Source organism: Lathamus discolor, chromosome 2 (genome assembly GCF_037157495.1).
Source record: "Lathamus discolor isolate bLatDis1 chromosome 2, bLatDis1.hap1, whole genome shotgun sequence".
NCBI lineage: Eukaryota > Metazoa > Chordata > Aves > Psittaciformes > Psittacidae > Lathamus > Lathamus discolor.
The window spans coordinates 43802514-43934558 of record NC_088885.1 but is presented as its reverse complement, the minus strand read 5'-3'; the positions used below and the strand labels follow the sequence as shown (position 1 = coordinate 43934558).

Here is a 132045-nt window from a genome sequence, read left to right as displayed (position 1 = left end):
AAAATCACAACGTGCCTTCCGAACAGCGGCTCAATATCTCTCAGAAGCTGAATAAAGACTTTTTTTTTTTTTTGTAATGATAAAATAGATACTCTTAATCATTGACAGGACCTTCTCACATAGCTTCGGTGTCAGCTGGGCAGGATGAAGTACTGATACACTTGCCCCAACAGGTTCTCCACTTATTCTTGCCATGTCGCTCAGAACAGCAAATGTACATAAAGTAAACTATTACTCGGGGGTAAATTGATACAGTACCTTAAGCAAGAAGCATAACTGTTTTAACACAGAAATTGTTACTTTAAAAATATCACAGAACTCTGTTTTAAGTAATTCGCTAATATCCCAAACTGCCCATACGTTCAAAATGCCATACCCGTGGTCAAACATTACATTGATAATCTTGGTAAAGAATGCTCCCACTTTTGCTGCTTTTTAAATTCACAATTAGAAATCAGTTTACCATAAGACTAAAAATAATGTTACTTAATGTAAATAGGTACTGAAATGCCTGGTACCATTGCTGATACCTCCTAAAAGGCTGCAATAAAGCAAAAATCAGGGGATACCCATTTCACTGCTGCTCTGTCATCTTACAACTAAAGCCACCTCCCCTTGTCTTCATTTGTTCTAAGACAGTCAAGTTACATATACTAGTCATACAATTTGCCAGGGAGAATATTGTTCTCCCTACAAATCACACTGCCAACTATATGAGACTTTTGCCACCTTCTGAAATATTGTCTGTTGCAAATCACAGGCAATGGGACAAATGTTAGTACCAGGTTTACATGGCAAGGTTTTGGTAGTAGGGTAGCTGCAGGGTTGGCTTCTTTAAGAAGCCACCAGAAGCTGCTCCTAATGTTGGACAGGGACAGCTCTAGCCAGCTCCAGCCGCTGGCCAGAGCTCAGGCCATCAGTGATGCTCTAATGTTCCTTATTTTACATGCTTTCACATTGATGCAGCAGATGTATCCATGTTTTAACACTGTAAAATGTCAACAAAACCAGTAAGATCATCACCTTCAGTGCATATAGTCTGTGCTTGCACACAAGACAAAAGCTTCACTGCACGACACAGAGTATCAATGTGCCACACAGCCTATTAACCTACCATGTAATCTGAAGGCACACACTCAGCTAGTATCCCTGCTGGCTTCTTGCTGCAGCATCCCCAGAGTAATGAGCCTGTGAACTATCCACAAGTAATCACAACTGCTAGTAAACTCGTCCATCATCAAGTAACAATAAAATTCACCACAGAACGTCTATTTCTACAGGGGATGAATACAAAAGAAAACAGCTAGTTACAAAATATGCTTTGAAAGCATAGGCTGAGAAAGTTGGGGCTGTTCAGTCTGGAGAAAAGAAGGCTGGGTGGAAACCTCATAGCAGCCTTCCAGTATCTGAAGGGGGCCTACAGGGATGCTGGGGATGGACTATTCATTAGGGATTGTAGTGATAGGACAAGGGGTAACGGGTCCAAACTTAAAAAGGGGAAGTTTAGATTGAATATAAGGAAGAAATTCTTTCCTGTTAGGGTGGTGAGGCACTGGAATGGGCTGCCCAGGGAGGCTGTGAATCCTCCATCCCTGGCGGTGCTCAAGGCCAGGTTGGATGAAGCCTTGGGTGACATGGTTTAGTGTGAAGTGTCCCTGCCCATGGCAGGGGTGTTGGAACTAGATGATCTTAAGGTCCTTTCCAACCTAACTATTCTATGATTCTATGAAAATGGTAATTTTATACTCAAAAGATTTTTCCTTCAAAACTTAAGAGGCAACTTTACTGTTTAAATGTAAAGGGTTCTTAGATTTTAACAATTCACACACAATGTGTGTGTGAACTCTTCAGCTGACATTTTGCTTTCACTGTGTCTGATCACTGCAATAGTATTAAATACTATGTATGTTTGAAGGGGTATTTCTTTAAAAGTAACATATGTAGCAATATAAAAGTTGTACAGAAAAGCTGAGCAAATTTTTAATCTTCAAAAGCTTGAGCCTATCATGATTTTATTTTTTTTTTAAGGAAAACAAAGCTAGTTTTTCCCAAATTATCTATCATCGTACAAATGAAAAGTTTTCAAAATGCCAGAATCACTTAGTTAATAACCCATTCAGCATCCATGAAAACCCTAAAAATCAAAGCCAAGCTTTGAAAGAGCATGGATGAAGCCCAGCACCTTCATCCATGAAGATGAAACCACAACAGTAGAATGGAAGGTCTGACACTGCATTTGTTTCAGACAATGAAGGCCTTTTTCACAGGGAAATACACCCTACCAGTACAAAGTCTACGTAAACACCAAAACATTTTCTTCCTATTGCAAGGAAGATGTCTTTCATGTGACATCCAGCTTTTGAAAGTCTTCAAATCCAAACATTCAAATAAACTTGTTCACAGTCTATAGTATGAACTCATGTAAAATCTAACTATAAACAAATTGATTCCTGCATGTGAAACAGCAAATGAGCTGCTCTGTTGAAGAAATCCAATAGGTTAAAGATGCACAGCATAATCTTACCATTTTTGCAGCATGCTTTTGTGTATCACGGAAGTCCAGAAACATGTCCACATCACATCCCAATTTGCCAAAGGTGTTGACTGAAGAGCCAAATGGCTTTACTGTGCTGTCTGGAAAATACGCACGTGCAAAATCCTGAACCAGGGAACAGACCAGATATCGGAGCTTGATATTTTCATCTGTAAGCTGATACTCATTCAGTAGGATGTACATCTGACTGCTTATCTAGGTGAGAAAATAAATACTTTAAATATAAGATCACCTATCTTCTGTCTACTAGCATACATTTACATCTACTTAACATCACTGCAACTGGAAGATTTTTTTTAATCTCGAATGTGCTTATTTCATACAGAAAAAAATATTTTTGCAATTCCTAATCTCATCCACATATTTCAATGAAGGAGAATCACACACAAAATTCTAAGAGGGGTTGCTTTTTTTTTTTTTTTTTTTTTACAAAGTAGAAATAAATTGTTTTGTAAGTTGCACATGACTACTTGCAAATCTGAATTAGGCATGGTTCATTTCTCATTGAAAGAGATCGAGAAACCTCTACTTACACTGTCTGCATGACAAAGCTTCTCAATAAGCTCTTTCACTGGAATGTGAGACTGAGGAGAGAGATGAAGTGGTGTCTCTTCAGCAGCTTGACTAACTGGGTTTTTCAGCATGAAAGTAAAAAGTCTAGATTTAAATGGAACAACGTGATACCCTGCAGCACTCGGGACTCCAGTGGCATCCTGCAACGAGGCTATACTGTTCTTTTCCGAAAATTCTATTAAAGCATGGATACCCTAAAACATGACAAATGGAAACAGAGAGGGTTAGATAAATGCATACAAGCCCTGAACTGATACTATTTAGGTGTTGCTGGGAGCATTGAGACAGTTTAATGACAGTCCTGAAGCCAAATGCGAGGCCTTGTACCTCAACAATTTTTAGACACTTCTTCACAAGCGGTCAGAAATATTTAAGATATGCTATTATTGGCAGTAAGCACTAAACATAGAAGTTCTAAAATCTATTTATCTTCAAAACTGCAACACTTAGGAAACACATAAAAAGAGTTATCTCTGTTGTCAGAACAATGCACAGTACAGTGGTATGTGAAAGTTTCAAAGGTTTAGTGTAAAACAGGTTGCTAGCTATGCCTTAAGTGTTGCTTAGCTGATTTATAAATAAAAATATGTTGCTCAGCAACATTAAGAAAGATAAAAAATTAATTTACTAATTATAGATAATTTTCTTAACTTGCATATATGAGGCCTTGAACAAATGCTGGCATTTGTTTTTGTCTAAGTCTAGGTTTTACTTTGTTAATTACTTACCCGATTTTCAAAAAAGAAGTGACTTTTAATGTTTCCATGACTGGATAAATACTGCAATAATTTTTTTTCATTCAGTTTTGGTGGGCACTTAATTAAAACAGTCCGTTCTGCCTGCTCCAGTCGTTCTGTTTGGACCTCAGCAAATGTCTTCTTTCTGGTATTGACTTCAGCATCTGTGAGAAGAAATGAGCATCAAGACTCTTCTATACAAATAGGAAGGTTTAAAACTGATTTTAGTACACTTAGTCTCTTTCTCTGGATTGAACAACTGGCCAAAGGTTTGTCCCGGCTCTCTGAGAGGATCACAGCAAAAGAAAAAGCAACCAAGAATGAGTGAAAGACATGAACTTTAGGGTATGTCTGTCACAAATGCATACATTTGTAAGAACAAGGAATAGCAAATATAGGAAGAAAACAATACTGACTTCCCCTGATGCCATAGGAAGCTTGATAATACAAGGAATCTTTTCTCTCCTTTGATTTAATGTTCACCATCAAAAACATTCAGCATGCAGAGTCAGACTCTACATACGAGTCTGGAAATACCAGCTAGTGTGTGAGGCAGAGCTAGACCTTTGGCAAGCTATGCTGGAAAGATAATCTCAGCTACCACAAAACCAGCACTTTCACCTTTGGAACAATTCAACATTGGCTTATTTCTACAACTCATCACCTTCTTTTACAGTAAACTCCTACTCAAAATTTTCATTTAATACTATACTTTCATCTGCTCTACTACAATAAACCCACAGATCAGTCATATCTTGCCACACTATTGGCAATCTACATTGCTGCTGACAGCCCACAGAATTAACATGGAAATGAGACACACTGAACACAGACACTTTTTTCTTGATTGCATACATGAAAAGGGGACATATCCTGAAATTTGAAATCATAATCACTTGCCTGCATAACTCTCAAACTAATCTACTGACCACACCACATTACTACAGCCTGTGAAGCTGCTGTCTGTTAATACTGCCATTTTTAAGTCAGGCTGGAGAACATGCAGTCACTTCCCTGCAGCTACTGTCTGATACAGGAAGACTCAGCAGACCACTCTATTCTATGGTTTCGATTTTGAGGAACCCATGGGATATTGTGACCTCACAAGAATCTTAACTATCACCTAATGACATTTGTTAGTATTTGTTATTGTTAAAAAAAAAAAAATAAAAATCAAGCTTAAATGGGAGATTTAGCTTAGATATAAAGATGAAATTCTTTACTGAGAGTGGTAAGACACTGGCACACGTTGCCCAGAGAAGTTATGGCTGCCCCATCCTGGCAGTGTTCAAGGCCAGGCTGGACAGGGCTTTGAGCAACCTGGTCTAGTGGAAGGTGTCCCTGCTCATGGCAGGGAAGTTGGAACTGGGTGATCTTAAGGTCCTTTCCAACCCTAACCCCATTCTACGATTTTATTTTACAAACGTATTGAGCTCTTACATAGTCTTATAAATATGAAGCAACACAGTTGTTATGACAGCTTAGTTGTATATAGCATTTTTCATTAGAAAACCAGAGTTTATGAAGATGATAAATATCCTGTTTTTCCTTAGGGGCAGAGCAGTATGAAGTGACTCTGATACAGAAAGGACAAGTCACGTGGATGAGTGCCACAATCAGGAGATGAACCCGGATCCTCTCGCTCCCACAGCTCTCTGCATTATGCCAGATTGCCCATGTGATTCCTGCCTGATTTACTGCCTGTACATGCTTAGTTACTACAGCAGATGATGTGCCCTGACATCTCTTCCTGGCTCCACTGTCATCTGTGCAGTCTAAGCACAGCACAGGTACATCCAAAAGGTGGTTGTAAGTATTTTAAATGCGAGAGAAACAGTCCATTTCGCTTTCTTCCTCTGTTCCATACAACATTTCCAGTTAGTCCAAAGTTTTACAGTTATTTTAAACAGGTATACACCAGCACTCCTGCTGCAATGAACGACACCATTCTCCACATGGTGCTCGTAGACACTAATGCTGCCCTCTGCATGCTGATGCTAATGCAAGTATACACACAGTCATGTAGCAAACCAGGTCCAAAAAATGGATCATTAACCGAAATCTGGACACACTCCAACCAGTCCACGTGCCTTTTACGTCGGGGGCCCGGAGCTGAACGCAGTACTCAGGGTCTCAAAAGAGTGGAATAAACGGGGAAATTCATTCACCTCTAGCGCGTTTGTACGCTTAATAAACCAAGTCCCAGACAACGCTTGCAGGTTCTGGCCTTCCAGGCTGCACCCTGGCGCTACGGCCGGGAAAGCACCGGCCAGCACAGCTGCCGCGGGATGCCCCTGTCGCTGCAGGGACTCCGGGGCCTGGGAAGGTGCTGAAGCCTGCGGCGCCGGCACTGCCCAGGCGCCTCTCCCGAGGCCGAACTGCCCTCCGCAGACACGACAGGCGGACAGTCCGCTCCCCGCGCCCTATCCTGACCTCATCGCCGCCCGGGAGGCACGGCCGTACCGGCGACACCCTGAGGGGAACGTGTTACGGCCCGGCGACCCCTACCTTCACCCGCCTCCTCGGGGCCGGCCGCCTGCGGCGCCCTCCGCACCGCAGCGCCGGAGGAGCTGGGCCGGACCTGCCCGCGGGGCTGCCCCTGTCCAGCGCAGCCGCCGGTCGCCGCCGGGCCGGGGAGGCGCAGGTGGCTCCGCAGCACAGACAGCGCCCGCCCGCCCGCGCGGTGCGCCATTACCGGGCCGGCAGCTGCCTCTGCGCAGGCGCTCGCTCTGCCTTGGATGGCGGTCGGGGAGGCTCAATCTTCCTTCGTCTGGAGCGGAGCGGCTGCCGGACTCCCGGGCTGCCCGTGCGTTACCGGCACGACGTTTGCTGGGCCGGGAAGGGCTGTTGTCACCACCAAGGCGTGTGAGAGCAGGCAGCTGCCTGCTTTAGCATGCGAGAGCAAACTAACCTGCCAACCCAGCCCAGGCCGGGCGCAAGGCGTGTGGGTGCGGGCAGCTGCTTAGCCGTGTGAGGAAGCACAGAGCGGGGTAGGCCTCCTGCGTGCCCACCTGCCAGAGCCTGCGGTCGCCCCTCGCAGGACCCCAAGCCAAGGCCAGCCGAGGGCGGGAGGGTAAAGGTGGGCATGGAGGTGAACCTGAAGGTGCCGATGGCCGAAGTGATAGGGACCGAATGCAGGTTTCAGGTGATTGGCTGTTTAAGAAGGGGAAACACTGGTGATAGCTACTGGTGATAGCTCGAGGTGCAGTCAAGAAATGCATTAGGGCTTAATTATTGAAGTGTACCAAATAAAGAGTTTATTTCTTAATAATAAATACATAATAATGTGTCTGCCCCATCCCTGGCAGTGATCAAGGCCGGGATGGGGCTTTGAGCAACCTGGTCTACTGTGAAGTGTCCCTACCCGTGGCAGGGGTTTGGAACTGGATGATCTAGAAGGTCTGTTCCAGCCTAAACCATTTTGTGATTTGTCTGGTCCCATGCCAGAGGTGAGAAAAGGGAGTTACTATAGAGAAGGCAGCATGCACGTTCTGCGGGATCAGAAATGCAGTGGTTAGGTCACAGAGCTGCAGGGAAGTGGCCTACAGCATGGTTCCCAGGTATGGACTGATGAAAATGCCATTTTTGTTAGTATTAAAAAATAGTTATTTTTTAAAGATTTATGGGCACACGTGTATGTATGTTAGGCTGGGCTGTGTGGCTCTTTTGTGTGTTAGCAGGTCTTCACTGCAGAGCTGTACCCTTGGGAGCATCCTAGTAAGTCAGGGTCTGTAAGTAATTGCTATGACATACCTAGGGTTTGTATCCTAGGATGATCCTGAATCTGAGTAGATTGCTTTTTAAATACTGCATTTCAGTTTACACCCTACATACACATGCCATGGAGCAGAAACCTGTGTTTCCTCCATCTTTCCATGGTGAGTTTCCTCTGGAATCCTATGACTTGTCCTTCATAAATGCACTGATGTGGAGAGAAATTCCTCCTCTTTTCCCCTTTGAAGCTGGTCTAAAAAAAGGAAAATAGATTCATTATAATTAATTGTGGGTTTAGGAACACTAATAACCCAAGCAATTTCCTAAAAGAGGATACCGAAGGTTTCCTAGCTTGAGAGATGCTGTGTGTAAGAATGTGTTTGCTCAGCTTTAACCTTCCACGTTCAAGGTGCTCCCAGTTCTGCCTTCTTCTAGGCCTGGCCTCTCTCCTTTTTACCTCTCCTGTAGCCTGCCTTCTTCCTTAGTCCCCTTCAGTTTCCTTCCTCTGGTTTTATTTCAGTGATCTTCAGCTTGCTTGCATTTTTTCACAGGTGTTTCTTAGTAAATGCACTGAGTAGTTAGTGCAACTGGGCAAGGTCCAACTCAACATAGGTATGTATTTCTTTATGGAGGTTTGCCGATGTGTTTATCATCTGTGTATTTTTGGAGAATAAACCTTGTGTGAACAGATGTTAACACTGCTAGCAGTATTCTACATGCTAAGTTATGATGCTAAGGGAAACAAAATCAATTAGTGAGCCTGTCTGGTTCCCTACAAATTTCAGAATGTCATTTGTGCCATACTTTGGGCAGTTTTGAACAGCACAAGACAAGTAGCAAATGTGCAATCTTTAAACAAGGGAATCAGTGTGTCTAGGTAATGGAAACAGAAAAGGGGTTGTAGGTACTGATAATAAACACTGGAGCCTAAGGAGAGCGTTCTGAAGCTGTATAATGAAAGTTTTGCCACCGACTTCAGTAAGCAAATACTCATTATAGTGCAGATAATAAACAGAAAATACAGTTTGTGTCTCATGAGACCTTGAGGTTCACCTCGTCTGCTCCTAGTGCTGCGGCAACTGGGTTTGGTGATCAAGAGGTGCCACTTCTCTCCTTAAAAGCTAATTTGGTGAAGAGGAACAGTTGGGCAGCGCAGTCCTGCAGGAGTTACTGCCTTTTGGACAAGAAATAAAATATAATCCTGCCCAATTTTAGCAATTACCGAGTTTATGCTGCTGTCCCCAAGAGCATTTCCATCCCACTGCTGCTAGCAAATCCTTCACGTTGTCCTATATTCCACCAGTTTCAGCTGAATTTTTATTCCTGTAACCATAGAATCAACTATGTTGGAAAAGCCCTTAAAGGTCATCAAGTCCAATCGTTAATAATGCTTGAACTCGGTGTGCGTAGGGAGCTGGCAGGATCCCCTAGATGCTCACGGATGGCACCGGGGCTCTGGCAGCCCCGTAGCCGCGCCCAGAGCAGGGCGGCGCAGCTTCCCCCTTCCAGGAAACCGAAATAGAAACCTCAGCCGGGGCCGTCTCGGTCCCCCGCCCTCGGCGTGGAGCGGGCGGTGCCACCTGCGCCGTCCCCGTCTCCGGGAGTTCCCCGTGGGACCCAGCCGAGAGCGCCTGGCGCTCCCGGCGTGCTGACGGACGGACGGACGGACGGACGGAGCGGCTTCTGGCGTCCCGCGGGTAAGCGGGAACGGGCTTGGGGCAGTGGGGCCTCGGGTCAGGCGGGAGAAGCCCTGGGGAAGTGCCGGAGGGACGGGAAGGGACGGAACTGCGGTGCCGGTGAGGAGACGGCGGGGCTACTCCGCCGCTCGGCCGGCTGGCAGCAGCGATGGAAGTGCTGGAATAGAGCCGGGCAGGCTCCCAGCTGCCCTCCTCTCGCAGTGCATCGTGTTTGCGCTGGAGCCGTTCGATCCGCAGCACCTGTGCTGCTGTACCCGGGGTCTGCAGGAGAGGGGGACACGAAACTGTCTGCACAGGCAGCGGGCGGGGAGGGAATACACGAACAGTTTTCTGTAGCACGAGTGAAAAAGTGCGATGATGTACAAGTTGAAATTGTTGATAATCCTTGTTTCTTAATAGCAGAACTTTTTTTTCCCCCCACATTTTTTTTTTTTCCCCCGAAGAGATTGTGGTTCTTGAGGTCTGTCGGTAGCTTTCAGTAAAAGCGAATAGTAACTTGTTTTCATCACTGATGGACAATTACTTGCCATTCCATTTACTGGAAATTATTCCCTAAAAGCAGCACAAGAAATCTTTATTATGGGTGTAGGATTGTATTAAGCCAGTCGGTGCAGCTTTTGATTAGTTGGGTTTGTGGTTTTTGGTGCTTTGGTGTTTTTGTTTCTTGAGTTTGTTTTTTTTTTTTTTGGGGGGGGGGGTGCAAAGGATGGGGAGGGTATTTTGGGGTGTGTGTGTGTTTGGTTGGTTTTATTGTAGGTTTTGTTTGGGGTTTTTTGCCTTGTTGATTCTTGACACACAAAAATCCCCCAGGGTCTCAGAAGGCTGGTGTCCAGTTACTGTTCATTTGATGTGGTGGATGTAAGGATGCTGTCAAGCAGCACACTTCTCAGAAGAAAAAAAAAAAAAAAAAGAAAAAATGGGTTTAAGGAAAAGCTGCTTGTGATAAATAGAGAAGTAAACCTTTGGCTTGCAAATTACTCACGTAGCAATGTTGAAATAATGGCAGAACTGGAGCAAGAGTCTTGTGCTTTAGAAATTGACTCAAGTGCTTACATTTAGTTTTATTTTTCCACTGAGGTAAGAACAGTTTTTTAAACTGAGAACCTAAGTAAAGCATACTTAGTGATATAATTTCTGTATGTACCTGTATTGTATTGAGTAATTTAGAATATTACTTGGGTCCTAAATACAGGTTCTAGTACAGGATTTTAGGGATAAAAATGAAGGATGGCCCTGTTAGCAAATGGACAACTTTTTTTGCTGGTGGTGAAAATATAATGCAGAAATTGCTGCATAATTTAAAAAATCAGCTTTGCAAAGTCTAGTCACTGCTCTCGTGTCAACATTTCGTGTTTAAAATTTGCTATATACAGGGAAAATGGAATCATAGAATCGTTAAGGTTGGAAAAGAACCTGAAGATCATAGAGTCCAACCGTTAACCTAACACTGCCGAGTCTACCACTAAACTGTGCCACATGTACACATCTTGGTGACTCAACCACTTCACTGGACAGTCTGTTCCAGTGCTTGACAAGCCTCTCAGTGAAGAAATTGTTCCTAATATCCAATCTAAACTTTTCCTCGTGCAACTTGAGGCCATTTCCTCTTGCCCTGTATTACTTTGGAGACTGACACCCACCTTGCTACAATATCCTTTCAGGTAGCTGCAGATGTGAATGAAGGTTCTGCAGCTTTTCTCAAGCACTAAAAGCACAGAACTAAGAATGCATGGGTTGTAATCACTTTTTCTTGTTATTCAGAGCTTTTGGGGTAATAGTGATGCTGTCAAGAGTATTGTTAGTATTGTGATGTAGTTTTGGAACACTTTGAGGAACAGAGAAAGTTGCATTTGGTTTAAATTGTACAGATGCCTCATGCATGAAAATGTTATCAGAGAGTGAATTAGTTTAATTGTGATACATACTTGTCTTTATTCACAAAAGGCCCAAGCATCTAGGGGGTTGTGTTTTTCTCTAGAAAGTCCCTCGGGACTGGTTTCTAACTTCACCTGACTTTACACTTGCAGTCTCTCAGTTACTTTTATGACTGTACTGTTTCTTTTCTCTCCACCCCCAATAATTCAGCACCTAAAAAAAAGGGGGGGGGGGGGCAATGAATAAAAGTACTGCTGTGGGGAAACCCAGAAATCTCCTTTACAATAAAGAGTAAATGCTTTGTCAACAGCTTTTAGACTGGGTATAGAGCAGGAAGGTTGGATGATAGAGGTTAGAAAACACCCCTACTATCTATTTCCTCTTGTGTAGGTTGGAAAAGCCTGGCCTCTCTTAGCATCCCAGATATAAAACCTGGATCTCCCCACTTGAGTAGTGCTAGCGACCACAAGGTTTCCTCCCGGGCTGCTGTCAAGTTGACATGAGGCTTGGGTGAGCTGGTGTAGAGTGCTGATGAAAGTCGCTGTGTCTCTCTTGAGGGGACAGGGAGGGGCGCAGTGCTGCTCTGCGGCTGTCACCCCTGGGGGGTTGGAAAGGAGCATGTTGCATCACAGCACTCCACTTGCCTTTTCCTGTGCTGCGTCTGCTGAGCTGTCCTGTCCTGCCTTTTGAACTCCCAGCACATGGTCTGAGTTTCTTTTCCAAGTCCGACGCGTCATTTTACTTGGTTTTCTTCAACGTTAGAGCTGACGTAAATACTCTAACCCATGAGAAATATGTGCCACGGAGCTTCCACATCCTCGTGGGGAGGGTTAGAAAGATAATAATCATAACCAGAAACTGTACCTGGGTAACCGGCATTGCTTCATGCCCTCAGGGGACCGAGTCTGCTGTTTGTCCTTGAGATAAATAGGCTATGATTGCTGCTTTTCTTTTCTGTTTTCTTTATGTTTTCTTTTTGGTTTTGGGTTTGTTTCTTGTTTGGTTTTTCTGTTTGTCTGGTTTTGTTTGTTTGTTTTTTTTTTTAATTAGCTTTTTGTATGGTTGTTATCTTTTGCCCAAAATAGGTGGTTGCAGTGGATTATGAAAAAGAGAAGTGAGAGCTCTCTAAATAGGGCATGCTCTGCTTGGCTCTGCTAGAGGAAGAAGAGATCCTTCTTTTCTTTACTGTTAGCAAGCATGAGGCAGGGAGACTAAAACTCAGGACCTAACCATGGAAAAATTATTTTTCACTGCTACTTGGAAATCTGGATGATGATACAGTAGCTTGATTCTTTTTAGAGGTGTCATCTTTTTCTGCAGAAAAATCCCCTGTTATCTCAGCCTTGTGATGACTAGTTTTTCTTTCCATGAAACCTGTGAAGCAAATGATTGTATGAGTATAAACCAGTCCTTCTGCTTGAACTAGTATGCCATGGCTTTATTTGTTTTGCTTTTCTTAATAGACTGCTACAGAACGCTGTGAAATTGTCATCAGTGGTAAATACAGGTTCAAGAAACATGACGACTTTAGGGATTATATTGAGGCGGTTTTGATGGTTTTGTGTGATGTAACCAGGATAAATACAAGGTAAGTGCTGTAGACATTTACGTGTTGAAAACTATATGTGTAAGTATTTTAATTACTGACCATGCGTATGTTTTTAACTTGAATAGAGTAACTCTCTCTGACTTAAAGTAGGAACCTGGGATGGGAAGGGACTTCTTGGGATGTTGAACCCGGTTTCTTGCAGTGAAAATCAACCAGCAAAATGGTCAAGATTAATCTTAAGAAGTTATTTTTAGGACTGTTGAGGCTGAGACAAACTGCTGCAAACTGTTTCAAAAGGTCATTGCTGTTATAACTCAATTTCTGATTTTCTTCTGAAACTGGTGAAAGTTTCAGTTCCAGTCTAGTTCTAGATCAGTTTTTGTAAAAGAGATGGATTGCGTATGTCAGGTGGTGATTTACTTGTGCTTTAAGCAATGATATTAACAGCTGCTTGTTACTAGTGGAGTGGTCTTGCTCCATGACCTTCTCCCCATTCTGGACACATTACATAAATTGCTCATAAACATTTGGGGATAAACTAATTGAGTATGTTTGTGTTTCTCTCTGTCATTCATTTCCAAATAATGAATTCATTCATTTGTATTGAGGATGCTACTTCATTTTTGCATATCCAGCAAAATATAACCAGTTTGTGCTTATTTACTGTCTGGTTCCTCTAACAAAAAGCTTCATCAACATAATTTCCAAGAATGAATGACAGGATAGGTTCACTAATAAATTCTAAATAAGATTTCACTGGCAAAGACTTTTTTTTCTCCATTTCCTCTTCATGCAGGCTACTAATTACGGGTTTTTTTTTTCACAATAATTTTAAACCTAACTTTATAATGTTATCACCTATCACCTGATCACTTCTTTTCACTCTTACTTTGCTAAAACAAATTTAGGTGAAAAGTGTTTTCAGGTTTGTTTCTTTCTTTCTTTTTCAGGAGTGGTTTTGCAAAGTGAACAGTAATGGAGTATATGAGCACGGGTAGTGATAGCAAAGAGGAGATTGACTTATTGCTAACTAATTTAAATATGTCTGAGGTGATAGACATCATGGAAAACCTTTATCCAGGTGGAGATCTTGCAGTCTATGAAGACAGCTTAATTGCAATGTGTGAAGAAGCAAATCAGAACGAAGAAAGTGCGGAATCTTTACTGTTTTGTGAAAGGGAGGTTTCTTTGATGTCCTCTGTCAAATATGGGACTGTGGAAGACCTGCTTGCTTTTGCAAATCAGGTGTCTAACACTGCAAAACAATTTAAAGGATGCAGACAGCAAGAATCTGGAATCCTCTTGAATATGGTATGTCTCTTTTCTTTTTACTTGAAAATTAGTAGACCTTAGAAGTTAGAAGTTTTTAATGAATCTAAGCAAAGTTCATCTTCAGTCCTGGGAGTAACAGTCAGGCTGTGGTTCCGTGGGCAGCCCTGGGACTGGAGGAGTTCTCTGAGGACATCAAATCTAGCCCCTACAGTCTCAGGCAGCTATGGAGAAAGGTCTATTGTTCAGCAAGTGCCACTCTATGTTGCCTTTTCATATCCCTAGAGATTAGAAAACATTTTCCAACATACAGTAAAAAAGCAAAAGCCACAACTATGATGGCTTGCAGGTGTGGGAGATGGTAAGGATTTTCCAATGCCTTATGCAGTAAAAAGAGTTGACTCTGCAAAACTTCCAAATAAAGGTCTAGGATCTATTTTGGTATACTTACTGAGTTCATTCTAGCAGCACAAAATGTAAAATATAATAAAGTAAGGAGAAAAAGCATATAGTATCAACACTGACTTTCCGAATTACAATATTGCATAATGTCACACACCGCTAAATTAAAGTATGAGTGCATTAGTTTGAGAGATGTTAATTTTCCCCTAAAATGATTTGTGTTCTACAAGCATCTGTAGACATTCGCATCATTGGACTTCTATTTAGAAACAGTTGCGCTGGAAATAATCAGTTATGAAATGGAAGTTTATTTATATATGCTTCTGCTGCTGCTTTATTTTCTTAAGATATTCTGCGTCTATAATCTTAAATATCTTGCATGTAATGTATTTTATATGTGAACACTGGTTGCTTCAGGTGTACTGGTTACTCGGGTGTGAAGTAGCACAGGATATTGTTTTATCCCTCTTTGAAGAGAGCATTGCAGTATTGCAAAACAGTCACTTTTAAACTCTGTACCATTGAAACGACACTTAGTAATATTAAATGTTTCCTATACATAGGATAGACACTGTTCTACATACTCATGGTTGTTTTTCTTGCATGTTGTTTCTACATGCAATTGGTATGAACAAAGTACAATTAGGTGCAGGTGATCCCATTAAGCAACTGAGGATTGGAGGCAGGGCATTACCTGTACATGCTTTCCAGCAGGTGCATCTACATTGTAAATATCTACAGCATTTTAGTTAGGATCAGGAGTGTTTCTGATCGCTTGGTGACCCCCACTGACCCATGGCTCGTGTCACAAAGTCTTGGAGTGCACAAGCTGGATTCTTTCAGTTAAAACTAAACTGGTGGATACACTACAGCCACAGATGAGCACTCAATCTGTGAGATCAGGCTAGGAACTAGTCCTAAAAGCCTCCTGGAAACGTGAATGTTGTGCTGGTTACTGCTTTCTCGTTCTGCGAATCCAGTCTACTCCATCTGTATTACTTTCCAGGATAGGTGTAACCCATGTGGATTAGCTAGTCTCAATCCCTTGAAATGCAGAAGCAAGCAGGTTAGATGTACGGATTGCTAGCATCTTTACCTTGGTTCTGATAAGTAGAGGGGAGGCTCATTCTGTACATCCTAAGCAAAATACTTTTTCTTAAATATACCCCTCCCCCCCAACAGTTAAGAACTTACCCTCCACAAAATTAAGAACTTCAAAGAATTAACTCAGATCATGTAGATACTAGTCACAAATGACAGATTTAGTAGTCAAAAAGATACTTCCCCAACTGAAAATCATGAAGATTAAATTGTGTTAAAGCACAGAAAGATTGTTTTACATCTTAAAAAGAAATCTAAACCAAATAATCTACTGATATGCTGTTATCTTAAAAAGAGTAGTTGAAGAGCTGAGTATGTGAGGCCATGTGACAGACGTGAAGTGATAAATATCTTTGATGTGCTTCTACATGTCTTTAAGAATCTTGATAAAGTAGCAGTAAACAGGTTAATCATATTCCCAGATACTGACAATACTCTATATCCCTAAATTATTTAGAAGCGTTTTCATAGGAAACATTACTAGTTCTTTACCTTAGAGAATATTTAGAGATTGAAGAAATAACATCAAACATAAGGCAGTACTCACATGGCTGTATTTAGGGAGTTTGGTCTTTGTCATGTGCAGAGGGAGAGAGCTGTTTCAGAGGAAGATTTAGAGCAAGATGCTGGCTTAGATGCTGCAAATTGCTCCTGGACCAGCCCTCCTTCCCTCATTGACAGTACAGAGAACCAAAGCTCCCAATATTACCCACCAAAAGCAGACAGTGTGACTCATGCTCCTTTTTTTTCAACAACAGCATGAAACCAGGAGAAGGTGGTTGATAAAACTCTGGCAGACTTCTTTACTTTACAGACTTCTTTTACTAAACAGCAGAAACCCTGATACAAGATGGAAAATTAAAATGTGTTCCCCTAGCAGTACATGTGATATTAGGAAATGCTGAAACTCTTGCTCACATTGTATAAGATAGCCTGTGAGTAACAGGTATGTGGCATAACAAGTTAGCAGATTACAGGAAGAGCAAACATGTGCAGGTAAATCTAATAACAAGAGGTGGGTAATTTCATTAACCCAGCAGCTGTTGTTGTTGTTTCAAGACAATTAATTGCAACTTACACTTTGTAAGTTAGTCACTGGAGAGAAACATGGATGCTTGGGCTGTGAATGAATGCCACACCTCACATGCTGTTCCCATTTGGTGTTTCTAAATAAAGACTGCTGAACAGATCACATGCATCATGCACATATATGTGATAGATTATTTTCTTTTCCACTACATGTATAAAATTAATTAGGCTTGAAGTAGTTTTAATTTCATTGTGGGTTTTTTGTTGTTGTTTTTAATTTAACTCCACAGATCACACCCAAGAATGGGCGCTACCAAATTGACTCAGATGTGCTCCTGTTTCCGTGGAAGCTAACTTACAGGAACATTGGCTCTGATTTTATTCCTCGGGGAGCTTTTGGGAAGGTGTACTTAGCCCAAGATAGAGAAACCAAGAAACGAATGGCATGCAAATTGGTATGTTAGTTCAGTAGTTTTATCTCTGAGCAAACATTGTATGACATAGTACATACACTATATTTTCAAGCATGTCTGTATCAAATTCCACTGTTAGGCTGATAATCAACTTGGTTTTGTTCCCCTACATAAGGTAGAAAAAATGAATGTTTTAATTTTCTGGCTCTGAGGCTGCAAAAGTTTCTGCATTTTGAAAGTATCTGGAAGTATGTGTAACTGCTACATGGGCTGCAGTGTGGGGGTAGAAAAATTTCTACTAGTCCTACTGTGCTTACAGTGGTAAAATACCAGCATGAGATCACGTCTCTGCTGAAGGTGATAGCAAAACCCTGTGGCTGCAGAAAGTTTTAGAATATTGTACTTTAACTGAGGTCCTTAGGCTTAAGTTTCCTTTACTCCAGTGCCATTAATGTCTCTGAGAGCTCAGCTTACATGCAGTTCTCGTTGTATTTTGGGCCCTGACTGAGCTTAAGGTTGAGAGATGTCTCAAGAAAACTGCTGAGCACCCCCCAATTTTTAAGCACGCCAGTGTTTTCTTTCAACTTTACCTTTGAACATACTATTCTGAATTGAGCAGTAAATATTTAGGGCCAGTACAAGCTCATTTGGGACATTGCTCTGTATCCCCCAGTGTGTACATAAACACCTGTATTACTTTTGTGTGTGAAAGAGTTGGGGAGGCAGTTGTATGTCCTTCCCTTGCAGCCAGTGCATCCAAATGGGGACAGATTTAGTTTGCTGCTCTTGCATAACCAGCTGCAGAATTAAAGCACCCTAATGTTCCTGAATATACAAAGAGTATTTCTCATTGCAATAAAAATATTAGCATTCTGTTTGGTTCACAGCCACAAGTTTGAGGGAAAGAGAATAAAGAGTGGTAGCAGCCTTTCTGCATATAAGTAAACACGGCTTTTACTGTTTTAGCAATCTGCTATTGGTAAAGAAATATTGTGCTGCTGGGTGCTTGCTTTCAAGCAGGTTTCATAAAGCCATAAATCAGTGGTGATAAGGATTCAATTGAGGTCAGGAAGGTCCTGAGCATGGTTAGTCTGTATACTGTGCCGGGTGCTGCAAGCACTGATTCACGTGTCACATATATAGCTCTGGTAAAGCAGATGAGACTGCACAAAGCTAATGGAAAAAGCAGAGGGATTTTTTATCTCCTTCACCAGGAAGTTTGCATAGAGCTTTTGCATAACCACCAGATTTTGACGGGAATAACTCTTGCTACATTGCTTTTTCTGGAAGATTGCACTTTTTATTTGGGCGTGATTCCAAAAACTCTCAACTTTAAACAGGATGTATCTCAAGAGGAAAGGAAGAACAAGTCACAGGATCAAAATAAAGCTCCGTATTTTAGCAAGTGGATGCAAGTTCTTTGCTTCCTTCTTCCATTTTAATCTGTAGGATAACTAGTGTTAGTATGGATAACTTGTGTATTGAGCTGGTTTTGTGTGGCTTTTTTTCAATGTCCTAGGTCCCAGTGGAACAGTTCAAACCCTCGGATGTTGAAATACAGGCATGTTTCCGTCATGAAAACATTGCTGAATTATACGGTGCTATTTTGTGGGATGAGACGATCCATCTCTTTATGGAAGCTGGAGAGGGAGGATCTGTCATGGAAAAGCTGGAGAGTTGTGGTCCTATGAGAGAATTTGAAATCATTTGGGTGACAAAGCATATTCTGAAAGGACTTGACTTTCTCCACTCCAAGAGGATTATCCATCATGATATCAAACGTATGTGTGTTCTTTAGTGTGCTTTCTGGTCCAAGCTGGTCTCGGGCTGTGGTGGAGAGCCTGGGACTGAGCTGGAGCACATATCCTTGTATCTCTGGGAGGATTCTAGATATAACTGTTATTTACACTATTTATTAATTCAGTTCAGGGGAGAGGATGGCTTATAGTTCCTTTGCCTTTCTTTTCTGAAACTCAATTTGAAATAAAAACCTAAGAAAATGAACAAAATTATTAACCTGTATTAAGCCAGAAGTTTCCCTCTTTCCATGTAAATTCATCCTGACTGTTTCCGTGCACGCTTTCCACTTGCACTGTTTTTTAGGTTTTATGTTTCTGCATGGCTTTTCTTCAGTTTGAGACACTTTGGAGCTAAATACATAATTTGTATTGTCATTGTCTTTCAACAATTGCTGCAAATTTTAGTACATTTACTTTTAAAAAGCTCTGGGTATTACCAATTGGTATTGAAATTAAACCTAAATTAAATACATTAATTGCTTTAAAATTTTAATGCATTACATTTAATATTACATACATATTACATTTTTTCTCCCAGCTCCACCTCCCCCTGCACACAGATAAATTCTGCCTTTTTAGTAACAGTGCTTAGAACGAAGACTTATCTCTTCTGAGTTAATTTTCGCTAAATTTGAGGGTTTAAAATAGAAATATTCCAACTGAACTGTTACAATAAATAGGTGTCAGAACATGATTATCAGGAATTGTTAAATTTTTGGTTCTGTTTTTTTTTTTAATTAATTTAGGTCAGTTCTTTAGATGTAAGTCTTTGAGATTCTGACAACTATAAAACTACTTAATTTTTCCATTAGTTGTGCTTGCTTCCTTTTAGTAAGAGTCTTTTTTATGGGTGTATTGTAATTGGCAGTAACAGTGACATTAATTAAAAGGTTTAAAAAACAAACCAGCAAAAACCCAACCCACTACATCTAAATAGTGTAGAGGAGAACCAGCCTGTTGCTGAGCATGGTGGATGTGAGTGTGCTGCATTTTTTTCCCAGTCTTTTTCTTCTTTACTATCTGGTGAGATGTCCTCTGCTGAAGGGTTTTCCCTCAACAGGCAAAATCAATAGGAAAGGCTGTTTCCCAAACATCTCTTACGTATTCCTTACTGCATCAGCTGCTACTATGGAGTCTCTGTCCTGCTGACGCAGGAGGAGGTAGGGATTTTACTGAAAGATTGCCCTGAGCCAGGAAGGGGAGGATAACTTTCTGTTGGCTCTTAGTGGCAGTTCAGTGCTGACGCTTATTTTAACCCCTGGTTGGAAAACAGTTAAATCATGAGGGTGTTTGGTAGGGAGAACTTCAGTCCAAAACCAGCCAAAGCTCGGGCTGGGAACAGTCCCAAACAGGCAGCAGAGTTTGCTGTGCTATGGCAGTGTGGCCCTCTGTCTTATCCTTTATGTGGTGTTTAAAATCCTTATCTTCAAAGGTATCCCTAAAATTACATATTTATTTATGTAATTTTATAGCACTGGTAAGGAGGCAGCTATGTGAAGGATTGCTTCAGGTGCTTCTGAAATCAAGCCTGCATTTTTCCACTGGATGGTTGTGATGGATGGTGTCAGGGTGGAAAACAACCCACAGCTGCTTCTGGGAGAAAATGTGTTTCTGTTGTGTAACTTGGGGACTTCATCTGTCCACTTCTGAAACAGTAAACAAGAATTTCTCAAGGCTTATGCAGAACACTACCTTCATAAATATTTGATCAGAAATACAACTTCAGAGAAGGCCTCTGAGTACAAAGTTGTGCCTTAGGCAGAGTTTTATGAAGGAAAGTGAATTAATCACCTAGATGCTGCAGCAATTCAGTGGGAGTTTGGAACTGTCCATCTTATTTTACTCTTGCAGCCATAGTCTGTCCTCTGTCGTCACACTGAGCTTTTCTTGCTGGCTGCAGTGCAGGAGACTGGTGTGGCTGCTGTAGAGGGGCCTTTGTTACTCTCTACTTCTGTCTTCATTTAAATCATTAGAGAAACGTCTTGGTGATCAGTGGTTGTGTTGTTTATAGCCAGAGCTGCACAGCATGCTTTCTACCTTGAAGAACATTAAACATCTTCAGAGCAAGTCTTGTGCTGAGGGGCCTACCTGTCTTCCACCTTTGTTCTTACCTCAGCCATTTTCTCTCTCTCTCTCTCTCTCTCTCTTTTTAATAGCTAGGAAAATGACCAAACATTGATTATGCTTTTACATAAACCAGTCCAGTTTGATTTATTTAAGATACAATTTAAAATTGGACCCAATCACTAACAGACTGGTTCTAGCTAGGAGAAGGACTGTCGGTTATACAGATAGGTTGTGTTAATCTCCCTTCTCAGGCCAACATCCAAGTGAAACAGGCATATTGTAAAGTAAATGCGGAACGTGCTAGAAACTTAAATATTGACTTTTTTATTTTCTTTTAGCAAGCAACATTGTCTTTATGTCAACTAAGGCTGTTTTGGTGGATTTTGGCCTAAGTGTTCAAATGACTGAAGACATTTACTATCCCAAAGACCTCAGAGGAACAGAGGTAAGAAGCTGGAGGAACAAAAGCCATTCTGCTCTATTACTCCCATGGCTGTGATGCTTAGGCTCAAATTTAGAGCTTGAGGGTAGAAGCTTGGGCAAAAGAGTTTTATAATAAACTTACCAAAAAGTTACAAACAAACACTAATATAATCTCAATTATATTTTTATTTTCAACTTGCTGAATGGAGAATCAGGTGTTACCCTTTAAAAGCTATGTCACCTTTGCTGCAGTCCCATTCATTAGTGATTATTAAATCAAGTCAAATTGAGATTGGGGGTCACTGAAGTCAAAACAACAGTACCCTGAGGAGAGTTGCTTGTAGTGGATCAGCTGCTGGTCAGAGACACTTCAAACAGGAATTTATTCTTTCGTCTAGCAAGGATTTCTTTGGAGATACGAGCCACGGCCTGGGGTGACCTGCTCAACACAGTATTATGACTCCTTCTTTGAAACCACAGAAACTACAGACCTACAGATTTCATCCCTTAGCATTTCTAAGCTCCACTCCCTTTCTAAATGTAACCCTCTTGTCCTTCAGGGGTTATGTTTGGCATGGCTGATGATTATCTGGTAAACTTGCTTAGGCATTACATTGGTGGAGGTGGGGCAATTTTAAATGTTCTCAATGATGCTGAACACGCGCAGAGGTCCCTCCTGCTACTTGGGCTGCAGTCATGTCAAGGTGTTCCCAGGGTTGCAGCTTTAAGCAAACAACCAAGCAGCAACAATTAGCTTGGATAGCTGCTGCAGATGTGGCTTTGCATGCTTTCCCTTGCCTGAGGAGTTTGTTTACCTGAAACACTTAAACTGAAATGTTGGTGCTTACCACTCAGATAGTCTTCCACAGCATAGGCATGTGTTTAGAGGAGATACTTGTATAACTGATAAAGCACATTTCACTCCTTGGAAGGGTGGGATAAACCAGGATTTCACAGAATGTCAGACTTGTTTATTTGTTTCAATATTTGGGAAAATATTTGAACATTTGTTTTCACTGTTTTACTGTCCAGGGGAGTAAAGAGCTTAAAATGCTTACTGTACTGGAGGCAACATGCTTTCAGGCATTTAATATCTGTGCTTCATGGGGTTTTATTTGGGTTTGGGTGGGTTTTTTTGTTTGTTTAAGGGGGGCTTGTGTGCTGTTGAGAATAAGGAAAATGGTGGGAATGAGTTGGAAGCCCTGGTAGGGTATTTCCCAAGGATGGAGATGTATATAAACAGGAATTTTCCAGGTTTGTGGGGTGGGATGGTGATGATCCACTTGTGTCTGTTGGAGGACAGGCCAAATTCACGTTGGTAAGAACAACTGTGAAAAACACTTTAGTTCTTCATTTAGTAGGAACAAAATTACTCTGTATTGTTGAGCACATGCAGTCATATCTTCAGAAAGCAGGTAATCCTCACAACCCTGAAACATGGTGGTGCTTGGTGTTTACTGTCTCAGGGGAGAAGTATCCAGTCCTCAGAACCAGCAATCCTGCCATCTGCTGCAGCATCACAGGCCAGAGTAAGGCTTCAGAGAGAGTGATGGGAAAGGAGTATTTCAAATACCAAAGACTCACAGGAACATGAAGAATGCTAATCTAAAGGTTTTCACAGTCCCCCCTAGGCATCTTCCTCTCCCCCGTGCCTGTGTTCAGCTTAGTGGGGTGCCTAATCCAGTCACCTACAAATGTCCTCTTTGTAGTCTGATAACACCGGCTTGCTTTGATTTTTTTCAAAGATCTGGACTCTCCAAAGTCTTCTGGAGTTTTTCACCCTCTATTATGCAGCCTTAGGAAGTGTTGCAGTTGTCCAGGAGTGCTGTGCCTGCATGTAGTTGTGCAACGCCTTGCTAGGGCTCCATTACTGCCATGAAGCATCATGCCCATGAACTGGCTGCTTTCTCTTAGGTCCAGTTTTGGCAGGGACTTGTGTCCACAAAGGAAGGGGCAGTTGGAGTTATCTTTCTCCTGTGCATATTTTCCTCGGGGGGTTTAGGAGTTTTATTTACTTCTGTATAGCACAGAAGGTCTGAATGTAGTGAATCTTCTTTGTGTTTATGAAAACGAATAGTTGAAATTCTGGACAGAATGACTGAAAGATACTTTTGGTTGGTTGGTGTAGTGTGACAAACCTGGGTTTTGTCAACAGTGTGTGTACAAGGCATGCAGCACAATGTACCACGGCTGTGATGAGATTGCTCTGCAGGAAATAGTTTTTTTAGGCATTTGCTACACTTTCTGCTATGCTTCTGTTTCTTTCTTTAACATAAGCTTATGTTAAACCATAAGCTTCAGTTACGACTATTTGAGGGGACAAAAAGGTTGTCTGCTAAGCTTTGTTGAATGTGGAAGGTGTGGTTCATTTGCAGGAATGCTAACTAGGGTGAAGTGGAGGACTGGTTTTTAGCTGGGTTGTGTCTCTGGTCTGACAGGCAAACAAGTGCCAGCCCAGCAGTAGGAAGGAGTTAGAATGGGAAGGCATCCAGGGCTTGGGCTGCCTACCTTGGTTGACAACAGTCTTAGGCCAGCTTAAATCAGTCTGAAATCACAGCTTTTGTGCACATCTCATTTTTGCTTTTTGTCCCTGTGCAGTCAAGGTGCATCTTGACCATTTTCACACTGACTGTAACTGCAGACAGGTTCTTGTTCCAGCATCCTTTTTTCCTCAAGAAGGCAGCTGCTTTTTGTTTATACGGATTTCACTCAAGTTGCACTTTCTTTGCTAATGACTCTACAAGAACAAAAATTCTGTTATTTGCTCCTTATGAGACTTAAAGGCAGCAAGTGCAAATACACTTATTCTGTCTTAGACCTGAGGAAAGCTATGGATAGGAATAAGTAGCAGCTGTAGGTCCCTGCTGAACCTTTGCACACACTTTCAGTCGGAAGCTCTCTTTGCAGATAATGGCATGTGATTTACTGGGAAATATTCCTTGGAATCTGCATGAGCCCTACAGCCATTCTCTGTAGTAATAAGTAGTCGAACCATGTGGTGATGACTTAACTTCCTGCTCTTATGTCACTTAATGGCTTTTAACGTAATTCTTTGTGGCACGATGACTTGAACTAATTAAAAGTTCTGTTTGGCTCCCTTAGAGGGAAACTGGGTGAGGGAAAAGTAGAAACCAGAAGCAAATAGGATGGCTTGCTAACCTAGTGTGTTGTGGGCTGTGCCCATGTTGTGTTGAAACCTACTTACTCCCTTGGTGGGGGCAGAGTGGTGTGGGCAGCTCCTGCCAGCAGAGGGGTGTGCCTTCTGCATCCTGCCTGTCTGGTTCTAACCCAGCTACACTCCAAGCTTCCTGGAGCTGGCAGGAGCTTCCCAGTAGATCCTTCTACAGGGTCTTGACAAATCCTAACATTTCAATGCAATGTTTGGATGGAAACTGTATTTTGATTTAAACAAGATCAGAAATTTTGGTTAAAAAAAAAAAAGAATGGTGCTTGCCTTAATAGCTGCTCTGGGGGTCACCTGGTGGAAAGGGCATGCAGCAGGACTTAACAGACCTGGCTTTTAATTTTAATGTGTTGCCTTAGACCTGGCTTGTTTCTCACCATCCCATTTCTTAGGATAATGCCCCAACATGCAGGTTATTGGCTAAGGGGTTGAGAAGAGTAAGGAAGAAAGGAAGGTATACATCTGTCAGTTCTGCTCAGACGGGCCGTATAGTATCCAATGTAACAGGGATTTGGGCAGTGGACTCCTGCGCCCAGCTAGGTGGCTAGCAGTGGGGGTCACCCTCCCTTTTTAGCCTAGTACATATCCATGTTGTTCAAGCAGAATGGAGCAGTCCCAGCAGAGACCCACAAAACAAAACTGACAATTCATGCACTTCCTTTTGCTGTGGAGGGATGAGGTTCCTGCTACTCCACTGAATGAAGCAGAGCCATGGCTTGAATCTCAACCTCTCGCAGCTCAGCTAAGTCCTATAGCCACTGAGCTGTGGCCTGTCTGGGGAGGGCAAACCAGGGAGTTTGTCCAGGTGCCAGACCAGAAAATCTCTGTGGTTGTGGTAATATGCAGAGCAGAAAACTGTTATTCCTCAGATGTTGTTTCATCTTTAGGCTGCAGGTACTAGTGGGATGCACCCCTTCAGAGGGGAGTTTCCCAGAGCACAAAATGTCACAGTTTTTCTTTGCTTGTTATTTTACCCTATCAATTAATCTTTTCTTTTGACTGTTCTTCACAGATCTACATGAGCCCGGAAGTTATCCTTTGCAGAGGCCACACAACAAAAGCGGACATCTACAGCATGGGAGCTACCATTATTCATATGCAAACTGGCATCCCGCCCTGGGTGAACAGATATCCTCGTTCTGCATATCCATCCTACCTCTATATTGTAAGTGTCCTTAGCAAAGCCGTAGCTTGGTTTCAGTTTTCTGTACTCTTGTTGGGAAAGCTACAGTCATATAAAAACTATCAGAGAGATGATATCATCCTTTTTTTTGCTTCAGGGGAGGGAGGGAAGAAATGGGTTTTGATCATTTAGGGGAAGACAGAGTCTGAGTTGGTTTGAATTACAATATACAGCCTTGGGTTTACTGCAAGAACAGAGTTAGTGCAAACCTTGATTGAAACAAGCCCACTGTGTTCTAGTTGCTTAGAAGGTGCAGATAAAAACTGACAAGATTTGCTTCTCTGGCTCTTCCATTGTGGTACAGAAACCTGATGAATTTGCCTTGCATGGGATTTTAGGCTTGCTTGGAGTTGCTTTGAGTTTTTAGATTTATGATAAAATCTGATTTTGAAAAGGTGGATTTTGTGCATTTCCATGTTCTGCTCTAATTGATCAGTGCAGCTTAGGGAGGTGATGAGTAGCTGTAAGCAGGGAATTCCCAGGCTGCTCATGTGGTTATCTGTGACTTCCTCTTTCATTGTTTTTGGAGTAACTGTTTCAGTGGTCTTCTTTTTATTGCCCCAACAGATACACAAACAAGCCCCCCCCTTAGAGGACATTGCTGAAGACTGCAGCACTGCCATGAGGTTGATGCTAGAAGCAGCTCTAGAAAGGAATCCTAATCATAGGCTGTCTGCAGCAGACTTACTGAAACACGAAGCTTTACACCCCCCCCCAGAAGAGCAGCCGCGGTGCCAGAGTCTGGACTCGGCATTGTTTGAACGGAAAAGACTACTTGCAAGGAAGGAGCTGCAGTTGCCAGAAAACATTACAGGTAATGATACCAGGCTTACTTAGCTTGTGCTTTGTAGATTTTACTTTGTGTCAAAACTAGATTTGAGTGAGCGTTTAGGAACAAATGAAACTCCAAAAGCTTCTGGAAAGAGACTGGTAAAAATCCCAATCAGATGAGATCAGACCCAGAGCTTATTAAGTGTTATGTAAAACGCCCATTGACTTCAACAGGGGTAGAACTTAGCCTGAATTCTGCAGCTCCGGAAGGGCTGGCTCATTAAAAAACCCTGGCAGTCGTTCAGGGCACTTCGGGAATTGAAGGTTGTTGTGCCAAATTGCCTTAATTTGCCACAGTACTAGAGATGGTTTATTGATAATAGTGATTTGTTAACAACAACAAAAGGTCCAACAACCACCAGCAGGACCAAATCCAACACTTTTTACCTCCTTACAGAAAAAGGCACACGTAAAACCATAACTGTAATGTTGCTGAGTGCCAGTAGTACAAGCTCTTTGTTTTAAAAAACAAAAATGACTGTAGGCTAGAACTTGGTTTGCCTTATGCATTAATAAGTGCTTTATGAAGGATAATACATGAGTCAGTTAAGAAACTCAGTGTGTCCTTAGATAATATCAAGCCCAAGGGATATTTAGTGCCAGTAACCTGCTAACAGACTTCAAAATGCTTTTCTGACTTACAAATACGCTAGGAGGGTCTTGACAAAAGACATTTAAAAACTGACCCCAGACAAATGGTTTATTTGATTGTGGTAAATGTTTGAAAAGATATTTATGTGAAGTTTTGAGTGCCATAATGCTGAAGTGTTGCAACAAATCCACTTAACATTTAAATCAATCACAGCCTTTGCATCTAGAATGGCATTGCTCCTTCTGAATTTTGCCTTGTGGCTGCATAACCTTTTGACTGTCTCAGGCCATCTGAATTAATTCTTTTGAAGATGAAAGAATATTTGACCATTAAACTGGAACTTTAGATGCCTGAGATTCCGGAACACTCATTATACAAGTATTTAGGGGAGTTCTGCTGTTGCAAACCAGGTCTGGTTTCTTCAGACCTTGATTTAAAAGAAAAAAATAATCTGAGACTGATGGTCCCGTATTTGTTCTGTATCATCACACACAGAGAGGACATCATCTGTTTAGAGGAAAATTGCCCTGTAATGAAGGGGAATTCTCAGCTGGCAGAAAATTAGCAGTTTTTTCCCTGCACCAAGCTCTTCTTTACAACTATGGCTCAGAGGAGAAGGAAGCTCTGCATAGCTGTCCCAGCTGATGGAGTTGGGTTTTTAAATAGTTGAACACACTTGCTGTCTTCAGTAGCAAACTGCTTACCTTTCTTTGGCCTAGAGCTGTGGGTTGATTTATCTTTTATTTTATATGAGGTTTATGCCATGTTGTCCTTAAAATGAAGCTTTTTATGCCAATGTAATGTCTACAGCCATGAAATTGAACTAATGTAGCTTATTTGTGCAATAATGGCATCCTTCATATCTTTCCTTTTCAGATTCCTCACTGTGTACTGGGAGCATGGAAGAGTCGGACCTGCTAAAGAGGCAAAGATCACTCTACATAGATCTTGGAGCTCTAGCTGGTTACTTCAATATTGTTAGGGGACCACCAGCCTTGGAATACGACTGACCCAGGAACATTTTATGTTGGCAGGTCAGAAATGGACCTCTACCTCTTAAAACTTGATTTTAAGACTTGATTTTCAAATTTGTACATAAAAATATCGCCATTGTAGGCTGTCAAATGTGAATAGTGTTTAATTGCACAGATTATTAAGCTAAACCCTTAGGGGCTCTGATAAGCTGATCCCAAGCATTTATGCATCTGCTGGTTGACCAACAAGAAGATGGCAGAAAGAACACTGCTGAGAACATCTTCGTCTGGGATATCTTCTTGTGCTGTGATGCACACTTTCATAAAACTTACAGTATATGCTTGCAAATACTGCCATGAAAAAATAATAACAATTGAGCATGTGGGCTGTAAGGTTCAGTCTCTCTGAGCTGTCCTTAGAGAACCTTCCAAATGAAAAAAAAAAGTCCGTGATGTAACCAGTCAAAGAGTGGTTCTGTCTTGTTCTGTCTTTGAGACTTGGCCGGTCTCTGGTCATGCTTAATGGAAATCAGGGCCTCCTTTATGCTGAACTTATTTCTATCAGCTATCTCTGGAGCCAAAAGGTCACTTGGTTACTGGTGTGTTTTAACTTTGCATCTTCTCTGGGCTGTTGGAGCTAAACAGGGTGCTGTCCCCCTCTCTATGGGTGGAGGGAATTCTGTAGCGGTTAGTTTTGGGAATAGCACAGCAAGCTGGCCCTGGCAAAGCACAACAGTGACTCAACCCAATTTCTATGTTACAGGTACTGCAAGGATATCCTGGGTAGTTTTCAAAGGTAGATCAAATGTTATTCCCTATTGGTAACAGTGGGCAGGCTCCAGACTCTTGCTTTTTAATACTTTAAAATTGTACACATGTATAACTGCTGAGTGCTATGGTTTGGAAAGCATGTCACTAATGACAGGCTGTGTTCATGTTCCTATGGAAATGGAATTATATTGTTCTTGCTGTGCCTCATGCATTTGAAACATGATGTTTTGGATAATAGTAAAACTATGTAAACTGCATAGTTCTGTACATCCCATGGGATGAGAACGTAAACTTTTATAAAACTCTCTTTGATGCTTAGGATGACTCTTTATAAGCATTTGTGTTAAAATGGCATACTATGTATGTTGTACACTGAATCCTTTCTGAAGCACAGTCTCTTTTTCGTATGTCTGTTATTTAATGCGGCTCCTTTCTAACACATGATCTTAAAGAGATAATTTTTAGTTTGATACTGATATGGTCAAAGGAATAAATCTAGCTCAGTGCCTTGAGAAGTGGTGACTCTTCTTTCATCTATGAAAACAGCATGGGTCTGTGACTGTATTTGTTCCAGCCTCCCCTACTGTGGCCCAGGTACGCTGCGTGCATTGTTCCACTTACTGGGGAGTTAAGTGAAGGTCAGTGTTGATGGATTTTGGACTTTGACAGGTAAGTGTTTCTGAGGTCTCCTTCTCAGACCTCAACACTGCTTCTGGACCGCCTGGATGTTGCACAGTGGTTGTGCGCGTGCAGCACTTCAGTGCTGATGTTAATTGCTGCAAAAAAATCCTGCTGGGAATAACCTACGTGCTCCAGTACTTTGTACAAAATCTCTAGATAACTAGCTGCTTTGAGGAGAGCTGTGTAGAGAGCCCACTTTCTGTTTGTACTGGCTGTAGTGATCAGGATATTTGGGGATCAGACTTTTAGTGTAGCTGACTGAAAGAAAACATGACCAAATGGTATGGATGCGCACCTTCACCCTGCGAGATCTGGGTTCAATCTTCTGATATTTTGCTGACGGCTTTTGGTCTTTAATGAGATTTGTAGAATTAGTGGCATGCAACATTTCAGGTAACTGGAGATGGGTTTAAAATCTCTTCCCCAGTTTCCCTTCTATAAAATTAAGTTGATAATCCCCACCATATAGTGGCTGGATGTTATCCAGATACTTATCAAGTGCCTAAATACTCCCAACAATGAGAGCCATGTTGAAACTACAGGCTGCTATGGGGCTTTGACCATTGAAAAATATTACACTAATTTTTCTTCTTTTATTTTTTTGTGTTTTAATGCCATGTTGCTCTCACCCACCCAGTCAAATCATTTAGCATGGGAACCTGCACATGGGGACAGGCTTGCTGTTTAATATTCATTCTCAGTGTATGGCTGTTATATATCTTCACACTACGCAAGTAATAAGTGACCAGGTTATTTAAGTAATTACAGTTTATGTATTGCCAGATATGGGTGATAAGTTTCGGCTTTGTGAACCAGTCAGGTCTAGCTCTTTATAGGTATATCCACAGGCCTAAACAGTATGAGGCTTTATGTTAATACCACTTCAGAGGACTGGTACACAGTCAACAAGTAGCTGTTCAGGTACACTGACCACCAAGCATTGCTACCGGCGCTGTGAGTTTTCTAACAGCTGAGGGCTATTTTTCAGGTGAGCCTCACGCTGCAGCTAAACAGGGATTTCTGTGTGAATATCACATCCCTCAAGTGTGTCCTATAGTACTTGATCCCTGCATTGTGTAAATTCACCTGTTTGTGCCACTGCTTGGGGAACAAGGTCAGGACAATGAACTGGGTTAGAAATAACCTGGATGGGGGAAGATTGTTTCTCTAATCTGGTTGCCTGAGCAGCTGTGTAATTGGGGCAGTTGAGGCTGGAGAGGTGGGAGGAATGAAAAGGGATGGGGGGAAAACCCTGCCAGCACAAGCCCCAGGGGAATGGCTGATCTGTGCTGAACTATGGGATTTTGCAAGTGGTTTGTCTCTGTTGGTTTCTGGTGTGTAGTTTCATTTTCTCTTGGGGAAATACTGTGAGTACTGCTAACGGCAAAGGAAAATACAAGTGTGTGGAGAAACCCATTGCTCACAGTAACTGATGTAACTGGGGAGCTAGAGGTGCCCTTCCTCCCCCTGGGCTGGGCTTAGAAGGTTTCCTGTCCTCAGATCACCCTGTGACCCTGACACTAAGCCCACCACCGTGCTCCCCTGCAGGGCTTCCTGGTGTAAGCAGCCTACAGAGGGTTTGGAGATTTGAAGAGGTGCTGAGCTCCCCACTCTGTTCGTGAAGGAAGATCCGGTTTAGGTCGTGCCTTTGAAAACACATGGGGGAAGACAGAGACATCAAAGTCCCTTTTTTTCATGTTTTCTTGTAGCTGCTGCTTATTTGTCCCCCTGCTCCCATCCTGTCTCATGCCTCCTGCAAGAGAGAGGGTTTCCCTCGCTGCCTGGTTCCTGGAGGGTTCTTAGCTCCTAAATTCAGGCCCTTGTTTTTCTAATCCTGCGAAAATGTCATTGGACAGAAGAGACTGGGAAGAGCAACCAGAAGAAGTTTTCTTGCCTGGACGTTAAATGAGCTTCCCTGTAAACCCAAATGGAAGTTTGAGAGCAGCTGCAGTAGAAGTACAGAGCAGTTTGTCAGAGGATGGGGAGGGAGGCCCTTGGCCAACCCACAGTCCCTTTGTTGGGACCTTGCGGAAGATGTTGTGTTGCTCTTCTGGCTAAATGGCAGAATCAAAGAAGCAACTGGGGAATGGATGCTGGAGGTCTGACCTCTGGTCTTCCCAGCTGCTGCAATCAGGTTTGATGGGAAGGGCTGGGGTGAAGACTTTGCTTCCTACAGTTTTTTTGCATCCCATGCTCAGGAAGGAAGGACTCAGCAAATTCCCAGTAAACCAGTAAACAAGCACCAAAGCACTATTTGGATCCCAAACATCCTTTTATTTTCCTTGCAGAAAAGGCCTAGCAAGGCCCATTCCTAAAACTGTCACCATCCAAAGCTAATTATTTGGGCAAAGGGAAAACAAGTCCTTCATAAACACTGTGTGCTGACCAACTCAGCAACGCCCAAAAAATCCAGCCGGACCTTGGGAGTGTCTCATTACAGTCCCATGGGTGCACTCGTGCTGGTGCATGGGCTGGCCACCAGACATAGCCCTGCCGACTGATACTGGGGCACGGTGACTCACTGGGGAGGAGGTGAGCTGCTGCCACAGCCACCAGCCTTTGCTTGCCTGTCCTCACCATGTGCCACCTGAGCAGTGTGGTGGCACAGCCGCGGGGTCCCTTCAAGCATGCCCAGGATAAGGTGGGTTGGTCACGAGGGAGGCTGACACAGGGAGGAGAGCTGGGGATGCTCCACAGTGAGGTGTGCAAGAGAAAATGGGTGTGCGTAGCTGATACTCGTCAAAGCTACATGCAATAGCAGGGCCATGTTCACGCATAAATCTGGTCTCAGGTATGAACCTTGCTCCAGTAGGAGTCAGTTTCAGAGGGAGGATGTCCATGCACAGGGGGACCATGGCCCACTTGCACGCTATGACACCAACCACAGTTCTGCCAACATGAAGAAGTCAAATAAATGGGGGTTTGAAAAGTTTAAAATCCCTCCTGGTGCTGATGATGGCAAGTCACGTGCTGAAGTGATACACAGCCAAATAAGGGTGAGGGATGGGTATGAGAGACAGGCAGGGAGGGACTTGGCAAGATGTGTGCAGAGACTCAGAGGAGGGGCTGGCAGGAAGGTGTCAATCAAACCTCTATAGTCCAAGTGCCAGGGAGCCAGTGTGCAGCCTGGAAGCTTGTCAAATGCAAGGGGCTGCCTTCTTGACTCACGCTCACAGCAAGCCAAGGTCATTATTTCTTCTTGCCCCCCATCCCCCCTCCAAAAAAAAGAAAAAGGAAAAAGAAAAAGAAAGAGGAGAGGAGAGGAAAGGAAAAAAGAAAATAAAATGAAAAAAGGAGAAAAGAAACAAAAAAAACCAAAGAGAAAAGGAGAAAAGAGAAAGGAAAAGAAAAGACAAAAAAGAAAAGAAGAAAAAAGAGAAAATGAAAGAAAAGATAAAAGGAAAAAGGAAAAGAAAAGAGAAAAAGAAAAGAAAAAAAAAAGAAAAAAGAAAAGGAAAAGAAAAGAAAAGAGAAAGAAAAGAAAAGAAAAGAACGGAAAGGAATGGAAGCGAAGGAAAGGGAAGGGAATGGAAAGGGAAAGGGAAAGGAAACCCACAGTTTTTCCAAAGAGGAAGTCTTCAAAACTGGTGTATAAATTCCCAGGGTAGGTCTTTTCCCTTTGACAGCTCCTCTCTTGCCTGTCTAAACTGCAGCTGAGGAGGAGCTGCTGTGTATGGTCCTGGTACATGTACACTTACGGGAGAGCTAACCCTGAGAAAAGCCTGTACCACAGCATCACTACAGGTGCGCTTCAGGATCCTTTATCCACCATTGCTGTAAACACTCCCTCAACCACTGAGCGGTTGTGCATTATTTTTGTCCATACTGATAGTAGTTTCCAAGCCAAACTTGGTGTCCCCATCACCCGTGCCAGCTTCCCACCTACCCCATAGCTTTTGCTCTCCCTATGCAATGTTGTCTGGTCCCTGCTAGTCACCATGTGCACAGCACACCCTGCTGCAGGGCCAGGAGCATGGCCAAGCTGCAGGGGTGCAAGCAGCCCCGTGGTGCTGTGCTCCCATTCACCTGGTGGCCCAGGGACAACCTGGACACCTGGAGCATCCACCAGGTGAGCCCTGCGAGGACTATGGCTGCTGTGCTTTCTGGCATATAGAGATGGCAACACCAGGGCACCAGGGATGCCAGCAAAGGCTCCCACTAAGGGATGTGCAGGAAAAATAGCCTGAAAATGCTGTGCAATGATTTCTGGTCTAACTGGTTCCCTGCTCAACCTGCAGACCTGCAGTGGAGGGATACTTATGCTGCATCCATGTGGCTTTGACTGTATGTGGTTTTGAAAGAGCAGAGAACCAGGTTTTGCTGTCTCAAGCATTTAGCCAATCGGCATTTTCATGTGCACACTGTTATTTCCAGGGAAAACGGAACCGTTTCCTGTGTAAGAAAAGATCTTTTCAGGCGAGCAAGGAGCACCATTTGAAGTTAGGTTGACTCCTCCCCAGAAATATGAGAACGTATTTGGCTGCAACACATCAATAACTCATCTTGCCAAAAGAGCAACATTTCATGGAAGGGAAATGACCCAAATAATGATAAAAATGTCCAGGAAGGTCTGGCTGCCTTTCTGCATTCTTAGGCAACTCCTACACCAGTCAGTTGTGTTTTCCAGCCTCGCAGCAAGGCTCCAGCATTAACTGCAGCATCTTCTCTCATCCTCCCCTGTAGCGCACGTGAATAAGTGCAGATCTGATAAGAATTCAGAAATGACCTGGAATGAGGAGGCCCCAAGGTGTGTCTGTGAGCATGCACATCTCACAGAGAGGCGTGGTGTTTCCTCCTGCACCCTGTGAAGTCAGTAAACGGGGCCAGAGTCATTCCTTTGCCCGTGATGAAGCGGCGGGTGACTTCCAGCGCTAATTTAACAGGCAGGCGCTTGGGTACCACTGCACATTCAGACACCTGAAGCCAGAATTAGCTCATGTGCCTGTCAGCAGGCATCCCAGCACACCTTGTGCTCTGGCATGCCAGAGGACAGGAGGGACCTCCCACCAAACCCCTCCATTAGCAGGTCTTGGGCAAGAGCCACTTTCTATGCGTGCCTCCAGACCACTCGTTAGGGCATGCAGGAGATGAAACCAGCATGGCAGGTATGCCTGCTGAAGACAATCAGCATTAGAGACCTTGCATCCCCCAGCTACCTGGGGAATGGAGGAAAATTCTGGATTTAGGCAAGGAAATGTAGTGCTCCTTACAAACTTCAGCTCCTTACAAACTTCAGCTAACTCCAGCTGTTTTAAGCTGGATTTTGCCCTCTCTTAGATTTTAATGGCTTGCATGCCCAGCCTTCATATTTCAGTAGATACTGTTCTTCAAGATACTGCAATAATGATCATTACAGTACTTCACTGTGCCTTTCTAATCAGAAAAGGTCTTATTTATATTTAAGGAGTAGTTTTAGTGAACTGGATAGTGCTGGTAGGTGAAAAGTCATCATGGGAGAGTCACACTTCTTGCAGAAGCAATTAGTACCAGAAGCCATGAAGACAGATCATCTTCTCCAGACTGGTATTGTCTGTGTTCTATTTGCAAATGTCATCTCAGGGAACATCACCTCTGCCCCTGAAAGATTATGAAATGAGGCAGAGGTTAGACACCAGGGAAACATGTCCAGCTATTAAATATTGGCCTGTTGAGGTTGACTCATCTTTGTAACGCTCTGGGCTGGGTGCTCTTTTTCTGAGTCCTGGGAGGCTGTGATTATCCTGAAGTCACGCACTTGCAGTGACATAACAGTTTTAGACCAGAGTTTTGAAAGCACAAGCAACCAACTGGGTGCATAAGATTGCATGCATGATTTCAAGTGATTTATAAGGTCAGTTGCCTTTTTAAGTTGGTATTTTTACAGATAGAGGGACATGTTTTTAAAGCTTGAGTGGGACAACCCAAATAACCGAGTAAGGCTTTTCAGTCCACCCTGCAATTACACATACCTCCTGCCCCATGTGGAATTGAACCTTGAGGGGTGGCGGGCGGCAGGAGAAGGCTGAGCCACCCCTGCATCCTGTTTCCCACTGACCCACGTTTTGGATGCCAGAGCAGAGGCTGGTGCATGAAAAGGCAGTAACAAAAGCGTAAACCTTATTTCCCTTCTGCATCTGCCTGCACCCTCACCTCTACCCGGAGTCCCAGAGCAATGGGACCCTTCCTCTTCCTCTCCTTGCTTTCCTCACCTCCCTTCCCAGGCTTGCAAGGTCTTGGGAATGGCTCTGATAATTTCCACCTTCTCATGACACAATACCTTTTACTCTCTGTCCCTGCAGCTCTTCCAGGTTAATCCTTGTGCCTGGGAGAAACTACGGAACGAAGTTTCCCCTATCCAGGAAACTTCTGATGTGCTGTGAAGCACTGGCCCCCCATGCTTTCCCCCTCCTGGTCATCTTCTGGCCCCTCTCCTCTAATGTTGCTGGGAGAAGGACTACCAGGACCTTAGTGCCTTTCTGAGCAGAAAAGTCCGTCTAAGCACCAGTGCTGTGACAGGAGGGTTATTCTCCTCTCTCCTGACAGCCCGAGAGGGAAAATCTTCTGGGAGAGGAGCCAGGCAGGAAGCCTGGAAGGTTACAACTGTTCAGCAGAGGACAATACTTGGCATAGCTGCACTGTCACCAAAACGTGCTGAAGAGCAGAGGCGGCCTGTACACTGTGCTTGCCCTGAGCCAGTGTGCTGGCACTGCTGGTCTGGCTCAGGTGTCGGCCACTTTGAGAAGCTGACCCTTGTGCGAATGGGTCCTGCGCTACCCACAGGCTGTTGCTGAGCGTGGCACCCAGTGTATCTCCTGCAGGAGCCCTGTGGTATTGCTGGAATACAGAGCAGAAAGAGTAAAGTTTATTTCCACTCGTCTCCTCAGGACATGAGACAGTAAATCCAGAGCATTTCTACTGCCAACTCATGAGTCAAAACCGTAGGATGAGGCATGCACCACAGGGGCACTGGGGATGCAGAAGCTGACCAGAAACATGGGATGTAGTCTGACCGTATTCATTTGACTAGTGCATTTATCCATAGCATGCACACAGGTTTCTTTCTTCTTTGAAATAAGTTTCTTCCAGGCCTTTATCGAGCACAGTCCTGTCTGTTTCACAGGACACCAGCTAGCAGCTCTCTTGCTGCACCTTGCTGAGCAGGCTGGTGCTTCTGAGTTCAAACCCCTCCTGTCCTCTATGTAAAGGAACAGTCTGGTTTGTGCCACCCTGCTCTCAGCTTTGCTAGGCTGATGCTTCCATACCCCCAGCCTTGCATACCCCCTGCCCAAATCCTATGCAGTCTATAGGGAGATATCTAGCCAGCAAAACAAGAAAGCTGCCTGCATTCAGTGAGCCTGCTCCTGCTCCAGCCCCAGCCATGGCAGCTGGGCTGCCTCCTGTCACTCAGACACTTGAGCTCAGAGCTACTCCTTTACAACAGGGTCCTTATGATTATCTCCACCTCCTCCTCAGCAGCTGGTAGTGTAGTGCCAGGCATGCACTTCAGAAACCCCATACGGAGCACGTCTGTCCCTCCTCTGCTGGGACAAGATGCAGTCATCTTTATTTAAGGCGCTATGTTGCTGGTAGTGATGAGCTTCACGTAGCTTTCCATCCCGGGGTGGTGCACGCGGGATTATTCACAACCTCCACAACCCCCACGGACTCACTCCTGGTGCGTAGCTGACTCCCGGTGTCACGCCACTGACTGTATGGGCGTGCTGCCGGGGACAGCATTATCTTCCCTGTTGGTAGGTGGTTTCTCAGCCACGTGTGCTGGAGCCCTCAGTCTATTTCCTTGCTGTCGAGAGCCAAGCACGGTATAATGTTTATTTATTTGTGGCTGAAGCCTGTCTCACCTTTCACAGGGTGTGGGAAGGAAGAGCTCATGTCTGTAGAGCAGCGTGTCCACATGTGAGGCAGAGCTGGCAGCCTGCCTCACTCAAGGCGAGGAAAGCTGTGGTCCCTGGGGCTGCGGGAGGGAATGTGGCTCCCCGCGGTTGGGGCTGGCCATTTTGGCAACAGCATTCAGTCTGTATTGTGCCTTTCCCTGCTGTGGCTCCCCAGCCTTTGAGGTGCTTACCACAGCGAGGCTTTGTGGAGCCCTGCAGGGTTGGTGGAGATGCCCCAGGGATCAGACCTTGCTGCAGACCAGCTCTGCAGAGGGGAAAGCTCTAGTGTGGGGCAAAATTAACCGAGCAGATGGGTGAGATAGAGATAGGGAAACCTTAAAACCTTAAAGTGAAAAAAAAAACAAAACCCAACCCTTAAAAGTTCAGAACCTTAGAAAACCTTAAAAGCGAAAGGGATAATTTATCATCTTGTCTAACGTTCTGCATAACACAAGCTAAAAGACTCCTCACAGAAACTCCCCCAGCTATTCTGCCCCTCCCTGCTCCCTGCAGCAGGAGGGACGGGAGCGGTGGATGGAGAAACATGAGCAGACCTGAATGCCGCGGCTGAGTGATACCAGCTGTGAAAACTGGCCGTAAGGACATGAGCTACGTGGACTTCTGCTGCAAGCAGAGGAGTACAGCAGGACCGCAGAGCAGGGCTGTGCACTGTAGGTACAGTGAGCGCCCCGAGGCTGGGGTACAGGCAGCAGAGGGTCCTCTCCTCCCACTGCTGATAGCAGTGGGAAGTGCTGCGTCGGAAGGGCACAGGAGCTGGCCACTGCCTCGGCTCCATCCCATGCCCCCATGGGGGTAGCCACCCTCGGAGCATCATCCCTGCCTATGACTTCATCTGGCTCATCCAGTGTCTTCACGTCACTGCAGTCTCTCTTAGCCTTCTCCTGCACAGACCAATGAGACCCAGGCTTTGTCCCCTTTGCTCCCTGCTGCTGGTTGTTGCCCTCCTGGTAGCTGGAGTGAGCACCCTTGGGCACCAAGGTGTTGGTGCTCTGCCCACCTTCCCTGTGACTCAGCCATCCTGGACTCCAACCTTCCTCAGGCACCATGAACTCATGTCAAGGCAGGGAAAGGGAGGTGACTCCTGCTGCAAGGGGCTGCTTCCACATTTCCATTCTGCACCCCCTTGACAACTTTCTTGGAAAAGTCCGTCTCAGGCTGATGTTCCCTTGTGCGTGAGATCAGTGCAGGGATGAGCGAGCACTGGGGAAAGTTTACTTTAAAAAACACTTTCAGACTCAACTGAATATAGAGAAAAGCTCTTTTTCTGTTACATTTTCAGGTGCCTTTCTGTACTCTGGTACAGAAGTACCAGAGATAGTTTTCTTTTCAGCCCTTCTTAGTTTGGGGATTTCCTGAAAGCTTAAAGGAGGAAGGTGTCTGGAGCCAGATCCTAAAAAGGACATAGGAACTGAAGTCCAGCACCTGATCAGCTGATGCCAGCCTTGATCATGTCTAAAGGCTATTTTTACTTTATGCCCAGACTTCCTTAGAAACTGGAGAAAAACTGGAACTAAGGAGAAACTAAGAGGATGTAGTAAAAACACTGTCTTGGAAAATGTCTGTACAATCCTGCAGGGTTTTGCAACACCCCTGGGCACTGCTGCATCATGCAGCAGACCTTGCACAGAAGAGAAAGAGTTCCTGCAGTGAGGTCTTTCACCCCTTCTTTTAAAACATACTTTTTCTGTTTTGATGTCCTTTTACTGATTTGCCTTGCCATGATGGCTCTCACTTTACCCTGGCACTCTGAGATATGACCTCGTCTGCTCAGTCCCTTTTCCCAGCCTCTATAGGCTCCTGCTTACACCTGAAACCTTCACTCAGCTACTAACATCATCCCATTAGGAAGGGAGCTTTTCCACACCTTTTTCTTTGTCTTGAGGGGTGTTTCTCCAAACTGTCTGCATCTTCTGCTTGGTGGAGGTTCGTATAACGTGTAGCCTGTAAGCTTGTCCGCACTTTACATGGACAGGGAGCTGCCCTGCCAGCCCATTGCCTGCTGCTCAGGCTACCACGGGCTCTGTGTTTTTCCCTCCTATGTGACCCATGTGCATCTGTCATGCATCCAGAGCTGGCATATGGCACTGCCCACCCATACACCTGGCAGATGTGGGGGTGTGTGCCGCAGTCGCATGGCAGGCAGATCTCTGGTTCAGGGGAGCAGGGAGGGGTGTCACACGCTGGCCTGCGCCTTGGCTCGTAAGTCTGTGAGGAAAAACCCTGCTGCTCTCCAAAACTGTCATTGTTACCCCCTCTCTGTAGAGCGCTATCACAGTGCAAACTTGACCTTAAGGAATTTATAACAGATTCTTAACACCGCCCTGCTAGAACTTTGTTACAACAGTTCAACAGATTGACTTTTACACAGATAATGGTTTTCTTTGCCATTCCCAAACTGAGGAAAGCTTTCCACTCCCTCTCCTGGTGCTATTTTCTTTCCTGCTCATTATCGACCCTACAAACCCAGATGACTTTTCTGCTGCTGTTACCTCTGTACTAGCTGATTTCATTTCTTTCACTGGAAAATCAAGATGCTCCTCCATTTTATTACCTGGACTGCCTGCAGTTCTGTATGATCCTCTCATTTTTGGGGGGCATTTTCTTGTTCATTCCTTCTGTCTGACATCACCATGTTTCTTAGCGGAAACAGGCACAGTTCTCCCATTTACTGCAATGCTTCCTTAATAACTGTCCTTATCAGCACGACTACTTCCTTCTTCTTGATGCACATTCTCCTGCCCTCTAGACTTCTTGTATCTCCTACCCTATCTTACTTTTCTCTTCCTGTCCAGTAACATCAAAGAAAGCTTTTTCAATAGGTGAAACTTGGACCTGAATGGGAGGTTACTCTGACAATAAGTGGTAGGCTGCAAGAACAATTCCCTACCCAGATCTAAGTTTCAAAGTTTTGTTGTTTTGTTGTTTGGGGTGTTTTTTAAACTTGAAGCATTGACTAGGATCATCTGAACCAGATCCAGCCCCCAAAGCTTAGTCTTTCAGCCACATAGATTTCATGCCGTGAATGTCTCCCACAGGTCTCACATCCTCAAATCATCCTTATAGACTTAAAACACCTCTTTGTTTTCACTGCGCAGTCAGGACTTTTCACTCCTCTTCTGTGGCTGTAAAACTCCATTGGACACCACCTGCACTTTAGGCATCTTCCATTGCCTGCTATGGGTGTGCTGACCTATTCCAGTATGAATTGCTCATGGTCTTTTGGTCTAAAAAAGAAAAAACTACAGGTTTTCACTGCTTTCAGATGATCTTTGCAGTTTCAGATCTTCACTTGGTGTCATTGCTATGAAAAAACAACAGTTGCTACCTATATCAAAATATGGCCCTTTGTTGAGGAAAATGTGAAGAAATATTACCTACTTAAGGAAATAAGGTAGTTGGGCTCTATCTCAGAGCACAAGCTTGGGCAAGTAAAGTAAGGCCTTGTGTTCAGAAAATCTGTTGTTTCTCAGCTCTTGCTTTGGCAAAATTAAAGTTTTGCAGTTATTTTCAGTCCTTCAGACAGGATCTCTGACAGCAAAACATTATTACCCATTAACATCTTCTGCTCAGCAAAGCTGGAACTGAGCTGTGGACGCTGGTATAAAGTGGGTATTTCAGAGGGAGGAGAAAGTATGTGGCTGGTTCACACAGATATGCAAGCGTCAGAATTTGGGTTTCCTTTAGCTAAGCACAAACCAAATTATCTCATAATGCCCCTGTTCTGTTTCCAAAACCTCCTGACTTTGCTTGAACTTGATCTACCCTGAGAACAGCTTTATTTGCTGCTTTTCGCTTCTGCTTTCAGTGGTAACTGGAAACCAGAAGCTCCAGCATACACGAAAATGGTAGTGATGGGAGAAAGAGAATTACACTTACTCCTTTGGACTGCCAATGGAGAAAAATGCTAAAACATCCCAGGTCAGTCTGAACTTTCGGTGGAGCCTGGAGGGAAGAAGCTGATGTGACTGCAGTTATTTCTGCCAGGGCATGGGGCGAGGACCAGGTTATCTGCCTCCAGCCTGGCTGCAGGCTGTCCATCCAGATACAGACATGAAATACGAATCCCTGACATTGACTATGAATGGCCAAAACACAGCTTTGGAATTTGTGGGAAATTTATTTTCCCTTTTTCCAGGTGCACATGTCCTGCAGGGATGAATTCCCAGGGAAATCCCCCTTGCAGAGAGCAGAAAGGGGGGCATTTGATCCCAAGCCCTTTATCGTGGCAGAAAACTGCTTGCTACCTCAGCCTGAGTTGTGTCAGGGTCAACAGGGGTTGGTGAGCAGTTTACACTGTTAGGAGAAGCAGATGGTGCAATCTTGACCTTCCATACACCATGGGGAGTGCCCCATAAATAACATCTTTGGCCCTGGCAAGAACCCATCCCAGCTGTTGGGTGAATTTTTGCTACACCATCCCTAGCCTTTAGTGGTAGCCCTCTGCCCTTAAAGCCGCTCCAGATGTGCCTCAAGGGCTTTGCCATCTCTCTCCTCCGTGCTCCCCCACCAATGGCTCCTCTTGCACAGCCCATCCTTGCACCACTGGGCTGTGCGTCTTCCTGCTCCCCTCTCATGTTGCTCCTGCCTTTCAGCTCCTGTTATCAGTTTAAGCAGTGTGCTGGGAAGGATGACAACATGGTTTTATTCTCTTTCCAAAACATCACCTTAGAAACACAGGAATGAGCTTTAAATGGCTTCTGTAATATTCTAGGATTTCTAACAATTAACTACATCACAATTAGATGCTTGGTGAGTGCTAACATGCTTGGATTGCCAAGAGAAATGAGAAACGGTACCAGAAAACCCCATAAAACTCTCTCAGTCTGACAGCATGAAAGACACCTGGTTTATGAACAGTGGCAGAGGGTAGAGAGGGTATGTGGTTTGGGTTTCCACTCCTGGGGAAAAACAGAGCCACTGTTGGGACTGTCACCTGTGAGCACCAACCTTACCCAAAGCTGTGCTGATAAAAACCTGGTATCATGCCAGGCTGACATGGCACATGCCAAGTTGTCTGCCCAGCAATGCAGATGCTTACCCTTGCATTTCCCCAGGGTGCTGCAGGGCAGTGTCCAGCCTACTGAGCCTTGCAGTGGTCGAGCAGTGTTTGCAATAAATCTTCTCTGCTTTTAGCTCCACTGAGAGACTCTTATTCCTGGAAATGACCCAGCCATGACTGCAAAGGTGGTTCAGGTGCTGGTGTGGGGGTGCAGCCCTGGTGAAACTCCCTCCTCTGCTGCAGGCTCCCAGATGAGTCACTCCTGCTCCTGATGCCTTGGTGCCCATCTGTGCTTTCCTGCTCACAAAGCCATTGAGAAATGAAAACTTAGAAGGCCATGCAGATAAACACTCTGCCCTCTTGGTAAGAGTTAACAGAAACCAAATGCTGTCATCTAGACCATGGCCTCTTCTTTCTATCTCACAGGGTTCAATTTCATCCAGACCCTCATTGCATGATGTGGGGCTGCAGGGTATATGAAAGAGAGATGGCATTTAGAGGGTACTATGAGAATATGAAGCCCATGGCAAAGTAATTTTGCCCTTGGTTTCACCCTGGCACTGGGAGGACTCATTTTCATGCTACAGAGTGGCCGCCAGGCCCTGCCTGTGCTTACATTCATCCTGGACTCCCAGAAGCGCCCTTACAGTGAGGTGTGTTGGTTCCTGAGTCATTGGGGAAATCTGGGGCACTGAAGGGAACATGTAAAGCCTGTCGGAATATGTCCCTGCAAGCCCATGAAGATGAGGTTGAAGATTATGTGCTATGGGGAGCAGGGGACAAGATTCAGTGTCCCAAAAGATTCCTCTGTTCCTGCTCTGAGGCACAGGGATTCCATTACGTTTGGGATGCTGTCTCTGCTCCCCTAGCAGAGCACAGCAAGCAGCAGCAAAGCAGAGGGCAAACAGAAAAACGTGAGAAACAGACATTCTTGGCTTTGGAAACTTCAGTAGTACCGCAAAGCAGTTTCGATAATTAACTGTTTTCTGACTTAAAAATTTTGCATCATGGGCCAGAAAACACCAACAATTTGCTCAACCCCTCTTTTAAATTCAGCTGGAAGTGAAACTCGGAGCAGCTTGCCTCACAACACTGAATCACAGAGGTCATTTATACAGAAAAACAAGTTAATCATGTTTGCAGCATATAATAGGGAGATATGCCTCCCACAGCTTCCCCAGGGAGTAGCTTAACATGCAGAATGGCAAACAACTTCCTTGCTGAAGACTTTTATTCTACATAAAATACAATTTTTCTTGGCCTTTCCTCTTTTGATGTCTTTTATTTCCTCCTTCTTACCCTTTTTGCACAGAATTAAATTCCACCTCAGCCTGAGCACAGGATGGAGGAATGCCAGGGCAGTGCTGCGGGGATGGCTGGCTGGTGAGAAGGCAGGGTGATGCCGCCTGGGAGTGAGCCCAGACACTTTTATTCCTGGATGATGTGACAAATGCTGCTCTGGGCACCTCAGTGTTATTATTCTGGTCTGTTGACTAAACTTACTCAGCCATGCTCAGGAACTGCAGCAGGAGAAATGGGACATAATGATATGCATTGCCCCACTGGCAGACAGCAGTCCTCCAGCTGTGCAACTGCCTCTGCATCTCCAGCCCAGTACGCTGGATTCTTGCCTTGAAACAAAGGTAGGTGTAGCATGATGTGGCTTATTCCTCCCTAGGAGTGAAAGGAGGGGATGGCCGGATCTAAAAGAGGACCACCATCAGCCCAAGCTGCAGTTTCTGCCCCACAGGGTTATGTATAGGAAGGGGAAGTTAGGATATCATTCTGGCACTGTGCAGGGCAGTTCTAAACCAATATTTCAGCTCTTTCATGCTCTGACTTTTTACAGATCTAGCGGATTCCAGGAGCAGTGCTACCACGGTCAGCTTCATTCCTCCTGTGCCAACAGCTGTTTTGGGGAGTTAAAGCTTGGACCACATCCCTTAGACTTGTCCAAATCCTAAGGATACTCCAGCTCGGTTTGAAAACTTCTATCGCCACCTAGTGATGCCCCCCTTCGAGAGCCATATATTCAGGAGCTGCACGGCTGGGACCTGTGTCTCATCCCCTGGAAAGGGGGATATGGATAAAAAGAGGAGAGGGATTTTCAGACCAGCTGCAAGCAAGGCTATTGCAACCACTTCTCCTCGGTGGGCTGGCGGGTTGGTCTCGCATTGAACCAGCTCCCTGCTTTCCTGTGTCCAAACCGTGCCTGAGCCTGCACCAATGGCTGAGAGGGCATGGGGCTTGTGCGTTTACAGTAGGCACAGTGCCTGCCACCTTATCACTCTATTCTGCTGTCAACCATCAGTTACCCCAGGGAACATTAGCCAGTGTTCACCTACACAGGGACAGGATTTCAGTGATGCTCAGCTTAAATCCCCAGGTGTAGTGTGATTGCCCTTTCACTGGCTAAATTAGGAATATAAATGTCCCAGTAACTTGGTGTTACAAGCATTTTATGAGCACTCCAGCTTTACTGCCCCAAAATATAGAACAAACCTTGACAGTAATCAGGTGCAAGAATTAATACGACCCAGAGGAGAAACATGAACGCTACAGCATGTCAATGTCCGCTAGGCAAAAATAAACTCATTAAGCTTTTCATTAGAAAATGGCAAGCACTTGTCAATTCATCAAATTTCATCTACTGTAGCTGAATTTTCTTAAATAGAAAACCTTTAAGAGATGATGAAGTTATTTGTGCAGTAGGAGCAGGAGGATCCAGATTCACAAGATGAAAAATAAAACATATGATAGAAAACTCCCCAACAGCATCTCTATCTCATTGGCACTGTTCTTCCACTCAGCTGTGCAGCAGCCACAGGTTGCCATCTCACCTGGTTTGGTTTGCACAGGTGGAGTCATGCAAGCAGATCCAGGCTGCAAAGCTGGAACAAGGAGTTCTTTGCCCTGCCCCAGGCACTTGTTCCCATTCCCAGGGACAGTATGTCTCCATCTCGCTCCTGCCTGCAACTAGATCTGAGTTTAAAATGATCTCACAGTAAAACTGAGTTAAGTTTGGCAGTGAACATGCTGGGATAAGGAACTGAAGAGCTTTCTGCTGCAGTGCTCCTGAGCCTCCAATCCCAACCCTGCAGTCCCAGTGTGCTGGGGAAGGACACTGTGACATCTGTGGCTTGCTTTCTTTTCCATTTTAGAGCTCAATTCCATTCTCTTTTAATTCCACCCATTTTCCATTCCAGTCTCTTCCTCCTTCTATTTCCCCATGGGGTACCCAAGCGCAGCTGTCGGCACTTGCTTGTAGTGGTGGCTGGGTAGCATGCTGGGCACATCCACACCAGGCACACCCAAGCTGCTGAATCACCACACTGCTGTGAAAATGCCACTTGACTTTCTTGTCTCTGCGCCTCTGCTGATATGCAGCATTTCTACTTCTCACTTTGGTTCCTGGTTTCACTTTCATCCAAATGACTTTTGCCCTACAATAACACCACCCAGATTTTCAACAGGGGTGACTCAGTCCCAGTTATTTCCCTCCCTGCACAGCACAGGAGGAGGCAGGTATTTGCTCTTACAAGCTGAGATGATACCAAATGCAGCATGTTTCTGGTGTGTGGGGTCTGCCAGGACTTCACAGGACTTCATATCAGTGGCCTTGGAGATCTGGCTAGAGAGGTCCAGGCTGGCCTTTCTGCAGCGTGTTGGGACTGCCCTGCTTTTGCCTGTTTTCCATAGCTCCAGCCTCCATCCAGCCTGTTTGCCTGTGTCTCTGCCTTCTCCCTTGCCCTCCTCACCTTGGGGGGCTCCCACTTCCTCCAACCTTAAACCATGCCCAGGCTGTTTCTCCTCCACAGCGGCGGCCTGGCTTTCTCCTCTGCAGTCCACAGCTCTTGTTGCAATATGCTTTGCTCTGAGAAGGCTTCTCATAGTACCCAAGGATTTTCTGGTTCTACCAAGCTTCTTTCCCTGACACCAGAATGCCTCACAGTTTCTGGTGACATTAGTTGGAAGTGCACAGAGATGGACCTAATCAGCACATGCCTGTCAAAACACCTGAGTAAGAGAGGTTTTACATTTATTAGGTTTGTTTAGTGACTTTTTAAAAGAAAAGCGTGTGTATTTCTGAGTGGGGACAAAGTTGGTAAAGTAATGCAATAAATGATGCGTATTAAAATGCAGAGAATGTGAAATACAAACACTTTAATGGCTCAGACTTGAAGGATTTTTAATGGCTCCTTACCCCAGAGCTGGAGCTGTTGTCATTTCCTAGCAGTATCAGCACTGGAAAGAACATTTATGGAACCACATTTTGTAACCAGAAGGGAAGTTATGGGGTTTTTCTTGCCTTGGGAGAATTTGCAAATTTTATGTTGAGGTTTTCTTGGACTTTCCAGTGAGGTCACTCCTGGTGGAAGGCGAGGGACAAAAGCATAAAAGCTGGGATAAAAATAAATAAACTGAGGGAAGTAACCTCAAAGAGAGCTACAAAGAGATAGAGAATTGAAAAATAAAAAAAATACTGTTACTAGAGATGATCTGGTTTTATTTATGTTTTAAACTTGGTCAGAATTTTAAAACAAGGTCTTTGGGAGTGCTGTTAGCTTGTGCCATCACTTCAAAGTAGCATTTCAGAAAATGTGGTCATGGCCAAAAAATGCCCACTAGGTGCAGGGGATTTCCAGTGCATTTCAAACCAGCAGTGCAGAAGGGTTGTAAGAAGGTAGCTTCACACGCAAAAACCACAACCCATTTAGCACTGAAATCTCTTTCTGAAATCTCTCAAAACATAAATGTTGACTGTCGCTGTCTTACCCCAAGAGATCAAAAGCTTGGACACGGTGTACTCATTCTGAAATACACAGGAAAAATACCCTACGGACTAAAAAGTATTCAGGATCCCTCCTCCACCATTTGGCAAATAACCACAAGATATGAGAGAATAGCCTTCCCCCATCAAATAGCTGCTTCTGGAGAATCTGTGGTCAGAAAAAAATCAATTTTCCTAGTCCTTCTTGAGTATTGATTCAGACCTTGTTGGTTACAAAGACCACTGGGCTGTCCCTGGCTCTTCCCCTCCTGGCACTGAAAAGTAACTCAATTATTCCTTGTGTTTGCAGAATGCCTGAGTTGTGCAGGTATCTCACAGAGTTGCAGTACTTGTGCTGTAAGCTAGCAATTTTTAGATCAAATGCCCTAGGAGATCATGGAAAGGCTAAAATTGGCATAGGAATTCAGTCTGACAGCTCTCCTTAATGGCCCACACTGCAGTCCCCGCTCTGCACCCGTCATCCAGAGGGGCTATGATGTGCAGTGTGGGCCATTCACTCCATGTGTGGGGTTCAGGAAGGTGGACAGCACCCAGGGACCCTTCTTGGAGGGCCCCCACCAAAACCCTGCTGCAGGGACAGAACAAAAGGAAAAATATTGCATCATTTTGGGACTTCTGAGTTTCTGAAGACTTATCCAGCATTTAGCAAGGAGAGGATTTTAAACAGAGTGCTTGTTCTCAAACTCAGAATTTGCGATGAAGGAAAAGTAGTCTGTGGTGGGTTTTGAACAAACACGAAGACCTACAAGCTCCTATAAACAGAATTTGCTGAATGAATGGGTGCTCTGTAACGGAAGCATGCCAGTAAGGAAAAATGACGTCAATACCTGTGCTTATGGCTCAGATGGAAAGATAATATGCCCAGAAGGAATCAGAACTTATCAAGTCATTATTATCACTGTCCAGTCACATAAAAATCACTTGCTTGCACAGCCAGATACAGTCTACACAACACTGTTAACCTGTTGACATATTAAAGAGGAACTATGGATTTCCCAGAGGCTCATATCACTTCCTTGACAACAATGCAAGGACTTAAATATACATGCAACATACCCTGCTATCTCCCCCCTTCATCTGCAGACAGGATCGTGAAGGCTGAGCAGAACCACCTTCTGTAACCAGCTTTGCTTTTGCTGGCAAAGGGTTCGTGTTCCAGGTGAAGAGAAATCACGCAGTGAGGAGGAGACTAGCTGCCTTCTCTCAAAAAAACCCTTATTAGTTTATAAAAAGATGGCTAGGAACTTCCTCCCTGACTGGCTATAATACAGCTTCCTTCAGCCTGCAAATTAAAATTGCCCTTTGGCTGCTCTGCTCTGTACACACTACAGTTCTTATTAAATAACATTTCACTGAAAGGGATCTGGAAAATCAAATAGAGTTTACAACTACTTGATAGAGATAGAGGAAAATACATAAAGATAAGCTCTTTCATGTTTCAATAGCAACAACAAGACCTATAATCATCGGTATACAATGTAATTTCCTTGAAGTAGAAACCACTGGTCCTGTCTTCTACAAGCCTGGAACTTGTATCTCAAAGTAGTACACAAACCACTTACTAACCACTGGCACCTTGCTCACGGTGGTTTCCAATGAAAGGAGTCCTCAGTCACTTGCAGGTTTCTCAAGCTTTTTTCACTATGAATACTTTTTGTAACTATGTTGGTTTAAGGGTCTCTGTCATTAGCAGCTGAGTTTAGAAGCGGCTCTTAAATCCATGTAAGTTTGTAAAAACCTTACCTTGCTGAATCCTGCAGACTGACCTTTCCTGGGGTTCGGGGGAATGTGGTCAGGTTTGGGTTTTTTTTTTTTCATAATTTGAGCAGAAATTATTTACTTTTTTTTAGGACCAAGTGAAAATCGTATGTTTCCCATTAAGATTTTTGTTTGGGATTGAGGTGGGGATGAGCTGGCACTGGAAGGATGCAAGGCTCTCTGGTGGTTTTCATGCTGGATCTTGCGGGAGCAGCGTACTGACATTTTCTGCATAGGTGAGCTCACCATCCCAGCAGTCTGGGTTTGGGAATTGGTTTTGCAAGGATGCTTGTGCGTCACTTCTATATGCAAACATTTATAAAACCAAACACTGCTAACGCTTTCTTTTAAAAGCCCTTGCAAATCTCTAACTTGAGTTAGTTTATTTTAGAACTAAAAGAAAACGTAGCATCTGCTGATCTAATATATACCAGCAAAAATATTTCTGTCTTGTGTGCCTATAGAGTGAAAGTCTGAGACATGGAAATTATTCTATTTAAAGTCATTTAAACCCTGCCCTAAAATACTTCATACGCTTTCCTTCCTCTTTAAAAAACACTACTTCTCTATTTATGTTGCAGCAATGCTGTATCTTGCAAATTAACCCAAATCCTGCAATAACTTAGTTTTTTTTACACTCCCTAACTCTTGGAGTCAGCAAATATTTATGAATATTTTGCTGTTCATTAAAAATAGTCTAGTGCTGATGGCTGCAAGATGTGTCTGCTGCTGTGAAACCTGTGTGCCTTAAGCTGTCAGAGGCTGGAAAACAGTCTCATCATCCCTGTAGCTTGCATTAGGAAACTTTGTGGTCTCTGAGCTAGTGTGAGGAGGGAGGCAGGCCTGACTCCTGCTTTCATAGCACCTCAGCACTGCCCGGGCTGATTTCTCATTTTGTGAATGTCACCACGTTTCCCCCATATTAGGGGTTGTTCTCTTCACATTCTGATCGGGGATTTTCAGATGATTCATTGCTCTCAGAAGGTGCATGCAGGCATCCAAGAGTGATGGGTACAAGCCATGGAAGGCACAGAGATGGCATGGAGTGTCCTCATCTAGGTCCTCCGCCCCATGGTTAAGGACTTTGGTTGGTTTTTGCAGAGCAATACACTCAGTCCGTAACCACTGCCCCATCCCTGGCAGTGTTTAAGGCCAGGGTGGATGCAGCTTTGAGCAACCACGTGGTGGAAGATGTCCCTGCCTGTGGTAATGGGGCTGGAACTAGATAATCTTGAAGGTCCCTTCCAACCCAAACCATTCTATGATGATTATGACAGGTGGGGCAGGAAGATGGCATGATCCAGTGAAAGAAACAGTGATAGGAGAGGAGGTTTAGGTTGGCTATTAGGGAGAATTTCACCACTTAAATGTTTGTCAAGCACTGGAACAGGGAAGTGGTTGTGACACCAAGACTTTAGTGGTGGACTTGGCAGTGTTAGGTTAACAGTTAGACTCAATGATCTTAAAGGTCTTTTCCAGCCTAAATGGTTTGATGATTCTATTCTTCACATTGCTTCACTCTCACCTGGATATCATCTCTCCTTCCCCATCTCTTTGCCAAGTGATTGTGGTTCTGGAGGGCAGGAAAGCCTTTCCTGTTCGACTCATATTTGGCCAGGGGTCTCTCTTGCGGGGGTGAATTTGCAAGCGGTGCCAGCATGCTGACCTCAGCAATAGTGCTATCCTGTTCATGCTGTGGGAGGAGCAGTGTTAAAGATCTGTGTTTCACAGGGAAACTGGGAGGGTTGGTTCTCTTGTGTTCCCTGGGAAGCCTGTCTTAAGAGGAAAGGCTGAGAGGGTTGGTGTATTCAGCCTTAAGAAAAGAAGGCCCAGGGAAGACCTTATCACCATGTTTCACAATTTAAAGGGTAGCTAATTAAAAATATGGAGACTCCATTTATAAAGGAGTCACGTGGAAAAGACAAGGGGTAGTGGGTGCAAGTTACTGCTGCGGAGATTCCAACCAGACACACAAGAAAATTTTTCACATTCAGATCAATCAACCACCGGAATAATACCCAGCATTTGGAGCGGGCAGGACACCCAGCCACGGCTATGGGTAACCAGCTGCGGAGGCACTGCCCGCCTGCCCTGACCAGCCGGGCTCAGCACGCCACGGGGGCTTCCACCGCTGCAGCACCCTCCGGTCACCCCGGTCCCCCGGCCTGGCGGCGCAGCGCAGCTCCGCGCAGCGGCGGTCGGCAGGTGGCAGCGCTCCCTCTGCCTTTGAGACGGGCGCTCCCTGCACCATCGCGGCCATCCCGCCTCCGGGGCCCCGGCACACAAGCGGATTCGGGGCCTAGTAGCGGGTTGCTAGGGAGGAGAGCTGCGTTCTGACCGTGCTCCTCCGCGTGTGGTGAGCACAAGGTCAGGGCAGGGGCGGGAGGCACCCAAAATACATGGCTGGCCATGCGGAGGAGTCTTTACTATGCTGTCTGAAGCGGTCCAGCAGAGGTAAGTGACATGTCTGATAGCATTCATAGAGGAAGAGCCCCACACAAACCCACCCTCATTTTTATGAGCTGTGCTTGTATGGCAGGAGACAGGCAGTGTTGGCTAAAGAGCACAGGAGCAGATAGGGATCTGGAGCTCGAGGTTTTACGTTTGTTTGGTACGTGACCTTGGGTGGGTTATTTGAGCTTTGTAAACAAAGACTGCTTGGCCGGTTCTGCATCGCTTTGGGTAGGTCTCTTCACTCCCTTCTGCACTCTTTCTTTCCAAGAAAGTTGCCGTGGGGGCAGCATGAAAGTGCTTGCACACCAAATAAAATAGGTGCTTTGTGGGAAGTACAGAAAGCCCTGTAATACACAGCTATGGAGCATTTTGACCTCTCTTATGACAATTTATCATTGGATTTATTTTTTTCTTTTCCCATTCTAATATATCTTCATATAGATCTTGTTCGTTCGTATCTAAGCCCTCTTGTAAGCCTGATACCTGCTTGGCTTCAGTGAAATCACAAGGCAGTAAGTGCCAGAGATAATGTGATATAAAAACTCCTTTCTGTTTTTCATTTTAACATTATCCTCAAAAGTGTAACTTTTCCGTTTCATTGAGTTACACAGTTCCAGTGTTTCCCATTGCTTTTCTTTTACCTCTGTCATAATTTTCATTTCCTGTCTTTCAGCTCCTGCTATCTCTGCATCACTTCTTGTGAAAGATTGACCAGAGCTGGGCAAATTATTATTGTCAGGGTAGACTTAGGATTTACACACATTTTCAAACACTTTTCTGTTGACTTTAAGTGAGCTATGACTAATTGTAGTGTATGAGGTTTCAACCTGTGGATATCACTGCATTTTCATCAGTTTCAAGGCAAACTCCCAAACCCCTTGAAGTCAAAGGACATACTGCTGCGAACATAGAGAAGTTTGTGTCAGGCTGTATGGGTGCAACTCAGCTCACAGCTGAATGCAGGTGTCCCAGCCTGTGAGATGAAGCCCTGCCATGTCCATGCTGCAGACTAAGAGCCAGTTCTAAGGACCGTAAGTACCATAACCATGGCATGATAGTGCAGTCACTATTGTGCTGTGAAATGAGTATAGCCAGAACTGTAGCATGGGTAGGTTGACAGGCACCAAGTGAAACAAATATGTGACTTCATCCCTCTTTGCCACATACAGTGGAAGTTCAAGTCCTGCTGTCATCGTGCCCAGTGAAGAGTGTCAACACCTGCCTTTGGAGTGCTGGCACAACTTGCAGATGTACAGTGAGCACTGCAGATAGTGGCTTGAAGGCTCAGCTCTGCATAGCATGGAGGGGCAGCATCAATCAGCACTGGAAAATTGGCACAGAAGATTTTTCTGACCCGGGAGGATCCAGACCAGCAACATACTTGGTCTGGACAAGTGCAAGTGTCTAGACTTCATCTATGCCTTTAGGAGTTCTGCTGGATATAATAGAATCATAGAATCATAGAATAGTTAGGGTTGGAAAGGACCTCAAGATCATCTAGTTCCAACCCCCCTGCCATGGACAGGGACACCTCACACTAAACCATCCCACACAAGGCTTCATCCAACCTGGCCTTGAACACCGCCAGGGATGGAGCACTCACAACCTCCCTGGGCAACCGATTCCAGTGTCTCACCACCCTAACAGGAAAGAATTTGCTCCTTATATCCAATCTAAACTTCCCCTGTTTAAGTTTTAACCCGTTACCCCTTGTCCTGTCACTACAGTCCCGGATGAAGAGTCCCTCCCCAGCATCCCTACAGGCCCCCTTCAGATACTGGAAGGCTGCTATGAGGTCCCCACGCAGCCTTCTCTTCTCCAGGCTGAACAGCCCCAACTTCCTCAGCCTGTCTTCATAAGGGAGGTGCTCCAGTCCCCTGATCATCCTCGTGGCCCTCCTCTGGACTTGTTCCAGCAGTTCCATGTCCTTTTTATGTTGAGGACACCAGAACTGCACACAATACGCCAGGTGAGGTCTCACAAGAGCAGAGTAGAGGGGCAGGATCACCTCCTTCAACCTGTTGGTCACACTCCTTTTGATGCAGCCCAGGATAATCTGACATGTCTTTAGGGGGAGAAAATGACCAAGGCAAAGCTGTTCCTGCAATTGAAAGATATGAGAGGAGACACTTTTATAACCATCAGAGTAATCCTAAACAAATCTTGAAACTTTAATGGGAGTCATTTTCGCATATTTCCTGTAATTTGTAATATTTATTTTGATATACATTCAGAAAGTTTACGTAATATTTTTCATGCATGAGCTACTTTTGGCAAAATACAGAGATCTTCACGTGTGTACAAATTTGCTATTACGATTAGCCAGGCTTTAATAAATGACTTGTAATAGCAAATATTGGCCATGTGTTTGGAACAGAGATGTGCCAGGACCACATTACCCAGTACTCCAGCATGGAAATATCTACTTACTGCAGATGACCTGACCTCAGCTGGCCTTTGTGTGACTGGTGCAGAAATTGGTCTGACCTGTGGCCCTGCTTTCTGCCTGGAAAGCTTTTCCAGACTACACAAGATTGCAGCTGTAGGGGCCAGATTCCTCATATGTAGTTTGCTTTATACTGTGTTTGTCATTTTCCTGTGGCTATGTAAGAGAATTGTGTTCTAGCTTTGAGTTATCTTTTGCACAATGTGAAAAACACGGGCCAACAGGGACAAGAATTCATCTTGCTGTCAATCATGCAATAACAGGGAAACTCTCATCAGAAAGAGTAATTCTGGATCTGAATCCAGCTTGTTATGTCCACTAGCAAGAGTGATTGATTTCTGCAATTAACTGAAAACAATGAAGGAAAAAAAGAAAAAGAAAAAAGGCTGGAATTAAGTAAGGAATATCTAGAAATGGGAGTCTCTGTGTCTCCATACCCGAGAGAAGGCAGTGCCCTGTGTTACCTACCTGAGTGAGAATTGTTTTAACTGCATGCCTCCACAAATATCAAACTTTTCAAGTGAAAACAAAACTGAAATGGTCTTATTAACATATGATGGAAAGCATTACAGAGCTGGATGTCCTCAGTATGCTAGGAAGCAGATGATGTCCCTCTTCCCTATCCATTGTCTGGGTCTTCCAAGCTTGGGTGGATCACGGGCTGCTCTTCACACAAGCGATGCTCTGCTGGCCACCGCTTGTCTCAGTGCTGGCTACCCAGCTGCCCGGCAGCCACAAGCATCAATCATGTTGCCTGTGTTCGTCAAACACCAGCATCCTGACTCATGTCCTTGGACTGCAACATGGAGAGGAACAGTGCAAAGCCTGCCTGTAAGAAGTGTCCGAGGTGAGCAGCTCCAGAGGAGCCTTCCGCCGCGGGGCCGGGGGAACCCCGCGTCCCGGAGCCTCGGCTCTGAGCGCAGAGAGCACGGAGGGAGCCCGGCGGCCTCGCCAGGCGCTCGGCTCAGGGCCGGGGCCCGCTCCGGGAGCTCCGCTCCGGCTGCCCCGGGCAGAGCCGGGGAGAGGGGAGGCTGCAGCGCGGGGCGAGGGGCGCGGGGAGCGCCCGCCCTCGGGCCCTGCCTCTAGACGCGAGGGTGCGCGGCGGGCAGGGCTGCGCTGGGTGCGCCCCGGTGGACGTGCGGCTGCAGCAGGGGCGGAGCTGCGGGGCGCTGCCGGGAGCTGAGAGGTGTCAGGGGGGCTGCGAGGGAGCGGGGCTGCTGGCTCCAGGCCCAAACCGTGCAGGGGCCGTGAGCGTCCACCACAGCGCATACAGAAAAGGAGGAGGGCGTTAATCCAGGAGGGTGGGAGCTAGTAACAAGAACAACAAAACCAAAGTCCTGAACCAAAAGAAGGAGGAGGAGGAGAAGTAACAGCAAGGGGCTTCCTCCGTAATTCAGCGTCCTGCTCGGTACCCTTGTGTCTAGACTGGAGAGACATGAATTTGGTGGATGTGTCACTCAGTGGATAAAGACCTGGCTGGAAAGCAGCATACAGATAGTTGTTGTCAATGGCTCTATGTTGGTGACACAGACAGTGTGTTTGAGTGCACCCTCAGCATGTTTGCCAGTGATGCTAAGTTATGTGGCTCGGTTGATACACTGGCGGGAAGGAATGCCATCCAGAGGGACCTGGACACACTTGAGGAGTGAGCCATTGGCAACCTCACGAAGTTCAACCAAGCCGAGTGCAAGGTCCTACACATGGACTGGGGCAGTCCTGGGCACAGCTGCAGGTTGGGTAGAGAAGAGATTCAGAGCAGCCCTGCGAAAAGGACTTGGAGAAGGCTCCCATGGGGAGGCTTCTGCTGGTGAGGAAAAGCACAGTTCTATGCTGACCTTAGCCCTGGCAGGGCTTTCTCCTGACGGAGGTGTTTGAAACTTGGCTGAGTTTAGTGAAAAGATTTTTTGGTTTCTCTGGCTGCTGACCTGCAGAAGGTCTCCTTGGCCATTGCTGCTGAGCATGCTACTGTGTTAGCCTGTGCCCCCACAACCCCAGGACATGGGCAGGCACTCAGCATGTGGCACAGCTGAGGATTCTGGTGAGGATTCTCAGTTTTCAAAAACATGGAGGCACCAAACTACACTTAGGCTAAACCTTCTCTTTTAGGACATGTATATGTACCAAGTAGACCAAATTGAGTTCAAATCAGAGTGGAAAGCGTATCTGTTTCCAGGTGATTGTGAACCATGCTTAGCACATGGCAGAGTGGTGCATGACCCTGGCGTTGCCGCTTCAGCGGGCAGTGGGCTGGGGACGAAGGGTCTGCCAGGTAGAGCCCCGCTCCGGGAAGTTACATTGTTTTCTAGCACCATCTAGTGGGTAGACAGCCCTGCATGTCACCTGAGGAACATGTTTCCCCTTACTGCAGGTTTAAAGAACAGTTAGTTACAAAAGCTCGCGCTTGACCTCTTATTTTCCATTCATGCCTTACCAGCATTGTTTCACGAAACGATGTACTGATACATGAACAGGCAATCCGCCCCATCCCTGCAGGCACAGGGCTGCTGAAAAACACCAGGAGATCTCAGTTTAGCATCAGCCCTTTGCAGGAACTTGACTGGACAGGCTCCGAAAGAAACTCAGCATTTTGTAAGAAAAAATCATATTTGACAAAGCTGCTACTGATGTAATTTTGCTGCCTGAAACACACGGGACAAGCCAGATGTAAGCAGATATGAGAAAAAAAAAAACAGCCGAAAACATTAATTTTCTAGTATTTATAGCATGGCTGTCACACACTGCAAATGTGCCAGGATTTTCTTGGCGGTTGTTTCCCTCCTTGTTTTGAAACACTCAAATAGTAAACAGAACAGATAAGGCTCAGCCACAGCTGACAGGAATATGTGAAAAGAAGCTGTGAAGTGCTAGACTGCCTGGAGCCCTGAGCAGTGCTGTAACTGAAACTGGTTTTATAGGTTGTGTTCAAGTCAAACAATCTTTAAGCTAAGCTTTAACATGGTTTTTGCTGTCAGTATGTGTAGAAGAACCAGGCTAACAGGTACCTTTCAGCAAAAGCTCAGGCCTGATCCTGCTCTGCCTACTCCAAACATGGGTGAAGATCAAACCTGTTAGTTTCCACTCAAGGGAGGGATGCACATTTAAATGTCATCTCAAAACCTAGAGGGGAAGAAAGATATAAGACAGAACTGTGTCCTTGCTTAGCAGCATTCCTCAAATGCTCTAACCAAATGTGCTCTAGTGCCAAATGTTGGAGTTGATGAATCATTAGTCACCTTACCAGATTTGTACCTTATTCACTTAGACTTGGAACTGAATTTGGCCTCTGAATTTCAGAGATGTCTGGGAGAAGCCTGTCTTTTGTGTTTGTGGAGGGTTTTTTTCTGCAAAGCGCTTGCATTTCTGTTAGAGCTGTATGCTATCATTGCAACAACTAACTGCCTTTTTTTTTTTTCCATGTGGGTTCTTCCAGACCTCCTGACATGCAACTTTCGTTGACTTCTGGGGAATTACTTCCAGTTCCTGCAGACTGAAAGAACTCACTCACTGTATGAAAACATATATTATAAATTGCTTGTGCAAGAACCAGTTGCAGAACGATGGCAAACACAGTCAGAAAAGGGCATTTGGCTGGATTTGGCATTGTGTTCATCTACCACCACTATGCAGATGCTCCTCCAAATGTAGGTAACACGCAGTCAGCCCCATGTTTTCTCATCTGAGTCCCAGGGAGAAGGTTGTTAGGGATGTTTCCAGCAGGACAGAAATGATGGGACTCCCTGTGCAAGCGACTCCTGCTCTGGGAAAGCCCTCTTGAGAGCTCTTGCAGCCAGCACGGCAGGAGCTTTCTGTGGCCAGGCTGTTGGCTTCTTCAGGTCTGCCTAGACCTCTGCTTGGAAATCTCAGGGGTTTATTTTTCTGTACCTTATTTTGGGTTTCATCAGGCATAGTTTATCCAGGCTTCAGCTGAGTGGATTTTATTTGTGAGCAGAATGGCACCCAGTTTGCACAGTGCTGATGTAAGCATCAATCTCAAATAATTAGTGCATGTGGCCAGTTAGTCATCTTGCTGGCTTCAGATGGAAATGTGCCAAGACTCTTCTGCAGTGGTGAGGCCAACACATTTGCACTTTATTTGCATTGGATCACAGAATCACAGAATCACAGAATCCCAAGGGTTGGAAGGGACCTCAAAAGATCATCTAGTCCAACCCCCCCACAAGAGCAGGGTAACCTACAGTACATCACACAGGAACTTGTCCAGGCGGGCCTTGAATGTCTCCAGTGTAGGAGACTCCACAACCCCCCTGGGCAACCTGTTCCAGTGCTCTGTCACTCTTACAGTAAAGAAGTTCTTCCTGATGTTAACATGGAACTTCCTATGCTCTAGTTTACACCCATTGCCCCTTGTCCTATCTCTGGATATCACTGAAAAAAGCCTAGCTCCATCATCCTGACACCCACCCTTTACATATTTGTAAACATTGATGAGGTCACCCCTCAGTCTCCTCTTCTCCAAGCTAAAGAGACCCAGCTCCCTCAGCCTCTCCTCACAAGGGAGATGTTCCACTCCCCTAATCATCTTTGTGGCTCTGCGCTGGACTCCTTCAAGTAATTCCCTGTCCTTCTTGAACAGAGGGGCCCAGAACTGGACGCAATATTCCAGATGCGGCCTCACCAAGGCTAAGTAGAGGGGGAGGAGAACCTCTCTTGACCTACTAACCACTCCCTTTCTAATGCACCCCAAGATGCCATTTGCCTTCTTGGCCACAAGAGCACATTGCTGGCTCATGGTCATCCTCCTATCCACCAGGACCCCCAGGTCCCTTTCCCCTTCGCTACTTTCCAGCAGGTCAACCCCCAACCTGTACTGGTACATGGGGTTGTTCTTCCCCAGATGCAAGACTCTACACTTGCCCTTATTAAATTTCATCAAGTTTCTCCCCGCCCAACTCTCCAGCCTGTCCAGGTCTCGCTGAATGGCAGCACAGTCCTCTGGTGTGTCAGCCACTCCTCCCAGTTTTGTGTCATCAGCGAACTTGCTGAGGGTGCACTCAGTTCCCTCATCCAGGTCATTGATGAAAATATTAAACAGCACCGGTCCCAGCACCGACCCCTGAGGAACTCCACTAGTCACAGACCTCCAGCTAGATTCTGCGCCATTGACCACAACTCTCTGCCTTCTTCCTTTCAACCAGTTAAATGTTCAAATATTTCTGTATCCCAGTCACAGTTTCCCACAACAGTTCTTTTAAGTGTTATACATGTTTTGCATGGAGCTGAACACAGAATATTTTTAGTTAATACATAAATTCACAGCAGTTTTGGAGCAATTGAATCAATTTGGGTCAAGTTTGATAAATCATTTTGACAAAGAGCGGGGAGAAGGCCTGGAAAGCATTTTGTTTAAAAATGATATTTTCATTTTGAAATCAGGCTATATTTACAAATGAAAAAAATAAAATCAGCCCCAAATACTTTTTTCCACTTACAGCTGAAAAAAACCTCAACCTGTTTTTCACCCGGTTCTACTGAAGAATTTGACAGGGGTTGGTGACCTAGTAGGCACATCTCAATAGGAAAAGAAATACTTTTGGATTATTTGTGGTTGACCCTGTAATGGCTTTCTCCTCAGGACTGTCACAAAGAGTTTTGCACACACGGGTTTTGTGATACACATGGTACCTCTGAAGAAATTGCTATGTAGGTGACTGTCCATTCCGCGTTACTTCCGAGGGCTGATAAATCACTGCACCAAGAGGAAAACATCTGTAAGACAAGAGGCAGGATTCTTTCTTGGCAACATCTGTGACAGTCCTTTGGTCAGGGAATTTCAATGGCAGTGCACATAAAATGAAGCTCTGCCTCAGCTCTCAACTCAGGCTCAATATCATTCCAATATCATCAGTATCACAAGGAACACTGTGAAGAAGCTTGTAAGGTCTTGCCCTTTTTTCACACCCAGGTGCCTTGCTGAGGCATAGCTATCAAGTTTTCAATATGAGTACTGATCATGCTTATAACATTCTTATAGCATATGGGACAGACAAAAGCATCAAATGTAGTTGACATAGGGGTGTTGCACTAAGGCACTTGGGGACAGAAATTTCCCGCACTCCCATTAGCATGGCTTGTTAACATCTGATTTATGATACAATGCTGTCAGTGCTCTGGCTTGTTCATGCTTGCACAAGAGAGTGAGGTACATAAATACACTCCCAGCATATATAGATATATTTATATACTTAGTGAATGATAAATATTTAATTGTGAATAAATGCTCTGATCATTTTAATCCATCCTCTGGTCATGTTTTGACTTCTGTTTGCTTCTTCATTATTCATAAGCCTTTGCTGAGTAACACAGACAAACCGTTTTCAGACTATGAGTTTTCTGGGAGTCATTCACTTAAGCTATTCACTATTCATCTTTTGTGGTAGAAGACTGGCTACTTAAACCACACAGTGGTTTTCCCCTAATTCCTAACTGGGTATTTATAAACAGTAAAATAAAGACAGACGAATTGTGAATGCTTTTCTTTGATTGTGAAGATCCTGTTTGCCTGCCTATGTGGGCATGTGTCCCAAGAGCAGCCTTGCCCGGAACCATGTACATCCGTACAAACACGCAGAAATTTGGGCTTTGGGGAAAGGTCTGTCAACATAAAGAAGCACAGCCTACAGAACCCATGTTTCAAGACATAGAACCTACTATATATGTTTCTGGATAGGATCTAGCAGTTCTAATATTTGCTTTACAGCACAGAATAATGCTGTATGTTCTTATTTTAAAGGCTTTGGTTTACCTACTACCTTTTTGCACATGTATACCCCTCTTAGTCACAGTGCTGTCTCTTTAGGTGACTCCTTCTTAGCACCTGCATCCCTGGGTAGGGCTGTGATGCCAACATTAAAAGTCATAAAAAAAGGAAAGACAGATTTTCATCATTGAAGTTCAGCTGAAAAAGGATAGTCTTGGGTCACAGCTGAACTGAAAGAAGGGTGGGGGGCTGCCTTCTGGCACACTTGTGTTTTGTCAGACAGGTCAGGATCCCTGTTTGGCTGACTGCTGTGCCTCTACCAGGGGCTGAGAAGCAGGGAGGGAAGGGAACTGGGGTGGGAAATCTCTCCACTCAATGTGATCTGGCACTGTCACCTAGGGACAATCCCACAAAGAATGGTGTACATGTGGTTGCTGTTCATGGAGCAGAACTGCATAGGATAAAAGTGCACCTGTGTGACCTGATTCTGCTAACTATTACGGTTCCAGGGTTTGATGGTTTAAGGTGGACTCCATCTCTCATATTGGATTCCCTCTGTGGTTATTCATCTCTTCCCATCTCAGAAGGGTCATGGATCACTTCTGACGGTGCTAGTTTCCCTCTGCAGACCACAGGGATAAAGGCTCAAATGCAGACATGGGCATTTACCTACACTTGCTGTTGTTGCTCTTGCAACACACAGATGTCCTTAATGTTCTGTCCATGTATCTTGGAGGAGCTAACGATTCTCTTTACTTGTTCACAGAAGCGTGTGAGTACCTTTGAGAGGTTTCTCCCAGGTTGACTGAGAGAAGCCTGTCTAGTTTCTCGTGATAGTGGTGGGTTTTCTCAATCAGCTGGGGATGATTCATGGAGCTAAGGAGAGATTAAGTGAATGACTGCAATGAGCTGAGATTATTTAGCTTTTATTAGTATTTTCCAAGTAGAGATTCTTCTGGGTGGCATTTATGTACTATCACCACTACTGTGATGCCCAGTCAGACTATACTGAAAGACACTGGAGTATGTGAAAACTGCGTGTTTGGAAAATTCTTAAGTAAAAATATCCTGAAGCATCTGTGGATTTTAGGGTAACATAGCAAGTGGCTGGGAATTTGTGGATTGCATTTATGCATGTACTTAAATTCTGCTTATATGCTAGTTCTGGTGGCCATACCTTTTTTTACCTTGTGCCTAGACAGCAGTGATATCCTGGGGCAGAGGATGATGGACTTACTTGCTGCCAGTTAGGATATTAATATTCTGAAATTTGTTTTGACTTTGTTCTATGTATCTGTCTCAGAGTTTATTGCAGAGGTCACCATCATAAATCGGACGATGGAAAAAGAGGGGTTTCCATGGTGATGTGCTAAGCAAGTAGTGTTTCGTCTACTCAGATTTTCTTTCGAGCATTTGTAGGTCTGTAATTTAGTAATAAAATAGTGAGTTGGACTGTGGATCCTATTGAGTAGGCATTGTGACTGTCACAGAAGGAAACCCACCCCAGCCTTGGAGAGCGCAAGAACTTCAACCCTTTTCATACAGCACCTTGCTTTTCCCAAATCTACAAGTAAGACACCAGTGATTCTTTCTCCCTCACTTGCAGTGTTTTCCACTGGCAGATGTCAAAGTGTTTTATAAAGATGATCATTTGAAGACATAATATGGAGGCAGAGGGAGGCAAACTACTCATGAAACACTCATCATACTTCCTTGTGCAGTGCCTTGCATCGATTTGCACTGGACAAAGAGAGGAGTTCTGTGCTTCGGAAGAAGCCGTCACTGGGGTGCTGTTGTGAGCCGCAGCCACAATTGTGAGCTTATAGCAGAGCAAGGCAAAGGATCCGTGCTTGCAGTTCCTTCCTCAAAATGGTATCAGCACATTACGTTATCAGGGCAGTAGAAGAGAAGGGGAAGGCTGCTGTAGACGTGAGGAAAGAGATACTACTTGAAATGTAGTAGGTTTTACAAAACATGAGTACAGAAACCATCAGGAAGCATCACTAAACTGTGGGAAGAAAAATAAACCTTTACTTTCCAGCCCAAGGACGAAATGTAACACCTTTGATAAAGGGTCTCAAAGCATGGGGATGGAGCACACTGGGGGTGTCAGGCAAGGTGTCCTTCTTCATTGGTTGTGACTTCCGAGTTGTTCTGCCAAGCAGAGAAGATCCAGATCAGTCCACTGAAGTGGGGATTTTGTGCATACAGAAATCTTTCTCTGCCTGCAGCAGGTGAAGAGAAGCTGGGACAGTCAAACCCCCCAGATGTGTCTTTAGCCTACCTGGGGTGCACCTCAGAAGTTTCGAACAAGGTAGGCTGGTGGGCTGGGCTGCCCAAGGGCTGAGAGAGGTCAGGGTGGAATGGGCTGTGTCTTCTCCGCAGACTCACAATAAGGTGGGTCCAGCAAGACTGAACACTGTGTCCGAAGTCTTCAGATGACAACACTTACTCCTCTGCAGATGCAACAGTGAAAACAGTGACTGAGCTGGCCAGTGAGCGTGCCAGAGAGCTATACTGGATTCCGCTTACTGCTGTGATGAGGTACAAGTTTCCATTTTGTCCATGCAATGTCTGTAAACCCATGACCTTGCTAAAGAAGTAAAATAAAAAAATAAATAAAACAAGGCCTCATTTTGTGTCCATGTGAGATTACTTCAAGAGTCAGTTTTCAACCACAGTCAACAAAGTACCTTGTGTTTATCAAGGCACATTTTCCATTATATATACAGACTTTTTTTTTTTATATGAAAGGTCATTTTGAGAGCCCACAATACCACCCTGTCACGTAGGCCCAACAGAATTTCTGGAAATGTTTAATTTGTGTACTGCATTGAGAGCTCTCTCAAACAAAGTGTGCATCATTTAATCTATTTATAGAACCCCTTGCTTCTCCTAAATACACTCTTGTTCTTTCTCTTAGCTAAGAAAGCCTTACTTCCTTTTATCATCAGTTTTTAGTATTTTATTGTAAGCATTAAGAAATAGTCAAACTTGTTCAAACCAAAGAGGAATGTCTGATTTTTTATTTTTTTTTGTTAGTCTGTAAAGGCTCTCTTGAGGACTTGGAAAACACAAGTTTTTTGGAAAAGGAAAAGATCAGACTAAAGATCAAACTAAAAGACTCTCCTAACATACATCACTTTCAGTCTACTCTGGTAGACTACAAAGAGTGCAGTCCAACAGCACCTTCAGTAACACCTGATCATCCTTGAGAAAATAAGACTTGCTTAAGCGTATATAAGGACAGAACTGGGCCCTGTGCTTTGTTCTCAGCTATGGCCTTGACTCTGCTGTTGTGAGGTGTCGTTGTTTAAACCGTTCCACACAGGTCGTCCACTCACCCCCCCCGTCGGCCCTCCCCACTCCCGGAGGGATGGGGAGGAGAATCAGGAGAATGTAACTCCCATGGGTTGAGATAAGAACAACCCAGTACCTAAGGTATAACACAAATCACTGCTGCTGCCACCAATGATAATAATGATAAGAGAAAATAACAAGAGAACACAATACCACCGCCGAACGAGCTCGACCCCCCCCCCGAAGAGAGAGAGTGCCCTTCCGGGTAACTCCCAGTTCCCTCCCTGGGCATGGTGTGCTGTGGTATGGAATACCTCTTTGGCTAGTTTGGGTCAGGTGTCCTGTCTCTGCTTCCTCCCGGCCTCCCCTTGTCCCCAGCAGAGCATGAGACTCACAGAGTCCTTGGCCAGAATAAACATTACTTAACAACAATTAAAAACAGTCGGTGTTATCAGCTCTCTGCCCAGGCTGGAAGTCAAAACACAGAGCTTGCACCAGTTACTAAGAAGGAGCAAAACGGCTCCTGGTAAACCCAGGACATGAGGTCAGGCCATAAAGAGAGGTAAGGAAAGGTTACAGAAGTGGGCTCTCGGCTATGCTGAGCATACTTCAGGAATTTAATTTGGCCATGAAAATATTCCCATCACAGCAGTATTCCTTCTCATTAAAAGAGGGAATATTGCTGTAGCCCATAGGCTCTGTAGGGGAGGAATTAACTTTTAAACTGAACACTGCATTTGGATAGGAAATTAGCTTAGTGGGGTCTGTGTGCTAAGGAGCTCCTGCACTTTGATACAAATACTCTTTCAAGTTTCAGCCTATGCACAGAATAACAATGGTCAAACACAGACCAGGAATTAATTACTGTGAAGTAGTTTCCAGTTAAAAAAAAAATACTAGTTTATCATTCCTTTTCTGGATGCTTTCTAGTGTCATATAATTGTGTTGATTACTTAAATAATTACTGAAATGAACCATGTAAGTTATTTTTCCAGATGGAGAGTGGAAAAAGAGAGGATCTTTCAAGCTGCTTTGCATTGCTTGTGGGCTGGTTCATCCATGCATAGCCACATTTTGACCTGCTTCAGTGCTGGTTTGCATGAACGTCCCAGTGCGGACAGTTGTAAGCAGAGCTGCAGCAAAGCTTCTTTGGCCTTTCCGTGCAGGACTTCAGGGTTTACGCAGCCTGGCTGGGCTTATATACAAAAGTCAAGCAAGGCTTATTTCATTCTACCTTGCCTTTGGTTTCTTTTTCTTGCTTTGGTTCACAGTAAGAAAATTAAAACAAAAACTTAGGGTTTGGTTGTATTTTCAGGTTGGTTTTAGTCCTGGTAGAGGTATAAATAAGAAGTTGAAGTTTAAATTCAAATCTCTTTTTTGATCACTCATCCTTGCATGATAGCTTTGCAGAATGGTTGGTGCTCTAATGTTGTCAAACAAACATGCTTCTCCTGAATAATCTATTTGAGAATACTGAAGTAACATTTTCTGATATTTGCTCTATTAATATTGGACCTCTGTGGTGAAAGGATAAATTGGAGTCCTGAAAATATTGTTTCAGCACTCCTATAGCTTACTGGAATTGCTAGTACTCTTTCTGCCAGTTAATACAGCTGAAGCATAACATTTTTATGACATTCTCAGTTGTTAATATGTTTTCTTTCTAACTGAAATGTGGCTTGTCTGCTAAATGAACCAAGACTTACCTTAATCTTTTCTGGAGTGTTTCTAAGTCCGGATCGCTCTTCTTTTAATGGGCCTTAAGAAGTTCCAAATTCTCCTCAGATCTTTCACATCAATCTGTCCAACTTATATGTATAAAGCATGATTATTTTCAGTTTCTGACTGAAGCATTTCCAACTACATACTTGGTTTGATCAGATTAAGTTTTGCCTGTTTGCTGAAGAATGTAGTCTGAATATACATGTAAGACTGAGTGTGTGTCACCTTGTTCTTCTCAGCCTTTTTTCCTGTTTTTTCATCATTGCTAGAGAGGATTCAGGAAAAAGAGAGACTATGTTTGATGTTTCAAAGTGATTTTTTACATCAAGCACTGTACATGCTCAGTTTGTTTATACTGAGTAAATTTTATTGCTGTTTTAGTAGCTTCGGTGTAAATACAATGCCTTTAAAGGCATCCTTTTCAAATGAAACACCAGGATTTGTGGTCTATGTTCTGGCAGAAATCACTGCACTCCAAGAGCCACAACAGAATCCCAGCTGCATAGTCTAGAAGGATGAGTGTATTTCTTTAAATTTCATTATGATTTTATAGCTAGAACCAGTCTCAATTTGTTTGGGTTATTTCTGTCCTTCACAGAAATAAGGTGCTTTACATTCTGTGCCAGAGTATTTTGTTCTGGCAGTGCATCTCCTTCAAGCTGCAGTTTATTGGCAGAGTGACGTTAAACTCCCGGCTTCTGCAGATGTTGTCAGCCTAGTGCCTTGATGTTGACCGTATCACCTTCTTGAACAGCTTTCCCAAAGACTGATTTTTCATTTTTTCTCTCTCATTTTGCTTCTTTTATTTCCTTGGCTCCTGCAGTCATTCACTTCCTATTTTCACCATATTTGCTCGATTTTCTGTTAGGTTATTTCAAGCATGCCAACAATTTAAAGTATCACTCTTTTTAAAAATATATAGTTAAGCCTTTCCTTTCACTCCTTCAGTATTACAGACCAACAGCAGCTTGTCTTGCAAGATTGTAGTGAAGGCATTTATGGAAAAATCCTGTACTGTGCAATACATTACAATGAAATTAGACTTTCCTTCATCTCTATTCTGATACCATCGCTGAAGTGGCAGCTTTGTCTCTCGTGCTTTCTACTTCAGTGTAATTTTGACCTCTGGCTTTCCAGTATGGAGTCAAGAATTTTGCAGCATTTTGGACCCAAGAGTAGTTTAAATAATCTTCTGCTTTCAGAGAAGAAATCTGGGCAAGCGTCTCATAAGGTGGTGTCATCAAGTATTACAGCAGTTGATTTATTTTTGAACATGAGTATGTAATGGCTCATTCTATTAAAATTCTTCACTGGGGCTTCAGTGATACTGTGCATTTGGTATCATACTTTATTGCCGTTATCCTGCATTTCCTTCTTCAAGAAAAGAAAAGAAAAAAAAAAAAGATAAAGAAAAGAAGAAAAGAAGAAAAAAAAGGAAAAAAGAAAAAAAGACAGCATACCTCTGATGGCAGTGTCTTTGGCTGTACTTTATGGTTTGACACTCCCCCTGCTTCTGGTTAACAAAGAGAGGTTCTGTTTTCACATAGCTGTTTGAAAAGCTGTCACGTGAGATTCTCCCATTTTTTCTCCAGCACAGGATCCAGTTGCTTAAAGTACTGCAGAGGAAATTTGATTTTAGAAAGGGACCCAAACCAGTTATATACCTCTGGTCACTGTTCCCAAAAATGAATTATATATGGGGACAGTTTTTAAGGTATGGACATTAAATTTGAGGAGCAGATTAGGGAAGGATTATCATAGGTCTTTACTTGCTTGAGGGAGCTGTTGAGGTGTAAGGAGGTGACCCATTCTCAGCTGCCCTGTCCCTGCATAGCTGCAGATGAGGGCAGTGCTGTTGAGCTGTGGTCACTCACTCTACAGAGCAAGTCCAGGCAGTAATCATCCAGTCATCTAAAATACTGTGTAAAATATTGATTTATTTTATCTGGATGGCCATCTCTATACTGGTCAGGTCAGTAAATAGGACACAGTTACAATCAGATTCCACTCCAGTGCTGGCAAAAGCAACAGAAACAATTCTCCAGTTCCTGTTTGGTTCCTGTTTAATCCTATTTAATTGCTTCTAGTTGCCACAGGGCCTGGGAGTAGTATCTTCTATCCCTACCTTGTATTGATTCAAAGTCAGGCTGGAGCTGCTGGAAGGTGACCCAGGCAGAAACTGGCCATCCAAGCTAAGATGCTCAGGAAAAGAGCATGTGAGTAATGGATTTAGTTGACCCGATGCCCCATGCCATAGGGAGCACTGTAGAGCAGAGCCACCAAACACATGCAGGAAGCATCTCCATCACAGTGTTTGTGCAGAGCATGTTGGATTGCCAGAAAGCAGATGCCCTATTTCTTTCTTTAAAACCCTTTTTACAAATTAATTTCTTACGGTTATAAAGTGATCATTACTCAACTCACTGAACAGCTACTGCATTTTCACACTCTGACTTGTTGGCAAAGACCAACTGGATGAGGACATTGCAGACACAAGTTTGTCTACATAAAGATTTATTTGTGTTCCTGTCCACATGATTAATGCTTGCTCCAGGGGGAAAGCTGTAGGTGAGAAAGGATGCTAAGCTACCATGATTTTCCATGCCTTCATGTAGAAGAAAATATCTCTTCTATCCTTTTATTTATTTTTTTTGTCCTATTCAATCATGATGTGGAGGGTTGCTGGAACAATAGGCAGTTTAATCCAGACAGTCATTTCATTGTAAATCAGCAGGGTGCAGATTTTACAGTTCAGGTATTACTGGTTTTGTTCTGTTCCTTCACTTTTCAGGCTTAAAATTGGCCAACACAAGCTTTCAGAAAATGAATAAAAAATTAAATTGCTCAGGACTGGGACATGGTTTGCCAAGTATCAGCCTGGGGAGGTGTTCTGTAACTCTGTGTTAACCCCAGTGTATATAATCACAAAGGAAAAGCTGACAGACCTTTAGCTGTAGCTTTGCAGTAATAAAGTATTATTATTAATAGATCCTTTCATCCAGGGATATCAAAGTACTTTAGGAATATTCCTTTACAGGGAAATGTGCAGGGGTAAGGCATATGGTTTACACCATGCCATATCAACAGGGCATCCTCTTCTCAGCATGTGCTGTACGGGGCCTCACACTTAGAGACTTTGCCATGGCAGAAGGGTTGGGAAGGCATGATCTAGTGTGAGGATAAAGGACCAGATGAGACATGCATGTGACAGCAACTTTCTCTGCCTCTCTCTTTGCAGAGATCCAGACAGAGGACCAGGTGACAGCAAGCATTTGGAGGAAGTCAGCTAATCCTTGCATGCAAAATGCTAGGCCATAAAGCTTTGTTTTCCTCTTCTTTGCTGAGACTTAAAAAAATGCAGTGTTTTTATTTACTTACTTGGTCCCTAGCCAGTCTCCAGGGAACTTGGGCTGCAAAGTCACGGGGGCTGGCTATGCTCGGACTGTTAGAGTGAGTGTAAAGGACTGGGCTCTCGGTGTGAAACCTAGCTAGTGGAGGTTGCAGCTGGCATCCAGAAGCCCACCGTGGTCTCAGGCAATGCTTCCCTTTGCTTACCCCTTCATTCAACAGGTATATTTATTAGATGACATACCCGCTATGCAGCATTTCACCATTTAGTCTAGGAAAGATTATATTCATTTCGGACTCCCTTCTGTCTTGCTCAGAAACTGTTTGTTTAACATGGACTCGAAAGGCTGCACCCGCAGCTTGCTAGACAATGAATTTAGTCTGTTAAAGGATCTGTTTGTAAAATACAGTACATCTGCTGATGAATTCAAGGACATTTTCATGGCACTAAATAAGCTTTGCAGTGAAGATGAAGGACTGATGGATCACCATGAGGAAGGGCACAACAGTGGGTACCCCTTGCCCAGCTGTTTGGGCACAGAGCTCCCGGCCACAGTGCATGTCTCAGGGCTTTCCCTGGCCAAGGCAGGGATGGCTATGCCTGTGCTATTAAAGCTTTGATTCACATGTCTTAGCTCCCTGAACTCCTCTGTTGTGCCAAAATTGTCACCTTGTGGTGTGAGCATACCTTAACTGAGCCCAGTGCTGGCTGGTTCCCATGGGCTATTTGCCAAGGTGGCTGTCAGCCACTGAACACCTCGCATGTGCCTTGGTGAGCTGGTCACAGCCACGCCATGCAATCCTAGCGCTTGGTCTGCTGGAGAACTACAAAGTGTACAAGGGTGCCTTAATCTAAGAAAATAAAACTGATGGCAGGGTCACAAATTCATATCACACTCCTCAAAATGCCACTTTCTCCATGCAGCACAGATGAGCTAAGAGATGGGGCCATTCCCAGAGCATCAGCTCAGCTCTGCAAAACCATTCAAAAGTGGATTTGGACCAGACTGAGTACAAACTGAACATCCACCCAAACTGAAAAGTTCACCAGCCCCAAAGTCTCTGTGTTCTCCACCCGCTCCCCACAAATAAATCTTATTGTGGGGAAAATATATGAGCAAATAATTCATTTTGGAGTCTGTGGGTGGCCCCCGAGGTGAGCTGGAGCACTGAGTTTTACATACGCACACCCCCACACAAACTGCCTTTGCTTCAAATCAGCACCAGTGAGCCTACGCACATCTCTCCTGAGGCCTTTGTACGAGACCTTTATCCTTCTACCAATGGGGAAGCCAAACCCTCGGGGTGAAAGACAAGTTGAAAGCTAAGATCCGAATGATTTGGCAGAAATTGGAACTATTGCGAGATTTTCCAAGATGAGCCCACTGGGGGACTGGAGAGCTCATGACGGTTTAATGGCTTAAAAAAGAGAATGGGGCTTAATCTAGACCATGTGCTGAGATGAGCTGCTAAGGATGGAGGTAGAGTATGGCAAACCTGCCCTGACTGCAGCAACTGCCCTCTCCACATCTCGATCACTTGGAAAGAGTGCTGTCTTCCTCTGTTCCTTGTTCTTAAGATACTGAAGCGCTGATCCAAGCTTCCTTTTTGTGGCTGAACCCTCCTACATGTGTTGGGTTTTGTACTCCAGGGTTGCCCAAGGGCATGCTTGGAGACCTCTCTGGGGATATGGCATTTGGGGAGCGGGGTAGGGGAGGGCAAATCCTGTACCACCCTGGGCCAGGCCAGGCGTGCAGGCTCCTCCAGCTGTTGCAGAGGATGCTCAGGAAAAGCATCTTCTGGCATTGCTGAAATTAGTCTTGCAAGACAGTGCTGCAAGTGGGGCAGCTGCAGTGGATGGAGCCTCTGTGATGGGCTTGTTGAAGGCACACAGCAGTCCACAGTTCTGGAAACAAGGAGACTGACTGTTAACTGCAAAGGCTGTTAGACCCCAGGAAGCAGAAAAGAGGAGCAAGAAAGTAAAAAGCAGTCACAGGTAAAAAAGTAGAAGCAGACCAGTAGAAGAGGACTTCCTAGGGATGTGGGACCTGTGCTCCACCTCCACCTTGCTTGTGTCCCTGTAGCTCCCCACTCTCCCTATCCTCACTGCCACTGTACCCAGCCATAGAAGAAGTGGAAAGAAACCATTGCATGGATTTGACCCAGAAATACCTTTTAACTATCTGAGATGGGACAAGTCTCTTCTGCTTGCTCAGCATAAACACTATAAATTATATCCATAATGCCTGGTCTGAGAGAGCAGCTTTGTCTGTCTTGCTGAGATTCAGTCCTTTTCTGAACCAGAGCAGGTGCAAGATGTTAGAAAATGGACCCCAGCAAGGGCCCTAGCCTAGCCCAGGGGGATTGTCTGCAGTTAAAAGAGCCTTAGAGAACTGTGATTCTTTTGGTCATACTGCTAAGAAATAAGACATTTATTCATTTAGGTACTCTGCTCAGTCCTGACTGGCCAGCACTAACTTCAGCACTGCTGACGCATGGATTTTGGGGGAGGTTTACTGCGGGAGCTGGAAGATCTTGCAACTCATAAACCACCTTCAGCATCCTCCTTAGGACATGACATTCACTTTTAGATAACAACATGCTTTGGTTTTGTTTGGTTTAGGTTTTGCAAGCCTCCGTAATGAGAAGCACATCCATCTCACTGGCTTTGAGGTGCCAACAGCTAGTTAGGGGGACTGAGGCAGTGTCAGTACATGAGGTAGACACTCGCAAACACAACCTCTTCTGACAAAGGTGTCTAAACCAAGGTGGGAAGGTGGGTGGACAATCCCTAGAGCTGTCTACTCATCTTCTCTATGGCAGGAGTTCTGTCAGCTGCATCTCTGACTTGGGAGGGCTGGGTGGGATGATCATGGCACAGCATGATCACTCTCTATCCACAAACATGTGCCACAGCTGGACCAGGGTCACAGTTTATAGATGGCAGCAGCTGAAATGCCACCCCAGGGGCCAGGATGAGCCCTGCAGTGGGGAGGAACGAGGTGTTACATGGTCTGCAGCACACTCAGGAGGCCAGAGCATCATGGAGGGATGGCTGGGACAAAATAGTGAAGAATAAGATCTGCAAGAATCCCAATTGGGAAAGTCAGCACCAGAAGGTGCCAAAAAAGCTGTGGCCGCAGAGCTGTTTTTGCTGCTGAGCAGGATACCTAGGGCTGCCTTGTCAGGGTGACTCCTGGGGATGTAGACCATGAGAACCCTGTCTTTTCCTGCCTGGACACATTTAACTTCTGACCTGTATCTGCTGTCAGATTAGAAGGGGTTTAGTCACATCAGCCTGAGCAGAAATTAAAGCAAAGCACCAGGGTGAAAGGGCATAGACTTAAATGGATCACCTTAATTGACAGGGCCTTTTAATCCTCCTGTTCTTGTACTTTAATCCAAATATCTCCAGTTCTTCTTCTTAACCTGTTTTCATAAAGTAAGGAGAATTATACTTACTATGACAAAGCTGAGAGTAGGAGGAAAGCATGACCTTAGCCCTCCTGAAGAAGGAGTCTGAGGCTGTAGTGAATGCTGCTCTTTATCCCGGTCACTCCCCAGCCCTTCCTTAGCAGTTTGAGAGCTGGAAATGATCAGGCAGCTCCTCCTTGGCTGAACTGTGGCAGTGATGCTGTGCAGGACGAGGCTGTTGTTTGATGTTCCATTTGAAGTTTACATTTATAATGGCAGCACTCTGATAACCTGGGTACTTGAAACAGGCCCAAGCAGAGAGGAGCTTGGAGCACACCACATCCATCACCTGACAAACAGTCAGTGGGGCTCCACTTCTTGGAGCATCCCTCCCTACAGTAGCAAGTGGTATGCGCGACCTGGAGGCTCTGCTGCCCACCTCCGGGGGTATGTGAAGAGCTGAACAGAACTAGAGGTGCCCTTTGAATGGGGAAGTGCTGGGATTGCTGTTGTAATACCTGATGCACAGAGGATTTCAGGCTGTTTGACTATCAGCCAGCAACTTTCCAGGCTATCAGCTAAAAAGCTGTTGGATTTCCAGTTTTAATACACAAGAGGAATTATGGGCAGCAGCCATTTGCATCAAATGACTTTTTGGAAGCAAAGTATTGGTGTGCAAAACCAGTTGTTTCTGAAATGTCTTTTTACAGTAAACTCCCTTGCAGGCTGATCTCCAGCACAGGAGGTGTAACTGAGATCCCAAATGCAGTTGGTGGGCAATGGAAAACCTAGCTGGTGACCTGGCAAAGTTAATTACAAGCTGTTAAGCTAAGCTGTTAACAGCTAAGCTCAGTTGTTAAACTCTCAAGGACATGGATTGTACCTTCATGTGCTTTGGTAGTGCAGCTGTGCACTGCAATGAGGGGCTCTCAGCTCCACTGAGAGATAAACAGTGGGATAAAGAAGAGGTTCAGCTCTTAAACCATGGGGAGGAGGGAGAAATACCACGCTTGTTTACGCGAGTGCCACAACTCAGACATTAACAGAGTTTCAGTTGTTGGCGACAGTGCCCATGGTGCCAGCCTGGGGACCACGTTGGCCCTGGGTAGTTTTGGTGATAATCTTTTCTCACTGCTATGCAGAGTGAGCCTAATGGGAAAAAACCCCATGCCTAACACTGCCCTCCTGCCACCCGTGTGTATCGTGCTTTGTAGATACACTGGCTTGTTCTGGCAGTGAGAAACTTACCCTGCAAACCAAGTTCCTTTCAAAATACATGTAAGGCATCTATTTTTTCTGCTGGCATGGTGGGGAAAGCCACAGAAAATTGCGGAAAGAATGAAGTTTCCAGGGGCAAATTTATTTTGTCTTGTTCTCAGCCTGCTTAAAGTTCAGCTCAGATGTTTCAGGAGCCCAATTTGTACTGAAGGGAAGCAGTCTAAGAAACAGTTGTGGATAAAAGAAATCTGAAGGCTATTAAGAAATAAGGAGGAAAAAAAAATCTTTGAGTAGGCTGAAGGAAAACAAACACAGATCCCATGAGATGGAGGAGAGAAGAAAAACTCCAATGGAAAGAAAAAAGAAGTGGATGGTGAAACCTGGTTTCACAGAGGTCAGTAATATTTTGCTGCTAGCTTCACTGGGCCAGAATTTTATCCACGGTTTCTAATCATGGTGATGGCCTCTTCCTTCCAAAGTTGTTCTTCCATCTTGTGATTCATCACATCTCCTGTCTGGACATGCAGTAGCACTGAACTCCCATTTAGGAAAATACTCTTTTAATGGAACTAATCGCTCTTGGAAAAAAAAAAAATGGTTTCAAATGACAGGAGGAGGAGAGGAAAGTTTCATTACATCAGTCCACTTTTTGAACCCCACAAACACACAAAAATAATTCAAAAAGTTCATAAAACCTCAATTTCCAGCAGATTTCCCCATCCCAAAACTTGGGCTTGTTAGGCCAGAAGCCCAGATCCCTTCTCAAATTCAGTCCTGTGCAGAAAGTGACACTGATGCATTTTGTAAAAAGCCTGGCCAAAACCAGAGCCCTGGAAATTGAACTATTAAGGCAGCAGAAGCAAGAGAAGGGAGAGCCAGTCCCTTTGAACTAATCAGCTAGGCAAGTCGTTGGATAAGCCAGGGCAGTTTTTAATCAGATGTCTGAGAAGACTGTCAAAGAGATCTCCCGACACTTGCCTTGTCACTGATGGTATCTCAGTGCAGATAAAATAAAAGCAGCAGTAAAAGGGAAGTCTGAGCCATTATCTGCCCACACCTGGGCTGTGAAGGGCGCCAAGTGGAGACAGCGCCTAGCCCTGTCTGAGGCTGCAAGGAGACTTTGGGGTGAGGAGGCTGCCCCTGAGAGGTACAAGGGAGCATCACCCCATGGTGCTAGGGAGCACAGCGTGCGTCATCGACTCCTGGCTGTGCACTGGGGTTTTGTACTTGTGGTAGAGAATTTGTTTTCACAGCCTTAACCATCACCTCCCTGTGAATGCTGGGCTGAAAAGGTGTTTTCTCCCCAGGACAATGAGGGAATGCTGTTACAGCCTTTTGAGAAGGATTTGCAGGCTTTCACACAGTTGTTCATTAAATCTCTCCCTGGTCTCTAGTTTCCAATCATGGGAAGCAGCTCCACAAACCACAGAACCCAACAAAGTCTCAGTTTTGGTGTTTCCTTTCCTTGTGCATTTCCTGGAATCAAATGTAGGCTATGTAGTAGCTTTTGCTTCGAGGAGGCTCTTCTAGGCTCTTTGTACCCCACACATTTTAAATCATCTTGCAAGAATGTGATCCCTTGAAGCTTCTGCTGCTGCCAAAACTTAATTGGAATTGGCCAGCAGGCTTGAAGGGACAGATGGACAGACAAACACATAAACACTGCTATCACATTTACTCTATTTTTCTTGGAAAGCTGAGCTGGAAACGCCAGTAACCCAATCAGAGGTGTGGGATAATACCACATAAGATCAGCAACCCATCTTTGGCCATACTCTGTGAAGCATGAATCATTCATAGGCACTGTACAAGCAACAAGAACCTGTCTGCACACTGGTAACCTCAGTGGTGCCCAGGGCCACCAAAAAAGATGCACATTTTGAAATGACCTCTGGAAGTTTTGACCTTATCTTCATGACTGTTGTAAGACAATAGCATAAAATGGCTTCAAAACAAGAAGCATCTGTATTGCAACTTGGTAAATTCTAGTCCTTGAATGTTTTGCTGTGTTAATTCTGTTGTCTCGGAAGTCCTCTGCAGACAGGAGAAGGTCTGCTTGACGCTGGGATTTAGGATTGAGACAGTGCTGTCAAGTACACCTCTTTGGGATTTTTGTATTCAGTCTTTGGGCTTAGCGGTGCTTTGTGCTGATATCCCACTGGCATAGATACTCTGTGAGCAGGTCCCTCTGTGGGAACTCCACTGTTTTTTATTAGATCCTAAACCTATTTACTGCAAGAAATCAACCACTGAAATTCTAGCCACCATGCAGAGACCAAGGGGGTCCACAGGATTACATTGGTTTGAAAAGAGACTTTGACCCCTTCACTATATTTAACACAAATCAAATGTCACAGTGGGATTAAACTCCAGGTATATTAACCATCTCTCCATACTTTCCAAACTACAGTAACTATCTCCCTGCCCCACCCCCCTTTCTAATAGTGGTATAAATAGTCCAAATGTCTCTTGTCAACACAGCTCCCAGACTTCCAGCTCTTTAAGTGGCAAATGTACTTTGTTTTATTACTTGTGTGGCATTCCTCAAAGAAGGGGATTTTGGCCTTCTTAAATTCCTCCTGGAGATTAAATACCAAAACCAGCAGTCCACAAGGGAATTAATAGACAGCTTCAATACACACAGCAAGACCTTTGAAGGAGGTCAAGTTATTAACACACTGGGAAATGTAGATTCTATCTTCCGATGCAGGATATATTTTGCATTCTAGATCAGATAATGAGAATGGGGCCTAGAAAGCTGCATTTCTGCAATGAGTTCTGCAACTCTCAGCAAATCTTCCAATTTTGCGTATTTTACTGAGGACATAAACTTTGCTGACTTTAGAAGTCTTCACATAAAAGGAATGCACAACAAACTTCTGGGAGAAACTGGGCCTTGTATATTAGCAGTGGGCCAATGTGGCTTTAGTTTTCATTAGACAAGGAATCTTACCTGGGGGCTTAATACTTATTCAACCTCCTACCACCTCAAACTAGACAACCCTACAAAAAATATTTGGGTAATATTTACGTATTTAAGGAAATTAATGTCAGGCATTGGAAGCTCTTTAAAGTTCCTTTTTGTGCACTTTTGGATAATCAGAGTTTGCATAAGCTATTTAAGCCTGATGATACTTAAATGGTCACGGAAAACACATTTCAGCTTTCTTCCAGTGTGTATTTGCACTGGAAGCATGATAAAAAATGTTCACTTCACTTCAACTGAGATAGGTGGACCAAGGAACAAGGTTTTGTGATAGAATCAACTAAAGGTTTAAGATTGATTCACCATTTCTGTAAAACTTTGGTACTTGAAAAAAGCAAGGAAATACGACAGTTTAACAGTCCTGTCTTGTTTTTGAACTGCTGTGCATCAGTTTGAGATTTTACCTATGAAATGCTCAAGAAGGGGATAACATCTTACAAAATGTTTTCTTTTTCTCCCCTCCATTTGCTTTATGTTATTGGCCACTGCTAAACAACAGAAGTTGAGATGAAAGCTCTACAGTAAATGAAAATCAAGAAAAAATGAGTAAGTTGCAATATATTACTTGTTATGAAATATTCCTTTGGCACGAATTACAGTAAACAAACGAGCATCCATTCCAAAACAGCTGTAAACAAATCTTGACTACTCCCTGATTGCCAAAAATCTCACACCACTCAAACTGACATGGAAAAAAGCATTAATGTTTGTGAGGAATGAATTTCAGGAAGGCTGGGTTTGGTTTGGATAAGCACATCTGACATATGCAAGCCTCTTGAGAGCCTATAAAAACAAGCTTTCTTGGGAGATTTCCTGCACTTCTGGTTGGGTTGGAAATGTCATGACAGCTCGCTTCACTGTAGCATTTGGGCACTCCAGGTTGTGTTTGTAGCCACAAATCAGGGAAACAAAGATGCCTGGAAAGGGAAGAAACCACATAACAATATTTAGAGCTTCTAGAGCAATTCTGAGCCAGTGTGCTCAGTGTGCTCTTACATGCACTCAGCAGGAAGATCTGCTCTTCTCCCTCTGTCCAGAAACAAACTGAGGAATAAAGGGTTGAAACTGTTTTCTATCTTTTTTTCTAGCTGCATGCAGGATGTACAAATATTCAGGCCAATCCTTACTGTTCTAGCCTTGGGGCACAGGAGAAGTGCAAAGGTAAAAGCTGTCACAATTGTACATGCCCACATTGCTACATAACATCTCTTCCACCTTCTGTCCTCTCCCCATGAATTAATTTGATTCATAAAATCCCAGTAACAACTTCAAAAAATGCAATTCTGCCATGTGAAAGCCGAAATGCAGAGGATGTGTTAGAGATCTGAATCCTAACCTTAGTGGAGTTTCTAGCAAAGGCAAAATAGACTTTGGCTTTATCCTAATGATAATGTTAGGACATGCTATCATTTGTGTACCAGTCTCATCTCATACAAACAAAAATTCACAGTGAAACTGTGGAACCCCGTGCCAAAAGAAGTTCTAGGTGCTAAAAGATTGAATGGATTCCAAAAGGCAAATTAACAGAAGAAAAATGTTGCAGTGGCAATGCAAATCCCTGTATCATTCTCTGAAGTGCCTTCAATAGGAATTGCTGGATGTCAGGGGAGTGTTCCGAGGCTGCCCCAGCACTTGCTAATTCTGTGCTTACCCTATTCCTTTGGGCATCCACACCGACACTGCAGGATCACCAGGTATCGCAAGAGCAGAAGAAGGAGATCTCAGTGCAGAAGAAATGCCCCTTCGATGCCCATCCCACATGAGGATCAGATTTGCCCTTATCTTTGTGGGGGTTTTTACTGATTTGAACTAAAAAAGCAATGCTGCTGGACAAAATCCTTCCTCTAGTAAGACTTCTAGGTATGCTCTAGAAAGATTATTTCTCCTTACTGAGCATCTCCAGTGGGAGACATGCTCTTTCCAAAAGATACCCCAACTGAGGCCCCGTGCTGTAAACCTCACTAGGCAGTATGCCAGCCATGGACTATCAGCTGGGCTGCCACAGACATCTCCTGGAAGTACATTGCTCCTTGGTAGTCTTGAAGAACACTCACCATTTCCCCATGTTTGGAAATACAGCCAGATTTGCTGCCTTCTGCTGGTTTCACAGACAGTTCAGAAACAAAAAGATTATTTTTCCAAGGCAGACATTCATGGAAATGCATATAGAAGAGATAGTGAAAGGCTCTGGAGGGTGGAATGTCTCTCCCACTCTGGTCTTGCTGGGATACTCGTGTGTTTCCTCATGATTTCTCAGGCCACCTCTTGGACACTGCCCTTCCCATTTGCAGTCTTCTCTATCGTATTATCCATCCTTGGATTAATTTGGCCAAAGGACTGAGAAATTAATACTGTGCCTGCTTTGCAAGGTTATGTTACCTTTGATCAGGGCTTCTGGTGTCACACTTCCTCATGATGTGTGTGTTAGGAGGACCTGGGTGTGCTTGCCCCTTTTCAAGTGACAGGAAGGGTTAACTGGAGAACTCTCTCTGCAGGTCAAGGCATAGCTCTTTCTGCCTCTGTGGTTTGTAGCTGTATCTGTAAAACATGATGAAGTGTAAAATACTTCTGGCTTTTAATCCTTGGGTCAAATGCAACCCCAGTGTAACCCCGGTGGCTTTCCTACTGAACGAAACTTTCATTTCCTTCAGGAGGCTGTTGCAGGTTTTGCACACGGAGTGGGCAATGCTTTTGTCTTCCACCCTAATTCCTCCTCATTCTCTGCTCCTCAATACATATCCTGGGAAAGAAAGGTGTCACCAGCCTTGGAGCACAAGGACTGGAAGGACGCGACAAAACAAGTCTGTCTGCACAAGGCTCAAATGCTAGACCTGTTGTTCTTCTAACAAAAGAACCTGTTTAGGTTTATGAGCACAAAGGCCTTTGATGTTGTTACCTGGAAAATAGTGCCTTAAAGGTAATGGAAGGTTTCATGCACTGAGCCCTTGGCTGGGGGTTGGCAGCTAACGCCAGGAGAGCCGTGCTCCAGGAGAGATTCCCTCAGCATGTAAGCTTTCCTAAGGGCAGCTGTGAGAGCACCCCTGTCTCTTCCAGCCATCTGGAGAGTGGGGATAGCTGCCTCCCTCACAGGGTCTTGGAGAGCTGCATTAGTGTTTACACAGTTCTTTGAAGATAACTTTAGCAGCTAACATTTGCTAACTTGTTTCATCTCTTTGGTAGAGATTCATGTGGGCAGTGCAGGCAGCCACAGCCTCATGTTAAACCCGTACCAAGAGGAACTGCTTTCTTCTCAGCCCTTTGGCTCTGCTGCTTGAGGCAAGCAACTGACAAGTCACTTGGCTCAGGGATTCAGTGGGACTTGGCTATGACTTTGTTCCAGTGAGGATCTCTGACACTGTTTCTTCATGGCAGCTAGCACCCGGCTATGGACACATGGAAACCTGTTCGAGGACTGCCATGCCAGTGTCGCCCCCCCCCCCCCCCCGGTAAATGCCCCCTTCCTGGGGTCCTGCCCCATCCCAGGTACTGCCTGGTGTCTTCTCCTGCAGCTCATGTCCTTCCAGCACAGTTGGCATCGCTGCCACCCCTCTGTTCCATCCCCCAGGGCCATGCCCCAAGGGGGGTTTGTGAGCCCTCTTGTTCCCTTCTTGCCCTTGCGAGCTGCTGACAGGGGGAAAAGTTGGTCATTTTGAAGGTGCAGTTGGCACCTGCAGTGAAGAGCCTGTGGAACCCACGAGGGAGACCAAAGCATTGTAACAAGGAGGAGGCATAAATCCCTGGCAGGAGCTTTAATCCTCTTACTGAGCTGCCAGTTATGATATATCATCCAGTTTAGTTTTAATGTTGTTGCATCTTCAGTGCTCCTACCCTGTGCAATGACTGGGTCTTTTCCCTTGGGAGGAAGAGGGGGAGTGAGTGTGTGTGTGAGGTGTGCGTGTGAGGTGTGTCTGTGTGAGCGTGTGCACTTCAAACTGCGTAACAGGAGATGAATTCAAAGTGCCTCCTCCGGACATTGTCGCCGTAGACGGGCACTTTGTTCGTCTCTGTGGTGGAGCCGCCAGGCCCTCCGAGGTCCGATCACCATCCCAACCCAAAGTGAGTCCCGTTTCAGCGGCGCTCCCCCTCCCCGCTCCAGCACATAATGTTCCTATTGTACCGATGCTGTTTTTCTGAGGAAGCGGCAGGGATTTAAATATCATAAAGGCAGAAGTTGGGCTTTGATATACTGTCAGCAAAAGCTGAATACTGTAATTTCAAACAATTTTCCCCGAACGCCCCTTCCCACCCTCCCCCCTCCGGCCCCCAGCCCTCTCCTCTCCCTGGGCCTCCTCCCTGGTGCTTTTTTCCTCACAAGCCGCTCCATCGCTTCTCTCTCATGATCCTCACCCAGCAAATTAATGTGCTGCTGCTGATGAGAGACAGTGGGTTACTGTGAGCCCAGGCTCTCTTGTCTCCTCTCGCTATTACACCCTGGCAACTTCAAAGGTCCAGTCATCCTGTTTCCATCTTCCCGTGGGTCTGCAGGGCCTGACTCAATGGCACAGTTCAAAAGTGCAGGCTGGATGGGATGGCGACAGCCCCAGCCCTGCAGTACTCCATAGACAGGGCCGTGGTCAGTTCTGCAGATCTTCCCCTTCACCTCCTTGGGAATAATTGCCACACCGGGAGCTGTGGCAAGTAACCATCTTTCTCCCACTTTGCTCCTTTTAATTTTCAGCTGAGGCAGACTTTTGTAGAAAGAGCCTTTTTCCTGATTTCTTTTTTTTTTTTCTTTCTCTTGACAACTGTTTAATCTTCTGCGATCTGCCCTTCTGGGCTGCCTGGCAGTTCCCCTGGTGGTGACCACGATGTTTGTTTTAGCCAGTAACAAGATACTGCTTTGAAAAATAATTCTGATTACTCTGTGAATTTAGGCTTCATTTCATATATGCTTTTTGCGGCAGAGAGATCGTTGCGATTTCTCCCTTGGTAACAATGATTTGCAGCTACACAGACCTCTGCTACCATAGGGGCAAGTATCCCAAGCAGTACTCACCCAAGGGGCTCTACTGCAGCAAGCCTGTGGCTCTCATTCCCTTGGTGCTGTGTTTTATTTTGCTTAGGCATTACCTGAGTTTTTTAGCTCTCTGACTGCTGGAACAACTCAAGTGCTGGCCTCAGTGAGAGGATTACAGTAGCTCTTCCTCCCTGGAGAAAGCAGGACAGACTAAGAATAAGGGGTAACTTAGAACAGAAGAGGCTTATGCTTCCCCCGTGGGGTTTTATGCGGCTTGTGGATTATATTCACCTGAGCTGCCGCTCAGTAGCTCCCTCAGGTGACCTAGACATCCACATCTGCCTCACATAAAGCCTATGGAGAGCACAGAAAACATAAGGAAGACAGATGTTCCAGCAACCAGAGTGTTTTTGCTGTATAAAGCGGGGTTCACATCCTTGTGTTGTCACATAACCCTGGTTACACCTAAAATCGGCGCTCTTCATTTTCTCCACCTCCAATAGAGCAGGAGAAAACACACATTAGCTGAGGTTATATGATGTCTAAGTGTGCTCAGATTTCTTTGTAGCTGTCCAGGGCTTGCAGAATTTACAATATCATAGGTTTAGCAGAGATGAACTTCAGTATGCACCAAACTCTGAATGATTCCAAAAAAGAATAAACCCTTCCAGTAACTACCTGTCTGAGTACAGTTTCATCTAAAGCAGGTCCTAAAAAGTTTGACAGGCTCCCATGGGGTTTTGGAATGCATTACTGAAGGATCTGTTAAAATGTAAAAATTTGCCAAGGTTACAATTGAATTAAAACAGGTCTGAAGCTCCCAACCATGCCACTCCCATTACCTCAACACAATTTAAGTATGTTGAAGAAACAAGGAGGATGACAAGCCCATACAGCATAGTAGTGTTTGAGTTGCTGGTATTAAGGCACTGAATTTCATCCTGACTGTTTCAATCTGAGTCAGTATTTTATGACCAGATTCTCAGATCTCAGTGGCTAAAAATCTTGCTTCAGGCATTCCTGTTGTGTTATTTTCCACATAATGACATCGTTGCATGTAATGAGATGTTAGCAGCTCATTCACTGCTTACATCTGTCTTGGAGGAGAAAAGTGCAATTTCTTGACTTATACAGTGATTAGGGTAAATGTAAGTTAGTCATGGCAAATTTTGAGAAGTCCAAACTTTGGAAATTATGGCAAGAATGATGAAGACTCGAAGGTATGTTTTGAGGGAACCACCTATTTTTGGAGAACTTGGCTTTTGCATTTGATTCATTTTGTGCCAGAGGTATGCCTCTCACAAACCTGCACGCTCATTTTAAAGGACATGTCATGTTGAGCAGAGAACTGATAAAACCAGTTAGAGTGCAATGAGGTTCAAACCCTTACTAAAACCCTCCTCTGTATAATTTGTAAGGAAAAAACCCACAGTAGAATCAAAGAGGTCCTTTGAGGGTCTAAAAATAAGCAAAATTCAGGAGCAGCTCTTTGCTTTGGGGGGGATGACAGTGTTTCATTCAAGTCACCATTGAATTTGTGTGCTCTTCTTGCAGTGGTTTGAGTTACTGACAGTTTTTCCTGGTACAGTCACCCTGGAGTTCAGTATAGGATTTAGCCACCCACAGGGAGGCAGCTAAATGCAGATGTCTGAACACTAGATGTCTAAATTCTCATAATAGTCAATGGAGATTCATTCAATGTGGTCAATAGATTTTGACTCAGTTGCCTAAATATGAGCTGGTAGTGCCACTGGAGATAATCTTGGATATTGGGGTATCTGCACAGGCTGGGAGGTATCGTGCAGACCCTGTGGAGAGCTGTGTCCTCACAGATCTGAAACTGGAGGCAGCACAGGAAACTACCTGATACCTCTGACGTCTTCTGGTGCCTGTGTTTCAGCACTAAATTGAGTCCAGGGAGCTCTGCATAATCTTCAGCTAACAGGCAAGAGGTATCTCCTTTAAGGTGACCTGAATCCCACTCTAAGTGCTTAACTCTGCCTAATAGTACACTGTAGTCTACCTGAAAAAGTCTAAGGCTGACAGCAATGACCCTGTTGCTTGTCCCCTACCCCCTGAGCTCCCACTCCTTGAGACCCAGGCACCCTTTACAGCAGCCTAGGATCCTAGGGCCAAAAAAGGTGGTTCTGGTGAGCGCTTATCTATTGGATTTAGGTGGGAAATAATATAAAACTTTTCATGTCAATCTTCTTCAAAACACAACTTTTCAGCTTGTTGAGCCTTTAGCGGGACATGCGTCTTGAGTCTGCTTGAGGATGATCTTTCTGGAAGATCTCTTCCAGTGCTCATGCAGACCCTCTGAGGAGGGGAAGCTTTCTGGGAGCTGTTTGGTTGCAGCTCACATGGTGTTGTGTACCCTGGTGAGGAGCCTGGCCCTCAAATGAGAGCTGGGGATATGAGGAACCTGAATGGCAGGTCCTAGCAGCAGTAGCAACAACTCAAGTGGACACAATCCTGGTTGTGAGAATGTCAAAATACTTTGCTTTGGCAATGTCAGAAGAATGTATTTTGGGCAGATATTTACCAGAACTTTCTATGTCTTGAGAAACTTTGGCTATTCGAGATTTTTGTTTCTGATGACAGCAAATGGGCAATGACCACTGTTTCTCAGGGTCAGAAAGTCTGATCTCCTGCCGCCTGCTGAGCAGCAGCCTGAGCAATATCTACAAGCAAGGGAACAGAGAAATGTTTTTGCTCTCATGTTTTTCTCTCTTTCATGTTAACACCACTCCTTGTAGCCCTGCATCGGTGAGTACAAAGTACCTCCTGGACATGACATCATGCCACAGAAAACAGACTAATGAGGCAAAGGAAGTGAAGCTCACTTTTCTGCAGGGAGGCTGGCTCTGATCACCTGGTTGTAGTTAAGACAGATCACACTGAGCAGTTCTGCTTTGTAAAAGCTGAATTTCATTCTGTGTTACTGCATGTTTATCTGATATCTTGTAAAAACTGCTGTCCATTTCTCCTGCCTTTAGATCTTTTGCTTTTTTGAAATGCTAAATCTCCAACTGTGACCCTTCAGCAAAACCAATTCACTTCATCAAATGAATCCTGTGACTTTGATTATGTAGGAGCTTTCATTAAAGAGGTCCAAAGTAAAGCAGACAAGGAAATGTCTTTGTGATTTGCAGCAATGCACTGAGAAACAAAAGGAAATGGATGGCAGAGATAAGGAAAATAAAATAGCCACAATTTTATAATAAGGGGAATGGAATTTCCCCTGAGGGCCTGTGTTATAATGCTCTTTAGTAAAACACGAGCAAAACTCATAGTAGCGAAACTTAAATACAAAATATTGCCAACTTTGAGCAGCACAATGAAATTACTAGTAGTCAGAAAATGCTGACATGAAGGCGTTACTGGCACATTTTAAACTCTAGATAATAGTGCTTCCAAACAAACAATTGACTATTATGTATTTAACCATAAAACTGAAACTGTCGTGCACGGCTGCCATGACATGTGCTGCAGCAGCAGCAGCACATTTTGCACTCTGTTTTCTTTGATATTTTAGTTGTGGAGTTCAATTATGGCACAAACATTCTGATTCTTTCTGGCTTGTCTACACTGTGTTTTGCAATTTTAGAGAACAAAATCATCTGTGGATGCTGTGAATGGGGCTAGTTTTATCTTCCGTGGGACCATTATTTAGCTAGTACCAGTGTGCAATGCAAGGGCAGTATGTTTACAAAGGGGTCTGCTTAGCATGTATACCAGCATAGACTGTATAGATCAGTGCAGAAAATCAGCTGGGCTTGCTGACAGTCTCACCTGTAAATTCTATTTATTTCTTCCACATGGATTTCCTTGTAGCATGACATTAAGCAATTAAGGAAAGGAATTTTATGCTTGTATTTTTGAATATTTTTGTGGTTTGGATGTTCTTATAGGAGAAATGTGTTTTGTTGTTATTCCATTTACAAACTCCATGAAAGTGATCCAAACAACCATCACAGAGCTGCTGTCTTATGTAAAACCCTGTAGAACTGTGCAGCAATGTTGCCTATGAGTTGAGTTTGTCTTAGTTAAAAGTTAGAGCTGATCCTGGGCCGTGATAGATCTCATGTGTTTATTTTTTTAATTTCTTCAACCAAGCACAGTACAAACCTCCCAAAAGGGCTGTCTAACTGCTAACCTTTCAGCATCATCTGTTTTCTTGTGGCATTGCCAAAAGAGCTGATTATCCTTTTAACAATTATAAAAGTCTATTTTAGCACTCTCCCACCATTCGAAAGATGCTGAAGGGATTTTGTTCAAAGTTTCCACAAAGATTACTCCTCTAGCTGAGACCAGCACGGATGACATCAGCCCAGATCAGTTCAAAAAAGATCAACATGGGGAAACAAGGAGCTCAGGGCAGAAAGTGTCCTGCAACCTTGAGGGAGAAATGAACTTGGCACAAACCTGAAGTAATTTCCCTGAGATGGTTTGCAGCAGCCAGAGTTGAACTAGCCCAGGGGCTCTCAGCTGGGGGGAGCCAGGAGATGGTGGGAATCAGTGCCTGGGGTGGGAGAGCCAGATGGGCTGCAGGTGGATGGGACAATGCTCCTTACAGGAACAGCAGCTCCTGCCTACCACTGTTGCAGAAGGGCCATGAGCAAACACAGTGGGTGCCCTGGGAAACTGTGAAAGGATTCATAGGCATTGGGCCAGAAGAGTCCATTAGATCATCTTTTCCTCATGGAGGGCCAAATGCAATTTTCAGGTACTTTTTGAGAGCCACATGGTGGCACACCCTTTAGTATCAGAAAGTCTACATTCTCAGAGAGGTACCAATACCCAGGAAAAAGGACAAGATTAAATTTCAAGGTGCTTGTAGGAAAACCACACTCACCCATTATCTAATACCCTTGGAAATTCAATTACAATGTCTGAGATCTAAAGTATGAATGATACTTCCCACTGCTATGCAAGCTAGAGAAAAACAGTGAAACCAGGGGCCCCTTCCAGCTGTTAGATGGCCAGGATGGTCTTTTTCTTCCTCTCCTTAGGAGTCCATGGGACCCTGTCAGTGTCAGTGGGACTGGCCATTTCTCCCTTTGCCTATGAATGTTGGGTTGAAGGTTTCATGGAGAGCAGCAAGAGGTAAAGGGACAAGCTGGTCCCCATGGAATGGCACTAGGCCCTGCTCCATGGTTGCAGGACACACAGCAGGTATGGGGATATTGCAGTAAGCTGTGGGCCATGGCACAGCTAGCAATGGCAAGCTGTCTCATTCAGAGAGGGATGGCAAGTGTTGCAAAAGCGATATGGAGTAGGGTAAAATCTGAGCCTGACTCAGCCTGAGGGTGGGTGAGTTGCCTTTGCTGACACCTGGCTGGGATTTCACCTGTGTCCCCTTTGGCAGAGCCCCAAGAACGATCTTCCACCATCACAGACCCAGAAAAGCATCTGGTCTCTGTTGGGAGATGTCAAGAGCTGGAGAAGCCACAATTTCTTCTGCTTGTTTATTCTGGTCGTTAATCTCCTTTCACTGATTAAGACTTTATAACTCGTTTCTCACTTGAATTTGCCTGGAGTTAAGTCCCAGCCATCACCTCTTGTTATTCTTTTCTCCCCTGGATTAAAGAGCTCTGCCATGCCCAGAGTTTGTGTCCACAATGGTATTATGCTTTGTAATCACATCATCCCTTGATCTTTTTGGTTAGGCCAATAGGCTGATCTCCTCAGTCCCAGAAAGATCTCTCGTAGATAGCAGTGATGAACAGAAACACTGATTTTGTGCTAGACTGGCTTCCCACACAGCTGAGTGCCTGGGACCAGGTTCCCCTGTTTAGCATTACTGACACAGGATCACAGGCCATGAATATGGGTGAGAGGCTGGAGATTAAAACATTTGAAAGGATTAAACAGATTCCCCAGTCTCTTTAACAATATGCTATTTTTCAGTGAAGGTGGTCAAACTACAAAGCTTTGTACCTTTTAAGTATTTTCCCTCCTTGTGAATTTTCCTCAGCATCTTCTGCTTTACTCACCCTACTTCATCCTTTTGCAAATACAGTGATATTTACTGCCTTATTCTGGTTTAGATTAAATTACGCTGAAGCTGCCAGCCTCTCCCTCAAGATCTGCTTAAAAACAATTGTGTTTCTTTATGTAAGCTCCGGGATCAGTAGCTGTAACAGCAGGACACCAGTGGTCAGGGAGCACAGCCTAGAGGGGGGCTGTTCTGTGGCTGATGGCAAGTACCTGCCCCCAGCCTGCACACCCGGGGGACCAGTGATGGTACAGCATGTGTCTGGGTGAGTAAAAGGGATGCAGGGAGCCCAGAAGCAGATGCAGAGGAGAGGCATGACAGGCTGGCAGGCGGCATGCCAGACCACACAGAGCAGCTTTGACAGAAGGAGCAATCTGGGAGGACACCAGAAGAAATTTTATTTTGAATGGGGAGCAAGTAATTGTCTCTGGTTACATGAGTTGTTCTGTGCCCAGTACAGTCTTTCTAAGTCTGTAAACAAAGGGAATTGCATTGAGGAAATAGCTAAATTTATATTCAGTTTCTTCTGTTAATAAATATAATCTGCAGGATTCAAAAATCTGGCTACCTAATCAGTTTTGAAGAAGGTAGTGGCATTTGGTCAGTAGCAAAGTAAACAGAGAAACTAAGTTTGCAGTGGTACCTTTGTCAAGAGCATGTTGGTGCTCAGGGATGTCTCTTGCATTCAACAGTGCAGCTGGATTTCACACCCTGGGTTTTGTTCATTGGAGTTGGGGTGTACGGCTAGAGATCATGGAGCAGAGCACCAGCTCTCCTCACTGACCTCATGGACCTCATGCGAACACTTTCAAGTCCCTGTAGAAGCTGCACAGATAATTTAGTACCAAAGAGCTTTCCGGAAAATGGCAGCAAAGCCGCCAGATTCACTGTGGGGATGGCTGGCAGGACACACAGCTGGGTTTTGGTGTGGTACATAAAACTGATCCCAGCAGCCCCAGTTGCCTTGCTCCATCCCCATGCACACACCTGGATCACCTGGCGGCTCTGGTCATGGTGATCCTTGCTCTTGTTGCTATGAGCCGTGACCTAATGGCTTGAATTCTCTCATGGCCCACAAGCTGCACATCAGCCAGGTGACCATCCCTGTTCTAATAGTGGCTTCCTGACTGCTGGTGATCCCCTTGTATTACTTACCTCCCTTGCAGCTGAAAATAGCGATTGCAACATCAATCAATTAACTTACCTTGCATTTTCTTCTCTAAAAATTAGTGAATGTTTTAAGGCAGGGTAGTGCAAAGATGATAAATACTATTGCATAGCAGCAGTAACTTAAAACCACCCAAGAAGAGCTCCTTCTCTCTTTGTGAGTGGGAAAAAAGTTAACAACAAATCTCCTAATGTACTTCTAGGCTGAGATTTCTGCCAAGTGAATATTTATGCCCAAATCTGAAAGATGGGACATATAATGGAAGTGTTGAAATACTCTCAAGCAATCCGGAGCTGTTTGATGACATACCCTACAAGGTCAATCCTGTTTGCTGTTAAAATCAGTGATGTGGGCTATTAAATTAGTGTTTCCCCATAAATTTAAACTTCCTTTGAATTTGTGGTGAAACAGGATCAGGCCCTTCATTTAGTTTGTTTCTATCTTGGTAGGAGGTTTCTTTTTCCTCTAAAATAGGCCTATAGATGATCTCATGATCCGTGTTGTCCATGTGTGCTGGCAAGGTCCTCAAGTAGTTACAGTGCTTCAGACACAGCATGCCAGATTACCTGCCGTCCTCTTGTTGCCCCGGGGCAGGGGCACAGGTTGGGGCATGCTAGTTTTTTTTCATAAGGATTACTGAATTTTCCCTGCAAATTCTAACTCCTAGAAATAAACTGAAAATTTGCTTTCATCAAGAAAACAAGGAAGACATATTCTCTGCCTTTCTTGGGATTTCAGGTGGATACAGTTGAAAGCAAGCTCCTTACACTTTTGCCACTGGTGAAGTGGTGATCACACATTTGAAGTGTCTGCCCTTGGCTTACATCCCTAGACCTAGGCTTGAATTTCAAAGCTCAGCAATGTTAAAAGGTAAGATTTTGATTCAGACCCTGTCTACTGACAGCATAGGTTGCTCTGATGTTTTTCTTCTTTTAAACACAAGAACAGTCACCACAACATAATAAAAAAATACTCTTTTGTAGTTCTGTACTTTCCCAAGCACTCAGTGGAAACAGACAGAGCTAATGCTCATCTGTGGTGATGAAACCACTGCCACCATTTCCCTTTAACCCTCTCTGTCCCTGCATCGAATCCTCCCAGATGCAAGTCGCAGCCATTCCCACACCAGGCAGCTCCTTCCCCTGCACTGTGGCCTTTCCATGGTGGATGAGCACTACTAGCACAGGGCTAGCTTCTCTGCACAGCTGGGGAGTGCAGTGGAAGTCTGTCCGCAGGACTGGCCAGCTATGGCATGAGCTGCACCATGGGCAGGAGAGCTCACTCACCCCTTTTGCCCCAGCCCTTGTGAAAGGGCTGTGCAGCACATTGACATTCACAGCGACAGCTTACATTGCTGAGCGAATACAAGTTTTACCCAGTCAGACTCTGAGCTGCATTTTGCTGTGGTTTTATTACAAATATGTAGATGAGAGGTGTTGGCAAGCTTGCAGATTTGCATGCTTTTTTTTAGTTCTTCCATTTTCTGTTCCTTCGAAAACTCCAGAGTATCAACTGTGTCCCAGCTCCTGACCCTCACCTGCTTGTCTCATTTAAACCTGCACGAAAAAGCCCCTGGGGAAAATCTTTGGGGGCTGGACCCTAAATCACATGTGAAAGTGGAAAGTTGAGTTGTTTTTTTTAAAAAAGACACATGTTGTATAGTTAGTTATTTGATACATTGTGAAATGCATTTGGTTTGCAAATATTAACTGAGAAGTGTTGCTCAGTTAGGAGGAAGCTCTTCCCCTGCAGGAGAGGAGAGGCAGCCCCCATCAGCTGCATACATCCTTCCATCCAATCAGACAGGTCTCATCCTTTGCAGTGCATTGCCCAGCCTTCCCTGAAGATAGAAGAAGCAAAAGGAGAGTGTTTAGAGACTAGACTGATATAATTCATATCCAGTATGAGCAGGCTGTTTTTAGTAGCGTCCTTCCCAATGAGGGATCTCCCCTCACTAGCCCTGGAAAAAGACTTAGCAGACCTTCCAGCTCTGCACTTCTGACATTGAAGAGCGCAGCCATTGCTGTCCTTCTGTGACACCTGAACTTTCTCTATGACCTGGCCAGGAATAATGAATTGCAGTGGCAGGTCCCATCACCTCCTACCACTGCAAGGTCCCTCCTTCACTGGGACATCGCAGCTGAGCACACTGTTTTGAGTGCACAGCAGACAGTGCAGTGGCAATGCTACCCAGAAGGGCCCCAGACCCTGTTTGCTGTGTATGCTCCACAAATTACTCACTTCTTCTCTACTCAGAAATGATGCTGCTGCTTTTGTGGTGAGCCAGGCTTCGCAGCAGCCCACCACAGGAAGCAAAACCAGCTAATGAGTCCAACTGCAATGGTGGGCAGGGGGTGAGGGGAATCTGAAGGCACAATCTTGTCCCTTAATTTGGAATGTATTCAGGATTCAGTGGTTAACGCCACCATTTTTGCACAAAATGCCTTGTGACTTCAGACAACCACATATTTATATGATCATTAGAATTGCCTTCTACCCCCACTTCTGTTTTCTCAGCCTGTTGATTACTCTGCCTTTACAGGCTTCCTATGTTCTAGCAGCCTGGAGTCCCAGGGATGGTTCAGGGCTGCACCAAGCTAGGGCTGTCATCTAGGTTCAGCAGGGTGTTTCAGTGATTTATATTCTCAGATGTTCTTGGAAGAATCGCTTCTATGCATTTGGGCAAATGAAAGCCATGCCCCTTCAGAAACACACAAGGAGCCCCTTACCAGGCACTCATTCCTTGTGGGCTTCTCACATTCTTTCGGCACAGATGATGTCATCAGTTATGCTGCTTGATAACAGATCTGCAGGGAATGAGGTGCAACCCCATGAGTTCACTCGAGGGCGGGATACCAGCCCGGACCAGATTTCTCTGATGGGTGCAGCGAGGGCTGGGCTGGATACTGCTCATTCTGTCCTTCACTGGGCTGCCATCAACTGGCCCAGAGGCAGGCGAAACCCTGGGGAAGGCTTGGGAACAGTGATGCCATGGTACCTGGGAGAAATGCCTCTGGCAATCAATGGCCATGGCCTCTCACTCCCCAGCCTTATGAGTTAGTGGGAAAGAAAGGCTGTGGGCAGACAGGACTGAAACTCACAACTGGCAAGGCTGTAGCCTGTATCCATCCAGCCCCTCCTCCTGGAGCACATGAGCCAGCTTGCAGCAGCTGAACACATTGGCTTTGGTGACCATGGTCGGCAAGGCCAGAAGCAGCAGAAAGGGGGACCCCATTCCTGCAGGGCTGCTGATCCTTGTGTGCTGGAATCACGAGGGTGAAAGGTAAAATCAAGGCTTAAGCAGGCAGGAAAGCACAGTTAGACACCCAAGGCCAGGTAGTGACAGGGCTGATCCTGGTGACCCCAGGCTGCTCCTGCCTGCTGTTGGGGTGTGCACACCCATGTGTGCAGGCATGCACGTACACAGTGACTGTGCCGGACAACCTGTGCCTCAAACAGGTTTTGTCAGTGCAGACATGGAAAACGCAGAGCTTCAGGCACTGCCATTTTGCAGTTCTTTTATGTTAGTGGTGAAAGGTCAGGTATCCTGTGGGAACTGGAAAGCTGACAAATGGGACTCACTAAGGGAAGGGTTACATGCTTTAGCTGCTCAGACATCTCAGCCTCTTAGCCTGTTGCTGGTCAGCCTTCAAGCAGAAGCTGTGATGTGCAGTGACCTCACTGCTGTTGGGAAGCCATAACCAAAATCACCAACCCTTAACTTTGGTTTGCACATCAGCCTTTTACACAATTACCAGCACGCACAGTGAGTCACATCCTATAAGTCCGGCCACTTTGTCCAAAGAAAGGTTTCAAATCTGATCTTTAACAAACAGCATTAAAATCCTTTCCTTGGGCTTATTTTTCTGTCAACCCTCCTTTCTTCTTTTCCTCCTTGCTCTGCACCCTCTTTCACCAAACCTGCCAGGCAGTTTGCTTTCTGGCCGTGCAATGCAGTCCTGCAGCCTGCCCAGCTACACCCAGCTGCCCGCGAAACCAAAGCCATTTGCAGCCCTACAGAGTGGTTTGCAGCAAGGAGCAGAAGCAAGGGGTACCTCCGGTGCCACCTCCAGTGATCATCCTCTGCAGGCAAGGGCAGTAAGGGCTGCTTGATGAAAAAAACATGTATACTTAGAGAAATTCGTACCTCCAGAAATAGGGCTCAGCACCAGGCCTGGGGTGGAGAACTCAGAGAGGTGTCCCCTGGAAACTGCTCACCCTTCCAGACCCCCCCTGCCCCATCACCCAGGGATGAAGCCCTGCAAGTCTTGCCCAATGCCACAGGAACAAGGATCCAGCACAGCCAGGGAGCATTGTAGCTGTGGCTGTGCTTTTCAGGGAAAGTCCTCTGGGGTTCATGTTCTGTTTCACCTGGAAACTAATTCTTCAAATGAGTCTACTGTCAGGGGTGTATTTTGTATTTCAAGGTCGTATTGCAGGATACTTGCACAGATTACAGACAGAGAAATACCACCTTCTCACTGAGCATAACAGCGCAACTGTTTCCAGTGCATCCAGATGGGCAGAGATAGGGTACTCTGTATGCGTGGAGCAAAATTCAAGTGCATTTATATACAAAATGCTTTTAGTTTCTAGAGGGAGTTGCCCATGAATAAATGGCAAACCAAGAATTATTCCACAAATCAATCAATGAGCAGAGGCAAATAACAAATTACACACTTATATTAGGTTAGATGCTGTAAAGAAAATTAGGGAGGAGGTCTTCCAGTCAAGGCAGTAAAAAGAAAAATGAACATGCCAGCTTTCATCAGAGTTGTGGCGAGGACCCAAAGAGGTTTTCTGTATGTCCTGGTGTGCCCAGTGCTTGCTCTTGGTGTGTTGGCACCTCCAGCTGAGTTAATGAAAGCCACTTCTGCCCCACAGGCTGGTACCACCACGCCGCTGAGCCAGGATCTGGCCATACAGCAGGTGGAGATATTTGTTCACTCTTGTTTTACCATTCTGGTATCTCTTTGTTTTCAGCCATGAACACTAATAAAGTCAATGAAAATTAGAAAATCACTTAGAAGAGGAGCAGTGTAAAGAATCTCCCCCTTATGGGAGCATTTGCTTTAATTTAAACTGTCTAAAGATAATGAATAACAGGGCTCCATAATGACATAATTTGCTCATCTTCTTGGTTTCAAAGTATTTTTTTAACAAGCAAAATGAGGTTTTGAACATGTCTGTGATATCTCCTCTGGATTAAATATTAATCGTGATGCCAAAGTAATAAATGCAGAAATCCTGCCTGGTTGTTCTGACATGCAAGTCCCTAATTGTGTGGGAGGCTGCTCAGATGGGTTTCAGTTTCAGCAGGAGATAAAATGCCACAGAGCCAGTACAGTATCTGTGTCGCTACAAGATTTACAGCTCGATTCCCTGCCTGGAAACAAAGGAACAAATAGCTGCATGTCACGCACTGAAGTGAAACATTATGGATTATATTATTACTCGAGTTCCTACAGGACTTCTCAGTGGGGGAAAAAAAATTCTATTAACTCTCTTTTACGACTACCAGCAGGGCAACGTGAAGGGAATAATCTCCTCCATTTATAAGCTCTGGGGGCCTTAAAACCTGAATAGCAGCCCAGGAGCTTTGTCACAAGGTCTGGCTGTTTCCTTTTCTTCATAAAATTCCTATCTCCATTAATCTGTGTTTATTTTCCTTCTGCTTTTTAATTTGCTTAATGGACTTCAGCCGAAGTCTCTCCTAGAAGTCAGAGGAAAGTAAACTCTGATAAATCCTTTGGGACTTAATAGTCACAGTTAAGCACTTCTTTGGATTATTTTGTCTGACTTTCATCTTTGCTGCTGCAGAAATGTCGGCTGCCTGGTACCACAGCCCTAACCCCATGACTTAAGAGCCTGGGAATGAACTCACAAAAGATATCCCTCTTTCTTTCTTCTTCTCCAGGCTTGCAAATAAAACGAGACTAGATTTAAACTCATAAAAGGCAACTGGGGCGTCCTTCACGTGTTTGACCCATGCAGAAAGCATGTTGGATGCTCAGTTCTCCTCAAACTGCCAGTCCCTGCTGGAGTCTCCCATCACCAGGCTGCAGTTCGCAGGGGCGGAAGGAGGAAGCCCCAGCTGGGCGGGAGCTGCTGTGCCTTGTACTGAACGCAGGCTTAATGCTGAGGAGCACAGCCTGGTCTGGGCATCTCCAGCCTTAGCTTCCTGAATGCAGGTTTTGTCACTGTACAGGAGGTACTGGTTGTTCCTCCATCATGATGCCTGGCACCCTCTCACATCAGCTCCCAGCACAGATAGGGTAAGGAGGGGACTATAAGATCCCAAGCCTCATGGGGAATCTGCCCTCTGGCAGCCCATAATAGGCATCAGAGCCCTCCTGCAGGAGAGGTGACCTGCAACATTTCCTTGTTCCCAGTCCTACAGGCATCACCTGCTCAATCATGTTTCACATTATTAATCTATTGTTTTCTTTTCAATGGGTAGGCTTTGAATGACAGCCAACCTTAGTATTAGTCTCTAAATACCTTTTTGTTAGGAATCCAAGTCCTTTGTGTTCTAACTCATGTATGACTTTCCATGGAGCGGATTTATTTTTGCACAGCATTTATTCCTGCAGGATCCGCTTACTCAAAAATTGTATTGTATAATTAGGTCCCAACTGCCTATTTCTAATCCTAAACAAAGGTTCACTTTATTGTTCATTTCAGCAATTCACATTTTCATTTTACTTCTTCCGTGTACAACAAACATAATTAATTAGGTCCCATTCCACCAGCCTAACCCTCCATGGTTTGCTGCGTTGGTGGAGCAATTTACACCTGTTCCCCCTTAGTTAAACTAAGGCGTGAAGCACTAAGAGCTGAGCTCCTCTGACTGACAAACCCTGGTGCGGACAAATGATGGGCCCATTGAATTGTAATTGAGATTTATACATATTTTGGCCCTCAGTCTGACTCGAGACTGAGGGCAATTTGTTCCTAAAGAAAATTTCCAGCATCCTTATTTTGTTTGACTCACTTGGTAAAGCTGTCACCTGTGAATGCATAGGCTTTTGTATCACCAGCAGTGAGTAGGTGCGCATGGAAAAGGTAATTCTGGCCATTTTTATGAAAACACACTGTCATGTGTGAGAAGAAAAGCTGATTCAGTGGGCAGGCCCCACCTCGCAGATATATCCAGGCCTGACTACTTTGCCTTGGATCTGTTTTAATTTCCTTGGTATTAAAGGGCTCATCTGCCACATACTAACCATAAATCTCAGTAATACCTTCAGTAAAACATATATGAATGTGCTTTCTTGGGGTACCAGATGGTCAGCCACAATGCAGCTTCAGCTTGCTTTTTTGTAGCATCGTCTGACCTAATAATAATGAGAGATTAGGAGCTGGAAGTTAATCTGGTGAAGGCATGTAATTACACAGCTCTAGGGTCTGAAGACCTTTTTCAAAAGAGAAATCCAGCACTTTGGGATATCAGCAAATGGACTGCAGTAGCATCCCAAAGAAAGGCGCTCTTTGGAATGGCTGAAGGCTTTGTTGAACTGAGGTGGCTACCATCACTGCTGCACAGAATGGATAGATGTTGGTGTGTAGAAACCAGACAGCTCACGGTGTAGGAGAAGTGTGTCTGGGAGAGGCCAAAGCTCTGCTGGATGCAAAACCCACCCAAGAAGCTGGGTAAATACCCTGGTGGTTTGCTCTGTGGAGGTTGCTGCTGCTGGCAAGCTTGCTGATGGCTTCCCAGATGGCTGTGGGCCAGCGCAGGGTTGTCTGCACCACTCTGCAGGCACAGCAGGGATGAAAGGGGCTGAGCAGGCCATTGCACAAGCTGATGTGCCTCCTGGGATGGGCTGGAGACAAATCATCAGGAGTCTTATTTTGGAGCTCCCAGTGGTGGAACAAAAGCAGAGATCCTGTATCTTCTGTGAAACTCACGCTAAGGAAAAGCTGCACAGCTTGGCCTGGGATGACAAAGAGCAGACTGGAGCCTGCTCAAATGAGCCACTTTCCATGGGTGGACAGGAGCTTTGTGGCTTACGCGTCCAGTTCACTGATCCATGATCTGATGTCTGGGATCCTGCTAACAAAATTATCACATCTAGTAAGAGTCAAAGCTGCTTTGTGAGAACCATGAGTTTCCTGTCTTCTTTGCATTTGTGAAGAAAGACTTTGTCATGTTCCCAGGGTAAAAGTCACAATTTGCATTAGGAAAATGTAAACAAAATGAAAAGATCGGCCCCGTGATAGAGCCAGCACAACAGATTCAGGAAAGCACTAACTAAATGCTGCACAGCGGGTGGGTTTTGATTTATATTTCTAAGCCTTTTTGGTTTCAAAATACAGTATTCTCTCTCTTTCATCTCCAGATCCCAGCCAATGCAGAACAGAAACATAGCTTTTGGCGGTCTTCATTTTTTAGCTAAACTTGTTTGTGTTCTCTCTTTGTGCTTGAAGCAGAGCAGTAGCAAATTACATTACTGCTTCTCAGTTTGTGACACACTTGACCATGTTTTTTCAATAAAAATGACACCACTTAACTTCGCTGGGTCAGTAATGAAGCAGCAAGAAAGATTTTGTTTGGCAAGAAAAACCAGCTAAGAATCCAGAGCTTCTTACAGCTAAAGCAAAATAAAGGATTTAGGTTAATTAGACTATTTATGAACTCTAAACTCTTCTCTTAATTTATGCATTATGGTGAAATGTATCTCCGTGGCCGTTTTGAGCAGTCTTCCACACGCTATGGGAATATTTTTCCCACTCTGCACAGCAGTGGCATTATGCAGACACTGCAGAGTAGAGCTTGTCCCTGGGGTACTGATGGGAGCCTTTGTGTCTGCTTAACCAAGGAAGAGGTATATCCCTTTGACATGAACCAGTACCACAAACCTGGCAAAGAGTTCCCATCAGAGATGGACGGATGTCTAGAAGAGGGGCAGGGATAGGCTGTTCTTTGCTTCTAGAGCCATGTCAGCTTGGTGGAAACATCTCAGCTACACAACTTGTCTGAGGACTCAGATTTCAGCGCACCTCCATCACCATCCTTTTTCCAGCTGAGGGACGGGTCAACTGAATTGGTCCTGAGGACACTTGTTATGCTTTCTGAGAAAAGCCTGGAGGTTAACAGGCACTCTGCCACTTTTGGGAAAAGAAAGATCATTTCCAGGAGTATCGGACAGAAAGACCCAAATCTTCCTTCTTATAAGCCTGCTTTTCTCTCACCTTTCTGTTATTTCAATCTCATGACATCAGCATCTCTAAATGTGGCAGCATGCTTGAAAACACATGATAGCAAGTCTCACTTGCATTGGAGCTGGCTAGGTAGGATCACAGCACACCTGACAGGAACACAGCCTAAAACCAGGTATTTTGTCTGACATTTCCAGTGGGTAATAGTCAGTAATAGTGGGTAATTAGTCAGCCAGTCTAATGCCTGCATCTGAAGAGACCTCCTGAAGCAGCTGCTCAGGCTTTAAGAAGCTGATGCTCTGCTTGAGGCACTGGAGGGCTGGTGGACAGTTGTGCTTGCGGGAGTGCAGCCCTGGCTGGGCTGGGGGTTTGCATCTCTAAGTATTCCCATGGAAGCATCGTGTCCCATGCAGCCTGTGCCAAGGTGCGGATACCATTCACCATTTTTCAGGGAAATGCAGCCCTTCATCAAAACATGCACCAGTGGGTGATGAGTTTCTGTTTTGGGAAGCACCCTTCCACATCACCTGGGAGCAGTGCATGGTACCCAGGTACACAGGGAGCCAGGGCTGACGCATCCTAATGGCATCAGCTGTGCACCCCTGCATTTAGGACAGGGATTCCTGCTTGGCACCACTTTGCACTAGGCCAGCACCTAACCCTCAATGCGTTTGCCAGGCATCAGTGCGTATGAAGTGAATCTCTTGCAAAAAAGAGTAATTGCACCCTTCACCTGAAAGTGACTTTTTTCTGTCTGAGAACCACTCTTCACGCACCATAAATATTTGAGGGATAGCATTGGCTTCAACAGCATACAATGTCGATGGCACTGAACCTTGTTACTGGAAATGATCTGTGTTGACAACCATGCTTTGGCTTTGCCTTGAATTTTATTTTCTGTAACTGCCATGGCATTTGTTTTGCAGTGTCAGGCCATTTTTCAGTCACAGCAGTCTGTTTCATCCGTGCCCTTCTCTCTTAAGAGCAACACTTCAGTTATGGAAGGACTGCTGGTGCTTGTCTGAACTCATGTAATTTTGATGTAAGGGGTAAAGAAGGCATTTTCGTTTATACCTGAAAGGGAATTTCTTGTTTTCTCAAATTCATACACCGCTGGCTTTGGTTGGTTTATTATTGTTATTATTATTATCTTCAATTGAAGTTATGCAGCTAAAAAGCTTCATGTAAAAAGATGTGAATATTTGCATATGTATATATACGCACACAAATACATATGTGCGCATGTATGTACATATACACACACATAATCTTTCTTTATTTTCAAATTAAGCTGTTTCCTAATACTGAAAATGCAGAGAAAAAAAATGTTATAACATGAATTCTCTTGAATTAATGACACCCTCACATTCTTCATTTATGAATGGATCATGTTTTTCTTGAACAAATTGACAGATTTAGTTTTTTAACAGCCTTCATGCCTGTCTAAGAAATACGCTGACTGTGCTTTACTGTGACTGTTCCTGACACCTACATTTCACGCTCGAGAATATTGGAAATGCTATTAGCTTAGAGGGGTATTTGAATTTATTTGTGGTTTGGCAACAAAACAAATAATGTTTGATGTCATATTTGTTCCTATTTGTAAGGGAATTTAGTATTTTTGGAGATGGAATGTTCATCTGTGTTTATCCATGCATACCACATGAGTTAACTGCATTAAAACTGTTAATCCTACATGAGAGGTGGCAGAATGGTTTTGTGCAACTTGTTCCTCCAATAGAAAGATGAAGAAAACTATTTCTGAAGTTTGTCCAATTCTGATAACTGAAAATTACACAGAAAGTGAATTTGCAAATAAGTAAACAGATTTCCAATTTGCTGTTTGTTTGCTTGATTTTCTTTTTCGTCCCTATTTTCTCAAATATAATATGGACAAAGAAAGCAAACTAAAACAAGCCATGTTTTTTCTCCTTGGCACTGAGAAAGTCTTTGTGTATGTGCTCCTATCAACATCTGTGAACATAAAAAGCTTTCTAGGCTGCTCAGGGGTTAAAGTTGTTCTACTAAATATCCTTAATAAGGAATTCAGATGGTTTCTGTTTGGTTTTAATTATGACAGCTTTCATATAGGTTGAAGGGGCTCCTGGCTCTGCCCTGGTGAGACATTAAAGATCCCTTTGTTTAAAAGTTCTGAGGCAGATCTGAGATTGCCTGTAGTTCACCTTTAGGATGTAGAAAAGTGCTGAGACATGGCAGGGTTTGATGCTGGTAGCCCCCGCTGTGGGAGCTAAGGCACAGGGTGTTGTCAGCGTCGCTTTCCCTGCTGCAGCCTGCTCACTCCAGCCATGATACTATCAGCATTCCTCACTGGAGCCTGTCTGAGTGATGGCTGATTAATGAACTGGGGCTATAGCTATCTGTGAGAAAGAAGAATTGCTTATTTCACCCATGTCACAGTCCTAATTAGGAAAGTCTGAAAGCATCTGTTTCGCTCCATGTACAGACACCAGATACACAAAAGGACTCCTTCCAAGATTGCTGTGATGTCTCCCCTGCAACACCCCTCTCCCCAGGAAATAAAACCACCAAGCCTGGAATTCTTTTCTGAGGTACAGAGAGAGGAAGAAAAAACATGACCCTCCTCCTTAACTTTTATGAAAGGAAGCACAAAATACAAACTTGTTTCACAAGCACTTTGACATGGAAAGTCTCAGCACTATTTCGTCTGAAAAAATACCAGTCTTTAAGAAAATACAAGAGATCTCTGTTCTGATGGCTGCACAGCCCTTTTAATTTCTGCTCTTACATGAGATGTCTGCGAGTTTGTTTGCTTTCTCTTGGCTTAGCTAGAACAACAAAGTCAATATAAAAGGCTGTGTATGCACCCCACGTCACTAACCAAGACAGACCAGTCTGTGACAGGAACCTGCATTGTCCTTCATGTGCACCACTGCAGGAAGATGCTGGACCTTCCACATTTCCCTTTCGTTCACTATTCAATATACTGCAAAACTTGTCAGTAAGAGAGCAGGTCTCTCAAGAAACTTGCTGGATTCACTGATGTTACTCCCCAGTTTCTCTTGGCAACTGATTACTTTCTCTTCCATGTTACACTTGGCAGGACACTTAGGGTTTTGCAGATGGTAAAGCTGGCCTCTAGTTTGCCCGAGAGAAAATATCACTGAAGATACAAAGCAGCAGAATTCAAAATCTGAAGTCCAAACATAGCATTAAATCTGTACTGACATTAAATCTCTGCCATCTTTGACCTTCTGCCAGGCTGAAGCATTCAGCTTTGTAGAAGATAAAATTGCTCACAATTGCCTGCAAATAAAGACATAGCAAGCATCTTCCTGGACATTTGGTTCTCTAAAAGGTCTTCTAACATAATTCTCATACCAGTGATTTATGAGCTGTAGATGCTGCAAACTGTGCTTGTCTGAAAGGCAGTATTACATCAGAGTGTCAAAAAGACCCTGAAAGCTGTCAAGGAATCTCTTCAGGGGCTGAAACATCCACCTGCCTATTCTGCACTGACTGTGGCAGTAAGTAAGCCTCATAGGAAATGCAGGATTTCTGCCATGGCAGTGAGTCAGGACGTAGATATGCTGCCTCATCTTCTAATCCTCTGCCAAATCAATAAGTTCTTCTCAAGAGTAGGATTTTCAGCTGCAGCATAAGGGGATACCGTGGGAAGCATAATGTAAGCTGAGCAGAGTTTTGGCTTTGCAAATCCTCCCTGTCACCCCAGAGCCACCTGCAGAGTGTGGCAGGAGCCATTTGTGCAGGCGCTGGGCCAGCCTGGCTCTTAGGTCCCAAATTTTCTTCTTCAAAGGAAAATCTGAGTAGGCGATGTACTTTAAGAAAAAATATCTGCTTTACTAGGAAGCTGTATTTAGCAAGATGAGCATGTCTAATGAGCTCACCCTGGTGTGCTGTGCCACAGTACCTGGGACTGAATGAAAATCCCAGTCTCTGGCTCTGTGGTTGTTTTACCCTGTGGTCCTTCAATGTGATGGCTGGAAGTTCAAAGGAAACCTTTGAACCTCAAGCCTGTACACTCTCAAAACACATGCGTTGGGCCAGCTTCTGGGGGTTTCTCCTGGATCCCAGAGGTGAGGAACCTGATGTTAACCTCCTTCCTGGTTCTGCAATGGACTTTGCAAAATTGAAACAGCATCGGTAGTATTTCCAGGTATGCTGAGACACTGCAGCAACTGAGGATCAGGGACATCTGGGCTCAGAGGAAAGGCTTTTTCTTTTGCTGTAGCCACACGTCTGCAGCTGTTCCATCTCCTTTAGGGGATGCTCCAAGGGGCTTGGTGGCACTGGCTTTCTAGTTGCTCTACATACAAGCAATTTTTACAGAGTATGCTTTCAGAGACCTGGTTTCTCTCTCCTGGAGCTGTGTCAAACACCCCAAGCCTGAAAGATGGAGGTACTGTAGAAGAACCAGAGGAGCACTGTCACAAAACCACCAAACAGAAAGTCAAAAAGATTCAAGTTACAGCAGTGTCTGTGCGCATGACTGCTAAATTGGTTGTAACAGGCTTCTATCTTCCCAGGGGTGCACAACTTCTGTTAATCGGCACACTGCTGTTTGGAAGACATAAATAACCTTAAAAGAAGGTCAAGGTATCTCCATGGCCACAGGAGAGGCAGATGGACCCCAGGGATGAATATGTGCACAGCCTCAGGACTGAGCAAGTGCAAAGCCATGATGGTGTGGGAGTAGCAGCACCCTGGCTGCCTTCAGAGCCATGAAGGAATTGCTGCTGCTTTCTCAGCTAGCAATGCTGGGGTAGCTCCGGTACTGTTGTTACCTGCAGCACTCTCACTTCCAGTCATGGTTGTTTCTGATTTAAATAAAGCCTGAATAGGGAAAAGAAGGTTAAACTCAGGATATTCATAAGGGAAGGAAGAAAGAGGTCAGTTCATCCCCGATTTGTACCTTTGTGCAGCTTTGCATGTTGCTTACTGGCGTTAGAAATCAACAGGGCTAAGCTTTTCCACGGGGGCAACTTGCAGAATAAAGTTAAACATCTGGGTATGTGTAGGAACAGCAGGTTTGTTACATTCAAGGTAAAGTCAGAGCAACTTGGAAATACTGTGTGCTGAGCCCAGTGCTTGCCTTGCTTAGCTTTATGTTTGAAGTCTATGCGTGGTCTGTGCTTCAAGCCATTCCAGCAATCTTCCCACTCCTTCACAGTTGCCTCCATGAAACCTACCTGGGTGGCAGTATTAATGCAGCCAACGTGAACACATGTCATCTGGGGTGGGCAGCCTGGTTTAGAGATCTCACTTGTTGAGTCTTCTCAGGGGACTTTTAAGGAATCGTATTAACAAAACATGTGGAGTCAGATTAGGGAAATTCAGCCTTCCTTTGAATTCGCCTGCTAGATCTTTGCAGGCAGTTCGGAAGCACTCTTCTTAATGGTGCCAGGGGGACAGATGGAGGAGGCTTCACAGTGTCCACTTTTCAGTCTGATCTCAATGAACCTCTGTGGCTTCAATGATGCCAACGTGAGAACATTTCCTCTGAAGTCATTTTTGTAAACAGCCCAGGGACAAGCTCAGAGCATTCAGCTTTGTTCCACAGGACGGGGACAGTAGCCTGACTGTTGATTTATTTAAAAGGAGAAAAACAACAACAGAAACTGTCGCCAGGAAGTTGCATGACTATCAGGAAACGCTCACCAAAGGGACTGTGTTACACAGAGTGTGCAAAGCCAGCGAACAAATTCACTGTTTTGTAAAGTAACACTTTTCTATTTGCATTTCCAACAACACATTAAACTGTTCTGGCAGGGATGTCAACTCTGCTCCAAATCCTTTTTTACTTTTTATAACGTTTTTAAGCATGGAGTCTTTCTTCGGGACACATTGCAGAAAATGGCTGTAATAGGGAATTTATTTTCATGCTTATGTGTTCCCATTTTGTCATTAACATTCTTTCCACTGTACCATGGCCAGGAGTGGGTGCCAGGTCCAGGAGTTCAGAAATCATTTCTGCATCATGTAGAAGCTCTGCTAATCGGCTTGTGTGCTGTAATAGTGGGAAAGTCCAGGGGCTTTAAGCTGAAACACTTTCATGCAAGCCTGCTGTGTCTTCCCGTAATATTTGTGTTCCCCTTGAAACTCTGGCTCCAGAGATTTCCTGCCCTAAAATCTCTTTCTGCCCTCAAAGATGAGAGGTGGGAAAAATGTCTTGTAATGCCAGGAACATGGGCATTATTCAGAGTAGAATGGAAAATGGAAAAGAAAATTCAACAAGACTTTCTTCAGCAAAGAGTATGTCTATTCAGGGCCAAGGATTTTATTCTATGGGTTGGTTTTCCTGTGGCGGAGGAGAAGGGGGATCCTCAAAATAAGGTACTTTCTAGGAAGGGAAAACAGCCCTTATAAAACTCACATTTTCAAATGAGAACATAGGTGGAGTGAAAATGCTTAACTCTGCTTAGCACCATCTTGCACTGCCAGCCCCTGGGATCAGAGCAGAAGACCCTGCTCCATGCAGTGCCCAGTGCTTTTCTCGTAAGTGGGCTGCAGTAGATGAAGCAGCAGCCCTTGAACGGCAGCTGCTGACTGCCATGGCAGAAAGAGGCTGGCCATGGGGCTGCGGTGCTGATGTCCTACTCACTTTCACAGGCCTCACCAGCTGTGCAGCTAGGATTGCACAGTGCCTGTGCTGCTACAGTGGGTGAGAAGCCAAGCTTTGTCCTCATGCAGCCTAGCTCAGGGCAGCCTGCTGGTGACACCTGTCCTCTGTGCCACCTCTGATCACAATCCCCCCATCTGGGGAACTTCTGGATCGTGTTTAAATAGTGCCCCTGTAAACCCTATAGAAAACAAGGACAAAGTTCCCTCACCTCATTTGTCTGTGCTTTACCTTTTGTCTTGAAGAGCACATTTGGAGTCCGATTTGATTAAACTACACATTTTCTGCACTCAGAAAAGCAAACATAAGCTTAACTAGATCCTAAAGGTTTGCTGTATCAAGGTCTTTTTCAGGTGTTACAGTCTGGTGCCCACTCACCGCTAATTGACTTGAAGGTGGAATACTGAAACCAAGAACTGGAGGAAGATCCTATTTCAGTGTCCGATACAAGCTGTCATGGCACTAAGCCTTTATAAACACAAGATTCAGCCTAGATTACATCAGCATGAACCAGTTCAAACTATTCACTTGAGAGCAGAATATTCCATTTCATCAAAACCTGGAACTACGATTTCACAGCTCTAATTCCTATAAAATAATAAAAGCAGTGAGCCAAGAATGGACTTTTTTGTTTAAATTGAGATGTATCAACAGAAGAAAAATCTTGGTGACACAGGTGATAAGGTCTGCACAGTAGTTTAGTTCTCAAGATATTCACTAAATAGACATATTTCAGTAATGTATGGGAGAATGTTCCCAGTACTTTTGCTACTAATCCATACACTGCTTGTTTACAGCTGATGCATGCTTGCCCAGAATCACATTGTTTTAATACCTTGCTGAAATGTTCTAATGAAACATCATTTCTAAATGTATTATATACACATTTATTGATTTGGAAATATCCTTCTTTACACACAGAGTTTTTTTCTGTGTGAGTACCACTGTCCCAAGGATGGGAGCATATGAAGATAGACAAGCACAGCATACCTAATTTTTAACTTCTCCAACAGACCACAAAAAAGCCTTGGGTTTTACCCTCAGAAAGATTTAGCAGTTCCCTTTCCCAGTTCATATCATCCTGTCGGGTGAGACAGGCTGAGGATAGCTTTCCACATTCCTGAGATGATGGGAAGGGGTTCCTCATTCCCTTTGCTAGGGATCTGGCAGGGGTGGTGGTAAAAAGCTGGCAGCAAGCTGCAGGGCTTTGGTCAGGTCTCTGTGCCTGGCTGCCCACAGCTGCATGGAGGCTCATCAGTGGGGATGTGCATACTGTGTCCTGAGGCATAGTTTATTTGAGGGCTTGGACAAGACGATCTTTGAAGATCCCTTCCAACCCAAACCGTTCTGCGACTGTATGATAACTCTTCCTGTGACCATTCCCTCTTTGTCAGGACAAATCCTTCTTTTTTCCCCCCAGAAAATCTCTCCAGGCAAATGAGCAGCTGTCAGTGTGAGGCCTGGATGTGCTGTCAAAGAACCACAGGCAATAAAGTCCTAGCCTGTCAGTGGAGTGATCCACAGAATTTGGGGCCAAATGGACAAACCTGGCCACATTTCACAGTAAAAGACCTTCTTTTAGCTGTTAAACCATGTGCCCAATATAGGCCTGCCAATCCAAGTACTGCAGGTGGGTCTAAATGATTGTCTAGCTTCCACTGCTGTTTAATGCTTCCCTAATGCCTGACATCTGCAAGTTTAGTAGTATTGACTCTCCACCATGGTAACACTACCCTTCATCCTTATGCAGCTTCCCTCTTCTCGTGGCCAGCTGGTCACCCTTTTTACCTTTGTGTGGAGAGTCCAGAGGCAAGAGTCTCACAAAAGGAAATTAAGAAAATTTCTCCCTAAATCCCACCTATAACCTGCTTAAATCTCCTTAGAGGTATGACTCACACTGTGAAGCACTCTAGGTCATCAGAAACAGTGTAGGAAAATATGGTTTTGTGTTCCTGTGATGTTGTCTTCAGTTGCCAGGGTAAGTGATCTCCGAAGCTTCACTGGGACATCATTGCTTCACAGAGCAGCAGAAAGGCTGCCTGGGACCTCAGTGCGTGAACGCTACCTGGTTAACACAGGAACTGTTTTATATGGCTGCATAGAGTGGCATAGGGACCTATCCAGGCCTTTCGTGCTCTATCCCTAAAGTCTTTCACTCCCTGGCATTTTAAAACACTTCAGAGTGCAGCAGGATCCAGGTTCAGGCTCAGATGGTGAAGGCAAGCTCCCGTTTAAAACGCATGTTTCCCTCAGACTAGTTCTCTTGCTATTTCTCATTCCAGTGACAGTCAGGTTGTGTAAAACCAGCCTGCTCTACCTTGACACAGCCTTCCTCACAGCCTTCAGCAGGAAAGCATGCACACCCAGACTGGGCAGAGGAGAAACCTGCTTTCCTCCTTGCACGGGCACGTCCACCTGTCCAGGACCCAGCAGATGGCACTCCTGGATGGTGTTTCTCCCAGATCATGGGCAGCATCTGCTTCCAGCTGCCTCAGCTGCCCCATCCCAGCAGCCCTCCTGGGGAAACGGCTGCAGGGCAAGGCAGGGCTGGGCCTGGGGAGTGGGGTGAGCTCTGCTCTGCTCTGCCCATTTCATCTTCAAAACTGGTGGTCAAACTGCCCCAGGTGCAAGGCTGGAAACCCTTGCCAGCATGTCAATGCAGCAGGCCAGTCTTCTGGAGGCTTGCGCTCCTCTGCTAAGGGGTGGGAGCCAGGATATGGTCTCTTTGAAAGCCATACATTGCTTCCCCCAATAGCCTCACTAGGTCAGACTTTACAATGAGAAGGACAAACCTGTGGGTTGCTGGTGGCACTGCACAGTAAATACAGCTCACCAACAGGTCTGGAGAGGTCAGTATCTCGCACATCAGAAAATCACAAAATCACAGAACTTTTGAGGTTAGAAGATATCTCTGGAGACTGTCCAGTGCAACCACCTGCTCGCATCATGGTCAGCTAGGGCACGTTTTCTAGTACTGTGTCCAATTGGGTTTTGCATATCTCCAAGGATGGAGACCCTGCAACTTCCCTGTTCCAGTTTCCCTGCAGGGAAACCTGCTCCGATGTTTGACCATTCTCACAGTAAAATGTTTTCTCTTACACGTAAATGGAATTTCCTGCGTTTTGATTTGTGCTCATTGCCTCTTGACCTGTCACTGGGCTCTGCTGAGAAAAGTCTGGCTCAGACTTCTTTACTATCTCCATCAGTATTTACACATGTGGATAAAATCCCTCCCAAGCCTTTGCTGCGACCCTTTCGATATTTCTTCTATATTTCTCATGAAGCAACATCAAAATTTAACAGACACTTATAAGGATGCTGCTATTGAAAGACAACAGGTCTGAAAAGTCAAAGTTACTGAATTGTTTATAAACCTATAACCTAGCTTTTAAATAGCATTTCACGGGATAAATACCCTGGAATGTTCCCAGCTCTATCATCCTCAGGTCTAACATCCTATACAAGTAGGCAGGATGCCATGTAGCGAGTATCTCAGCATTTTCATATTGCTTGCTTAACCATAGGGCTGAGATCACAGCAAGGTGCATATCTCAGCACATAGTAGGTGTTTCTTTGGTTTAGGTAGAGAAAGCCAAGACCAGGATTTTGGATCAAACTACTCCCAACTTGGGGAAAGAGATTTAATGCCTGGATCTTGGGCTTTTGAAGCTTTGCTGTTGATAGGTCCAATCCACACTGAGGTGTTTTCTGGAACTGGTGTCCAGGTGCAAATGCTGTTCAAGAGGGTGAGCTTTATTGCTTAAGGTTTTAGGAACATTACTTGGCTTGTTCCATCCTTGTACGACCTTCCTACTGTGATAACCAGCTCCTAATAGCAGCCTAGGTAAGGAGTTTCTCCTTCCCCGTGTGTTTTTTCTTGACAAGCGTTGGCTCCTCTAAACTGAGGTGTCTGCATGCCAAGCCACGGAATTCTTCCCAGTGTGATTTCATAGTGATTTATTTATTTATTTATTTATGCGCTGCATCCTGCTTGCTTGCCAGTGGAAATCTGCCTGGGGGTTTTGTTTCATGCTTCTTGCAATGGGACATAGAAATCTGCCTTCCCAGCTTTACCAGATCACTCCTGGCCAATATTAGGAGAGGATGCCAGAATATAACAGCTCCTGTACTGCATGGGAAATGCATGTCTCTGGCTAGCTTAAAACTTTTGCTCTTTGGTGGTTCCTCCCTCCTCTTTCACCTTCTCCTCTTCCTTCTTCTCCTCTTTTAGAAGTGGTGCTAATAATACATTTGCTTTACAGAAGAGGCAAAGGAGTATCTTGCAGCCCTGCCGAAGAGCCTTATCTGCACATGGTACATGAATTTCCTGTATAGTCATGGGCCAACACTTCTAATGGCATTTCACTGATCAGCTTTATTAGTTCCATAGCCTCAAACTCTTTGCCTAACAGAAGTCTTGAAACCAGTTTTATTCATGACCACTTTAATCCCTGCTTCCTACAGAATGGAGACACAAGGTCTTCCCTTGGTGTAATGTTTAAAGCTGAGCATTACACAAGAGACAACATAAGGTTCTTATTGCAGCTTTTGTTGCATCCAGACACATGTCTGTGTTGTGGAATATATGGGTCCTTCAGAAAGCTTTCATGTGTTGCGTGTTGAGACATGAAGAGAAGCTAACGTGGGGGTCTCATACAAACCTGACTGCAGTCACTGGAAGGCTGTTAGATGACTGTAATGGGTCTTCAATCCCCAATTAATTTATTTCAGCCCATGGGATTTTGCAGTTGACATTACTATTTCCTAGATATTGGCTTTCAGCATTTATGTGATAAATCAATTGTTGACAAGGAGTGTGAGACCTTCCTAAATGTGCTTCTGGCTTTAGTTCAGTTAAGTTTCTTCATAGGAGCATCAGGTGTAAGTGACCATTTAGTTGACTTTCAAAAATGCTGCTCCACACTAGAAGAAGAAAGATGCAGCAATGGGTTTTGGAAGAGCTACATTTTGGCTCCTCATTATAACATCATGGGAAAACATCATCTCTGAGCTGCTGTTACAGCAAAAATGCAAAAGATACTGGAGTTAAAGACTCAACCTGAATGTTGCATGAGATTGATTTTTTAATAAAAACACACTGAAAAGAGTTAAATAGTTCCATGCCCGTCTCCCAGTCACATCGGACTCATCAACAGCTAAATCTGTAAAATCCTAAGCAGACTTGTACAACAGAGAGCTGGCCAGGTTACAGGAAAGCACAGCTTTTCGTGGGAAAAAAGCCTATTTGCCAGTCTCACACCAGAGATGTCCAGCAGCACATCTGAGCAGCAGAGGTGGCAGAATGAAAATGCCTTGTTCTGGCTGCAGCTGGCCAAAAAAACATGCAGATTTTGTTCCATGTCTTCTCTTCTGCTGGTGAATATCAGGCGTGGAGGGATGTGAGGGAAGAGTTTCCTATGGTTGGAAGAAGAGGCTGGAAAAGAGGGTTAGAAATGGTTATTTGAATGCATGTGCCTCTTGATAAAGTCAGCATTAAAGATCTCCCTTCTTAGCACACTCCAACCAGAGATGCAGATTCCCACCCAGAGCTTTCATCACTCAGGCTCTTCAGACCAACCAATTCACACTTGCCAGTGCTAAACTGTAGCCCTGAGCCCTGTAGGATAGTGTGGGAGGAGAGCATAGTACCTCCATTTCTGCAGTCTTTTCCCAGGCCTTGTAGATCCAGTTGTGGTCCTGGGTGAGGCTGTGCATCCAGGCTGCAAATTCAAGCTTCAAAGAAAGCTGGGGTAAGCTAGTACTTGTCCAGTCAGGCAACTTGGAAAGCCACAGTATAGAATCATGAGCTGGTATAACTAGTAATTAGAACACTTGGGTTTACCTGAGTCATCATCATACCTTACTAATGAACATCTTGGGGGCTCAGCTAGCAGCAGGCAAAGTTGTTTGGAAGTCAAGATCCCACAGTCTGGGTATATTTGCTACTTCTTCTCAGATCCTGATATAAGCAAATGCATGGGCAAGATCACCACCCTCTTGGGGCAGGAGTGTATGAAACCACACAGGACTGATTAATGGAAAGTCAGTAAGAAGCCACAGCTGACGGAGGCTCACAGAGATGGTGTTAGGTAGCCTGAGCAGATTTCAGGTGGTTGAATTGAAACTCATGATCCAGTGAACTCCTAAATTTTATCTCCAGGTCTCTTGGTTTTTCATTTCACTACATGAGCAGCATCAGGAATAGAGAGGCAAGAGTCCAGGTATCATGATGCTCTGACAGACTACAGAATCAGACCTCTTGCTTGTCCTCCACCATATAGTGTCTCCTGTGTTCTTGGCTGTGTCATGCCCACCTTCAGGAGTAGGATGCTGGAAGAGCCCTTCAACATGTTGCTCTGGAGCATCGCTATTAGGTTTTCTTGGGAGAGAGAATTCCTTCCACTTCAGTGTGTGAAGAACCTTGCTACCCCAGCTGTAGCAGGTAGTGTTTCTTCCCGTGCAGGCATGAGACAAGTACTGAATTCCTGCCGGGCAATATGGAATCTGTTGCATCCCTTTGTTCAGCATTTTTATGATCTATAAACCTTGGTTGTGAATTTTTGTAAGTTAATCTGTAAGGCCAAGTTTTTCCTATAGGCCAGGTCAGGGTCTTGTCCCTCACTCTACTGGGCACAGATCCACAAGGTATATGGTGAGTTTTCAGGCGTCTGTCATCACGTGACACCAATGGATGTTTCTCTGTTTTCATCATCCTTTTCCAGCAGTGCCTATCTCTGTTTCCCTGAACTGGGATTAGGCATTTATTTTTTTTTAGATATCACAAGTTCTAAATTAGGGGCACACAGGGCTGCAAAACACACAATGTGTTAAGTGATTGTAGCTTCTGATGCCTGTAACAGCAAGTTAGGGTTTCTTAGCTCTTTCAGGACTAAGCCTGGATGAAGCCAAACACATGCACATACATACACAGCCTGTCAAGCCTGAGGCATCAAGACCCTGGATCTAACAATATGTGTGACCCCTTCCCCCCAGTTCTTCACCAGGTCAAAGAAGGCTGTATAGGGAGGGTCAAGTCTGGCCCATGATGTTAATTAATCACTTTACCATTGTGAGACTTGTACATGTTTCTGACACAAAGATGAGCTGTGGAAGCACATTCCCATAAATAGGTCAGCCTGAACTTGTCAGCTTGGCGAAAAATATTTCTTGCCGCAGAAAGCTGAGCAGTGAGGCAAGTCCATGTATCATGTCTTACATTTACGAAACAACTGCCCCTTAGCTGCTCACGCACAAGACATTGTTGTGTGGTTATTTGGGGGTGGTGTGACAAACAGCAGCAAAATGAACATTTTGAAAGCATTTTGAAGTGATCCATAGGCACAACCCTCATTGCCTCACTTAGGTCCTCAACAAGGCATGTTTGCTTGGGATGGGTACTGTTAAAGAACCATACATTTTCTGACAAGCTGCTTTGTCCCTTCCTGTGCTCCTGCACTTGATAAATGAGTCGCATGTGCCTAGAAGAGATAGACAGTGCGAGTTTAGTTTGCCTCTTCCATTTTTCTCTTGACTCCACATTTATATGGCTTGGGGCTCTATACACAGCACTATTTCTCATTCACAGTCCAGTCCAATATATGCAGTATAAAACAGTAGAGAAGCAAGCAGCTCTCAGACCCCACACAGTCTGGAAGCTGCTTCACTTCAATGTGGCCTGTAGTAGCACTAATAAAAGCTGGTGGACAGGAGATTATTACCTGCCAGACCAGTTTGATATCACTGCGCTGCATTTTACGGGATCTGGAGTATGATGCAAACATACCTGAATGCCAAATCAACCCAAGTCAATCAAGATGGAGCTGCTGGCACCAGCCCTACAGGGTGGGAGAGAGGGCAGTGAGTGGAGGCAGCACCTGGAACTATCATGCTAAATGTTTCATGCTCCAGGGTGCCAGAAATCATACCACTCCAGCACAAAACAGTGCCTGCCTGCAGAGGCTGCTTAAGCTTGACTCCCAGTGAGTTCACCTGCAACAACCATTTGCACAGGAGCAAAGGGTTTCTGCAAGAGCCAGCCTGGCTGGACCAAAGGTGAATGTTTGTCAAGTTGTTCAGGTATCTATGCATCATGCTTTGGGAATTTTAGAGTACCAGGGAGATCCCAGCCCTGTATTCCTCCAGCTGATGGGGAGTTGACTATAAATCAATGCCTATTTACCATGATTTAGCTTCAAAGCCCTGTGTTCACATTAGCTGACAACTCTCTGACAAAGATAGTCTTTATCCAAAATGGGGAGGTGAAGGCATTTGCTTAACACCTCTGGGTGAATCAGTGGCGGCCCAAGGATGTGCACTGAGAGGCCCTGGCTCCCCCAAATAATACACTAGACTTCACTGCCCCTCATGCTAATGGTTTCCATGCACAAGAGAGCATTACTCAAAGACATGAGTGAGTGTGAGAAAGATGCCTGTGAGGAATCTTTGAAGAGCCTCGTAAAGACGGGGCATGCAGGAAATGCCTGAGTGATCGTTTAACTGGCTGCACCTCCTTGCACGTGAAGTTTGCTGGGTTCTCATCACGCACATTGTGCCACTAATATCCTTTGAAGAGAAGGCACTTTCCTATCCATTCATGCAGCTACGTGTCTGAAATGCATTAGTCAGGTGAAGCAACTTGCTTACATTTACCTCTAGATCAAAAGCTATTCTGATATCCAGGTCTATTTGAATTACAATTAAACTCCTCACTGCTGTAACAGCCCTTTCCACGTCTGTCTTAACACTCTGGTTTTAAGCAAGTGAGTGGGAGTTAGAAGGTGCCTGGAAGTATGGGCGTTTTTAACAACACAAATGAGTAAGCAGTGAAAAGGTTTGGATTGTGGATGTTTCAGTTCAGCTTTGGGCAGACATTTAGGCCCTCATGAGCTTTCCTTGAAAGTCTGAGGAGCTTCAGTTCAGACATGTGTTGTTCCTAGATGCACACTTCCCTATCTCTTCTTCTTCAAAGGCAGCAGCTGCACATTTGTGAGGAGAACTTGTGTCGAATTAATAGTAAGTAATTGCTGAGAGCTGATGAGTCTCTCAGATGAAAGGCACAATCTAATTACAGACTTTTGTCACTGTTCGTAATTATGAAGCCATCAGTTAAAAGGACTGTTTGCCCTAGAAATCTTCTTTTGTATGCGTTTATGAGATTTTAAGTGGTTTTACTTTTTGCATCTTGCTAATGTCTTAGTCTCAGGCTTTTGTCTCCTTTTTTTTTTTTTTTTTTGGTCTTTTTTGTCTAAAAGAGGTTTATTATACCTTTTCTGTTTGACAAAATCTCTCAACATGTCATATAGGCTGTGTAGACAAGCTACTTGAACACCCACACTGCCTAAAGCTCTATGTCTTTCTAGACATGCCTTAGCTGAAAACACAGTATTTGGGCCCCATCTGTGCTTTCTTAGCAATGTGTCTGTAAACTGCAGTTCTTGCTTGAGGTAGACAACACTCATGGAAAAAGATGGAAAAGTTCTTAGAAGTAACAATGGATCAAGTCCAGCAATGATCTGGTCTGTGCATCTGTGTATGCCAGGGTGTGTGTACGTGCAATTACTACAATGCCAGGCTGCAGCTTGTAAATAAGAACCACAATAACAAGGCAGATATAAAATAAACAGCTCATGAGATCAAAGAGAGAAGTGCTCAATACATGTGAAACAGAATATCAGACGTAGCACTAAATGGGATCAGACTGGAAACTTAAACCACTTCTGTGCCAAGATGATGGCTGGAATAACTTCACGGAGTTTAGTGGTGAAGCAGGGATGAGTTGGGCATGGGGTGAACTTTTTGTTCTCTGGTAAATTGTGACATAATGTTGAAATTAATGTTACTGAAGTATGGTAGACTCAAATTAGCTGAGGCTCCAAGCAGGAGTTTGGTTGTTGTGAATGGAAACTGCATGCAAAGTTAACAGAGGCTAGTTTAGGCAGTGATTGCTTGCAGTTGATTTAAGATAACCATCCTGCTGAAAACTATAACTGAATTTCCACAGCCGTTCATTCTCAGAAGGCTTCAATTAGACTACTGTGCATCCCTTCCTTTGCCCTGGAAACCACACTGCTGCTTCCCGAGCCACATAGGCGCTTCCGTGAGCTCTCTTCCCCTACTGCCTTATGGCTGTAGGAGGTGGAAAAACCCGTCTTCAGCTTTCATATATGGAGCTAAACATTTTAAATTTTGATTAAAATAGCTGTTTCCCCTCGTCTCCTATAACAGCGTGGTAGAGTTTCAAACAGAGGAGCTGAAAACTGTCTTTGTTCTTGGGCTAAGCAATTTTGGCTTGATGGGTTTACTCCTCAGGGCCCTGATCCTGAGCTGTGTGTAGGCACACACAGTTTCACTTCTGTGTCTTTGGCAGAAGTTGTGTACATCATCGATGCTTTGCTGGGCAGTGTGTGTGTGTGGCAAGTGATGGATCTCAGAGCTTTCTTAGATCAGAGAAGTAATCCAAATACAAAAATACTGATTTTGCTGGGTTCCAAAATGAATAAAAAGCTTCAGACCCTGGGGAAGATGCAACGATTCAGAATTATGTAGGAAATATAACCCTGGACTAGTTTGTAAAGCAACAAACAGCTCCATTGCATCTCAGAGTTTTGCAATTCATTCTGCTCCTTTGAATCCCCACCAGAACAAGTGGTAATGATTATAAGCCCTTTTTTAAAGTTAAAATAAAAATTTATCTCAGCCCTAAAAGCTCACATATGAAAGATGTTCTTAACCTGCCAGACTCATGCAAAGATACCAGAGCTCCTGTTCCACAGTGGGAACACAGTAGGGAAAGGATCTGCTAAGTCTTCAGAGTCCCACTAATTCCAGATACTCCTGGTGTTTGACTGATTTATAGGCTGCACTAAATAACTCAGCTTCCCCTTGCTGATAGCAGAAGTCTGCTTTGCTTAATCCCACTGAACAGCAGAATTGGTGTCATCTGAACTTCTGATGAGCATTTACTTACTGATAACACCTCCTCTGAGAAAGCCAGTACTGACAAAACAACAGTTCCTCTGCTGACCAAGTTATTTAAAATGCAGAATAACAAGGTTATGCTACATATCACTGGATTTTACAAGAAGATGCATGAGATTTAATTTCCATGGTGTGTTTCAGTGACCATATTATTTCCTAACAGCAAAGTGCTTACGTTTCAGCCTTCTCCATTAGCCTTACCCGCATGCTTTGTTGCTATCCTGGTAATGGGCCAGAAGACAGAGAAGACAGGAGATACATGTCTCCAGTGCTAATTCTTGGTCGTCCAGTAAAATGTAGGAGCATTTAACATACATGGAAGTAGGAGCAAACAGAGGCCAAAGACTGATACAGAGTATAAATGAGAGTGACTACAGAAATTCATGTTTTCAAGGCTTTCCTGGCGAAGTGAGGCTACAAGATGCCTCATTACTGAGTTTTGTTATTTTAGTTTTGCTACACGACATACCGATTACATAAATGGCTCCCAGCTGAAAAGAGAATGGGATTTTGGCATGTTAAAGGAGAAGAGGTTTTTCTCCTAGCTGGGTTTAGAATTTGCCAGTACTGCTAAAGAATTGCAGTGTTGTATTAATTAATCTTTTTTGCTGTTGTTGTCTTGTTTGGTGGGGTTTTTTCAGTTGCTTCCATTGCAGTCTGTTTTGTTTCTTTGGTCATTCTTCTATGCCAATAGCCACCCATATTATGTGCTAAAAGAGCAATGGGCCTGCATAACCAGACTTTTTTTTGGTGAAAAAACCCTGCAAAGACCTTTAAATGCTTGAACACTTTTCTTTTCTCCCCCAGGAAGTCTCAAAGTGACACTTTTTCGGCAGTTCAGAAAACTACATTCTGCAATTACCCTTAATCTTATTTGTACTTATCCTGAACTGTATCTTTTTCTCCCCATCCAGCTGCCATCTTTTTGCTGGGAAAAGTATTTGTGGAAGAAAATCCATCGATTTTTATCTTCGGTGCCATCTATGAAAGATATCCATGGCTTTGCTCATGTCTGATGTTAAACCAAAATGATAATTTGGAAGCTATATATTCAGAATGTAAATGACTCATCTTTAGGTGAAACTGACCCTAATTAGATCTAGATCAGCCTTCATTTGACAGAGAAAGAAAACTCATTTTCTCTGAAATACAGTAATGGCTAGGAAACTAGCCCCAGAACCTTAAATTAAAAGCAGGTTTTAACATGCTGGCTCCATGCCTGCCTTCAATATCAGCCTCTGCCTGTTTTAGTTAAATAAATGGTAACAAAAGAAGACAAGCTGGGTGACGTTAAATAAAGAGAAATTTAAGAGAGTAATTATAGCATTAAATGGGGCCAGAGGTGAGGAACTATAAACTTTGTGGAACAAAGAGCAGCATCGCAAAAATTTGTTCACTAAAACCTTTTTATTCATGGTCACGCAAAGCTGTTTGTTAGCTAAGGTGCCTGTCCCCAGCCCAGGGCATGAGCATGCTCTCAACATTGGTCTGGCCATGCTCCTGGTGTGCAGGCATGTGTGAAAGGTGGGATGGGAGATGGTAAGGGTGGCCCCAGGGGTGGTCAGTGGTGGTCAGCTTTGTGGCGTCCCCCCAGGGAGCATCTTACACTGCTTTTCCACCTCATTTTTTGTTTAATTTTCATAGCTTGTGCGACTTGATGTTCTTCCCCTACTTGCTAGATGGCTTTGGAGAAGGAAGTTTGCTGGAGAATGGTCAGTATCTCCTACTTACAGGTTTTAAAGGATTTGTGTTGAGGAAGTATGATGAAGGAACAGCCTACCTCAGTCAGTTAGAATTCTAGACGAATCATTCTGACCACTGGTTATTGTATTGAATCAAAAATATCCTTGCAAAACCAATTGCTCTAATAACATACGGTGGGCAAAGCTCAGAAGATTAGGGGCTTAATTCATACAAGCACTTGAGAGAGCTGCACAGTGGGGAATTGAATTAAAATAAAAAAATCATCTGGCCCTCACTTGTCTTTGAAATGTGATGCCCTTGTTATGAAGGAGGCTATTTAGGCATCTGTGCTGTGTGTGTGTATAGTGAGACATAAGAAACACACTCACGACCAAGATAATCCCCTAACCTGGTGTTCTTGGATAGTTCAGAGGACAAAAAATCGGTTTAATGCTTATTTAAATGATTAGCTGCAGGAGAACTGATGTGGAAAGGACAAAGTTTGTGCATCGTCTGGCTTTTGGGCTGGAGCTGGGTCCTGGTGTGCAGTCATTGCTCATCATCTTCTTGTGCATTGGTCCAGACCTACCCCAGCTTAACAAGCTGCCGGCCCCAGGCAAACCCAGCTTTCGTTTAGCTTCCTGCTACAGATGAAACTAAAGGATACCTATACTTGGAAGAAAAGATTTTTATATTGTCTATCACAGTACAGCTGTGTTCCCCTGACCTAGTAAGTCCTGTAGAGGGCCAGGGAAGGCATTCCCAGATGGGCATTCAGAAATCAGGAGGTACACCCAAAACTCATGAGATTTTTAGCATTGCTAGATTTCATGTTGTTTGCTTTTGCCTTATGCTTTCATATTGTTTCAGCTGCAAGGTTTCCAGCTTTTGATAACTTTGAGAGACTGAGAAAGCAAATATTCTCAATTAATTACATAAATTCAGGATCTGGGTAATTAGAAAAAAGACATTATATACTGACAATTGGCAGAGTGAGCTGATACCTACTGAGATCTTCAAGAACCTAATACCTTTTTCAGGAATGTCATGTGTAGTATTAAATTAACTTGTTGCTGGATACTGAGCATGGTAAAAAGGGGGGAACAAATATGTACTTCAGCACATTTTAATAGAAAACCTTACCATCTTTTCTTTTAATGAAAAAGTAAGTAAACATTTTGCCAACATTTCTTGCTAATCCTTTTCACTCATTCATTCACTAACTGCATTTTTCTATGATAATTTATGCAAGATACCTCAATTTAAAAATGAAATGCTAGTGGAAAAGTGCTCACAATGTTATTGGTCAGATTTTCAAAATCAGTTACTCTGAAAATAAATTAAAAGAAAGTGCTCTGTCAGTGTTTAATTCAAGATTCTTTTAATATGATAGAGTCTGCAGTTCAGGTATCTGCCAAGTAAGACTTAGTCAATTTTCTTTGAGATCCCTGTACAGGGAATATCTGCATCAAGCTCTGATGGGTTCCTTTCCCTTGTGTTTTTAAGGTAACTTTTACAAATGCAGAACATGTTGAATTTTACAGAACTCCTGCTGGTTCCTGGTCTCTGACACCTTTGGCTATCTGGAGTATTTACATCTTAAAATATTCTTAAAAGGTGGAAAAGCAAATTTTATGGCCTTAATGTTCATGAATTTCAAAGTGTTGTTATCAGGGCTGACGCATAGGTCTGGGAAATGTCCCTTTTCCATCATCCAGGGAACAGGGAAGGGCAATATGCATTGGATTCTTTAGGAAAAATGATAATGGAAGTGCTTATGCTGAGTTGATAAAGTTTCTTTGAAATGAGAAGCAACTCCTTTCTCTTCAGTAGCATTACCATGGTGGGAGCACTTCCCTTCTACCTCTAAGGTTTCTCAGAAAATCCCGTTTTGTTCAGGCCCTGCTGACACTTGGAGGGCACCCCTGACAGCAGGCAAAATGATACATGTTCAGGCCACCTTGTACAAGGGCTTGGGGTGCAGGTGTATGTGTGTCTTCCTGTAGTTTGAGAGGATTTTCTGGAATCGGTTGCATCACTTAGTCCCACATATCTGTCACTCACCTCATCTCCACTTTGCTCCTTTAGAGCTGTTGTCCTGAACTCCTGAATCAGCCTTTTGCTGCCTACCTCAGCTGGCCTGAAGGTCAGCCCTTTGGTTCTCTAAGCAACAGCTGACACAAAGAGACCCACTTCATCTTACAGGTAATGACTTGGATATTATGCACTTAGTTTAGGGAATTTTGCAGGATGTTGTTTCCTAATTGATCATTAATCTGCTGTCCTTACAGCCAAGGCCAGACTCTGATGTCTCAACCCTCATTTCTTGACTTTGCTGGCTCTACAGGCTCTTTGTGTCTCTGAATCTGGCCCTTAGTGTTTAGCTGCAAGCAAAAAGTACCCGCACATTTGATAGCAGCTGTCTTGCTGTCTTGCTGTCTTACTCTCTTACAGCCAGAGAGCAGCCCTCCTGCAGCTGCCCTGCAAGCATTCATCTGACCCAGGCCAACACAGGCACCTCCTACATGGTATCTCTGCATGACTTGGTCTTGCTATAGCTTGCCATGTTCTACATTTCAGCTGAAGCAAGGGATAAAGAAACTCTTATCTCTAGAAACAGGGGCTCTATTTGACTTTCGCTGCGTAGAGAGGGGATTGGTATTTTGAATGCAGGCAATAGAGGATGAATGTGGTGCCAGAAGTTGAATGTTGAATGGTCAGCAGTGATCTTGTCACCTCCTGCAGATGCCTTCAATTTTCCAAAAGGCACACGGTTTTCAAACAGAAAACATGCAAAGCAATGTGCTGTGGACTAAAGTGAAAAGCATACAGGAGAGTATAATATATATATATATATATATATATAAAACTCTTTAATATCTTACCCATATTGCTGGGTCTCCAAGTATAACAGTGTGAATTTAACCTCCAGCAGCTCGGTGATGTTGGAAATGGTATTGATGTGTTACATACCCACAGAGAACCATGGCACAGAAAAAAGATGGGTTCAGAGGTTTTGACAGATGGCTAATGGCTCACAGTGAGTACATGGCAGAATGAAGCCCTGCCCATGGAAGAAGGGAACATGTCCTAATTTGTGCTGAGAGGGACTTTCTATACTTGTGTTCCCTCCGTAGGACAGCTGTAGGTGTCTACATGGCTATCCAGATCCAAGCTCACATTCTGAACTCACACTATAGGTGGTCACTAATGGACTTGTTCTGTGGCTTTCTTTGGCTTTGGGCAGGGAGTTGAACCCCTCTAGATGTGGTACAAATGCAGGGGGCTCTATCTATATCTTAGGCTGATGTCCCAGTGACACTGTTCTTCCTGCTTTGGGCTGACATAGGGTGGGAAGCCTAGGCTGGATCCTGCTGCCCAGTGAAAGGTCCTGCCTATCTCACGCTTCAGGCCCTGCCTTGGCACAGCCAGGCTCATTAACCTGATACTAATTGAGCCCGCCAATAGGTTTTGCTATGACTACTCACACTTCACTCTGAGCATGCTGTTGAGCACTTTTCTAGATTAAGACTTTTACCTCTCATCTAAGAACTGATTTAATTAGAAACTATCACCCTTTCTGTATGTGTATTCCAAGAGCATAGAGTACAGGTTTTGTCTGAAAACAATCAAGAATATAGTTATCTTCAGTAATGAAACCAAAATTGTTTGAAAGGCAGGACCTTATGATTTGGGGCAATGATCTATACACTCCTTTACAGCAGCTTGCTTATGCTTTTATGGTACGTGTCTACTGCAGAGGCTTGTGTTCTCATATAGCAAAAGGCAGGACACTTATTAGCAGAAACAAAAAGAATTAAGTCTCTGGTTTTTAGGTATTGAGAGTTCTCCTTGTCCGCATATGCTAAGAGGTGCAGCCATATCAGGGTAATCTCCTTATTCTTGTTGCTCTATGCATGTCAGCTCTTCCATGACTAATGCGTGCCATATTCTTATCATCCAAATCATCCAACATCAGATGGTTCCTTTTAGAGTGGGATGTGATTAATCATTGCTGGCACCGGGAGCTCAGAGATCAGCTTACGCTCCTCACTCCAAATGAGTTTGCAACCAGCATGCTGAGAATAAAGACTTCCTGAGAAGGATGAAGATAGCGCTCATACATAATATGAAACACCAGATCTTGAGCCTGTGGAGATCCACCTGAGTCCAGGAGCAGGAATGAGCCTTGCATGGCCCTGTGAATCCCAGAATTTCTCTTGGATTTGCAGGAGAACTAGTGCCAGAGTTTCCATGCTGCCATCTGCTTCCTTCAAGGAATCGCTCAGGACTGGAGTGACTTATCCATACAGCACATGGAGATCAGGAAACCACAGAAGTAATTCACTGAGCTCCAGATACCAGCTTCCCTCACCATGTGTCCCTGGATAAAACTGTCATTAGCCAGACCTCTCTAAAATGACATTTGTCCCATACCTACCCAGTCAAACACCGCAAAAATAGAAACCCACAGCCACCACAGACTTCTTGATAATTAATCAGTCACCTCCCAGGGACCCACACAGAGATTGCAGTGCCACTGCTCTTGAAGAGCACTAAAGCCAAAAGCTGAACACCACCCTTCCCAGCCCAACACACCTATCGCCCCTGATACCTCTGTAGGTAACACAGCTGCTGCTGCACCTCTGTGTGTCCATTCCCTGGCACTGAGAAGAGAGGTTTTACCTGCAAGTCATCTAGCATAGGTGGATTCACACCTCAGGTGACTCACAGGCTGCTGCTGCTATCTGCATCCTTTGTTCCCTCCTGTGTGCCTCTCCATCTAGGGTGTTCTCACAACTTCATTGTCTCATCTCTTCTTTTTTTATGTGTATCTATCTACATCTTCTCTAAATTATTTTATAGACAGTAAATCCTGTTTATCAGTTTTCTATTGGATGAAATGTCAGAACGGGTTAACTAAAGTGAAGGTTTTTTTCTTTACATATAGGACATTTGTTCTGAAGATGGGGTTTAAAGGGATGAAAAATTTGATGAATTTAGATCAGGTAAATTAATTAAGAAATACTTTTGTTCTTGGTGAAAGTTTTCTTTCTGACATTCTGATGTCCTGGAGAAGACAAGATGAAGAACTTTTTGGTTTCATGTTTCAAACACAACTTTTTTTATTCCTTTCATCAGACCCTTTTTTTTTTTTTTAATCCAAGAGCTTGAAAAGAAACACAAACAAAGGGATTAAATGCTCTGAAATGAAGTGTTGTATTAGGGGTTAAATAAAATGTTTCAGGCTGAGTCTATCTTTTACCTTTTCTTGCCTTTTTTTTTTTTTTTTACATATTCTAAAATATACAAGTATCTGTGTTTGCTTTTCCTAAACTTGTTTTTCTCAGCAAGCAGATATTGCCATTTTCTAGCTCAGGATAGGGGATAGTCCATGCTTGGATCAGTGCTATATGAAATGTAATAGTACTGTATCGGTCAGCTTCTGGTGTGTACTTCAGTTGTGGTTTTGCTGGTAAGACTTTTTTTCCCACAGAAGTGATAATTAGTTGTGTTCCGTTAAAAAAATTCCCAGTCATTCCCAGTAAAGTGTGGCCCACTGTTATACATCATTATATCACCACCATGTCTACTGAAAGATTTGTTCTGGGTATCTGCTTTTTCTACTAATCTTGGAGAAATGTCATGAGACATATAAGATAAAGTACATTGGGGGGGAAAGGGGTGATTCCTCAACAGCTTAAAGAAATCTATTGCTGTAAAAAACAATTTTCTCTGTGCTGCTACCATGGATAGTTTCACTTGAACTAACTTTCAACATCTTTTTCAGTGTCACTTTCCTTTGCAGTAGGATAAAATGTCCTGTCCCTTTTCTTAGACAAATGATCTTCCTAGGCTCTTTTCAATGTAATTTTTACATAGCACTTCAGGTAGTAAGTGCTCTTGAAGACTTTATTTGTCTGCTATCTTTAATTACAATCCCATATAGAATCCACAGTATTTTTTTGTTAAATTATCGTGCTAACTGTTCTGCCTCTTTCCATTTGTTTTCACTCCTGTCCTGTAGTTTGCTTATCTCCACAATGGAGCCCTGTATGCCCAAAAATGAGGCCTTGTAAGTCCACGGCTTTTCTTCCAAAGCCAGTGTCACAGCAGCTCAGCAGATGATTCATGGCTGACACAGGGGTGACTAACCAAAATGACGAAGGCAGTCCAGCCCCTAAACTGTGTCCACTATGCCCAGGAAAGATCCTTAGAGCTTTTGGGACTGTGGTCCCCTGGCTGTACCTGCTCTGCTGATGATCACCTGCCTTGCCAAAGAGGTGCATTTGCTTCAGTATTTGTCCTTTTCTCCATATGCATGGGCATAGCTTGAATTTCCCCAGTTGTGTCAGTATGTGTGGTCCAGGTGTGACTTGGCACTTCCACACCCATCTTCTTTGCTTCTTCCATGTCTGCTGGGAGGTCCTGCTTCACACAGAGAAGTGACTCCTGGAGCAGTCAGCCAGCCACACTGCTGTATGAGAGGATAAGCGTGGGACAAGTTAACTCTGCATCAGCTGCTGAGTCCCCCTTAGGCAGTGAGTGTCATAGTGAATTCTGAGTTGGGAATATCTGGACAGGGTTTGAGGAATGTATTAAGAAAACAATAGGATTGAACAATTGCACAGAGTCAGAAAACACCATGTGGGAGGTATGTATAGTCTGAGTTCAGCCCCTCCACATCCCTGTAGTGCCTGACACCCTGTAATTACAGGCTCATAGACATGACTTGTATTTAAAGTTTCACTTCAACCATAGATCCACAGAGACAGCATCTCATTTTGGTGTAGCCATCCTTAATTTCTTTGACCTAAGCCTACCAAATGTGTCTTTTGACTTTGGCTTTTGACACAATCCATTCTTTTTCTCCATTTCCCAAATAGTCTGTGGAGCCAGACTAATCGCCACCCATTAAGTGCCCATTGTGTTTCTATTTCCATGTCCCATGGTAACAGACACTTTTATTGTGATTATTCATCTGCTGTTCTTTCATTAATGAAACATTTAGATTTCACTGCCACAAGGCTTTTCAATAGCCTTACATTGTAAATACACTTTCAAATGCAAAGCTATTCTTTGGTACCCCTAGCAGTGACACTTGAGAGTCTTTTCTAGCTTCTTGCTCAGCCAGTGACAGTAAGTAAGAAATGCCCACTGCAGGAACTGATGATCTCCATTCCCTCTTGATGAGCTAGTTCTCAGTTTACTGCAGCCTAGATGCACCTGAGAAAGGAGATATAAGGGGAAACACCATCATTGTTCTTAGCATGTCTCTTCCTCCCACCATGAGCTCTAGTATGAGGGTACTTGGAAAAAGTTTCCCACACCTTTGGGATCTAACTGATTCCCTCTGCTGGTATGTATTTGCTTTAGCTTGTACCAGATTGCGCATGTATTACCTGATACGTCATTCAGATAGGTTTAGTATGTCATATGAGGGGTATGTTTATTAAGGGAATGCCCCTACTGCTGCATAAAATCTGGGCTGTCATTACTGCCAGGTCCCAGCTGTGCCTCCAGGTGAGCTGGCGGTCTTGCTCTGCCTGGAAGGCTGTGCAGATCAGCTCTCCATGCTCTTTGGCTCAGTCTATTTTTCCCCTTAATTAAGACCAATCCTGTTATCTAGAAGCTGGAGAAAATTAAGACGTGTTTAGCCTTGCATTGAACAAGTGTGTTTATGAACATTCTTGGTAGCATAAAAATGATTTTTCCAAGAAGACTGTCTCCTGGACTGCTTGCCCTCAAAGACTGTCTGGTTTTATATGTCTGGTTTGGAGGATAACTGAGTGATCTTTCCAGGCACAGAGACCACCATATAGACTGAGTTATGGACTATGCCTTTTGTCTTATTTTATTTGAGGTCTGTAGCGATAAAAGAAGAGAAAGAAAGCCTATCATTGGGCAATGCTAATTTTTATAGATCATATTCCTCAAAGCAAAAATCTGTCAGTGGGATGGTGAGGATGATGGCAATTTTTTTTAATAGGGTGGGAAGCTGTCCTTTGCTTAATCCTCCGAGAAGGAATCTGAGTCAGTCCTCCACTAAGTTCCTCACTGTCTCTTTGGCTCCTTCCATACTGGTCCTTCTTTCCCTCTTCTTTAACCCCTTAGGCATGTGCTTTTTTCTGTTGCGGATTGAAAAATAGGTCTTCTTCCCGTCAGAAATAAAGTCCACTTTTCTACTTGCCTCTTTAGTTACAATAGTAGAAAGTGGTGTTGGAGTTGTCTTGCAGGTCTGTCACTCACTGTCTACATATCCATAACACTGAAACCCTGGCAGTCTCCCTGCTGGCTGCCTCTTCTTTTTCAGGTTCAAGCTTCTCCTCACACATCTTTTATATGCATTCACTTACCATCTTGATCCATTTATTATTGCCTGTATCTCTGTAGTTGAGTCTATTCTTGCTTGGAAACCCAGGCTGTTTTCACTCACCCTGCACTGCCACCTCTGTAGCCTGTGTGTGAGGTGCCTCAGCAAGGAACCCTTCCCAGTTTGACCGCGCAACTCCAGAGCCCAGGACTTCTCAGAAAGGGCAGGATGGCTGTTTTCTGCTTGTAATACAGGAGCATTTCCAAGCCCCCGCTGCAGAGCAGGTCCCTCCAGACAAACATCTTCACAAGATGGTGCCTGCCCAAAACCACAGATAATTGGAGTGTAAGGAAAAAGACCATAAGAGAAACAACAGGTTTGTGGCATACAAGAAAATAGTGAGGTAATACACAGGGAGTAAACTTATATATCAAGATAATGAGGCTATAGTAACCTATAATGAAATTATTCCCCAGAGGCTTGTTTTTATAAGAACTCTAACGTGCACTTAAGGTTTTCATCATGCTGCTGCCAGCCCTGAGCCTCACTGCCACTGTCCTCTGTGTCTGAAGGACTGAAACAGGCCTGCCTATTGATTATGAGTTTGCAGAGGAGCAGAAGGCATGAAAACGCCGAGCTTTGGACTGGGGGTGCGTACAGTGTTTTCAGAGGAAAGTGGGAACAGCTCCTGGAGTGGCTGTGGGGAGAGCAGATTCAGCCTGCCTGACTGGACTGATGGAGATGCCTTTCAGAATTCGATCTTTCAACACAATTCTCACATTTTAGCCAGCTGACAGCCTGCTCTTTGAAAGGGCATCGGTGTAACTGTGTGAACACGGTCCTTTCAGATCCCGTCACTATTGTGCTCTGCTCTGTAAACTCAATACACTGAGGTGGAAGTTCACACAGACCATCGTCTTTTATACATTTCATCACATGCATCATTCTCATTTTATAGCCAAGTCACCTGAATTTGACCTGAGTTGTCACAGCAAGACAGATTCTGCAAGCTTTGAGGCAAATAGTTTTAGGAAACAAATCTACCCTTTTCCCTAAGCCTTGAATTAGCTTGATTTATCCACAGAAAAGGCACTTCTGGGACATTTTTGGGATGACTGACATGAGTCCACTATTGAACTATGAATAAAATGCACGGGATGAACTGTTCCAGGCCATGCAAGATCATTTAAAAAACAAAGGCAGGGGGAGATGGAGGAAGCAACATGAGAAAATCCTTGGTTATTTACAAGCATTGACCACATGGACAGACTGGCATCGATATAGTGAAAGTCTTAAAAATGCATTGCATGGAATTGCATGTCTTGTGTAAGTACGTTTTTGTTAATTGTAAAAGGTTACTGCAGTCTAACCAGTTGTTCATAATGAAGAGATCAAATGTATCATCACATACCTTATCTACATAAGGATATCACCAATATAGTTCAACCTGGTGTTGCATGACTGTTCTTATTTAATTTAAGAATATATTTCAATTTATTATCAACCTGCCTTGAGCTCACATAAAGTGAAACAGAAAAAGACCTGTCTCGGGAGATTGCTGAGTTAACCACACACTTTCAGGGCAACTTGTCTTACAGGGTGCGGTTCCTGTGGCAGTCTTGTAGACATCTTTGTCTGTCTGAAGAGGTCACCACAATGTGAGTATCAGATGGATGCAGGGCACAAACCATTCCATCTTAAAGGAGATGTGTAAATAAAATCAGTTGAATTGTACTATATGGGCCCCTCTTTTTTCTTGTTGCACCTAAATGGAGCTAAAAATATGATGAGATATTCCGCCTGTTGTTGTTGCCATTTAGAAAGAGAAATGGTAACTCAAGAAAAAGTTTCCTGAAGTGTTTTGATTTAATTGAAAAAGCATCATGTGACATAAAAAGGTGTTTGTTGCTTTGGTTGTTTTCTGATCCATTTCTCCCCAGAAAGAATAAGGGATGAACTTGGGACTAAAATCTCACAGGGTGTTAAACTGTCTTCATGAGACATGTTAAGCTGCTCAGTTCCAAAATGTTTGTCATTCTGATTGGTTGGGTAGGAAAGCTTCAGGATGCAGAGGCCAGGCATGGGGATTGACAGCCATGCCTTGTAGCTAAGTCTAGGCTAACTGATCCAATATGCTGCAGTCCTGGAGAAGAATGTTTGGCAAAAGATAAGATGCTGGACTTGGTGGACTTGCCCAGTAGAGGGGATCCTGTGGCTCCCATAGAACAGTGTGAACTCTGGTATAGAGCACAGCTGGTGAAAGAAACAATTAAAAAGTAGAGCCCATAGTGAAATTATTTTCCAGATTCAATAACTAGCTCTAATTAAGTACTGGAAGAGCTTTTCAAATTCCACAGGCTTCTGGGTGTTTAAATTTTTCTGACATCCTTCTATTATCTGAGATATTAAGGTAGTTAAAGCCTGAGAAAAATGTAAGCTATGTCTGCATATTTTGTGTGGTGCTACCAGTTAATCCCAAGGCTTTCTCAAGGAATCCAGTTCTTAGTCTGGGATTTAGAAAAATGACATTAATGTTCCTTTGCCTCCAACTCTACATCCATTATGTTTAAATTACAGTCTCTCTCAGCTTGACTGCTGTAAGTCCCTGCTCTTGTGTCTCTTGGCACATGTTTCTCTCTCATCAGTCTGCAAAAATGCTGCCCACCTTGTCCTTCTCTCTTGTGCTCTCTGTATCAGCCCCACCTGAAGCCATCCTACCTGCCTCCCACCCAACTCAGTCCTGGCTCCTTTGCAACCTTGCCAGGTATCACTCACCCACACTTTTGATCTGGGTCACCACTTCAGATCCTCCTCTTTCTTGACCTCCTGCACATCCCTGTGCTTTCCTGAGCTGTGAGATTTTGAAGGAGTCTGACTCCTTCAAGAATCAAGAACAGGGTAGTGCAGCACATGGCCCAGTCAATGAGGAGAATCAGGTCAGAGGCAAAGGCTGGGGTGCTCCTCATACCTCAGGAGGTAATTGCATCTACCCCTTCTGCTGAACCCACCAGTGATCCAACTAATGGCAGCCCAAATATGCAGATTAACAGAAGACCTGAGACCCGGAGTCCATACAGTACTTAGGGTCACAGCTGCAGGCGATTTTGGCAATGTTTAAGAAGGATGAAGCCTTGTAAAGGGTATAGGGAGCTGCACCTTTGGGCCCAGAAGCCAGTGTTGATTATGGGAGAAAACTGGCCTCCAGCTGCAAATCCAGCAGAGCAGGTGCTGCAAATCTAAAGCTTTGATGTGGGTGTCTTGGCACACAGGACATGTGACGGAGCTGACGTGATGAACTCCTGTCTCACTGGAGCTCCTTTCCCTGCCCATCAATGCCTCTTTAGAAAAAATGGTTTGGGGGCTGGGAGTACCTGCTCCTTTGGCTCTCACCTCGTGGATGCTCAGTTGTGGGTTCCATCAGCTCCCTGGGTGAGAGCATCCAGAGAGACCAGCCAAATACGACACTCTGCGTTTTGCTGGGGGAGATTAGCAGAAGAAAAGGCTTTCAGTACCAAACTACTGTAAGGTGCAATATAGACAAGTGCACAAGGCAGGATCTTCCCCATCCAATGCCCATAGTTTCAGCCATCACATTTGATGGGTCAAGTGCTAGGTTGTAGATAAATTTTACTGCTGGTTTATTCTGCAGAGCATCCCAGAGTTCTGGCCTACTAACCTGTAGCCAGGAACTCGGCCTGGGTGCTCTGAGCTCTTCTGTATAAAGCCCAGCCCACAGTGGCTAAATGGTGCTGGAAGTAAACCCAAGTCCTTCCCAGGAGACACCTCCTTGTTAGTGTCGGCAGTAAATAGCAAAGGAAAACATGAAGGGGAAAGGGAAAGGTGAAATACAAGAAAGTGGAGCCAAGATGATTTTCAGTAGTAAGCAGAAAAGACACAAGAGAAATGACCAGAATGAGAATATGCTCAGAAATGCTGCTAATAAAGAGGAAGAGAAAAAGAAAAATAGTAGCAATGTTTTGGATTTTTTGTAGTATCAAGGAGGTGCTGAAGGAACCTGTTTACAGAGAAAGATTAGGAGCCAGAAATCCATAGCCCATTTTCAACCTATCATAGCACAGCTGGCAAGAGACTAAGAAAGGAGAGGAATTTTTAAAGCTGACTGAAGTGGTTTAACTGGGAATCAGGAGATGAAGCTGAACATCAGACTGCTCATGACTGATTAGATTCCCTTGAGTAACTGCTTGTATCAAAAGAAACAAACTTCTGAGGCTGAAGGGCTGAATCAACAGAAGTGGACATCCTCTTCTGACAAAGGCTGACAGACATCATCAAACAAGGGCCATGAGTGCCTTCGGCAGAGCTTTGAGCCAGCCTGCCCGGCAGATTGTCACATACTACCAAAATGTGAAAGACTTCAAAAACCTGTATGAGTCTTTCCTCCTTTAAAGGGCTCCCCAAGAGGAAAGGGAAAGTGTGGGTTTGCAGCCCGGAGCTTCTGCCTGGTTATCATAGGAATACACCATGCTGGTCTCTAACACTTTTTTAAAGCAATATGTAAAGTAAAAGGAATAATAGGGTTTCCTGGCTAGTTACATTGCTGAAACCTGAATGTGATTAGCAAATCAAACTCATTCTATTTCTGGATTGAATTCTTAAGACTGGAAGCCCCTTTTTTCACAGCAGAGAGGTGATGTGCGCCATTTCTAGGGCCTGGTAATTCTATACGTCTAGCTTGATGCCTGCTAGCAATATCTTCTGAAATTAGAGGGGCTTTCTGTGGTGGTCTCAAAGGTTGCTTTCACTTCTGGTATATTCTTTGTTGCAAACCATGTTGCTTGACATAATTATATGGAAAGAACAAAATATTCAGTGTTTTATTACCATTTAATGAGACATTTCATTTTTTTCTTCTTTTTTTTTTTTTGACATCAAAGGCCAGAATTCAACTTGATTTAGTGATCCAAAGTGAATAAATGAGTCCTCACAAGCTTAATTTAATGCAGACTTCTGTTGTATACACACAGCATTTCTGACTTTTTGAGGGAAAATGAAAAGCTGGAATGAAAACGGTCCTTGAGTGTTGTTTTATGTACTAAATATTGTTATTCAGGGAGTTGCTTTGACCAGGCACATCAGAGTAGTTCATTTGATGAATGCACTATGTGCGATGTTTCCTGGTATTTCCCTATTTCAAGATACGTCACAAACATGATTATTATCACTTTAGCCTATGACGTCAGAGATGCAGTCCAAACATATTCCTTCAGCTGTATTTTGACATGACATGCTTTTGAGGGGGACTCTTTGCCAAGGCTAAAATGTGCTGAAGGTTCTCCAGTCTTCTACAAGAGAGTACCATAATATTCATAAGCTATGTGGTCTTACAGAAGTTGCAGTGGCCTTCACAGTTTTAAAAGAAGTATCACTGCAAATAAGTATAAAACCGCAAACACAGTGTCTGGGATTTAAAAACTTCTTTTGAACCCTTATTACTTGTACACAGTAGTGTGTGAACTGCGCTCCCTGATTTCAATACCAGTACTGGCAAAGCTGGCTGCTGCAAGGTTTGGAGTCCTTGGGAACATTTGGGTGGCTCTCAAGCCATAAGAGCAAGCTAACTGTGTTCATGTTCAGCACCATGAGAGCCCATTTCGGAAGTATCGAACCAGAGAACGTAGGTTTAAAAAAATGTGCCAGAACTCTAGGAAGCAGAATGTTGGTGGTCTCATATTGAACAGAAGCTGAAGAAGAAGGAACCAGTTAGGTACAGGACCCAAAGAGCACAAAAATGAAACACAAACCTGTCCAGCCAAAGCTGGAGGGGGTGCCCAGAGATGTCACCTGAAATCAGCGGCAGCAAATGGGACAGCACCTTGCCACATCTGTTAGCACGGCAAGGGTTGTACTCCAAGTCACCTTGAGTTCCACTTGTGGTCATCTCTTGGGTCATTCTGCCACCTATTGCATTGCATTTGTGCCCAGCATCAGCCTGCGTCTTCTACCAACCTACAACACAGCCACAGGGATCCCAGCACAGCATTTATCGCTGTGTTGACAGTACCAAGGCTCACCACCTGAACTTCAGCCATGACGTACAGACTGTTTGAATCGCTGAAGGAAGGTTCTCATCAACTCTCTTGACAACAATGAGCAGAATTATGTGTTTGTTTTAACAAACAGTCCTGCATGAAATGTAATAATTTCCAGTTCCTGTTTCTTGTCTATCTTGTTCTCAAGCAGCATTTGATAGAAATACTGCTCAAAGGAAGGATTTAATTATAAACCACCTTTTCTTTGTCTTAGCTAGATGCATAAAACTGCATTTTAAACTCTGATGTGGATCAAATTTTTAGATGCTAGTCCAGGTACTTTGATATTATTCCAAAGTAAATGTGTGGGTATTAAAGAAGTTAGTTTTGGTCTATACTTACATAGATGAGAGCAAGATTTCAATTTAAATAATTGCATAGTTGATATAGTTGCAAAACTGCATAATCCAGAAGAAAAACATTTTTGATCAAACAAATATTTTATTTGACCCAGTATGAGACATTTCATTTTACTTTTCATAAAACCTTTTAAAAATTATTTCGCAGGCTTTCAAAATGAGGTTTTAAAAACAGAAAAGAAAAAAGCTTTTTCATTTTAATAACATCAGAACTAAAAGTCCTGACTTTTCCAATATTCTCACCCTAATCTCCATTTCTGTTCAAAATTATTAAATTATTTTTATCCCAA

At 44.2% G+C, this 132045-nt stretch overlaps 2 protein-coding genes and 1 long non-coding RNA gene across 3 annotated transcripts in view; 2 read left to right on the top strand and 1 right to left on the bottom strand.

The window, feature by feature from the left end:
- MTPAP (mitochondrial poly(A) polymerase) overlaps positions 1 to 6588 on the bottom strand; it is a 13949-nt gene extending 7361 nt beyond the window's left edge. Inside the window, exons 1-4 of the mRNA XM_065666669.1 lie at positions 6373 to 6588; positions 3856 to 4028; positions 3088 to 3321; positions 2525 to 2749 (exon numbers count right to left, since the gene is read on the bottom strand). Of these exons, the coding sequence (XP_065522741.1) occupies positions 2525 to 2749; positions 3088 to 3321; positions 3856 to 4028; positions 6373 to 6556 (816 nt within the window). The 5' untranslated portion in view covers positions 6557 to 6588. The remainder of the gene's footprint in view (positions 1 to 2524; positions 2750 to 3087; positions 3322 to 3855; positions 4029 to 6372) is intronic.
- Positions 6589 to 12616: 6028 nt separating this feature from the next.
- MAP3K8 (mitogen-activated protein kinase kinase kinase 8) lies at positions 12617 to 29252 on the top strand. The gene is made up of 8 exons (XM_065666667.1): positions 12617 to 12738; positions 13650 to 14010; positions 16791 to 16955; positions 18433 to 18694; positions 21118 to 21224; positions 25399 to 25551; positions 26137 to 26383; positions 27869 to 29252. The coding sequence occupies exons 2-8, from the start codon at positions 13675 to 13677 to the stop codon at positions 28000 to 28002; spliced, it is 1404 nt and encodes a 467-aa protein (XP_065522739.1). The 5' UTR covers positions 12617 to 12738; positions 13650 to 13674; the 3' UTR covers positions 28003 to 29252.
- A 21830-nt stretch (positions 29253 to 51082) lies between these two features.
- On the top strand, positions 51083 to 58029 carry LOC136008010 (uncharacterized). The gene is made up of 4 exons (XR_010609945.1): positions 51083 to 51313; positions 51987 to 52344; positions 52483 to 54606; positions 57190 to 58029. It is a non-coding gene; the product is annotated as an uncharacterized LOC136008010 (long non-coding RNA).
- The last annotated feature ends 74016 nt before the right edge of the window (positions 58030 to 132045 follow it).

What these genes read in the sequence shown, in the direction of transcription:
- MAP3K8 (XM_065666667.1), top strand. Translation starts at nt 13,675, where the DNA reads ATGGAGTATATGAGCACGGGTAGTGATAGCAAAGAGGAGATTGACTTA. An exon ending in TATCCATCATGATATCAAAC is followed by an intron (nt 18,695 to 21,117) that starts GTATGTGTGTTC and finishes ATTTTCTTTTAG; the next exon opens with CAAGCAACATTGTCTTTATG. An exon ending in ATCCATCCTACCTCTATATT is followed by an intron (nt 25,552 to 26,136) that starts GTAAGTGTCCTT and finishes TTGCCCCAACAG; the next exon opens with ATACACAAACAAGCCCCCCC.